The sequence below is a fragment of the Aythya fuligula genome, chromosome 13, assembly GCF_009819795.1.
Source record: "Aythya fuligula isolate bAytFul2 chromosome 13, bAytFul2.pri, whole genome shotgun sequence".
Lineage (NCBI taxonomy): Eukaryota > Metazoa > Chordata > Aves > Anseriformes > Anatidae > Aythya > Aythya fuligula.
The window spans coordinates 13,581,612-13,700,774 of record NC_045571.1 but is presented as its reverse complement, the minus strand read 5'-3'; the positions used below and the strand labels follow the sequence as shown (position 1 = coordinate 13,700,774).

The 119,163-nt window shown below is 43.6% G+C and overlaps 3 protein-coding genes, 1 long non-coding RNA gene and 1 other non-coding gene across 9 annotated transcripts; 4 read left to right on the top strand and 1 right to left on the bottom strand.

The window, feature by feature from the left end:
• The first annotated feature begins 21,290 nt into the window (after positions 1-21,290).
• MOSPD1 (motile sperm domain containing 1) lies at positions 21,291-35,531 on the top strand. 2 transcript variants are annotated; one of them, XM_032196338.1, is made up of 6 exons: positions 21,291-21,416; positions 26,412-26,669; positions 26,854-26,929; positions 30,148-30,374; positions 32,305-32,466; positions 34,856-35,531. In XM_032196338.1, exons 2-6 carry the CDS (start codon positions 26,516-26,518, stop codon positions 34,885-34,887), a joined length of 651 nt encoding a protein of 216 aa, XP_032052229.1. In that variant the 5' UTR covers positions 21,291-21,416; positions 26,412-26,515; the 3' UTR covers positions 34,888-35,531. The 2 variants fall into 2 exon arrangements, with proteins under 2 accessions (XP_032052229.1, XP_032052228.1); XM_032196337.1 differs by having other exon boundaries at positions 30,148-30,377.
• A 6,413-nt stretch (positions 35,532-41,944) lies between these two features.
• On the bottom strand, positions 41,945-58,375 carry LOC116494409 (protein FAM122A). Of its 2 annotated transcripts, none has more exons than XM_032196297.1 (10): positions 58,160-58,375; positions 54,972-55,050; positions 49,917-49,973; positions 47,995-48,038; positions 47,861-47,915; positions 47,347-47,439; positions 46,733-46,821; positions 45,972-46,036; positions 44,927-45,023; positions 41,945-43,739 (listed from the first exon to the last, which is right to left on the bottom strand). In XM_032196297.1, the coding sequence occupies exons 1-10, from the start codon at positions 58,273-58,275 to the stop codon at positions 43,580-43,582; spliced, it is 855 nt and encodes a 284-aa protein (XP_032052188.1). In that variant the 5' UTR covers positions 58,276-58,375; the 3' UTR covers positions 41,945-43,579. The 2 variants fall into 2 exon arrangements, with proteins under 2 accessions (XP_032052188.1, XP_032052190.1); XM_032196299.1 differs by having other exon boundaries at positions 45,972-46,033.
• A 3,015-nt stretch (positions 58,376-61,390) lies between these two features.
• On the top strand, positions 61,391-70,674 carry FAM122B (family with sequence similarity 122B). 3 transcript variants are annotated; one of them, XM_032196172.1, is made up of 10 exons: positions 61,391-61,606; positions 61,825-61,903; positions 63,241-63,297; positions 63,671-63,714; positions 63,793-63,847; positions 64,073-64,174; positions 65,428-65,516; positions 66,063-66,124; positions 68,748-68,844; positions 69,935-70,674. In XM_032196172.1, exons 1-10 carry the CDS (start codon positions 61,491-61,493, stop codon positions 70,083-70,085), a joined length of 852 nt encoding a protein of 283 aa, XP_032052063.1. In that variant the 5' UTR covers positions 61,391-61,490; the 3' UTR covers positions 70,086-70,674. The 3 variants fall into 3 exon arrangements, with proteins under 3 accessions (XP_032052063.1, XP_032052062.1, XP_032052064.1); XM_032196171.1 differs by having other exon boundaries at positions 66,060-66,124; XM_032196173.1 differs by lacking the exon at positions 69,935-70,674 and having other exon boundaries at positions 66,060-66,124; positions 68,748-68,848.
• LOC116494640 lies at positions 69,701-69,848 on the top strand. The gene has a single exon (XR_004253887.1). It is a non-coding gene; the product is annotated as a small nucleolar RNA U109 (small nucleolar RNA).
• A 7,340-nt stretch (positions 70,675-78,014) lies between the features above and the next one.
• Positions 78,015-80,923, top strand: LOC116494453. Its single transcript, XR_004253875.1, has 4 exons — positions 78,015-78,092; positions 79,053-79,185; positions 79,803-80,032; positions 80,514-80,923. It is a non-coding gene; the product is annotated as an uncharacterized LOC116494453 (long non-coding RNA).
• The last annotated feature ends 38,240 nt before the right edge of the window (positions 80,924-119,163 follow it).

Below are 119,163 nucleotides of genomic sequence, written 5' to 3'. Positions count from 1 at the left end.
GGGGGGGGGGGGGAGGCGCTGACGAGAGGCTGCCTGCGCGCGCGCGCCGCCGCACCTGTCAGCACGCCCCGCCCCGCCCCGCCGCGGGGCTCCCCGCCCCTCGCCACAGGGGCCGCCCGCCCCTCACGGCCCCCCGCGGCCCGGCCCGGCCCGGCCCGGCCCCGCCGCCCTGCGGCCGGGAGCTGCGGGGAAGGGGCCGGAGGGGGCCGCGCCCCGCGTTAACACGGGCAGGGCCCGGCCGCGGGGCAGGCCCCAACCGCCCCCCCCCGCCCCCCCTCAGCCGTGAGGGGATGAGAGGGGCTGAGGAGCTCGGAGCGCTGCGGCTGCCTCCGGGACCGTATCCAAAGCACACAAAAGCAGCACTGTCAACACGTATCTTAGTTAACAATAATAATTAAGGAGCTCATAGCATTCTCCACTGCTTTTACAATCGAAGGCTCTTTCCACACTTCCCCACCCGCCCCCCAATTTGAACAATAGGCCCAGAGGCAGCTTTCGCTCCCGTACTTAGAATTATTGGGGCAATGCTGTTGCTTCACAACACCACAGGTAAATTCCCAAATCCCCGTAACAAACCATTGCAAAATGCAAACGTTTGTAAAGACCATTACCTACCTTGACCAAAATATCCAGAAATGTAAATCCATTTAATTCAGGGACATACTTATCCCTTTTGTCATTAAAAAAAAAAAAAAATCCAAATACAGGATAGTGGCAAGTCTCCATATTGTTTTTAGAAAGACATTTGTGGTAGGTTTTTGTTTTTTTTAAGCCTCTGCAAATATTTAATATACTATTATGAAATTATTTAATTGCAGTGCACCGTAAGTGGAGAAATTACTAGTTAAGAAGCAGCTCATTTTGAAAACAAATACTATCAAACTTGGAGACTCTCCATGCCATTATCTAGGCCCCCTCTCTGAGTTGTGTATCTGTAAATGCAACTGCGATTAAAGTTTTTGAATGTTAGAAATCATAGCAGAAACTCCAAAAGGGATAAATAATTTTATGTATTAGTGCACACCGATGGAACCAGACTGTAAGAATCGGGGCTTCAATCTCTACACATAAGAGAAAAAACACAGATACCATGTGGTTTTGGTTTGTTTGTTTTGTTTTTATACTGCTGCATGTCTGTCTGTAAAGACAGTTCCTAGATATGAATAGATTTGCTAAGGACTGAATGGAAAATAAACTATTGGTACAAGGTGCCAGCTAATACCGCTAGGTCCCTGCGCTGAGAACTTGATGAGGCCACCTATGCATTTCTCTCACATCAACGAGATGAGGTCAGAGACTAACTTTTGATTCCAGCTGACCTCAGCCAATTCAAACTGGCAACCTAGAGGCCCCACGTCCTACAGTGTCCTCAAGTCAGGCTGTATGAAATGCTAAACAATTAAAAGCTCATACTTTCACCATTTTTTTTTTATTTTAACTCCAGACTGCAAGAAACCTAAAAGCCAGTTCTCTCCCATCCAAACATAATATTTAAAGGTCAAGACAAAACTCTCTTGTTTCCAGTTTCAGAGGCTGACCTTTCCAAGGGCAGCAGCAGGCAATGTTCACATACTCTCCTCTGTTGAGAGTTTTAGCTTTTGGAGCTTGCTCCTGCTGGACACCACAAGAGCTGAAGTCTAGCAATTTTCTGGGCACAACACAAGACATCTACTTAATTTAACGAGACTTTCTTTATTCCTGAAAATAATGGACACCATGGTTGCTAATGTGCATGAATGCAGTTAGAGTGGTTCTTTACAGCTACTCTATACAAGCTGTGTTTGCACTGCTGACTACCTGGCAGCTATGGTGACAGACATTTGCTACATCTATAAAGTTCAAACTATTCTTGATTTTCAATTGAAATTACACTCATCTTAATTTCTTCAGCTGTGATAGTTAAAGAAATTTTCTCTATGGGGAAATTAATCAGAACAGCTACTGCAGATTAAGCTCTCCTACAATTAAGTATTTTGAAATCACTCCTGCCTCAAAGTTCTATCCCACAGTAAATAGGAATGTTATTCTATAAGAATGTTTTCCGTCAATTTCTGACCAAACAGATGAGTTGTATTTTTCCCTGTTGTGCTGATAAGTTATTATTTTTCTGTTCCTTGTCCTAGACAGCTTAACATCTAAGCTGTTGGCACTAACAGGATTTTAGCTCTAACAATCTTACTTCTTAACACTTTTGTATTCCTTCATCTGTTACTTTTTTTCTCACTTAGCTATTTTCTGCCTTGAACAAGTAATATACCTGTGAGACTCTAGGCATGCTCCTTTAGGCACTAAAGGACGTCAGCTTCAGCACCAATTAGCCATCTGAATTTGGGACATGCTTGATACCTTAGTCAGAAAATATCTGCTGAAAATCTGGATCAACAGCTAAATCCTGCACTCCTCCCTCCACATCTGTGGCTCCCTATCTCGGCCTTGTAATACAGCTGCCCTGATGACTTTCCTGCTTGATTTAAAAAGCTTCAAGCCAGAGCAGAAGCAGCAACCATTCCATCACGGTAAAAATACTGATTAATTCACTTAGCGAGGTGAGAAGTATAAGCCCTATCATACAGGAAAGCAGTTGCCACCAGGGCTAAGGGACTTACTCACTACCATGCGAGATAAAAGTTTCAGTACCACAGTGAGATTTCACAGGTGCTTAGCTCTTAGCCAGACATAAGTCTATACTGTACCTGTCAGAAAGATGAAATCTCTCATTTCCATTAAGAATTCATGTGCAGTATGAAAGGTAAAAAAAAAAAAATGTACCAGGTAACTTCCTCTTTCCACAGCTCTAGTAACTACACAGCAGAGTGAGAATACAGAATTATATTTGAGATGGCAGAAGCTGAGCAAATTTAAGCCCTTTGATATTTTGTGCTGTATCAGGGCTAAATATTCTCACCCATCAGCAGTTAGCCACTCTTAAGCCAGACAGTAGAACAGGACAGGCTGCTTCTGCCAGTCTCACAGGGCCCCTTCTGAAAAGAGGAAAAAACAAACAAACAACAAAACAAATAAACAAGCCAGCCACAACAAAAGCAGACCAGTATGTTCCAGGATATTGCTCAGCAGCCGCCATTGTGTGTGTGATTTTGTAACTACACTACAAACTTCCACAGGACTGTAACTCAGCCCTTATAGATTTCTGCCCCCTTCACCTGCTCCATACCCTTTCTGTAATCATTCCACTAAAGACAACAAAGAGTTTGAGAGTCTGAACCAAAACTTGCCTTAATAGCAGCCAACTCCCCTCTGCCTTCCAGGAGTTTGGGTTTGCAAGTTAGAGGAATGTAACTGTAACTAAGGTGCAAATCCCATATTGCTGTGGGCCTCCCAGCTTTGCACGAATTTCACATTTTCACAGACTTCTGTGAATTCAAAAATTCCATTTTCAGTGTAAGGAATAAACAACAAATACATGCCCTGACTGCAGCACATTTTCTGCTGATTTACTGACTGTACATAAATACTACAGTGTAATTGTCATTTTTAACCACAAAAAGAGAAAGCTGTATGCTTAGGAAAATAATTCAAGGAACATCTGAGAATTTCATTAAGTCTTGTCATCTCTTCCACGTACTTCAGCAAATGAGGCCTATTACTGAAGGGGTGAAGTGCAGCCAACATCGTTTTCTCTCCTCTCCCCACCACATGGGTTAGGCCTTTGCCATGCCTGACAGAGCCTGGGGAGGTGGGGTGAGCGTGCACATCAGTCCAGCTGGTACCATGCTAAGGAGAGATGTGAATCTCCAGTTCCTAGAAAGCTGCTGCCAGTAGGGTACAACGTGAGGGCAGCGACAACGCACAAGCACAGCTCCACAAAACAGACTGTAACTGCCCCGTTCTTGGCTCTTTCAAAGCCAGGAAAGAAACCACAACCTCCAGGCCCTTGCAGGGCTGCCAGATGCTTCCACCAAAGCGTATCACAGCCCAAAGGGCTCCCAAGTACCTTGGAAAGGCTTTCATGTGAGCACAGCTAATAGTGCCCGCGGTCCAAAGGTGAAAGACAGATCACCACAGCCTGCGTAACAGCAGGCATGGTTTAATTTCTATTTTGCTTTAAAAAAATAACACAAAGACTATGAGGAAGTGATTGGTTGCCTAAGATGGTGGATCATTTTGCAATAATGGTAGATAAGCAAAATTCTAACAAAATGTCTGCGAGAAGACATAAAATAAATCCATGAAGCAGCACTTTGAACAGCAAAACAAGCTGGAACAAATTTCCAGACAGGCAAAGCTTTCCATGCAAGAGCTGGTTTCAAAGTCCAAGAGTCTCTCTAGGGAAGAAACAACACTCAAAGTTTGAAAAAACAAAACAATAACAACAAATGTTCTGACTACTGCAAAAAGTAGTAAAAACTTAGTTAAACTTAGTAGTCAAAATTCAGTAAATTTAGGAAGCTGGAGAAATGAGTTGCTATAAATTCGAAGATGAGAAAAAGAAATTAAAATACTGGACATACCTATACATATGCAGAGAGATACAAAACCAAATGCATGTTCTTTAGCTCGGTACATCTTTGGGATCAAATTGCAAATAGCATCTGAATAAGACCCTGTATCTCTCACTGCGTTTTCCCCACAAAACTATTCTCTCTCTCTCATACATGCTGGGAGACAACAGAGCTTATTCTGGGGAGGAGAAAGGAATGGGAGAAGGATTTCTGGCCGTCTGAGGCAGGAGCTATGTGTGCCAGGCAGTCACAGTCACAGAAAATGGGGGCTCAGAGGCTGGAGTACAGGAGCCCTGGGGATGCTCTAACCTGTAGGTGCATTTGAGTTGACAGCCAGCCAAGAACTGCGTGAAATTCCCTGTTACTTCCTTTTACTGGTCTTATGCTAAGTGTTGCTAAGCTGTACCTGGGAACCGGGCCAAATCAGCTTGGGATCTTTGGATGAAAGGCATTATAAAAAAATCCAGAGTATTACCCATGTGGAAAGCAACAATATGAATTAAATGAATGTGCAAAGTAGCAGGATTTGTTTTTTATTACATTTTACTAGGCAAAATATAAAGACAGACTAAAGAATTGCTCCATGTGAGGAAAACTACATCTTTCTGCCTGGGTTTCTAAGAGGAAGAGTCATTAACGCAGTGTATCATTACCAAAACTGACACCTGAAAACACACATTTTTTAATAGACTAGAGCCAACAGGGAATGGCTCTGAAAGTCGTTTTCCTCAGATAGCATATACAGATCTGTGCTACCAAGAAGTGAACACCACTTCATCTATTATCAGTCGGCATTTATGACAAAGAGTACCCATGTAGGTTAGAGATCTGCTCTGAACCAACAGCTCTCATCATGAAGGTAGAGTCCAGCCTGTTTCATTTCTGGACACAGTTATGACTTTCCACTACATACATAGCTTGCCTGCAACAGAAGTTCTCCCTTACAGAGTTCAAAGTATCTCCCGCAGAGAAAGTTTACCTAACCTTACCGTGCACTCCACATCCTGCTTGCGCCTGATCCAAAGCGGACCAGACCCTACTGTGAGTCAGGGAGTCTCAAACCTCATCCAGGCCCATGATTCTCCAGTTTGGGCTCTGTAAGCCACCCTTCAGCCCTCAGCATCATTTCAGTCCATGGGGGAACACCCACTGTCTCCAGGTAGCATGGTGTCGTGGCAAGAGGGTAGTGTCTTAGAAAAAAAGATAGGGACATTCTCCAAAATACGTAGGAACACTACAGCATGGGATGTTAACTCTGTACTTAGTGCGTCTTGACTTGAGAATTACTGTTCTTGAACTGGAAATCTGATATATTAACACTTCCAACATTACTTTAATAGGTCATTATTATCACCTTGCTGGAACTGAACTCTTTCAGGCAATCAATAAATACATTTATCATCAGAAAACATCCTGCAATGAAAAATGCTTACAGTTAAATATAACACCTTCGCAAAATTATTTTTCCCCCCCTGAAAAATTCAAAGCTTAATACTAATGGCCATTCTTTACTGAAGACAGTTACAGAAGCGGAAAGAATCATCTGCTTGGAACCCAAGCTTCAGTGCCATGTGAGCTCTCACCATCCCTGCTACAGACCTTCACCAGCATCATCTATATTCACCTGGCCTTCCTGCCTTGGTTTCCCCAAGCTGCGCAAGGGCTTATTTTGTTGTTGTCATTCCTCCCCCCACCCCCAGTCCCAAAGCCAGTCAAAACTGTGCCAAGCCCTCACTAAGGAGGCAAGAGAAATCAACCCTGCCCTGTAGTTCTCTCAAGCTAATTTCAGACATGATGTAATGAGTGGGTGGTAACAATACAGCAAGGCAGGACAGGAGAGAAAGGCCCAAGCAGCGCTGTTGCTATTAGAAGGAAACTGAGCAAAGAGCAAGTGCAAGAGAGAATAAAACAAAGATCCTTTCATTCTTCAATAACATGGTATTTTGTTTACACGCATACAAGACAAGGAAGGGGAAGCAAACACTTAGGTATCTGGTAGGTGTTTGGAAGAAACGAGTTTCCAGAAAGAACTTACTAGGCAGGGATACAACCTTTGTCTTGCTAGACCAGCTAGCTCTGTGCAGTGTTACATGAAAAAAGGAGACGGCAGGAACAGACAGTGCAGTGCAGCAGAATTGCCAGCAGGACAGACCGGATGGGAAATTCAAAGAACTGAGACACAGCAGCAAGCAAGAAATAGGTCTGCAGAGTCTTGAAGAGTCAGCTTGAATCTGATGGAGTAAGGAACAAAAAAAAGGGCACAAGGTGGAAAGCCTGTGTGACTGAAAGGGCAGCAAGGTGTTTCCCAGCAGGTGCTTGCCCCTGGGTCTGAAGATAATTGCATTTGCCTCTGTCAAATTGGGTGTTTATGCCAGATAGGAATATAGATGAGATACCGATTCTTTATGTAATTTCTCTTTTCTGTCTTTTAAGATTTATCCATGACAGAAGATACTGTACTTATTCTGGACTAAGTGGAGGAAAACCAAACCAAAATAAATAAATAAATATTCTGCCCTCTCTGTTCCTGTTCAGCCCTGCTGACCTTGCTCAGTACAGCCTGAATTGCTGCACTTCCTGATCTCTCAGGTCCCGATTTTGTCACTTCCTTGCACTCGCGCAATTTGTGTGTGTGTTAAGTCTGAAGGTTTGCTGGCAGCAAAGGAGAACTTCAAATCCAGACACTTCTCCTGTTTACTTGCTGTGTGCTCTTATCTACTTTTGGATATGAATGCAACCTCAAACTGGAGAGGCTTACAAGAACAGAGTTTTCACTTCCTTTCAGAAGCTTTTGGCAAATTCTAAGAGCTGAAAGCTAATTATTTTGGCACAAAGAGGCACCAAAGAATCTTTTAACTATGGCATTCCTGTATAAGGTTTCCTTGACACTTTTGTCTGAGAGAAGGAAGAAAGAGTAGTAATAAAAAGCCCACATTTATCTTTTTGAGATACAGAACAGCTTCACTACAAGAAGAAATTAAATAGGCAAGAGTTCTTCAGGTTGGGAAAAAAAAAAAAAAAAAAAAAAAAAAAAAAAAAGATGACCGCAGAGGGAAACGATAGCTATAAAATCCTGAATGGAGAAGGTATATACAAAATAATTGTTCACATTCTCTTACAGTATAAAAGCTGAGGGGGCATCCAACAAAGTCATTAAGCAGCAGGTTTAAAACAAACACCCAAAAGGAAGTATTCTTTCATCCCGCCCATAATTGCATAGTGGCAGTCATTGCCTTAAGAGACTGTGGAGACTGAAAATGGATTTTAAAAGACATTACGTAAATTCATGGGGGACAGTGTGATCAATAGGAAATAAAATAGCTAAGATGAAATGTTGGGGTTTTCAAATCCTTATCCTGCTGATTTCTGAAAGCCAAGAGGATACACCAAGCCAAGATTATTTTACATGTATACTTTTTCCTCACCTCTAACCATCTGCCACTGGCTGATCCTGGAAACAGCGTGGCAGTTCCTGTTACTCAGCGCAGAGCTACAAGGACGAGTGTTGCACATCAGTAATGAGCAGTGAACGGTTCTCTGCATTCTCCTGCTTGGCTCTTCTTTATCTTCTGGCAGGCTTCCTCCTAGGGTAGGAAATACTTTTGGCAGAGCTTCACAATCCAACCCTCCTCCCATTTTCCCTGCTGCAACCATACTAATAATTGTGCAGAGAGAGAATATTGCACTCACTCTTTCTAGTTAAGTGCAAATTTCAGATTAAAAAAAAAATGAAAAATGTAATTCTATGTTTTCATATTTAATTGTAGCCTCTGTAGCTCATATTGAGTTTTCAAAGGGTAGAAAACGCAGCTGTCCTCCATTCTTGGTCAAAAAGCTCCCCAGTCCCCAGTAATGATTTGATACTCTCCACAAAACAGTAGAGACAAATTAAGGCCATCAAACAACAGCTCTCCATAATCAAGTGAAAGTAACAATTTACCTCAGACAGCAAAAAGACGAGGAAAAATACAAACAAAAGAAAAAAAAGAAATTACCACGCTGAAGTTACTCAGTTTCATTTTTAAAAAGTAACTTTAATAAAAGATTTTATATTCACTATTTATGAGACAAGAATTTACAATTATGATTATGCCCAGCTTTTTTTAAAAAGCTGTAATAATGCCAATTCTCTTCCAAACAACTTCAGAACAGTCAGAAACATTTTCAAACTTTAATTATTCCCTATTCAGCTAAATCTATTGTGTTTGCAAGGAAAGTCCGACTGAACTGCGACTTTGTGCCAGCTATTTCCCATGTCACAACATGCTCATTCGTCACCCCAACACTTCTCCAGCTTTGCGCAACACTTACTCTACAGCCTGCCCATGCCAAGGGCAGGCAGCTTGTCCCTTATCCCCCAGCTGCCCTACTGCTGCCCCCTTCAATCTCCCCTTCCTCCCAACCCATATTCCTCCTGCTCCCTCATTTTATCATCCAGCAGCAGGGCAGAAAGGAAATAGAGAAGAAAGCAGCAGAGAAAGGGGGAGGGAACAGGACATGGTGGGTGATCGGTGCTGGGCACAGACTTTACGCATACACAAGAGAGGATTGAAAATTCAAGGGGAAGACCACAAAAGCCTAGTGATGGTCCAGCACAGCAGAAATACCCGATGAGCCGCTGATGACTCAAGGTTTCCATAGCACTTGTATTCTCAGCTTTGGAGCACACTAAACAAAAAGTACAAAGCAAGTGGTACTTGCACTAAGGCAGGGGGGTCCTAAGTGGTTGCCCAGTGCTACTACAAACTTGGTTCCCCTGGGAAGAAAATTGCCAGTACTGGACTGGGCCTTTTATGGGTTAGTATCTCAGTGCCAATGACTTGGATATTCCTACCAGGACCACACAGCCCTGTTGTCCCTCTCCTCAGTTCCTGCTTGCATTAAGCAACACAGACAGAAGAGAAAGTAAAACTGCAGGAAAACAGAACTAAGTGAAAAGTAAAACAGGGGAAAACACTTGAAAAAGTAGTTCTGAAAAACATAGATCAGAAGGTAAACAAGCACAGAAAGAAGCACAGTTCTAATGAGACTCCTATTTTTTAGAGAGACAGAACTACACAAAATATATAAATTATTCAACTGAAACCATAAATTACCCTTTGATACTCATGCTTCAGGTAAGTTCCTGTTATGCAGCAAGCACCCACAGTCACCTTATAAATCTAAAACGAGCATAAAGGTAGAAGATAACATTCTTAACTTAATAACTTTCTTAATTTAAGAATTATCACCAATATATATATTTTTAGCTATCAGATTACTTAACACAAAAATTAATAACATATTAAAGAGTATTAAAGCACACCACTTCAGACCTACAGCAACGAAGGAAGAAGTACCCTCAGTCTCCCAAAAAGAATTTCAGTGAAATAGATACTTCAGTTAATGGGCTTTGTCTGGGGGCATTTTTGCTCTACGCAGTTTAGCCTGGTGCACTTTGAGCTTAATTCTCAGAGGTATCAGTCACTTGAAGCTCCAGATGAACCCAACAGGATCAGGACCAGCTGCCCTGAAATGGTTAATCGGAGGCATACAAAAATGTGAATCCACCAAAGCTTTGACAGCTGGAGATTCATCTGTAGTAAGGCTAAAAGAGCAGCAACAGCAGGACCCTAAGATCCAAGGACACCCTCTGTACCTCTGGCAGAGTAATAAATAGCAAGGCTATTGCTCTGACAGTGATACCCACCACTGAGCATATTATTTTCCAAATGTGGCACAAGTTGCAACACACAGCACTCCAGCACGAAGAAGAGCAGTCCCTGGGCCTGAAGAGAGAGCAGGACAGCACCTGTAGCTATGTGGGTTGTGGCTCCTGCAAGGAATGCTGCTATGGCTGGGGCATTCCTCATTAATTAAATACAATCCCTAGGCTGCCAGCCAATTATCCCTATAACCCTCCTGTGGCTATGTTTGAAAACCTATGGTCAAACAAGGGATACACGGAGAGCTTAGAAGGTGAGTAAACTCAGATTTAAAGTCTTGCTGCGTACCAGATAAAATGATAATATTTTTCTTGCTCATTTACTATTTCCAAAACAAAAGCAGCAGAGGGTATCTGTTATCAAGCTGAACTCTTACTTCCTGTCTCACAAAGCTGCAGCTCACTTGCAGAGACTCAGAAGGCTGTCCCTTGGCCCTGCACCCAGGCTCTGGTACCAGCACACCCACAGCACCCCAGGATACCAGCAGCTGGTGATGTGGCAAACAGGGAGGGCAGTAAAACGAGGAAGGGCAGCGCTAGAGCAACATTACGGAAAACTGCTGTGCTCAGTGCAAGTATAACATAAACTTTTGCAGTCAGCACACCTCTTTCCTGAAGTACAAAATGAGAATCTTATCTTTTTCAAAGCTTTTCTTGAAACACTATACAGAGCTGTCTGTGTACAAGCATTATATTCAGCTGTTCCTTTTCCCAGTAGATAGTCAAAAGAGTGCTATCTAATTTCATAGACCAGGGCTACACTATGGTTTCTGTCTCAAAATGGAATTTTCCCCTAACTTCATTAAAATGAAAAAAGTCCATCTAAGAAATGAGACTGAGGTTAATGAATGACTTACAAGCTTTAGGTTTTTGCTAGCTGTTCTTTCCTACTGAGATCTATTTTTTCATCATAGTCTAATCATTAGTTTCACAGAGGTATAGAACATACACGTGCTCAACTGGCAGCTGGCAGTGGCCACATCCTGCCTCCTGCCAAAATCCACTTCTGGGGATCTGAACAGGCTCAGTAAAAATCCTCACTTTGCGACTGCTCTCCAACCAAGAAAGCAGGCAGAAACAATTCTGTCACAGCCAGGTCTTTCCACAGACCCTGCTTTCATGTTAATTTTTATTTATTGGCACAGAGGAGTTTCCTGCATCATGGGCTGGAAATTGCCTCTGTTGCATTTCCAAAAGACATCGAAGGATTTCGGTATCAGTCACTGTGTCAGGCAGGCCATAAACCAAATTTTAACAGACAATAGCGAAAAAAATCCTGAATCATGAACTAGCATGACAGAAACTCAGTCCTCCCTTTGAAAACACTATTGTTTATTGCTGCCAAGGTTGATGAAACTATAAGCGAACTGCTTTAGCAGACCCCATAAATTTACATGTGTCAATACTCTGCATTGTTAGTTCTGAAGATACCTGAAAAATGATTAAGATCAAAAGTAGATGAGCCTCAAATATAGCAGCTGAACAAAAATTCAGTGATCTTTGTGGCATTGAGGATAACCTGTGGCTTCTCCAACAGGTTCCCTAGCTATTTGAAACTTGGACAGGGGAAATAAACATGACCATTTTCAGGGATCTCAGTGGAGAAAGTGTAAGAATTTCTGGTTTCAAGGTCTAGGGGCTATTTGCTACTCCCTCAAGAGGACCAGACCTTTATCCAGTGGCTCAAGCCATGCCAGATGTCCACCCCAAAATCCTGGGAAAATGTCAAACACCTAGCCTGGGTTTGACATTATCCCATTCCCATTATGGGCAGACTGGAAGAAGCTCTCTGGATGAGCTCAGATTTGGTTTGGGATTTTAACAAAGTGAAACTCTTCTGCCCAACCATGTTTACAGGCATGTCATAGAGCTCTAGTTGACAAATTACTAATTTGCGTGAAAGTCAAGCATTCGGTATCTTATCAAAAACAAAAGAGGTAAACATAAATGACCAGCAAGACTGAGAATCAATGATACTTTTGTATTACTTGTGTTCTTGCCAATAATTTGGCTTAGTGCCAAATATTAATCCCAACTGTTAACAGTCATACAAACTAACTCACATCCAACGTACTTCAAATGGTTTAAGTGTTTTATTCTCAATCACTGAGGGAGAAATTAAAGTCAAATTAGTATGAGTCAAAGGCATTTTTGTCACTGAAAATCACAGTTGACTGCTGTGTGCCTCATTTTCTTCACCAGTAAAGAAGGCATAATTTTGACTATTGGTTATGTTTGATTTTTTTTTTTTTTCAGAACTTTTACACTTACTGCCTTTTTAAGTTGAATTAAGTGACAATTGCAGTCTGGTCTTAAATGACTTATGCAGGGCCAGACATCGAGTATACGGCAGAAATGAGAACAGAACCTCTATTTTCTTACTTATAAATCATGAGCTCTAACCACTCTTCAGTGCTGCCTCCCTTACTGAAATAAGAAACCATAAATGCAGGCAGTTCCAGTTTTCAGATTATATGATCCCAGCCTTCCTCTTTTGTTGTTGCTCATTCATCCTTTTTATGTAACTGTTCCCTTAGCTGTGAAAAAAACATAAAGGTCAACTTGACACTGAACTGTATCATTTGGAAGAATTATCAAAATTGTGGAAAAAGCTTAACAGATCGTCACCCATTCTCTTGATTTTGGGGAGACAAGATGTTTTAACATTATTCTAAACACAGTTGTTCCAGTGAACTACACTCAAAACACTTTTGCTATCAATTTTTCTGCCTACGATTGTGTGTGCTACAGGGGGAAGCTGTAGATAAACAGCAGAGCCTTGCTAATGATTGTACATAGGGTAAAAGTAGGGTCAGATAGCAGTGCTGTTGTATTCAGTAAATTCAATGGATCCACTTTATATCTCGCCTTGCTGTAATTTCAGTGGTATTACTTTATTGACTTTTATGCTAATATAATCCAAAATATCCCCACTTATAGACTGTTTCTCCTAGTCAAAAATCTCTTTTGAGTATAGTAAAACTACATTGAATGTATCATTATTACTACAAGAAGCACAAAGAAACTAAAATAGAAGACATACCAAGAATACACCAAGTGCTGTATCTATGTTGTCTGTATTGAACTGTGTTGTTATTTGGGAAAGGAGCAACCCAAATGCTGCACTAGACCAGAAGTTTCACGAGGATCTGTGCATCAGTTATGCTGAAAACACCTTTCTCATCATAAGCCCGCTTTTACTGTAATTAAATGCTTCAAGAAAACAGTAACTTTGTGAAAAATTAATTTTAGGGGAACAGCAAAAATTCTGAGACCACCTGGTGTCATTTCAATGTTTTCCCTTCAAAATAATTTTTCAGTACTGGACCAGGCAGCATAGTGCCTACAAATACTACAGTACAATACATCATATTACAGTACAATAGAGACTAAATTAAAACAGAAGTTTAAATCGATCCGTAACGCATATATTTTCTGAAAGCTTCAATTTCGCTGCAAATAACAAACTAAATTTCACAAAACTCGGACGAGATCTCTTCTTCCAGTATGCATCACGGAATTTCCTGTTTTTCCTTTTCTCTGTGCTGAGCCAGGAGTTGGGTGGGCGCAGTCCTGCAAGGAGAACATGGCAGGAAGACTGCTTGTGGGCTCGCTGCGATGGGAGACATTTGCAGCTCAGGCTAGAGCTCAAGTCACCTAACTTGCACCACGCTCGCTCTCGAGCTGGCACGCTCTCGTCCTTCTCAGCTGCCGTCAGCGTGCTCATCGGGCAAAACTGAGGAGGAGGAGGTGAAAAGCAGCATGTGGCAATGCCAGGCTGCGCGGCTGCAGTGGGAGAGCTGCCGAGGCCTCAGCTCTGCAGTGGCACAGCGGGCAGTTCCCACAGCAACCCGCAGCTCCCGGCCGCCTCTGCGCAGGCAGCACCGAGCTGGCAGGCTGCTGCTGAGCATGTCGGAAATTCTGCAAGAAAGGTTACCAACTTCAAACAGATGGAGATTACGCTCCAACAGGGCTGCAGCTAGTCCTAATGCGGCCAACCTCTGCCTCCCCACAAAAAAAAAAAAAGAAAACATCTCAGTGCAGAACCGTCCCCTACGTTGCACTCAAACTGTGCAGACGCTGCAGGTCCGTGATTAAACCCCAGGGTACACCGCAATTCTCCTGCCACTCCCAGCGGGGACATGGGAGCTTTGCTGCTTTGCAAGCTTTTCCTTGTCCCCACTGACATTTGCATGCGTTTCCAAAAGGTTATTCCATCTGAGTGGCAGCTGGTCATCACACACATACACAAATTAAATTAATTTAGTATCAGATTTTGTTAGGTTTGCATTTCAGAATAAACATAATTTTGCACCAGAACAACAAGCAATGTGAAATGAGATTTACAAATGTGCTGGTACAAGCTGGCACATGAGCCAGTTGCAGATGATTGATATGATGACTGACACTATAATTTAGCTTTTTATGCAGCTTAAATGAGCACTCAATTCCGTGCCCTTTAATCACAAGGTGGCATTTCATCTCATAAGTAGTCAGCTGTAGTTCAATAAAAGAAAGAGTGCCCAACAGGAACAGGCAAAGTAGGATGAGGCCTCAAAAAAACACACACAAAAAAAAAAAAAAAAAAAAAAAACAGATCAAAAGCATTATTTGAAAAATGAAATATTAATACGGGCAAGGCTTCCAACTAAATGTTTCCTTTGGTATTTGCTCAAGTGAATGTTATACCTCTAGTGGCAGTAGAAGTGAATTACTTAGTATAATGACTGGAAAATTCGGACTACAGTTAAGTAGTTTCTACATCTTGGATATAGGTATGTACACACAAAAACGTACGTCACTTTTGAAAAATGAAATCTTAAATCCCCATGTCGGTAATTCACACAGCTCAAAGCCTGACAGTCAAGCAAGAGACATGAGTAGGCCTTTCCAAGTTAAATACTGTAATTTGTCCAAATAAAATGACAGAACACAGACTCACACCCTATTTGGATGTGCCTATGGCTTCTGCTTAAGTTACCAGATATGTCCATTACCTACTCTCAAAAGAAAGTTTGTTATAAAAATGCTAATGTACAGTTTGTCCCTTCAGGCACAGGGGAGGGCAAACTGGACGCTACAGCAGTGCTGGAAGACACATTACACTTGAGAGGGAGGTGTAAAGCAAGACTGATTTGCACCGTGACAGTGCCGGGAGTCTGTCTGTGGACACCTATCTCCTCCCAAATCCAGCTGTGTTGACACAAGAGTCCTCCCCCAGTCTGCCCAGGGGCTTGTGAGCATTGCCCTGCAACAGGTTACCACCCCTCTGATCCGGATATACTCGTTCTAACACTCCCTAACCTATTTCAGTGATTATCAGCTGGGCCAACGAACCCTTATTACTTCAAATGTTAGGCCACGGTTGCACAGACATTTTTGCTTCCCTGCAAAGCAAGCTCCAGCTATTTCTACTCCCCAGTCTTTGGCTATGCTTTTCAACCTCTGCATCTCCCCCCCACACCCGCCTCCCCCCTTGATCTATGCACTATTTCCTGGATTTTTATAAACTTAAATTGCTTTTTTTTTTGTTTGCTTTTATTTTGTTTTGTTTCTAAGTTGGATTCACACCATGCCCGATTTGCTTAACTGAATGTTAAGGTCTGTGCTGACACAATGGAGGTGATGGCAAGTGGCTGGAAAAAATGGCCATGAGGTTCCTACGTCAAATTTGTCTCCAGAAGAAATGTTTGTAGAACCATGGCCTGATACCCTGTAATCCCCTTCTGAATTTGTCCTCTGGAACCTATGTGACTTGTTTTACAACCACCTCATTTACAATCTCAATCTCTTATTAGCATCATGCTCTCCAGATCCACCACTCAGTCTGATCTCCACAAAGTTTTTTTCTGGCCTGGGCCTTCATCTAAGTAATTCAGGATGTGGCTATTGCTGAGTTGTACCCTCCCATACACAGTTCAGAATATGTCAAAGGCAGCTTGCTTCTAATGCCTTGGAGTCAAAGGAATCAGTAATACCAGATGGAGAAATAAACTCTAACCTCTGTGTATGTAATCCAGGTACTGGTAGTACCTGCGCTGATGGTGTCATGTTCAAGTCAGTGCCTGCACATTACCTACACTGTAAACTCTTCAATTACTGGAGGCAGTAAAGCCCAAATCCAAAGCTTTTTGAATTGCCAGGTCAGAGATCAACTCTGGCCCACATGCCTCCCAGATTTCTTTTTTACTGCAATGTGTTTGCAAAGTACCAAAGGCTGCACAAAGAAAATCTGCCAGCAGCAATAACACCTGCTTGTTCTCAGCTCCTGGTTTTTTGAAAATCCTTTGTCTTTGTCCTGCTGGCCATAATAAGGAACGAGTACAACAGGAAGGACGAGTGGCTTCCAGAGTAATTCCCAGCAGAATTCCATGAGGGAGCCTAGAGCAGGTCTTGGCGCCATGCTCAAGAAACAGAGCATGCAATGTAAAGAGTCCTTCAGAGAGGAGGCAGGATCAGAAAGAGAAGGACAAATGGTACTTGTGGTCAACTTTTAAAGTCAAATCTAAACATAGGTATTGGCTAGCAAAGTAGCAAAGCCCTCAGTAAGGCTGCCCTGTCTCCCCTCTGTATAGCTGCACAAAGACTTAATAATTTGCACATGTAGAACGCTTGAGCAGCAGAGGTGCAAAATGGATTGTACTGAGTGAAGCCTTTAATAAGATTTTGATAACAATAATTTTTATGTTAATCTCTGAAGAGTTTGCTTTTGTAACATTTAACTGATAAGCGTATAATCTAGTTTTAATTTAATCTCTGCAGGTGTTTCCCAATGGTAAATGTTAAAGTTTTATTGCTTCCTTAGGCAGTAATAATAGGGAAAATCACTGTGAGGCTCCTACTTGTCCATTTGTCTGCAGATAGCATCGTATTTTATAATAGCCGTAAATCTGTCAGGCTGACCTCTTACTTTTGAGATGACATTATTAATAAGTGTCAAAACTGAAGTAAACATGTTTGGAAGGAAAATGAAATAGAGATGTTATTAGAGGTCTAATGAAACAACCGTTAACTGCCTATTTCCGAGAGATGTGTGCGCACATCCTCGAAAGAAGCAGAGACCATGCTGAGTTTGCAGCTTTTCGATGAGCAGGACAATGAAGATTCTCAGCAGGGTCCTACAGACAACGCAGAAATAGATCCTACACTTCATAAAGATGATGACTGTCTATAAAACTCTGAACGTTTGCTCTCTCTGAGGTTTCTAAATGATTATAAATACTGTGATGTCTAAGACCCAATTATGGCTTCTTTTATACAGCTTCACAGAACAAAGCATATGTCAAGAACTCCTACATGAATAACCATAAGCCCAGACACAAAGTGGAAAGAAGTGAACCCTGGTACCTGTCTGAAGTACAAATACAAGTATACTTTGTGCAAAATTCACTCAGTATAAGACATGAGCCAGACAAACGAATGCTTAGATCTCACACTGGCCTTATTCTCAAGAAATGAGCGTGCATGAAACCTGCCCTTGTTTAGTATTTTAAACTGAGCTATGCTTTAGGCTATACTTTTCCAAATCATTTTATCTATTCTGCAGCAAATATGGTTTTCTGGCATGCTGTACTCACAATAGGCATGTCTCAGGGGCCATTAGTAGGGGCACAGAGTTAAGGTAAAGGACTTCTAAGCTGGAACTGGCTTGCTTCCAGACAGTCTGCAGCATGGGCAGTGGGAGCTTTGAGTTGTCTTTACTCTCTTGTATAGACACGTCCTGAAAAGGATTACACTTTAACAGAGGTTTAGATATTTCCTCAATGGCACTTAGATATCTGGCTCCCAAGGTCCACATTATTAGTCATAAAAACAAACAGTCTAACCCCTGACACAAAAAAATACACGCTAGTATGTTGAAGTCCCAAGTGACGTAAAATGGGAATGCAACATGCTGCCACTGGGGGGTGGAAATTTGAAAAGTTGCCACAGAAGCAAGGCGAAAAACAAACCACAAGTTTTAATAGGTGAATTGAAGGCAAGAGAACTGCTTGGACAGTTAGGCTGAACAATTCTTGCTTCTATTGTAAATCACAATGTGTACACTGCTTTAAGGTGGTAGGTTGAATACAGTATTTTCTTTATTTGATAGTCTTTTAAAAGGAAAAAAAAATATGAAGTTTTGTTTGTTTGTTTTAATAAATAGGTATTAATTATAAAAAAAAAAATCAAATCATTTTCTACAGAAAGACAAGATAAAAACATAACATGGGTGTGAATGGAAATAATACAGATACGTCACCTCATTTCCTGAGGTATTTGAAAGGCGAAGTGGATTTTCACTGCTGTGCCATGGCGAAGGCAACTGTCAAGAAAAACAAAATTCACTAGGGTTATACCAATTATTTCAAAAACAGAGGTATTACAGTTTGCTTGGAGGAAGCACGATCCTTTAAAAACAAAACTATTCATTATTAAGAATTAAATGTATTACAAGCTATGGGTAAGACAAAGATACATTAAATGTGCTGCACTCCTGTCTGCACACCAGTTCTTTTCCTATTAGACTTTGCAAAAATACAATTTATTTAGTGTAACTGCTTCAGACTGAGAATTCATTAAAGGAGGCCCCCTCATAAACTGTATTCAGTGAGCCTGTCCAACTGCACAACAGAAAAACATTTGCCAGTGTTACAGGCATACCAGACTAGCAGTAAATACAATTATCTTTCTGCCATGACAGTTAACGTAGAGTTTTTTGCTACACAAGTGTGAAAACTACAGGAATCAGGCATAATGCTGTGTTTCTCACAACTTAAGAAAATCTTCTCCTCGATAAATGAGTTGAGAATCTCCCATATAAAGTATTTAAACAGATGGATAATCACCACAGCAACCAAAAACACTTCCACAGAAGTCATTCAGGAGCATTCTGCATTTGCAGACTCCAGTCTCAGGTTTCTGGCTGCAAGTAGGCCATATTTTATGTAACAGAAGGCTAGCCAATGATTTTAGGTAACTCACACTGGTTTCCACGGTAGGTAAAAAATTAAGAGGCCAAACATAAGCTACAGAAACTGAATCTTTTTACTCAGATTAAGCTTAAAGTGACCTGACAAACTTGTCGCAGATTCTCTCCTGCATTTTATGTCTCTACTCCTTTGGGACTGTCTTTCTGATTTCCTCCTCATCCACATTTTTTTCTTCTCTTTTCCCTGCCTTACCAACATTGTCACAAGGACTGCAACCTCAGCCTGCTTCTGATCCCAGAAATAATTATTCAGGCAAAATAAAGTAATGTGGGGAGAAAGTAAAAGAAATAATAGCCTAATAATAAAGAGAACTTCCCACACATCTGACATAATTCTAGTTACTGCCACGCATGGCAGTAGTCTCCATCTTCCACATGTCAGATGAGCAGTCTACCACAGCACATGGCCTATGGGCACAGCTGTATACTCACTTCAATATTTTTTTCATCCATCTGAAGTACTGGGTGTTGCTGGCAAGGCAGCGAGGAGAGCGTCAGGACTGTACCAATCCGGGCTTTGTGCATGCTCCATGCCAAGAAGCTCAGCATCAGCGAGTTTATCAAGCAGCTCCATAATATTTTTGCATATGCTGGTTAAATGGTGATGGCACATACATCCCTTTAATAATGCCTGGTATGGGGCACAATCTCTCTCAAGGCAAAATTGTCAATGATGTGGAGTTTGTGCTGATGCATCAGGCATAAGAAACCAGGACAGAAGAACATGGCTGCTGCTCAGATATATACAATAGTTTCCACATTGCACTGGAGTCAACACAGGGCTTTTAAAATACCCAAATAAGCCAGAAAGAAACCACTGTGATAGGTGGGTGGAAGAGAAAGGAGTCCAGCGTGATTCCTGATTTTCAACAAGTGGTCAGTAAATGTGTTCTTATATGTGTTAGATAAAAAAAGAGAGAAACCAACGTTGAATCCTAGGAAACTTACAAATGGAGATCTAAAGTACTCTTACAGATTCTGAACTTTCTTTGCAAATGAGCTGGACAAACTGGAAAATATCATTTTGGCTAACTAATGTGCTTCCCATTCTAGCTATTTTAAATTATGGTGTGTTATTTTTTTTTTCTAATTTGATCATCTTGTTTATTATTGATTTGAATATCTCTGAAGCATGTTTATGTCTGCTGCACTAGGAGCCTTTCCTGAGACAGGTTTCCAAAATCAGCAACACCCTTTTAATACTCAGTAAAAACATTGTAATTTTCTAACTGTATCCTGAAGACTCAAGTCTGCAAGTCTGTTTGAAACAGTAATTCCGGTTTATTTATTAACATTCAGAAATACTACTATTAGCCAATTGAAACTAGTCAAGAAACAAACAAATTACCAGTTTTTACTGAATAGATTTTCAGAAACTCTGACAGGATTATAATTCCTCTATATTTTAACTGTAGTATTGAATAATTTGTAGCCATAAAACTAAAACTGCTCATGAACTCCCAGCAACTCGAAGACCTTCAGAGGGAAGTATTTGGAAGAACAGCGCTAACACACACATCCTGGCTAAGTTGCAAAATGAGTAATTTTGTTAAGCATCTTCCATGATTTTAAATAGACAAAATATGTGACTTCCTGTCCTGGATTGTTTCATGATGGTGTTGTGAAATACTAATGGCCGCTGTGTTTGTTTCCCCACAGACGTGTGCTCGTTCCACTGCTGGGGCAAGTCTGGTAATGGCTAAAAGGCTTTTGCAATCCTGCTGGCTGGAAGGCTTAATATAAATCTTAATTATTCACCTGGCTTGAAAAATAATAATAATAATAAAATATTGCAGCGTTAATCTCCACGATCTCACGTGGTGATTGCAGGGCTGCATTTTTTTTGCGTTGCACCACGCGGAGAAGCCCATGACAGGGTAAGGCAGCAGCGAGGGCACCGGGGGGCTGAGGGACGCTGTGGGGAGGGCGTGAGGCCGCAAAGCCGTGAGGATTATTATGAAAATGGATTCTTTTTTAGACAACAGCCAACAGAGGGAAGAAGGGAGCCGGCTGCTCCCCATCCCTCAGGCGTGCTGCTGAGGGGAGCCCCCTGAGGGCCCTGCCCGGGGCCGTGAGGTGCCGCTGCCCCGGCCATGGCGGCGGGGCGGGGCGGAGCGCGGCGCCTTCTCGCGATGGCTGCGGCGGGAGGCAGGCGGCCGCCATCCCGGCCCCGTCCCGGCAGCCATAGCGACGACGCTACCGGCGGGGACGGGAGCAGCCCCGCGGGGGCGGCCGGACAAAGGGGGCGCCGCCAGGAGCCCGCACCCAGCGGCCCCGAGGGGTGAGTGCGGGCCGGGGGGCGACGCGGGGGAGCGGGCACCCCCCCCACAGCCACCCGCTTCCTCCCCCGGCCCCGTCAGGCGCCGCTCGCCTCAGCGGGGCCGTGAGGGGCGGCCGGGCCGGGCCGGGGGCTGAGGCGGGGCCGGGGCAGCGCTGAGGGTGCCCCGGGGGGCCGAGCAGGGCCGGTGGGGGGCCGGCTGCTTATCGCCGCCGCCAGGGCAGGGCAGGGCAGCGAGGGAGGCCGTTAGAGCGCCTTGAGCTCAGCCCGGCGGATAACAAAGGGCGTGAGGCGAGCTGGGGGCAGCCGGCCGCGTCTCTCTGCCTCAGTGGGTGCTGTCTCGCTGCCCGCGCTGCCCTTAAGGGGTGTTTTCCTCAGATAATCTCTCGTCCTGGCGTGTGGGCTGAGTGTTGGAGCCTGGCCGGAGACAGGGAGAGCGGCCGCGTAGCGCTGATGGGCGCAGGAGGTGTTTAAGGAGCGGTTCGGTCACGTTAAACGCAGCCTGAAAGGGAGAAGATGCAGAGTGGGGCAGATGTGCCCTTGAAAGCCTTCCGCAGGACTCTTCTGAGCCATGGGGTAGGATGGATCAGGAACAATGCCCGGCTGTTAGGCCAGATTTCCCTGGTCTCACGTGCCCCTAGTTGTATTGCAGTAACGCTTATGTTATTGTCACCTTTTCAGCACTTGAAAAAAATAAAGAGGAAAATATAATGCAGACCTAATGAGTCTCGCTGTTAGCATCAGCATGATTTATGCGTGTTGTAGTCATCCGCTCTAATAGGTAACGCTCTGGGACTACTTCATTTTACAGCATCCTGAAGACAGTTACCAATTACATTCCTCATCGCCCTGTCAGGAGGTGGACAGTAGCGTGCTTCATCCGAGGCTCTGCAGGGTCTCAGAGTGGTTCTGCCAGTTCGAATGTGACTGTCCGCCCACTTAAATACTTTGCAGAATGTGTGCCTTCGTAGATGAGCAAATTGAGGTGAGGTTAACCAACTGCTCAAGGTCATAGAGGCAGTGACGGAGCTAGCAGTAATGGAACTCAGCCGACCTGACTGCTGGGGCCGTGCTCTAATCATTGGATGACTCTCCCAAGTAATTGCAGGTAGTTTAAACATTGGATTGCGTAAGTGCATTTTGAGGCCTTCAAAAACTTTTGGAGAGACTAAATGTTAATAGATCTGCTTCAGATCATGTGGTCTATTTGCGTGTAGTTTAAAGGTAAGATAATTGCTCTGCTTGGTATGGGGAGGAATTTTGAAGAAGACTTCATGGCTTATTTTGTAAATATGTGCTCAAAAGGCATATGTACCTCAGTCATGAATTTATTGAGGTTATGCAGTGTAGAAAAGCTTTTTGTGTGGATTTAGGGGGTAGATTATGAGAGAACAAACAAAGATTACACTGTAATTACACATTTTTAATAGGAGAATGTGGAGGCTGACTGTAAAGAGGTTATCTTCTGATTAAAGTGTTTACCAGATGATGTTCTGTCAAGTTATTTGACAGAAATAACTATAGATGTATACATCCATACATGCATACATGGTGATGATGCTGTTGGAAGTTAAAGTGGAACAAAAAATTTCTCCACTTGATTTATTTTTTCAGTGAATACTTGTTAAATAAAAACAAATCAGAACTGGTGTTATTTCTGAGCCTGGAGAGAAGTTACATTTCACTTCATGGTGTGTTTTTTTTTCTGTCAGGTTAAATTTATGAAGAAAGGGATTTCACAGGAAATGCTGGCAGATCTGTGCTATTGTGACACAAGCGTTATATATTTAGTAACTTCAGGGAGGAGAAGGGAGAAAAGATCCTTACTGAGCTGAAGAAAATATCAGTGGAAATGGTTTGTCTGGGCTTCAGAGAGTGTTGGAAAGCAAGCTGGCATTATTCAGGTGTTACACTTCAGCCCCTGTCCTGTAATGAGCATTGCATTTGACAGATGACTGCAGCTGCGTGGAATTTCATTGGTGGTACTAGAAGTCCATCTGCACAGACGGTCACAGATTAAGACCACAGGTCTCAGTTTTGTAAAGAACTCTTTGTGCTTCCCTTTATGTTCTGAAGTAATTGTGGTTACCACTGACTGTCCAAAAAAATCTGCTGCTCACAGTGCACCACCTCGTAGAAGAGTGATGGACAAGTTTCTTTTAAATGAACTGGCTGGGGTGCCAGCTTTGTAGCTTTATTCTGAACATTTAGAGGAGAGCTTCTTTAGGTTTGAACTACGTAAAGAAGTTCTGATTACAGACATTCTCTGTAAAAATATTTACAGCTTCTTATTGATGAGTGCTGTGTGAAAGATGTGCTATTGCTAATACTAAATCATCAAATCTCCCCAGTGTCTGTACAAGTTATAGTGCAGTCTTTGGGAAGAATGTTTTACTGACATTACTTGGTGGGGTATCCCAGCAAGGCGACTTCTAAGCCAAAATAATTCTCTCAAAAAGGATGTTTGTTGCTTGCTTAGAAACCTAGAAATTTACATCCTGAATGACACCGCTGTGTCAGCAAATGTATCTACCATAGACCTGGGTTTGCCAGGTGTTACTTCTGCCAATTTGGAGTGGCAACTTCTTATTTATCTTGGCTGGACAAGACAAGGAAGCAATAATGGGATATACTCTTTTAAGATTGGTGGCTTTCAGCCTACAAGTTTGTGGATTCCTGGGAGGTTTGTGCGCTGTCTTATCAATGGATGTGTAAGAAAAACAAGACTGCTGGTAGGCTTGCTGATCCACTGTTCCACTGACACTGTCATTTGTGGGGTTTTGGACACCCGAACTCCTGCTGTTGGCTGAACTGAAGAAACGAGAGTTGTGGTGTGATAACAGGGATCAGAATGAAACCTGTGCAATGTTTAAATAAAAAAGCGTAAAAATTGCATTAATTATTAGAAATAACTGTTTGTATTTTTGATTAAATCTAGTCACATTAAAATATCTAGCAGTAGTTTGATACTGGTTCTATGGGAGTTTAAAACACTAGTTAGGGAAAAAGAAGTTAATTTCAGAAGATGGCTGATATTTCTGTTATACAGCATTTATGCAGTATAGATACGTATGAGAACCAGTGGTTCTTGCATGTGCTTTCTGTATATTGCATTAAGCTAAGTTTAGTAAAATAAATAATTAAATAAAACAATTCTTCTGCCTACGAGAAAGAAAAAATGATTTTGTGTGCCTGTGATTTGGCAGCTTTTTTCACATTACATCTTCGTATAGTCTTCATATTTGAATGGAACAATGAATCTCACTTTGCAATAGTACATAAAATTGTTCAATAAATAATACTTACAGTTGCTGCACAAAGTGATTTTAGATTATGTTAATTCTTGTGAAACAAAACAGTTTTACCAAAATTCCAAAAGCACTGTAGAACTCAAATGGCCACTTACAGAGCTATTTCTTTTTCTAGACCCTTCTTAATAAGGTAGCAGGACATCAACTTGGAACACTATCATTGGGGATTTGTTTTCAGAATATTATTAGTAGCATTTCAGTGAGGTGGAAATAAACCTCTGCTCTGAAAAGAAGCTGGATCTGGGGGGAAGACTTTCCAGTAAGAACCATAAATTTAAGTTCTCCAAGGATGAGTTGTTTTTTTAAAAATAAAGAAATTGAGAAGCTTAGTTTGTGAATAAGAATCATAACCTGTAAGTCTGAAGATATGACAGGGACTACTAAAATAGTCTAGGTAATGTTCTAGTAAACAACTAAATTTGTGTCATGTTTCAAGTATGAAGCATGTATCTGGTGTTTGGCGGAGTGAACAGCATGATATCTAGAATGTGAAAAATAAGCATTTATTTTTTGTTTGTTCTTAATGCTAAGGCAATTCACTGCTAGAAATTTCAAAAACTAAATGTCTTATGTTGCAACGAGATCAGATTATTAGCCTGGAGAACAGTTTAAACGGATGTTTTATAAAGCATCATTGGAAGTGGAAATTATAGCTAATAAGTCAGTGGGAACTTTTTGTTCTTCTGATGTTTTCTACTGTAGAATAAAGTTAAGCCTCAGATGACACCTTTAGTTTGATACCTAACCTATAGGAGGTACAGTAAAATATGACATCCTTGAGGAAAATATATATGTAGCTATTTCACTTGGTTTTGCCTGTAGCATGTAAAGTCAGTGACATGCATGCTGAGGAATTTGGCCTTAATTTTATTTTATGAATTGCATTAGGGATTGTTGCTTGATCAGGTCATAGGTTCTGGTTTTAGTTCTGGAATGCCACTCAAACTAAAACAAAACTGTGGGGCTGGTAGAAGGAGAATTATGGTGGTTATACTTTGTTTAGAGACAGTGGTGGTAGAAAATGTTTCTTATTTTTTAACCAAATAGTAAATCCAAAGTCTATTTGGTGTTAATCATCCCAGTTATTTTTCAGTTCATTGCCAGTAGCTACCATGCAAGCATAACAAGACCTTAGTTTAAACAAAGCATGAAGATGTTCCCCATTCCTTTGTTCTGAATCTGTAGGATTTGACATACCTCAGTGCCTATGCGAGCAGATACCTAAGTTGTTATGCCTCATCCAGGAACGTTCTGAGTAGGTCACCACTGCAGAGAGATTCTTGCCCAAATGGTGCCTACTGCTGCCTTACACCTCTGTTTCCTCATTTCTGCTCTTTTCTCAAGTGTTAGTTATCCAAGGCAAGAACGGCATTTATTTTTTTGTTGTTTGGTTTGTGTTGCAAATGTTTGTCCGTTATAAGCAACCCCAGTCATAGACTGGGCCCCTGGAATCTGTTATACACTGAAGAAGTGCTTATCCATTTATTTTATAGCAGTTTCTTAAATAGATATATATCTAATTCATTTTTTTCCTATTTCCATGTTTTTAAAGAATTTAAGTATAGGTAGATATATATCCAAGTATCAAGTTTTATATTTTTACACATTTGCTGTCTGTCTCCATTTAGTATAGATTTGTGGAAATAATCTTATTTATTTGTTTTTTTTTCTCATTTTTTTTCTTCAGAATTGCCAAAATGCTTTGGAATTCTTAAACGATTCAAAAACTGAAGTCCCCGAAGATACAAAAATCATAAGAACACAAGAAGCAGCAAGGAGGATTCAGTGCCAATGCAGCAACAAAGAAGACAACCAGAGTTAGTGGAAGGAAATCTTCCTGTTTTTGTTTTTCCTACAGAACTTATATTTTATGCAGATGACCAGTCAACACACAAGCAGGTGTTGACTCTATATAACCCCTATGAGTTTGCCTTAAAATTCAAAGGTGGGTTTCTTAGGTTAAGTTCTACTTAAGGATTAGTTGGTGATCTTGAAAAGTCCAGTTTTAATTCATGTAACAAATTATATTTGTGGCAAAACCAAAATTCTGTCTTTACGTAAATCTGTTGATGAAATTAATGAGGTAATAATTCATGACTTGTTACCACTACTATCCTTTTTTTTTGCAGTTCTTTGTACAACTCCAAATAAATATGTGGTGGCTGATGCTGCTGGTACAGTGAAGCCTCAGTGCTGTGTTGATATGTAAGTAAAAGTGTGTGGTTTTTTTTTCCTAATAGTAGGATATTTCATAAGCTTAATTCCTTTTATTAAGAGGTAGTAAATGACAGCATGCATAGTATAAATTAAATTCTATAAATATTATGTTTTCGTAGTCTCTTTTGGCCACTCCATCTTTGCCATCCTTTTACTGTAGGACAGAGGTAACAGTTATTTTGAGATACTTCCTTCTTTGATTTTGTCTTTAAGCATAAATAAAATGCTAGTAAATGCATCCTGTAGTATACTGTTTAGACCGTCAGTGAGACTAATCCAAGCCTCCTCTGAGTACTTTTGTGTTATTTCTAACAAGAAAAGCAAGACCCCCAGGGTTGGGATTTCTTTGTGAGAAATATTTGTTCGCAGACTGACAAAGCGAAAATGTATGAAGTTCTACTGAACACACTTTTCTTGGGACATATTTAATAAAGGTACTTTTGCCCACCTTTCACCCTGACCACCTCTCTTGTTCTTCCTTTCTCTCTCTGTTCCCCTCTTCCCTCCCCTTGTTTCTCCATTCAGGTCCCAACCCAGTAACAGAGGGAAGATGAACCCTGGCTAAGTTACCACAATAATGTGTAGGGCCTGTAGGCTGCTATAATTCAAACTGGAGGAAGCAGTAGTTAGATAAGCCAGAATAGCCCAACTTCTTTCATCATTTATTTGCCCTGTTATTTCCATGTTGATGTATAAGTACAGCTAAAGAAAGGATGACATGCCTAGAAGAGTACACAGCTTTCTGACTAGAAATTTGTCAACTGTAAAACACCAGGAACCTCTGGTCATTTAATGTCCATAAACAAAAAAACCCTACTATTGAATGATTTGTCTTTTGTCAAATCAATAATAATGTGCTTGGGGAATGGCTCTTCCCTGTAGGCTGGTTTCCTTGGGTGTGATTTGGAAAATTCCAAGGACTCACCAAATAAAAAGGGGGTTTAAAACATGTAACTAAAAAGTTTAATTGGGCAGGGGCAATAATCCTAAAATCAGAACAAAATTAATATACCAATGTATCTGTCTGTAAACTACCCTAGTCTTTAGTAGACACACAATCTTGATGACATTTGTTCGTCTCAAATGTCTTCTATTAAATAAAGAAAAATAAGGTGTATCCATGTAGCCAAGAGAGTTTTTGTGTGGCAGGAAACCCATCTCATTCCGCTGGTTGTTGTCTAAGGGCAGTGTTTACTTCTAAGATATGAGCAGTACTATGTAAGTATGGCCATTTGCCAGATAAACAGATATTCTACAGAGCTTCTAATTATGCAATGGTCTCTAAAAAGAAACAGGAGAATGTATCTGTTTATAAGGGTCTGCAGAAAACATCTCTTTGCTTGGCAGCAGATGCATGTTCTCATAGCACAGTGTTACATAAAGATTCTGTTTAGGTTAATTGGCACTATGATACTAAGGGGAGAGAAAAAAAATAAGAAGGAAGTCTCAAAGAAACAGAGTTGAATCTGCTGTTCCGATACGCTCAGAGTTGTATGAATTAGGATTATCAGGAAAAGAGCCTTTTGTTTCAGTGAAGGCCAACACTCAGCTTCCTGAAAGCCTGTCATAAGCACGCTTTTTAGCTTCTGAAGTGATGTAATACCGTAAACGTTTTTGTACCTTTCTAGCTTAGAATGACGTAGTTTCTGTTTCCTTGTTAAATAGACTGTTCAAACCAGGTATCAATTATTACCATTTTCTCTGTTTGTGATTGTAGATCACTTCAGGTGACACAACTCCTTTAACTTAAGTCTGAAACAAGAATCTATTTTTTGCAGTATTTTAATCATGTATGTTATCACAAAGATTTTTTTGAAACAATTTTAAGAGCGCTATCCTGTATTTCTAAGGAGAAAATCACTTTTTCCCCTCAGGAGATGGCAACCTTCTTGAAGTCACATCACTTACAAATAGGTATTTTTACCAGGTTAGCTATTATTATCTTAGAAATTTAGAATAGCCTTTCACCAAAAAAAAAAAAAAAAGGTCCTTCACTTTGGAAAAATACTTAAAATCTGTATTAACCCTTAAGAGCTGATATGACTTAAAAACTTGAATGTTCTAGTTTTTTAGTGCTAAATATGGATTTTCATAATGAATCATAAATGCAGAGAGGAGGTAGGTGAGCAGAACAGTGTGCAGAGTTCTGTATTGACTATGATCAGGGTTATTTTAAAGCTGCCTTTTATAGGTCCTGCATGATTTTTCCCATGAAATAACGTAAAACTAGAAGCAATTAACAACTATCACCCCACCTTACTATCGAGCCATCTTGGTCAACCTGTTCAAAACAGGTTCAGAGTGGTTGCTGGACAGTATAAAAGTTTATAAAGGAAAACACAGACTGTCCAGGTATGACTCAGTGTGTGCCTACACTGCAGTCTATGTTGTGATTGCAGCTTGGGTAGATAAACCTGGCCCAGGTCTTTCTAGCTAGTGAAGTATCTACAGCATTTCAGTGCTGCCAAATATTCTCAAGGTAGCTGCTAGATGGATGAACAAGGCTCTAACAGCACAGAGCTCTACTATCTATCTCTGTATCCAGACATGCTTACTGAAAGACAGGTGAGAAATGTTTATGTAGATACATAGCTGTAATTTTGACTGCAGTTACATGCTCTAAGCCAGTGGGTTTCTGATTTTAAAGATCCCTTTACCGGAGCTGACTCTCATCCACAGAGAGAATGAGTTTATCTTCTGGGAAAGTATAATTTTAAAGCTTCGAGCCTGCTTTCCTCAAAAAGCTAGACTTCTGCCATCATCTTGTCTGTCCAAGTGTTTGGCAGTCCTACTTTCCTTTTCTTCCTTGTCCACCCCAGCTCCCCCTATACCTCTTAGAAATCATTTGCCAGCATCAAACAGGTCTGCTAAAAGAGGAAGCATCTTTCAAATAAGGAATGTTTCATGAAGATTGGCAGATAGGTGCCAAATTGAGGCAAAGGTGTATTCTTAGATAAAGAATTAACTATTCTTTTTGGCTAGCCAATTGGAGTATCAGTTAAGCAACCAGAATACCGTCATAGTACAATGAACGTAGGGAGGGGAGAGAGAAGACAAGACCAAATTGTCAAGAACATTCCGTGATGAAGGATGGAATGGGGATCTGAACTGTGTGGGGGGGGAGAAAGGGGAAATATTGGGATTGTAATTCCACAAAGACTAGACAAACTGGTTTCTCTGTTTGAAAATACTGTTTTCCTCTGCAGTGTGATTCGTCACAGGGATGTTCGAGCTGCTCACTATGGTGTGATAGATAAATTTCGTCTGCAAGTGTCTGAGCAGAGCCAGAGGAAAGCACTAGGGAGGAAGGAGGTTATTGCTACTCTACTTCCATCTGCAAAGGAACCACCACAACAAAAGGAAGAGGAGGAAAAGCGAATAAAAGAACACCTGGCTGAAAGTGTCTTTTTTGAGCAGACTTTGTGTCAACCAGGTAGTTGAAATCTTTTACCCCTCCTGTCCTCTGTCAATTTTGAATAGCTCAAGTGACTAGAAAGAGTATATGGAAATCAAAAAAAAAATCAGTCTTACAGCAAATAAAGAATTAATCACTGAGGGATGATAGCACTCAAGAACCAAACTATGGCAGTACTGCTTGTGCTGTCTTGAGTAATCATGACTTTTTTTTCTGCCCCGAGTTTGGTTATTGTACCTTGGAGAGTACCCTCTATATTCTTCTGGTGCAGCAGTTCTGTTACTGCCAATGGGAATTTATCTGCAAAAAGATCAGTTACTTTTTTCCTTGGTCTCTTTCAGAACATTTGCCCCTTCTGATTTTGTTCCAAACCCTTAATCCTCCATTTCCTGATGATCAGGAAATACTGCCAAAACATCTTCTAAAGTGCTCCTTGTTTTGTGCCGTCTTTGTCTGAAAAGTACAAAAAATCAAAATTGCTAGCTGAGAATGCTGCATTTCATATATGGGGAAGTAAATCAACAGTCTTGGGCAAAGCCTGTACCAAACAGCTAAATCAAAGTAGTAGGGAGAGAGATAAAAATTATCAAGTTTTACTGGAAATGAATCTGATTTGATTCTTGACTTGACAGTCTACTGATTTATAGTGTAATACTCTTGTCGCTGCTTTCTTCTTCATGACAAGAACAAAAATAATTTCCAGAAAATGGATTAACTTGCTTGAGAGTGTTCCTCCTGTTATAAAACAGTTTCAGCATTTATACATGGTTTGTTGGCTGGTGAAATACCTTACACTAAAAAAATCCTCAAGATGGATAGTAGGAGGATACGTGGTTAAACTAAACCTACAAGTTCTCAAGGCTCACAGAACAAAATGTTACTATGATAGTTGTTCCAGTACAGAGGGTTTTAACCATCCTGAACAATCTGATACTGGTCTTAATCCAAATGCTATTTCACTGCTTTAAAATATTGTTAGCTACATCACATTGCTTGCTTACAGAAAAATAATAAACAGAGCAAGTACAGTCTTTGTGTGTAACCTGCAACCTAGAAATACTAGGTTAGTAGAACTAAAATGGGACATATACTGCTAGTCACTGTGAGGATAGAAAACTTTGATAAAACGCTTGCTAATTTCTAGTGGGTCTGAAGAAGTTTGTTAGAAATATTCAACTAACACATGAACAGCTCTTTAAAAAAAACAAACAAACAACAAAGTGTCTTTGAGTAGGTTCCAGCTATTAATCTTCAGCACAGTAAAGAGCACGAAGGACAATTTAATCTATAGTTTGCATTTCCTTGTTCAAGTGATATTAGACTGTCATAGTTCACTATGCAGTTCACTCAGTTTCTACAGCAAATGTGAAATGCTGCTCCTTTGTGGCACATAAGCTTGTTCTGGCAGGTGCAGGCCTTGAATCCTCCTCTAAAAGAAATAAGAGAAACTTATCTGGCCGAACAGTTTGTGTTCTTGCTGTAGCCAAGTTTTGTTCTGGAGGTGTAAGCAGAGTTATCTGCCTGTGCACCTCCTCTAGGTGTTCTTTCCCAATTGACTATTAATCGCTGAGGGAACATATCAATGTCAGGAGTCAGGATGCATGGTGAAACCTCAAGCATTGCTGAAACATCTAACTGTCATGAGTGTGTGTATATATAGCTACTGAGCCTGGCAGGCTCTGTTCCTCCAGAAGGGAGGGGTTTGGAAAGTCATGTGAAAACAAGTTCCAGCATCAGCTCTGGAACATGGAGCAGCCTTCTTCACTGCAACATGCAGAAGGCATAGGAAAGTGGGTTTAAGAGTTGTTTTCCATCCCCTCCAAACTCCAGAGGGAAAAAGAAAAATTTGAGATAGTGCAGCTCTGATGTACTGCAAACACTTCTGCAGAATATTTAACACTTACAGTGGGTAGATAATCCTTACAAGTGGTACTATTTTGTGTTTCAGAAAACAGAACTGCCTCGTCGGGACCTAGTTTACTAACAGTCTTCCTGGGAATAGTGTGTATTGCAGCACTAATGCTACCTACATTGGGGGAAATGGAATCCCTGGTGCCTCTCTACCTCCATTTAAGTGTGAATCAAAAGTTAGTTGCTGCTTATGTTTTAGGTAAGTATTTTGGATTTTGTTATTTTATTGCAACTTCTGATTTGAGAAACTTCTGTGTTTGTCAGGGCTTCAGGAAACCTAATGGAGACAAAGCACCGCATCAGTTTTCTTTTGCATCCCCACTTATAGTTTAAGTTACAGCCATAGTGATATCAGGAGAAAGTGGTAATTGTAACTATTTTAGACCAGATTTTACTCAATATTATACAGGCCCCTACATGCTGATTTTACCTTCATTTGGTGACTGGCCAAATTACTAATACCTATAATCATCAGCCAACAAAAATGAATGGAATGTACTGTTGTTTCTTTCTCTTGTATTGACATAGTTACTCTACTGCAGAACCTAGAACTCTTCTCTCCAACCCAGATGAGCTGTTCTGAAAGGCTCCATTTACTACCCTCTTGATAAGCAGTTAAAATGTTTAGAAATAGTTCTAAAAACTTGCTAAGAGATCACTGCCATCCACAGCTCTTCCAGATTGTTGCTAACTTCCTCCTAAATTAGCAAGCATAGCTAAGTTGCACATTTAATTTGACTTTTTCTATAACTTTCAGATTCGAAGAGCAGTCACACTAAGCTCAGTTCTCCTGTCCCACTACGTGGCAGAAATGAGGATTTAAAGAAAAGGAGCTAGGCAGCTTCAAACTGATAGCTAGAGGTGAGGTAGTGATGAGAAGCGATGCAAGTTCTTGGTAGTTAACGCTCACACAGTTTAATGACTGACTTCTGAGAGTCAGTCTGCTAAAAAGGTTTTAAAACTCACCCGTTACTAACCAGAAGCTTACATCTCTATCTGAGCTGATGGTAATGTATTTTCAGATTAGGATCTTGCAGTAATCCCTGCTTTATTTTTACCTCTAGCTTTGAAAAAAATTCCAATTTCTGCTGTTGCTAACTGTAGTATTAAACCATTTGCAACAACTTACCTGTTTATAGATGCAGTATGAAGTCCCTGTACATCTTGATCCTTCAGTAGCAATGTTCTTAATACCCAGGAAAGGAGTCTTGTGTATAGCACACTTGCTCATCTAGAACACAAGTTGACTGCCCTTAAGATGATGAAACTCCTTTCTTCCCCAATGAAGTACAATTGGATTGTTTAGCATTTAATTGAAAAAGGAGGTATATACCGTGACAACTGGGCCACGTGACATTGAGAATTTGCTTTACAGAAATGAGTTAAACCCTTTCTTACCTGAAAGTGCATATACACGTGGTAGGGGCTGTCCTGTAGCACCTTCCAGAAGCCTGGTACTTCAGCAGTGATTCAGATGATCCAAATTAGGGCCTGCAGCAGTACTGGTGGTAGTGATTGTCTAAGGTAGAGCAGAACTTAACAAACAGCTGAACTGTAATTCCTCTTTAATGGATAAAATGCTTATCTAACGGAAGGCAGCGTTACAACTCTGTTCTATCATACTTTTATCTTTAATGTCTTTATAAAGTTAAATCAGTACGTAGCAGCAGGATAACAAAAATAGTCTCAGCAATTTCTTTGTCTCTAGTGAGATCTCTAGACTTTAGCTAAGATCTCTGCTGTGAAGAACATCTTCCAAGCCTGAAAGAAAATAAGATTGCCTAAGAACTGATAAATTACTATTTTGATGTTACATGAGGGTGGGATTCTGGGAGCCCTAATGTTTTTCCATATACCTCTTTACCTTGTACTATATAAACTTATGAGTAAGAACTTGCAGACTTGTACTTTTTTTTCCCTTGTATCAGCACATAATTAAAGTGAACTCTTCAGTGTGGCATGAGTAGTTTACTAACCATGTATTTTTTCCTTTCATCCCTGGAGCTTCTGCTTCTTATTTTTATATTTTTACCTCCGTCAGAGCAATTCCACTTTTCCTTCTCCTTTTAAAGGTCACAACGAAGTCTGCAGAAAGCTCCCTATGCAGACTGATCAAAGACTAGTTTTTGACAACGATGTTATTGTCCACAGAGCAGAATAAAAAATGGCTTGGAGCTTTCAGCTAATCTGTCTTACCGATGATTCAGCATTTAAATTATACTACCCATAGCTAGCCCACATCAAAACTGGGGGTTTGTGTGCTAATGTTATACTTATCCAAGTCAAAATCTCAGTATTAAGATTTCCAGCCTTGAGTTTGATAATTGTTTGGAATGGTTATGGCTTCTTTGAAGTGTAGTTACTTGATAGCACTTAAGTGTAAGTTTATACACTAATTTTTATCTACATCAAAATTTGGAGCAACACTTCTGGTATTTAAGTGATGGGTGTATATAAATTCATTCTGCTTGCACATACGCATTTTTACCATTTTTTCTTGGCCAATGTCAGGATACCTATCTTATCTCTATTTTGAATGTTTTACTCAGTGAAATTAAAACGTCTAGTTCTTAATTCTTGTCTTTCAGGTCTCATCACCATGGTTATTTTGAGAACATGAGCAATGACTTAATAGGATGTCAAACACCTTACTGTATATTCACATCATGAATGTGGACTGCCTTTTATTCCCATTTGGCTCATCAAGATGCTAGCAAAACTGTTCAGTGATTTAAGATACCTTCAGAAGTGTAATATATTTTAACTATGTATAATAAATGAAAGACTCAAAGCACTTTTAGGTGCTTCTGTAACAGACAGCTATGAAATGTTCAGTGATACCTGTGAAAATAATTTGAAAAACTTTTATATTTACGCCTACTGTAAAAAAATCCTTATTAAAGCGACATTTGTTATTTTTAGTCTATGTTCACATTAGTGTGTGATCACTATAAAAGCAAACTGTCTTATGTAAAACATTTATTTGGTTTGTGGTTGTACATGCTGAGGCTGGTGCCTAACACTTCTGTATACATACCAGAAGAAGGGTGAGAGTCATGGCTAATCATTGAAGAAAATGAAAAAATTCATCAGTTGAAACTATGAAATAAACCATTAAATTTAGGTGAAGAAGTAATTCTCAAATTCCTTACTTCATCATTACAAATATATCACTGAGTGCTCATTTTCATACCTGGGGAAATAATTTCTTCAACAACTGTTTTGTATCACAATTGTAGACAATAAAAACAAGTTCTGTAATCAGATCCTTTCATTTCTTAGGGATGCATGCAATATGTGAACTAAGGGGCATTAACAGAAGTTGAATTAAATGGCATTAACAGAAGTTAAACTGCACGCTAATACAAGACTCAGCATTCTTTTCTACTTTAGAGACCAAACTAAGTATAGCAGCAAAGGCATTTGTCAACACTTTCCCACCACCATCCCTTACAGCTAAGGCAGTAGATTTCTTTTGTAGCAGAAACTCCTGCTCAAAGTTCAGTTTTATATTCTAGGTGAACAGTTAGGGTTCATGTAACAAGTATGTCCCTTCATTTAACATTTCATTTTAGAGCTGTTTAGTTTTAAAATCTTATTTCTACAAAGCTGATTCCTACTGAGGACCCACTATTGGTGTATTTGGCTCATACACACAAATCTTTATAAAAGTCTATTAAAAAAACATTTTTGAAATTAAGCCTTCCCACTGCCTGCATGTTGTTTGCCACTTTTTATGCATGGAAGCACAAAGAAACCATGCACGTGACTGTTTAATTTAACCTTTTTTATATTATTATTAATCACTATGTTTTTGTTACATATAATGCACTAAGTCTCTAAAGGGCAATAAAAATGTTACTTTAACTTGATTCCCAGAAGAACTGGGGTCGTGTCATCTATCAGCATCAGATGATAAAGAGACAGTCAAACATTAACGTTTCTAAAAAAAAAAAAAAAAGTTATTAACTGGTTTGAGAACTTGGTGTTCCAGAGCCCATGCTACAGACAATGCTCCCTCCCAGTTACAAACACAGATCTTGTTTGGGTCGAAGTGTTTTCCTGCCACTGCAGAGCTGCCTTCTTGTAGTTTTGCTTTTATTCTTAAGCACCTACGCTGTTAATTCTGAGTTTCATGAGGTGCTTTAGCCTGCCTCTTCCTGAGGAAAGGCAAGAGAATTGAACAGAGTTTAGGGAGATAAAACGGACTTAATAGCCTGGCTGTAACATATTAATACATGTACATGTACATTTGTCCGTGGGCAATAGTAGCAGGACTCAATTCAGCCATAGCCCTAAATGCCTTTTTCCCATATCCCCGAAGTGGCAGTCACAGGCCAGCGCTTGCCAAGCACTTGCAGAAGTACAGAAGAGACACCCCCCCCCCCCGAATCCCAGAGTCATTATCACCACGTCTCACACCGGCAGCATTCTCACTCCTGCACAGTGCACACACAGGACTTCAGAAGTGAGAATGGAGGACAACAGAGACCTCTATTGCCAATGTGCTTTTTCACAGAAGTTAAAGAGAAGCGATTGGTTTCAAAAAACACCTTGACCAAAGAAATCAGTAACAAAGAGTTATCAGCAACTAAAAAAAAACTAAAACACTGGAACATTTCTTTTTCAAGGTCAAGCAAGGAGCAATACGCAGATAAAGATTAAATGCACAGTGTAATTTAGCAGCTGTAGATAAAACTGGTGCTTGGGCAGCATTAGCATGAAAGTGTGAATTTGCCTTTTCTATTTCAGAGCGATTACAGAGCACTGCCAAATCACAAATTTATTCCAGAGACCTGAGAACTCCTTCAGTTCATAATGGTAAGGAGGAATGTATCAACTCATGTAACAGCGTAGTCACAGGGAGACAGTAATACGTTTTTACTATGTGGATATACAAAAATAAACAAGGTTTGTAACGTTTTTCTGATGCCTATAGGTACATATGTATGCACGTGTACCTCTGGTACCTTGAGGCTTACTTAATAAGGTTGTTGAAAACACAGAATGCCTGTGGAAATAAGACCTGAGACAGTGAATACGCTTCCTCTTAAAACACAGGGAAAAACAGTTAAGTGTTCACGTCATTTCCCATTCCTGACTCTTAAAGACAAACAAAACAGTCATTTCCTTGAAAAAGTATTTTGAGCAGACAGGAGTGCCTTAAGATCATCCAGCAGAAACAATCATCTTGTTTACCCAGGACTTGCTATGGCACTGATACCCCAAACAAGCAATGTTGGCATGCAGGAAGTGAGAGTGCTGTTAAGATCATTTTCAGTAGTGTCACTCCCAGTAGCTACAGGCTTGGTACATGATCTTCTCTAGGTGTTTACACTTGTCTGGATCAGAAAATGCTTAGATTTCCCTTTTTGCTCTGCAGAAGTCAATCACAGAACGCTTACAACTACAATGGGCCCCATGTAACTGATTCAGAGTTGCAGGGACAGACAGGGCTGTCAGACAACCAGTTCATTCCAGCAGGGAGCGCAGCTGATGGGTGCCCCGAGACTGGGTCAAGCAACCTTACGTGGGAATCACCCGAGAAGAGACAGTGGCCATATTTCTCAAAACACACCTGAGGAACAAAACCAAACATGATACCAGATGGTAACAGGCCCTGCTCTTATTTTAAGAGCTTAACGGTGGTATTTGTGGCAGCTCAAAGAGAAGTCCCTGCATAGAAGTGTGCTTTCAACAGCAAAGCAAATAAATTCTTTCTGGAATCAACTTGTTAAGAATTTCCAGTCAGCTGTATATTATTTCATTTTATCTTCGTATGTAGCAAGTATCTGATAACCAACAAGCCTAAACTAGAGAGAGGCTGCCAAGTAGGTTTGGCAATAAGTCACCACGTTTCAGTCCTTGTTTTTCAATGTATACTGAACATGCCCGGCTTTTGCCTGGCTTTCCTTATAAATGCCAAATCCCATCACCTGTTTCCTTTGTCAGCTGTATGAATCTCACACTTAATCACCCAACACCTTCTCCTTCTGATGTGCACTGGCAATCCGTCCCACTGGTGGGGATGCTACAGATGGGAACTTGTCAGGGTGCGTAGACCCCATCCTAGAATACTTTGTTTACAGGACGAAGTTATCAGGTGCCAATTGACACATTTCATGTGTTCTGTGGTGATTTAGGGCAACCTCAAAATTCAGGGACCAAGCTGTGTAGGAGGTCTTAAAAACTTTAATCATCCTCTCTGCCAGGATGAGTCTTGGTCAGAGCAACTCGTGCTTTTTCTCTGAACTTCTGTGAGGTCTCTTCTGGCCTAAAATACTAGCGAAGTACTAAGGGAACGGACCGTAATACAAATTAAGACTGAAACCACTGAAGGAAAATAAAGAATGCCATTGCCAGCAGCATAGCACTTGCACAGTACTGCTCCACATAAGCTAGCAAGAATTCGGAAACCATTGTCACACAGTCTATTAAGAGCCCTTTAAAAATACCAAACATATAAATGAAAGCAGCCTAGAGAATCTGTGTATCCTCAAAAAACAAGTAACGGAGGTAGGAACACAGGCAGGGAGGCAGCACAGTGTAACAACTAAAGCCAAGTAAGGGGATACACTCGCTTTTTGGTCTATTTTTGTCTTCTATAGAACACAACCTGCAGGAGCTCGCTGCTGAAAGCTAACCAGCTGTTTACTTTATATGATAAACTGCAGCTAGGGTGTACCAGCTCTTGAAAATTTACAAAGCTCTATAACCACACTGACAATATTAACTGGGGAATTACATGCAGACAAAGTAATGCATTCTGGTCTTTGAAGTAGCAGAAAATAAATAAGCAAAGGAGTATTTTAAGCAAGAGCACAATCATGCTTCCAGTAGCACAATCAAAGCGACAGCCGATGTCCCTATGAAGAAAAAGCTAACAAGGTGGCCCACCTGAGTTACATCTCCCTTTAATACCTGTGTTGTGGAACATAAATTCAAACACACGTAATTCCAGTCATCCTGATCCTCGCGCATTCACGAGATACTAAGAAGGTACTAAAATGACTGATAAATTGCATATCAAAGACACAGAATAAAGAACTAGGAGCTCGTAGTGGAACTTAAATCCATATTTCCACTTAAAAAAAACTACTAAAAGTTAAACAAGGTTATTCTCCTTTAGTTTATTTGTATCTCTCCCCCTTCTACCATAGAACCCCAAAAAGGAAAGCAATCTTGCCCTTCCAGCATGAGCGTGGGGTCTGTCATGGTTGTAGGGTATCTGTCTGCATGGAGCCCACTGTGACAGGAACAGCATCTCCCTGACCAAGCCCTTACCTGCCTGTTGCCTGGGCCTGAGTCCATCACAGGAGTGCTGAGATCAAACAAGGATGCTCATTTTCAAAAAGTGCATACCAAGTGCAAAGAAAGGGGAAGACTGTCCTGTTACAGGTTAAAAGACAACCTGGAAACAGACACCGCACAAAAAAACATGAGGTGACAATTTTTTTTTTGCGTGTAGTTATTATAAAGGATTCTTGCAAGCCAAGTGCTCCTCTGTGGATTGATAAGGTTGATAATTATGGTATTGCAGCTGTAGACATTCAGCTCCATTTACAAATATTTTAACTCTATGCTTGTGAGAAGAGGGATCAACTAAAACTCCATCTGCCAGTTGGTGATGAGAAAGGTTGCTTAAAACAGGGTACAAAGAGCTCACACGTTCTAATTATGACTCCTGAGCCTATTTTAAGCAAACAAGTTACAACTGCAACATATGCAAGAACACAACAACATGAAGTGAACAACATTAAGTGACTACTGCTACGAAACGTACAAGCTGCTTCCCAGCTTGAAGCTAGCTGATGGAGCCCCGGTGGTTACTCCTATCTTTAGTTATTTCACTAGCAAATAACCTCACAAAAGCAGGACTGGACTCACAACGCTGACCTGAGAATCACAAACGTTTATAAATCAAGATATCCTGGCCTCACAAGAACATGCAAGACTTTGCATATCCGTTTTGTTTGTACAGGTTAACATTCATTTACAGATAAGTCTTCTGAAGAAAGGCAAAAAGGACAGATTTGGGATTAAGTTCTCATATTAATCTTCAGGAGGACCGAGGACAGCTGTAGAGCATTCGGATCAATTGGCTTGCTGACAACACAGAGAAGACCCTAGCAAATTAATCTGGCTGATGCACAGGCTCATTTTTCCTGGCATTTGTATCACTCTTCTAACATGAAGTATCTATCCCTCTGCTAAATGCAGTAAGTGCTCATTCCAAAAATACAGTTCCCCTGAGCACTGGCACGGTTATCAGTGTTCCCTCGGCAACTATGTCAAGTCTGGAGAAGGTGGAAAGAAGACAAACACCTATCAGTTAGCAAGGAAGACACATTGGCCCAAGACCCAATTTAACTGCCAACAAATCCTACAGGGGCAGCTTTCAAACAGAGCTATCAAACGCTGATCATGAGCGTGACTGCAGAAGGGTGTCTTTCGAGAGGAATGGCAGAATCCTGGAGAGAAACAGCGAGATGGCCCAAACGAACCAGTTTATATATAATACTTAACATATACACTATATATAGGACCATCATATAGGCGAGAAAGATGCATTTCTCAGAGGATGACAAAGACAAAAACACTTGTAATACACTCAGATTGTTTAAGAAACATCGTATGCAGTACTACTGTAACCATGTCACAGTGCAAGCACAGCTTCAACATTCATTGTTCTCAAGTAAATGAATAATTAGTAAAATGCAGGTAATACTAACACATGGAGTAGCTCGTGCTGTCAAGGGTCAATTATGTACATTGTATAAGATCCTAATTCCCCAACCTCTGATACATACATTTTGCAGCATAGTTTAATTCCAAAAGTCAGTCTTGTATTTCAGTGGAAAATCCTGTAGATGCCTCTTGACTCCAGGGCACAAAACCACAGCTAGTTGATGACACAGATGGACAAGAAATTGGGATGCCTTATTCTACAAGTTTAAAGTGATTTCTCTCTTACAAAAGACAGAGAAAGAGCAACTGCAAATACATAAATATTTCTCCTTGCTCCAACCACATACATTGCCCTACAAAGGCAAACCACAAAGACCATCATTTGAAAATGTTCATTTTTATTCTTCAGTTTTCCTAGAGTTGTCACAGAAATTTAAGATAACATTGCACCACAAAAAAGAAAAGCGTGCTGCAGAATTTAGGGCCAACTTCACTGCAAACCAGACTGGGTAGAAGTGTGTTAAAATAGATATTCTGATTAAAAAAAATAATAATAATCACAGATTAAAGTAATAATGTAATATAGTTACCCCTCTAACAAAGCGCAGAAACAGAAAAACATTTATGTTTCCATTTATTGGCACTTATTTGAAAAATAGCATAAATATTCAACAGAAAAAAGACAAGTTGACCCACATGCAACTATTAAAACCCTCTATTGATGCATCTTTTTTTAAAAGACTGGGAAAGACACCAAGAGGCTCATTCTTAAGAAATAAGCAAGATTAAAAAAAAAACAAAACACAACAGTCTTGCCCTCACCACAAAAGAGTGAATGCACAGCAACTCTTTGGCATGTATCTGAAACTGCAAAATGAAACTATGCCATATTAAATGACAAGCAAACAGACATTAACGACAAGTTTGTCCATCGGCCACAGGGGCAAAGGGCAGTCTGAACTAAAAAAAAAAAAAAAAAAAAAGGAATCCGCAACTAGGAAGTTGACTATTGCAATAATTTAAGAGGAATGAAGTCAGAAGTAAACTACGACATACCTTGATTGAACTGAGTAAAACTATTAAATAGGTTCTATTTTCTTTCTACAATAAGAATAACTGGTTGTTGGTCCTCCTCAGATCACCAGGTCCTCACGCTGTCATCCATTTCTACTTTTTATGGCTGCTCTCAGTCAAAGCTTCATCCATGGGAATCTTCCACAGCAGAGTTCAGAGTGGGCTTCTCTCCTACTTGAGGAAGTTTCTCAACTTTTCTCATTTTATTACACATCACAAAGATTTAGTGTTTAAAAGCAAAACATTTTGCTTCATTATTGACTTCTCTGGAGAGAAGGCTTAAAACCACACAGTGAAGATGCATACACACATACAAATGGGGACCCAGCATGGGGAAGTTCAATTGCATAACAGGAGTCAACAACCAAAAATGAGGTTGCCACTGGAAATTTTGAAACAGCTCTCTATGATGGTTTGCAGATTTGTCCTCTTGTTTGGGGAATTTCAGAGTTGAAATAAGGATGCTTCAACCTACTGACTTTTCAAACACAGTATAAGAATCTGGAAACACATCAGACTACTGAATTCTAGACTTCCAATGAGCATCTGAATGTTACAATAGCAGAAGTAACTTGATGTCAGTATTTGGGGGAAAGTGACATCAGGAGATTAAATACTGATTAGGCACATTTGATCACCTCAGCCTGTATAAAAGCATTCATGGTCCCTCATTGTTTCTGTCCATCAAAAGTCATATATGAGGACAAACACTATCTGTTAAGATAATGTACTTCTGAAGTACTAGATACTAAAATCTCACAATTTAATGTTCTGTTCCAAACATTATTACTACTTTTCCCCATTAAAAGATTAACAGAGCATCTACCACTCTAATACATCATCTAAATGGGGAAGAAGAAAAGTATGAAACCCCAGAAGGTTCCACACTAACTTTGGATTTAGTCACAACAGCAGTCATGATCATGAGTAAAATCCAGCATGTAAATTTAAGACGATGATTCACCAACTTGTTCTTTTGGTATCTACTTAGAACACAGAATTGATTAACAGTCAATTAGAACACAAGATTCAATTCTTTTTCCCCCTCAATATTCTCTCTTTCACATGAAAACAGAAATTATAAATACCTAACACTCCAGGAATAAAAACAAATTAAGTAAGCTGCTTCATTGGTTTAAGACAGAACAAACATGAAAGTTTTCTTTTACCACATAGAGCACCACTTTCTATTAGTGAGGACACCACCTTTTGGCTGTTGGAAAGCCAATGTCCACAAGCAGAAGGTATATACAGTATTTGTAACTTACACCAAGAATATATCCATGAGAAATCCATAGCTCGTACACTCAGGTTAGCATCAAATATGTTTGCAATTCAAATGCTTACTGTACTATTAGTAAATGTCATACAAATCACTAGAAACGTGAATTCCTCCTCAAGGAACTATTCTGGAAGTTTTCTAGAAATAATGACATTTCTGGAAGTTCCTATGAGGAACAGAATCACATAAAAGACTCAGTTACACACAAGAGAAAGTCTTATTGATATCCAGCCTGTTTCTTGGTGTCCCATTAGCAGACTTGTGCTTCTCAATCAATAGGTAACTTAGCTGTAAGATCTACTGGTAAAAACGGAGATCTGGAGTCAGACAGTGAGACTGGAGAGTCTGTGTTGGTGCTAACTTCAGCTGGTGAGTCGCAAGAAGAGCCTGCACTGCTTCTATTGTCATCAAGCGCATGTGACGACAAACTGAAAACACAGCAACATCAAGATATGAGAAATTAAGTATTCTAATATTTCTTAAAATTTCAAATACTAGCTTCCCATTCATCATAAACCCATTTTAAAAGCAAATCTACATCTTTGAAGGAACAGTAAACACTGTATTTTAAATAAATCTGTAGCAAAACACCTTGTAGTCTCTTCCAAACACAGAGATAGCATTCTGATAATTTTCTCCTTCAGCTTACCCAGAAACTGTTTAGAGATTCAGAGGCATCAAGCTGAAAAATTCATTGCAAGCTTCACCCCATGTCCTAACAAGGACCCAATGTATCCAGATGCCTTTTGCCAAGGGATTTAATGAATAGCACATTTACCATTCACTACATGTCTTATAGGATGCAAAATTTTAATTGTAGATGTTCTATCACCAGTGATAGCATCAAACCATTTTTAAAAATTGCCACCTCCTAAAACAAGTAGCAGCAAACTAAACTTGCACTGCTATGCATACTGTGAATAGAATGTGAAAAAATACATGTTTTTAAAATATCCTTAAAACAAATCCATTTTACTATCTCCACTGCAACAGGCTCAAAGCTTGTGCACAGCTTTGTACTTTAGCTAGGAGGCACAGAGGCCAGAGGTACACTGTAAAAAATGCTTTCCTGATAGTCAAGAAGGTAGTAATACATATGGTACGCCTACAAAACTACAATACCAAATCAAGTTACCTTGCTATTTCAAGTCATTATGATTTTTTTTCCATGTACTGCTTTTTTTTTTTTTTTTTTTTTTTTTATCTCCTCCCAGCAGGGAGGGTCAGACTAATTTTCTGATGTGATTAACAGCAAGGGAATAAATTTAAAACAAACAAACAAACAAACAAACAAACAAAAAAACACAACATCCACAATCATTAACGTTCACATTTGATTGCAAGTTGAAACTGGATTCCAAAAATTGCCAGCCATAAGGTGTCTTTTCCTAAACATGCTCAATGCCCATATACATGAAATATGTTAATAAAGGTTATCAGTCAGTCCAAGAAATTCTAAAATTGTAGTGAATTTTACTGCCGATTTACTATGATACTTTCAGTGCTTCAAAAATACAGGATGTCTGTATTAATAATAAAAGAAAAAAAAAAAAAAAAAAAAACTTCTTGCAGTGCTTCTGATGAAATTCACACAAATAAATAGTATGGCATTTACCATCCCACACTGTCCGTGTGATGTGAAACTTCAGGAGTAAGCATGTTCATGGATCCTTGGAATAATCTTTTTGGATGATCTTCCATCTCTGTTACCCCTTCAGTATGAGACAAAGGAGGGATAAAAATAAATAACATTTCTCAATTGAACTAAAATCTACATGCAATGTACTTCCAAGAGCAAACAAAACAGAAGTCCAAACTCATAATATAGCACTCACCAGACTGTAATATTTAAAACATAGGAGTTTGATGCTGAAATTTTAAAGACAATTGCTTGCAAATTTTTTAGCCTAAAATTTAGGAGAATTTAATGAGTTTAGACTGAGGTTTACATATCAGATAATTATTCTTCAGTAGAGGAAAATCTAATTTTCATTTTAGTTTATTCAGCTAATCAGTTCACTGACTAGCTGCATCAAAGCAGAGAAGCTGAGAATAAGGAAAGGTGGTTTTCCTGTTGCAATTAATAAAGGTGGTTCAGAATTATCATTAAACTTACATATTGAATTTGACTTCCAAATACACCAAAAGAAAGGACAGCAGATGTATGCTTAAATAGACTATGTAAGAACAAAGAGACAAGCATTTTTAAAATCTGTCTCACAGTCAGAAGTGATCTGTTACAAAGATGAAGCAGAAGATACATTTAAGAACAGATGCAATAAAATAACGTTATGCTAAACTCGAGAAAAAAAAAACAACATAGGATGAGAGAATAAAAAGCTGTAAGGTGTCTACCAGGTCTATGGATCAGTTTGTTTTTGAAGAGTGACTTTAAATATACAGTATTTGCGTACTTCAATTAGTCAGGACTTTAAAAGATTTTTGTGAAATTAAGTATATATTTATCAATTTGACTGTTTTATCACTACAAACAGTTCAATTTATTTGGTCAACTGTAGCACTATTTCTAGTCTCTCTATTTTGGTCAACTATTTCTAGTCTCTCAAAGCATCAGCCAGCTTGATAGAATTAGGAAGAAAGTTATATGAATTACTTTAAAAGTAACAATTTATTATGTTAGCCAAAAACAAATACTGTACCTTTTCTTTTTATTGACCCAAGAACACTTGGTCGAATGCAGTTAATTGGACTCTGGCTTCTCCTGCTAAAAGAAGGCAGATGCTATACTGATATCACCATTAACAGAGGAAGCCTGAAAACATGTAAAGAATCAAAAGATATTCAGATAAAAAAGAAAACAGAAAACACTGTTTCAGAAAACACTAAGAAAATAGCCATTAAAACAGCCTATCAAAAATATTGCTTGTTGTTTTATTTTCATTTATTAATTTATTTAAAAGAAGTACCAGGAAGCATAGACCTTAACAGAAAAGGTTAGGTCACACTATTTCACATCTGGGGCAGACTAAAAGCTCACGTTCTAGGTAGTGACTATTGCTCAGCTGACAGGCAATACTTTGCTGAAGTGTTATGGCCCAAGGAAATTTAATTGCTTTATTCCCACATAACTCAAAACAACATCCAATAAAACTAAAACCAGAATCTGTAAAACTGATGTGTGCTTTCTCTTAGCAGAATTACTTAAAAAGTGATTAAGAGCAATATAAAGATTATATGGCAAAGACATGCTGAAGTGCAGCCCACTTTCCTGATGTTCTGACACAATAATTTTAACCAATATTTTAAGGCACTGTAAAATCTAATGTCAGGATGAATGTATGAAGTTCATTTGTAATCAGATATCAATTTTAATTACTTATATAATAAGTCCTTGTATTTCAAAAGCTTACTGCGAACTAGTTATGCCAATTTCCTATTACTGATGTGATCCGATACTTACCTTGAAAATCTCCTTGTTGGACTTGGGCTAGGACTTGGAGGTAATCCACTGCTACTAACCAAACTTTGCAAAGACGGTGAGAAACATTGCTGAGAGCAAAACAGTTTGAGTTATTTACATATAAATACTGTACCACACATGGTAAAAACTGATCCTTATCACAGGTAAATGAGTAATCCAATATTAATTTAAAGCAACCAATCTGGCTGGGTATACCAAGATATCACTTTTGGTTACTGAGGAAAAAAAAAATTGGACAGATTCAATTGTTACATAAAACACATGCAAGTTGGCAAGCATTTATTTCACCATAGTCTGGTTAAACAGTTCATAAAATAAGAATGTATGCCCCCTCTTCTTATTTTTCATTTGCTTTCAATGTAAATTAAGTTTTATCGACCACAGATTAGCAGCAGAACACTCCATAAAAATTCAGATGGTGGTTTCTGTTTTGGAGTTTCAGGGTAAGTGGTTTTTTTGTTTGTTTGTTTACTCTAGTTTCTGGTTTGCAGCTGAGGTAGAAAGGAGCAGGTGGTTAAATCTTTTGCTGCTAAGTTAATTGAATTTAGTTAGCACTACTTAATACAAAAGCTTTATTACTGCATTTTGCTCACCTTCCCTATTCCTCTGGTAGGTGAAGGAGCTGGAGAGACTGGGATAAAGTCTACTTGCTTTGGTGATGATGATTTTTCAAAATCATTGTCACTCTGTAAATAGGATGTACAATTAACCTTATGAGCAACTATCTTAACATGAAAAGGACTGCTTCATGTGGAATTGAGCAAGACTCCAAAGTTACCCCCTTCTTATTCATATATATATACACACACACATTTACATAGCTCTGTAAAAAAAAAAGCCTTAAACATTACTTGTGGAGTACCAAAACATGGAAGAATATTTGGACACGCAAACATTCATGTTATTTTTTGTGACACACCAGTCCAAGGAACTGACATGTATCCATGAAAAACTGATAATTCTATGCCTTACTGCGTGAAAAATTGCTGATCAAAAGCAGCAATATATCAACACCTTAACAGGAAGTCAAAATATAAAAGAAAATGTTGACATGCGAGTGTCTTGATGCTGATAATAGAAATACAAATAAAAGCATGAATTCATTACCAGGCTCAAGCTCTCCTCCCATGACTGGCTCATCTGCATTGCTACTTGCACTTCTCTACAAAGAAGAAAACAAACGTATTGTCCTACACCCACAAAAAATTGCATTAAGTATTTTAGTTTGCCTTAATGTTTACCTTTCACGTACTGTTTCTCTGTTCATCAAATTCATTCCTTCTTCCTATAAGAGTAGGAAATGAAAAATTAAGATAAAAAAGATCTGCTACAGCAAGTCAGAGAAGAAGAAGAGAATGGGAGAGAAAAGAAAAGCAACATTTCAAGACAGACCATCCCATAATAAGTGTTAATGGGAGGTGGCTGTTTCTCAAGAAGCTTTTTCTTTTCACATTCACTGTTATCCAAGAGGTAGTTACAGAACTGAATAATGTTCATACAAATGAAAATTTCTGCCCATGACAGAGTATCTTTATGCACTCTTGCATAACATTATTTTATAAAGTAGTTTCTAGCATAAGTAATACGCTAGAAAGTATGGATCCACAGAATAAGGAATACACCTTACTCTGTGTAACTAACTAGACACTGTCAGCATCTGGGATAAGGTATTTTTTCTAAAACAATCATAAAATACTATTAAAATGGATCAGAAGTGTAATTAAATAAACTTTCACACCAAGTAAAAAGTTGATCCATTCTCCTCTTGACTATGAACAATTCCTTAAAATGTTCAACTGAATACTATCAGTCTGTTGAGTGAATGAAGAGATTCCATAATTCAGTTCAAGCATAAAAGTGTAACTAAATATCTTCACAACCATCATTATACGTAGGGAGAGTCTAACTTAGTTCAATTGTGTGGTTTGCTAAGATTTGAAAGACCTCAGAATTAGAGCACACTGTTCCCATTTGTGCTGGTAAGAATAGAGTGCTGAGAATTTCAATTTCTGAATTCAGCTATCAAATGCAAATTAGGAAGTGTCTGTGTTCAGCTTAATAAATGTATGGAATAATTTTGAATACAAAAGTGTTTTCAAACAATTTGAATTATCAAACTTTATTTCATGTACTAATAGCAACAAAACAAGAGTCATTCATGTTCTCAGCTCTAAAACTGACTTGAGTGTTTCAGAATCTGTTCAAGCCAGTACATTGTTTGCTTAGTAAACACAAGCAGTTATTTTCTTCAGGGTTACTATGCATGCACCTTAAATATCCAAGGCAGGAAGCAGAAGCACCTTACATCACTTCAGAAATCATATCCCAAAAAATGCTGTCTGAAGCATTCAATTAGTTTTACAAAAAAGAGAGAAAACAAGTCTATCCATTGCAAGCTTGCAGGAAAAAAAAAAAAATCAAACATCTTAAGGCCAGTTTTATCATTCTACTGTCAAAAAGTCAAATTTAAAATGGAAGAGCCACAAGAGGTTCAGCTTGTTGATTTTAAAATTTGAGTCTTTAGACTGTGGTCTGTTGTCTGGTGATGCTGCTATTTAGGCTTCAGATATTCACCACACCCCTCTCCTTTCCTAAGTATTTGCTCTTACGTCCTTCCCCTCATGCCATAACAGCACAAGTAATGATCTGGATAAGAATATTATACAGATGAAAAACAGCCCAGCCAAATGCATTTGAACTGTTCTTTTTTTTTCAAAATTGCTTCCTTATCCAGTTCTTTTTATGGCTACACAGTCTTGTGCCAGCACAAGTTGAGGAATACTTTGTCACTGCCCCTGAATACTTATGCTGGCTCTACTGCCAAAAACTCAGTGAAATTTTACCCTAAGGGTTTACATTTAAAGGTCTCTTTTCTAAAATGTCCATTTTAAGATATTTTCTTCTTTCTCAAATCTTCTCTTTACTATAAGAATTGTTGTTTTTTTTTTTTGTTTTGTTTTGTTTTTTTTTAATAAAATTTGGAACTCTGCAAACAAGATACAACCTTTAGTTTTGAATACACCTTGAAGCAGTGATATACAGTATGCAGCAGTCTACTGTTTCATAGCAAAATTTATAGTTATTTGAAGGCCATCACACATTGACTGCAAAAAAGCTAACCACCTATAAACAATATTTGAAAAGAATTGCAATCTGTTCTTACCTGTTTGATTTGATGAAGACGGCTGCTAGGAATACGTATAGGAGATGATGGCACAAACTGCAGAACAAAACAACATACAACTGAAACACTTAAAAAAAAACGAACAAGGGGAGAAGGGAGGGAAAGGTGCAAAAATGTTAATAACTACTTTATAGCACTATCCTAAACTCTCTCTACTGTCTTCTCTACAGAATGATGCTGCTTTTAACTAGAACACTGCTACCTTTCATACATGTATATATGGTTGCACAAATATTTTCATCCAGCAGGCTCCCCAGTAGATCCTTAAAAATATAAAGCCAAAACTACACATGGTGAAAAAAACTTCTGGATTGTTGCCTGCCTACAAATAACTACTTTGACAGATGAAAATAAAATCATCTATTGGAAGGCTATCAAAGAGTTAAATAGTTCCTTTCAGGTTTCTCAAGATCTTCACATATATGGGTGACAAAAATTGAAATTGGAGAGGATGTCACTAAAAATGCTCTTAATTCTATCAAGCTTTGCATCAAGATCTCCCTGGAACACTATGATCTAAAACTGCATACTCGAAAACAAAGTAATTAAAGCACTTGTTTTCTCAAAATATCACTTCCTTTCATATATTTCCTGTCCCTCGAACATTTGACCATCAGTTGGCTTTTGTCATAACTGAACCAGGGATCAAAACCCCAAAGTTTTAGTCAGAGAGGTTTAACTTCAAACCCCTTCAAAATACAAGGCATCTTTTTTAAAATGGATGTCTTCAGTAAGGTTTGTACTATCACTAAGCGTTTGTCATATTTCATGCAGTATGAGGCCTCATCAGCTTCACAAAACTGGTCAGAGAACTAATACTCATTCTGTTAACCAGGTACTGCAACATCTTCTGATCATTGTCATGAAGAATGCAAAGATTTTGCTGTCCTAAACAAAAAGCTATGGTAAGTTATGACAGATTACTAAGGCTTCATATATCCAGAATCCTCCCTCTAAACAAACATCAAGCCCTTTTTCTTGCAGAAGATTTTAGTCTCACTCAAACACAGAGGACGTTTAATGCTCATAGCAGAATGTAGTCACCACAACACACACTACTGATGTCCTGTGCTTACAATTAGCTACTTCAGTCTAGTTTAAGTCAACTTTACTCTTATACCAGGCTCCCAAAAATCCTATATACCTACTAAAATTTCCTCCAAATGTGACGAACCAATGTGGACCTTGAGTAGACCTTGATTGTGGCACAGAAAATGATCTGGACAATAGTGCATTCCTGCCTGTTCACTTGGTCACTCCCTAGTATAAATGCATTTGTTCCACTCATTACATTCTGGTTTTATTACTTTGATCCAAGTATTTTAAGGTTTAACATTAATAGAACATACATGTATATCAAATCAGTGGGTCCCAGTGTATAGTAAAATATATATATATAGAGAGAGAGAAAAAACTCAGCTAAGCACTCCTCAACAGGATCTGATGCAGATTTGACTAATCCTACATCCCATCTCTAACAAGTCATGACCTTCACTCTGTGCTCAAAATCCACTTTTTCCCTGTTTGTAGTACTACTTCTTATGAAAAGAGACTATCAGAAGCCCAAGTCACTTTAAAATGATACTTGCTAAAGCAGCCTGAATCCATCTGTTAAAATTATTTATTAAGCTTTGTGCTGACTTATCATAAACAAATAACCAACTATTAAGACTAAATTACCAACATGGAAAAGAAACACCTTCTGCTTTTTTCCTTTTCCAATGTTTTATAATCTTTTTCACTGAAGGTAAAGTTTCACTAGCACCAGTTTGGCAGGCAGCACTCCCAAAATAAGCAGTCAGCTGCCCCTGGTGCCACTACCCTTCCATTTCTGGCCCTGCACTGCCACCTCTCTTCTGCCAACACAAGCAACTATGGGGCCACGCAGTGAACCGTAACAGGGAACTTACCTAACAAAAAAGAAGAAAAAGAGACAAACCAAAACAAAACCTTTGCTGAAATAGCAGCTGAACATCTAACCACAGACTAAAAATGTTTTGCCTTAAAAGAAAAAAAAAAAATTTACTCACTAGGTGCCACTGAGGGTCTGGAAGGAAATAAACAATAGATTCTGAGTACAGATGATCCTTTCTTGGCAATTACATGTATTTACCAGAAAACTGCAGATTAAGAACCACACAAAATTGCATAGCAGACCCTGTAGTTGTCATTAGAAAAGAGCTGGAGTCTGAGACTTGGAAATGTTATTTAAAAAAAAAAAAAAAAAAAAAAAGATTTTAGAATGTAGTTGAGCAACTAGGACAGCCACCACAACAGCCCTGAAGATGGTGCTAGAATATGACCTTCAGTTACTGAAGCATTTTTAACAACTCCCATTGTTCCCATGAGAGGTAACAACAGATCAGAAAAATGATCATCATTTTTTCACAAGTTTAACATAAAATGTTAGGTGAACTCATAACTGTTTAAACAAACTGTTTATGTTAACAGTTTGATTCAGTTACTGAACCTTTTAAACCTCCTTATTACTGCTTACACTCTAGTAAAACAGTTTTTTTGAAAACAAAAAAAAATGTTTTGAAGTATACCGTATCACTTACCTACTGCAAAATTAAATTTATCAAAGCAGATGTCATCCAGCATCTTGGGATATTCTCTAAGGTCAGAAATTTACACTTGCTCTAAAAAGAATACCAGGTGAAGTTGCTTAGGGTCCTTAATGCTGAAGATTAATTTTCTGAAAATTGCTTAGCTATAGTTGATCCTGGTTTAAGACAAGAGAAGTATAGGATAATCTCTAAATTCCTTTTCATTTCCACGCTGCTTGCCATCCTCAACAGAAACATAAAACAGCCTAACTCAAAGAACTGTTTCAAAGCAGACAAGGCATTGGTATAGCAGCCAATGAAGCATCTGATTTTGAGCATAAGTTTCAACTGTATTTTGTCAGCACCTGCACAGCAGGGAGTGAAGACGAATTACAACTCTAAGAAATCCACAAGACCACACGGATACATCTTCATGGGTGCTAGTGTTTACTTTCAGTCTCTGATGTGCCCCCCAAAAGGGGTTGGAAGGACAGGATCCTATATAGCTCCAGGTGCAAGAAAAAAACAGAGAAAAAGCTCTTCATATACAGGAAAGTGTATGGTAGGGAAAAGACAGGGAAGAGACCTATCCTACCTTTCACCTCTCGGCCTTGAGATGCTGCTCGCCAGTTTTGGAACCCACACTCTCTTCCCTGAAAAGCTCTTCTACTTCAGGCATGACAACCCAAAAATACAAACTGAAAATTGTTCCTGAAAATTCCTTTGTTATCTCTAAGACAATTTTTGTTCTTAAGTACCGCACTCAGCTTTCCTCTCTTAACAGAAGAGCATATCTCATTTTCTAGAATATTTTTATTCTTAATGCTAGAAAAAACTGTCCATTGACAAGTATTAGTTCTCTTTGACATTCAACTTTTTGTTCGTTTTTAAGGAATCCATTCTCATTTCATTCCTTGGTCACTGAGTCAGAACTACTTCTCATCTACTACTGAAACCAGAATAGTTACAAAATCCAGAAGACTGCAATATCTGTTTCTGGTACAGCCATACCAGAACTAGTACTGCTTCACGACAACTTACAGGCAATGCTTCCCAAATTAGCATATTTTTATCCCGCAACAACTGAAGATATTCAAGAAGTAAACCTAGTAAACTGAGCTTTCACCTTTGTTTCTCCTTTAGTCTGTCCACAAGCATAAACAAACTTACCCTAAGCTGCAACCCTAGAAAATACATGAAAAAACAGACTGTTGTTTAAGAATTCTTGACCACAATACAGTCTATAACACTTTATTTCTTAGCAGGAAAAAGTGAGTTCTAACAATCTTTCTGAAGCTTTAAATAAGTATCCTGGTTTTGTTACAGACACAAGCCCTTGCTGAAGTACTTGTCTGGCCTGACTTTAAAGCAGAAATTTACTGAAGAGGCAGCAATGAAGAAAATATGAGAGTAGCATTCTTCATCTATTAACATGAGGCTAACAGATTATTTCTAAAGCATTGTCAAAAGGTATCTAAAGAAACAGGATAACTACCATCAGGTTTACAGGGGACTACAGCTTTAAAAAAAAATAAATAAATTATGGATATCCACAAATCAAAATGCACAGAAACCAATATGGTAGAATTATTTTGTGAAATAATTTTAATTAAAAAATTAATGCTACTCCACTCCTGCCTGAACATAGCTCATTTTTTCCAAAACTTGCTGAATGCAGCTAGATGTTATCCCAAGTCTACCTGTTTCCTAAGGCTGTCTTAGAGGAAAAGCTGCATGAAACTTTGACAAAAAATTCCTTTTAGTAAGAGGAAATAACTACCCAATGTACCCTGGTCCTTTCGATAAGGGTTACCAAACCAATCTATGAAATCCTGTGCAGGTGTTCTCAATTGGCCAAAATCACACCCTCCTATCACAATTCATAAGGTGCTAAAACCACAAGATACGCTACATTTTCTCTGGGTTGAAGCTCTGTATTTTCAGATTAATAGTTTAAAGATTCAGATTTTGGGGAGCTGTAGAAACAGAAGTGTGATAAAATTTGAAATCACAAATTAATGTTTCTAATAGGAGGAATTATTCATTCTGGGGGTCTCAAGCTCCATTTTCCATCAGCCATTGTATTTTGTTATATCAGCTGTTGATTACAACACTCTGTTCTGACTTTTATATAACAAGTAATTTAAAATTGGAACATCACTGCATTTATTTTTTAAACTTCAGAAATAATAATACATCTATACAATTGTTTTTCTTTGCTAACTACCTTTCTTACTCCATCTTAGAAAATCAGCTTGTATTTTATAAACAAAGTTATGATGACAATGAAATGCAAGTACTCTCCATGGTCAAATGGCCTACAAATAACATTTCCCTATAGCTACAGCATATTAGTGTCAGTGTACAGCCTTGTTTCTGAAAATATGTGGTATTAGTTTCACACATTACAGCCTCATTTTATTCTTTCCTCCTGTTTGCACACTTCTGCTTTGGGCCTAACGTGGTTGTCTAATAGTTCTCTTACCAGGCTGTGACGATTCATAACCGTGGTACTGTTCCTGCGGGTTCGCAACACGTTAGCCTGGAACACCTGTGAATTATCACTGTGAAAAGAAACACTTGTCAAATGCAAAAGCCATTTCCTTCCCATCAAACAGTACCTCTTATTATAAGCTGAGTTTCAAATGTTACGACAGCAATTGTTTCAAGACAAAGCGCCTGAGAGACACCTATGTAAGAACACTTCTGGCATGTTGGCTGAATGGAAACCAAATTGCTCTTCCACCCAAATCTCAACTACTTTAATTAATGATTTTAATTAATCACACTGAGACTGCAGAACTACTGAAAAATTAAGACTGATCATTTCTGTGGGAATTTGTCGTGTTTGGAACAGCTACAGGCTTCAGACATCATTCAACAGAACAAATTTGTAACAGCACATAAACAGTAACTGGAAACTAGCTTGAGTGCCAGCAGAGCAAAAAATCCAGCATCTCGATAACACTTATCACTACGAACATTTAATAAGTTCTCAACTCTTTTTCAGCAGAGGTTAAATTAAGCATACTGTGAAAGCAGTTTAAAAAGTCCTAAGACTTTTGACCCCAGTCACGTCTGTAATCAGGAAACAGCACATCAATTTAATAGCACTGGGTTCATTATTTGCCATAAGCTGTGTTCCTTTCTCAAGGCAACTTCGTTTCTATTGATTCCTAAAGTAAGTTTCTCTGGTCATCACTAATGTTATCAACAGTGTACTTAACGAATGAGACTGAAGAAAAGAAATCAAGATCACTAGAATATAAAATTTAGAGCCACAACCCTGTAATCCTCATGCCTAAAAATCACTGAGGAATTGCATAAGCCAACAGATCCATATGTAAGGTTGTAATAAGATCCAAATAACAGGAATTCACTGGGTTGTACCTTTTTGTCTCAGCTACGACAAAAATACGGTCTTTTAAAACTAATCTGACCAAGAGTATTAGTGTGTTCTAAAGGCTGATAATCATAATGCACTTTAAAGACACGTCAAACAGAATCCTCCACTATGAAATACACCGGTAGGACACAAGTTTTAGATCATTTTTATTCTGAGCTAGATGAATGCTAACAAAGCTTTACTTGGAAGTAAGAGTCAATAGCAACTGTTATAAGCACTGTGCTTTCACCAAGAAGAACGTGTTGCCTCTAAAACATCAAATACAACAATGAAAAAAGTAACTGATGTCCAGTCAAAGACATTTCACTCAATTTACACCCACAAGAAATCACACATTTGCCCTTTGACAGGAAGTAGAACAGGAGGAATTCAAAGAGGTCGTGATTTGACATTTAGAGATGAGATTTACTGGCCTAGGCCAACAACTACAACTTCTTTTTAGTGTAAGTGTACTGGCTGATACACCAATGCACAGCAGAGCATAAATGGTGCATGCTGAAATCCAGGTTTTGAATGGAAAAAAAAAACAGGTTTGAAGGATTCTGCAATACGTTATCAGAGGCTGAATCCAATATTCGGTGCTGACTAGAAGAGAAGAAAAGGAGAGGAAGGAAATATAAATATCCTTACCTTTATTTTCCCTTGCAAAAACACTAGAGAACTGGTCAGATCTCAGACTTACCTTTCACAGAAAATTCTTATAGTTCCAAATAAAGAAATAATAATATTGATTTAGCATGAGAACAGGAATCAAAAGTTCTGTGAAAGGTACGTTCTTTGATCTAAAACATTCACCTGGAGATGTTCTCTGGCTTTACAGTACCTTTTTCTCTAAGCTTCTTACTAAATCTGTTAACGAGGAAATCAAGTCAGTAGGCAGTGACGGAGCAGAAAGAGCAATCTGTCCAAGAGCAGGAGCTTTTGTTTCAGTTTACCCAACAAAGCCGTTCTGGGAAAAAAATGAAGTTTCTTGCCAAGAGCTGTAATCTTGCAAAAACAGTTTTCTGCTGGAAAATTCCTAACTAACAGGCAAACCACTGCAACCACCTGAAATTAGTTCAGCGGGATTTCAGTTTAATCTCTATAAACACCTAGTGTAGTATACACGCCGTTTTAAGGCAAAAACTCAGGCTATATGCCCAGAACTTGACCTAAACAGTGTGTTTGCAGCATGATTATCAGATGCTGGGCTGTTTCGTTCACTTGGCTGCTTTGTATTTTTAAAAAGCAGAGCATCTCAGAGTTCATAAGGAACAACTTATAAGGCTAAGCTTATAAGAACACCTATGTCTCAGTTACATAATTAGTTTACCTGCTCAGAAATCTGCCCGAGGAACAACTACCACTCACAATACCTCTGTACCGCATCAAACTGTAAAATGATAGCGGCTTCACTGCAATTACATAAAAGAAATGCAATGTTTACTAAAAATTAAATCACGACTGAGTAATAAAAGCACTAATATTTTCTCTGAATTGCTGTGCAGAGTCAGTTGTTTTGGTACAACATTTATGAGAGATTTATTCATCAATTGATATCTATTTCTTTACAGAAACATGAAGTTTAAGAGGAGGGAGAAAAAACAAAGTACTTATATATTATGCTATCTTTTACAAAAGTTTAGTGTCAATATGCTCTCCCATCTGTGGACATACTGCTAGTAGATGCACATAGCCCACCCTGAAGTTAGATGTTACTGACATCATCTAAGAGACGTGGGGGCATCCCCCAACTTCACAAACTGCCCCAAAGAGGCAGGAAACGGTACTTTGAGTTATAAAGTTACCCAAACACAAAATTATATAATCGTAGACTGGGTCAAGTTGGAAGAGACCAGAGATCACCCAGTTCCACCAAGCCAGGTTGCTCAAAGCCCTATCCAACCTGGCCTTGAACATTTCCAGGGATGAGGCATCCACAGCTTCTCTAAGGCAACCCGGTCCAGCGTCAAAAAAAGCACCCCACAGACCTGCACACCTGAGAGCTTTGCTCTTAGCCCTTGCCTGTGTATCAGCCGAGGAGAGCTTGACAGAGAACACCCTGCAAAAACTCACCCCCCCTGCAAACGCCAGCTGCTGTTAGGCTAATGGCAATGCCCAAACAAAACTACCCACCCAGCTCCGTGTGCTTCTCCCAGCATCGCACAATAACAAAACCGGGAGCAGCCACAGGACAACCTGACACTGGCAGAGCACCTCGTGTAACGCTCAGGGCCCCCCTCAGGCCCCGGCCGAGGGCTCTGCGGGCCGGGCCGGGCCGCGCTCACCTGAGCCCGTGGATGAGGGGGGCGCTGTTGGATCTCCTCAGGCCGCCCCCGTCGCTCGGGGCCGCGGCGCTCCCCGGCGGCAGCTCCAGGTCCAGCTCCATTTTCTCCTGAGCCATCGCGGCCCCGGCCCCGGCCCCGGCCCCGGCCCCGCCTGCGCCTGCGGCTCGTCCCGCTCCGCCGCGACGCCCATTCACTGCCGCCGGCCGCCGCGGCTCCTCCTCATCCCGCGCCGCCGCCGCCGCCGCTCCCCAGGGCGCGGGGCGCTGCGGCCGCCCCTACAGGCCCCGCGGGCGGCGCCGCGGGCAGGGGCCGGGGGCGCGCCGGGCCCGCCGAGGGGGGCGGCCCCAGCAGCGCCCCATGCCCCTACAGCAGCCCCTACAGGCCCCTTCCCGGCCCCGCGCCTCCCGGGGCCGCCGCCTGCGCACGGGGCGGGACGGGACGGGACGGGCGCGGAGGCCGCGGGACGGGACCGGGACGGGAGCGGAGCGAGCGCCTCAGGCCCGACGCCCCCCGCCGCCGCCGCCAGCCCCGCGCATGCGCCGCCGGGAGCCCCGCACGGAGCCCCGAGCACGGGGCCCGCGCCTGCGCCGAGCCCCCCGGGGGGGCCGCGGGGAGCGGGGCTGGGTTTGGGATCGAGGGTTTAGGGGTTAGGGTTTGGGATTTGGGATCGTGGTTTTGACTTTTTGTTGGTCTTTGCAAGCTCAGCTGTCTCTGCTGCGGTTTGTATCGCAGGTGGGATTCTCAGGCAGCCTTTCCCAACAAAAGTCACCAGAGAAGAAAGGCAGATTATACATAAGCAATATTTTTTCCATAAATCCCATGCCTAAGATAGCATTTTGTAACATCAGTCGGCTGGGTGTATTCCACCCATTGGGATATTTCCCTGGTATTTTAAAATATTCCCATTTTATCACCCATGCCATAAGTCTTCGTGCCCGCTCGTCCCTCTGCATCATTGCTCTTTCCCCCAGTCTGCTTCCCCACTCTGAATTTCTGTCATTCACCTGCATCCTCCCCAGGCTCTGTTTAACATACTCTTTCCCTTCTTAATCCCTGTTCCCATGGTAATTTGCCCTGTTTCTCTTACTCAGATCTTTGTGATTTCCTCATTTCAGTCTTTGATCTCATTCTGTTCCATAGCACAGCTCTTCCACAGCCACATCCCCTTTCCTCTGCCTCGTTACCCTCCTCTTCCCAGGCCTCAGCTGGCCTCCTGGACAGTCACCGCTTTCTTTCATGTATGTTCCCATTGTGGTTCTCTGGGTTATAGTAAAGCCCCGCTCAGGTAGCAGGTTGTTGTGTAAGTGCCAGGCACCAACAAAATCTGAGTCCGTGAAGCAGGTGTTTTTGAGCTCTCAGCCACATTTTGGATGCTGTTGACTTTTTCCAGGTACGTAGCATTTGAAGCTTTTTGCTGTCTAGTAAAATCCACATAGTTGCGTGATGCAGTCACATTTTGCAGGTGTTTTTTATATTAACAGAGCCAACCTATATGTGAATATATTTCCATTCCAGGCTAGATGTTTTCACTCAAATTGGCTTTTTGGCACTCTTCAGCTGACAAAGTGCTTGTGCTGAAGCACTAGACAAGGCGAATGGGGCAAGATCTTTTATTAAAGCTTAAAAATATGGTGTTGCTTTTAGTGAATGGCGGCAGTAAGACATGATTAATAGCTTTTTTTTTTTTCCCTCTTAAAGTACTAGATCCTATTTTTCCAGTTAAGCAGACTTACCATAATTACCAGAAATCAAGCACAATAAGGCTTTAGTGTTTTTTTTTTTTGTTTGTTTTTGTTTTTGTTTTTGTTTTTTTTTGTTGTTAGTTTTTTTATTTTTCCCCCCAGAATAGATAGGGATTCTGTATCATCTCAAAGAAACGCATCATTACTGGCTACAATATACCATAGTGTAAGCAATGCAATAAGGTTGTAAAAGGTTTTCCTTCTGCAATAGTACAAGGCAGGGAAGTTTGTCTCCAGGTTTTTCAATATAAACACATTGATAAAGCTTGAAAATACTTTAAATGTACTATGCATGGGCCCTGTTAAGTCATCTTAGATACACAGTAGGCACAAAGTTCTTCAATAGTGTCAGTATAATGCAAGAAATACTGAACTTCAACAAAACAGTTGATTAGAGTCCTACATCGAGCATAGAACAACGGAAAACATTTGATTCAGTCTTGATTAACAAAAAAGGCAAGCAGGTACACAATGAGTAGCATGCTATGGGCAGTTCTACTCCGTTATCTAAGGTCATCTACATTCAGTCTTTTTCAAGTAGTGGAATAATTTATGCAGCTGTATTTCCACTTAAAAAAAGTTGAAATAGCAAGAAGTTAAAGTTTTCCATGCCAACGTTTTCTGTGCTTAGCGCTCTTGAAAAAACAACAGCCATTTCCCAGAGGAAAATAAAAACTTTTTGAAATGCGATGCTGCTAAGGACCCTGAAGAACCCCTGAATGTAAGAGACAAACGTATATTGCAGCTGTTACTATAGATGGATATGTAAAAAATAAAAAAACAATGAGAAAACACAAATATTTTTAATTAAATAATTTGAAATATTTTAATCGCTTGGCATTGAGTGGTCTGAACTCAATGGCAGTGCCGGACTCGAACCCGCGGCCCCCCACACACCGCGTTCCCGCGTGCCGCAGCCGCCACCCCGCCTCCCATTGGCCCATTTCAAACACACGCCCCGCCGCGGCGCCCAATCGGCGCGCGCCCCCGCCTCGGAGGCTCTCGGGAGCCCGAGCGGAGCCGAAGCCGGCGCTCGGGCCCGACGCGGCTCCCGCGGGCATGCGCGGTAGCGGCTGGGCGGCGGCAAGGGCGCGTGCGCCGCGGCGGGCGGTTAGCTGCGGGCCGTGCCTCCGCCTTGCCTCCCGCGCATGCGCGCTGGGTGGCGGCGCCGGGGCTGGCGGCGGCGGGGGGCGTCGGGCCTGAGGCGCTCGCTCCGCTCCCGTCCCGCTCCCGTCCCGCGGCCTCCGCGCCCGTCCCGTCCCGTCCCGTCCCGCCCCGTGCGCAGGCGGCGGCCCCGGGAGGCGCGGGGCCGGGAAGGGGCCTGTAGGGGCTGTTGTAGGGGCATGGGGCGCTGCTGGGGCCGCCCCCCTCGGCGGGCCCGGCGCGCCCCCGGCCCCTGCCCGCGGCGCCGCCCGCGGGGCCTGTAGGGGCGGCCGCAGCGCCCCGCGCCCTGGGGAGCGGCGGCGGCGGCGGCGGCGCGGGATGAGGAGGAGCCGCGGCGGCCGGCGGCAGTGAATGGGCGTCGCGGCGGAGCGGGACGAGCCGCAGGCGCAGGCGGGGCCGGGGCCGGGGCCGGGGCCGGGGCCGCGATGGCTCAGGAGAAAATGGAGCTGGACCTGGAGCTGCCGCCGGGGAGCGCCGCGGCCCCGAGCGACGGGGGCGGCCTGAGGAGATCCAACAGCGCCCCCCTCATCCACGGGCTCAGGTGAGCGCGGCCCGGCCCGGCCCGCAGAGCCCTCGGCAGGGCCGGGCCCGGAGCCCTCGGCTGGGGCCTTCGGTAAAGCTGTGGAAGTCAAACGGGTGCTTTCCATGCGCTGGAGATGGCAGTATGTCCAGTGGCACCGTGTGGTTCTAAGGAAAGTGTGGTTCTAAGCATACCTCAGAAGGCTGCTCACAAAGCCTTTTTGTTTTTTCTCCCTGCAGTGACAACTCGCAGGTTTTTCAGCCTTATGTGTTGCGAACTCGCAGGAACAGTACAACAGTTATGAGCCGTCACAGTATGGTAAGGAATCTCAAGCATGTTTTGTTTACACCTAACAAGAAGTAATTGGGCTGGAGAAATGAAGTTAAACTTGATTTGTGCTTGCTCTAAGCGTCAGAGCGAGATTCCAGACTGCAGAATATGCATTTTTCACCTGCAGCTGCTGCCTACAATAAAACAATGCTTATGCGTTAGCTGCGTATCCCCAAGAACGGAACAATATCAGGAGCCAGGATTGATTTCTGGTATTAAGTACTATCTTAATGTTAATTTGGACCTGAACACAGATAGGAAGAGAAAACTGCTATCACGATTGAAAGTCTTGAATGGTTCTTTTAATTTCTTGTAAAAACGGAAGAGAGGGATTTGCAATGCTCCATTGACCTGTTTTTTTCATGGGGCTTTTTTTTTTTTTTTTTTTTTTTTTTTTTTTTTGCAAAGTCTGAACACTAGACATCAGAGAATCATATGAAGAAGAGTTTTATATCCTGGGTGATATTCTGCCTCTTGTTATATAAATCTGTTAGCATACAGTAGTGAATTTACTTGATTTTTCAAAGATGTTACGTTTCATTTTTCTCTCTGTCTTTATTGTCAGCTTATGCTGAGCCATGTGCTCTTTTCTGCTATTTTTTTTTTTTCTTTCTCATCCAAGCGTAGTGAAGATTAAATTGTTTTTCTCAAAACCTGTGGAACGTGAAGTCCTAAAATATGTGTTACTTCTGTGTTTTTTATCTTGTTCAGAAAAAATGCAGTGGAGTTTTAGTTCAAAGTCTTTTGTTATGAGGTATGTTTAAAGACAGACTGCAAAACTTTGGAACTCAAATAGTAGGTGTCATGTAGGCAGACACGTGGGCATCCTGAGTGAGAACTGTTGGCTGTGTGTGGCACTAGCCAAAGGTTCAGAGGGATTAGATGCATAAGATACTTTGCAATTGCAAAAGTAAAGGTTTACAGAATGCTCTTCAAGATGGAGCTGAAATGCTCTATAAAAGTAAGCTGGTTGAGTAAGTTAGTACAGGGGTCTGTCGTCTTATTCTAGACAGTAGGGAATTAGATAATATTCTCAGTTTCATTTATAATCCCTCTCTTGCTTAAATGGCACATACAGCTGTTTGTGCACTTGAGATACTAAGAGCATGCAACTCTGAGATCAGCACTGCTTGCAGAGTGACAGAATGAATTTGTAAGTAGTAAAACTAGTCTTTTGAAGGTCAGTGTTTTCATTTTGCAACATTATTTGAGTCATCCACATGAAGTTGTACAGCTCATTTTTAATTCAACAAAAATGTAGGTGTATGGGTGGATGCAGGCTGTTGGTTTGCGATTTAATCATGGTGGCTGTCACTTTTTTTCAGTTGCTGTCATCATCTCCCATTCGTATTCCTAGTAGTCGACTTCATCAGATCAGAAGGGTAAGTGAGGTTTTTAACTATATATTTAGTAACAGAATGAAAAGCATTTATATAATACTGAAATACATAATGTGAGTTTCTTTCCTATTGAATTTTTCAAGTATTAGAGTAAACAGAGCTAAAAAAGATTTAATTTCAACACGGAAGTGTGGTTGCAAGGCTTATTGTTGTCATGTTTCAACTACCTTGCATTTTTGGAGTGCTGTTTCCTTAAGAGAAATGCTGAGGTAGGCTTATAGCAGTTTTTCTTTCTGGAGGGCTTCTATTGTCCATATTTCAATTATAAAAGCAAATTACTGAATCGTGAGTAGTATTATAAGTACCTGTGATGAACAGATGTTACATAAAAACTTAAAATGTTTATCTCCTGCAGGAAGAAGGAGTGGATTTAATGAACAGAGAAACAGCACACGAAAGGTGAGTGTTATGGAAACAAGATGATAAAATAGTCAGTTATCCTCTTTGTAGCTACTGATGGGATTTTTTGTATTCTAGGGAAGTGCAAACAGCAATGCAGATAAGCCAATCATGGGAGGAAAGCTTGAGCCTGGTAATCTCTTTATAGATGTTTCATATTTAATTCCACTTCTACGCTCAACTGATGAATTTAAGGGAAAGAGAGGAGTAACTGTGGAAATAATCTCAGATAAACCGAAGTTCATCTGTTTTAGCTCTTTTGCGTACTTGGCCTAACAACTTTCCATGGAAGGTTGTAGCTTGGATTCTAAGGTAATGTCTTGTGCAACTGTGAAGTTTGAAACTTTTGTATTTACAGAGTGACAATGACTTGGACAAGTCTGAGAAATCTTCCTCCCCAAAGAGAATAGACTTCATTCCAGTTTCGCCGGCACCTTCACCTACAAGAGGAATAGGAAAGGTAGGATAAGTGAAACACCAAACAGAAAACAAATCTTTACAGTTCACCTTCACTGAAAATTCTAAAATGTGAAACTTCACAGATTTAAGAACCAGCAATGACAAAACCCAACCCAAATCCACATATTACTGTTTTCTAATAATCAGATGCTTATCTTAGAGCCTGTAGAGTTTAAGCCGTGTGCTAATTCTTTCACACTGCATGTTTTCACTTGCTTCTATTTGCGTAATGTTTGGGTGGTTAGGATTCTGTTTCCAGGGAAGTTAGAAGAGGTCACTGTAGTAATCGTATACAGACATGATCTTCAACCGCATAATTGGGGCGTGCTGGGGAAGAAGCACCAAAATCTGAATGTATTGTATGTGGAGAGGAAGAGATTAGGCAAACAGCAGAAGCTGCAGATCTGTGTGGTGAGGAGGAGTAATATATGTCCGTCAGTTATGGAAAGGAAGGCATAAACTCACTGAGGGACTCAGCTCAAAATTGGGTATGCTTAATTTGCACTGAAGACTGATAGCAAATGCTGGAAAAGGAAAAAGGTGAATCTTGGGTAAACTACTTTTTTTTTCAGTAAGGATGGGAAAACTGAAATGTTAGCACAGAAACAATGGTAACTGTGTTTAAAGGTGGGCTGCCTGACCTTGTTCTCAGCCTTTTTTTTGTGGTTCTGCTTTTGTACTGCTAATGTTTTATTGCAGTGCTGTTCCTAGTATAACACTAGTGCTGAAAGCTCATGCTGTACCTTTGGAATAGGAACTGTATAGTAGTAGTGAGCTTGAGAGAAATATTTGTGTGCTTAGCTTTGGGTATTCACAGGCTAAGATCAAATGAGCTACAGTATCACAGAGCTAAATAGTCTGTTCTGCTCTGGCAGATTGTATTAAATTTTCAGGTACCTTGAGTAAACTCAGCTGGTTTGCATAACAAATGTGTTGGAAAAAAGTAAGTCCTGAGTACTGTACTGCTATTTCTAACTGTACTGGGAAGAACAGAAACAACAGTTTTATTTAGAAAACAGTCTATTTAAATTTTGGATTTCATATGGTTTTGAATTTCAGATTAATCTGAGCAGTATTGCATTAGCCAGTGTATTTTTTGCAAGTTGAGTTTTAATTCCTCCAAGATTCTGTTTAATCATTTCTGCCTTATTCTGTTACTAAGTTTTCTTTAAGTGGGGGTATTTTGATTGGGGGAGTGACACTTCAGTATTTGAAAGGGAATTCTGAATCATGTTTTTGTAATTTATTCTGCAGCAGTGTTTTTCACCATCATTGCAAATGTTTGTGAGCAGTAATGGATTACCTCCAAGTCCTATTCCCAGTCCAACAAGGCGATTCTCCAAGTAAGTAACTTCTGAAAGCAACAGGTATACATTGGCTTAAATTCCAAGGCTAGCATAAATATGGTTAAAGCTGATGCCAAAGCATTAAAAGAGGCTTCATTTTTAGAATAGCTGAAGCATTGCCATGTAAAAATGCTTTGCAGGTTTATTTTTTACCAATGGTAGCTTTACATGAGTGTTCTTACAAGAATCTGTGTCGACTTTAAACTAGACTTTGTATCTTGTGAGGAAATTCCTTGGTCCTTCCAGTGAACTTGATTAATTTGTCGCTGTATCAATTTCATACAAATATTATACTGAAGATAAAAATGGCTTGAAGTGAGCATGTACTAAGAGAAGGAGAAGACCCTAGAAAACTTAACAAATTTTCTGTGGCAGATAATTTGCTCTAATAGGCAGCACTTCTTTGCGTATTCAGATTCCCTAAGCATTCCAGTTGTACAGGAATAGCTTTAACAAACATTTGATATATGGTTGTGTTGATTTGATGCTAAGTATGGTGGTGTTCAAACTTGGAACTTTTACTATCAATATTTTCTCTAGCAGGAGGAGTCAAAGTCCAATCAACTGTATCAGGCCTAGTGTTCTTGGCCCCATTAAAAGAAAAGGTACGTGTATTTACATTGTCAGATGCTTTAGTAAGGATGTAGGTTTGCAGCAGGAAGATACATTTTTTGTTGTTTTCCTGTATATATAATGTGCTTGTATCCATGGTGAACTGGAATTTACCAATTGTAATTTACAAATACAATGTAAAGTAGCTAGTCTAAAATACAAGAATGAAAAACATTAGAACAGCTACTGCTTGAAAGAGGCAAACTTTATTCCACGTCAAATTAAATGTTTGTGAATATTTGTGAGCCCTGGCATTCCTAAGAGTTACCACTGTGCGGTGCACACCCTTCAGATCATCCAAGGAATGTTGCTTATCATGCAGTATCTTCTAAACTTAGTACTGAATGTTTGTTTTTACTCTGAAAGTTCAGAAGGTGAGAGAGAGATGAGTGCAGGGCAGATCAGTGTTATTTTACAGAATCACAGGATGGTTGAGGTGGGAAGGGACCGCTGGAGATGGTATAGTCTAACCCCTGTGCTGAAGCAGGATCCCCTAGAGCACATTACCCAGGGTTGTGTCCAGATGGCTTTTGTATGGTCTCCAGGGCAGGAGACTCCACACCTTCCCTGGACATCCTGTTCCAGTGCTCAGTCACCCTTACAGTAAAAATGTGAAGCCTTCTCCAGGCTGAACAGACCTGGCTCCCTCAGTCTTTCCTTATAGATGCTTCAGTTCCGTATAACTTTAGTAGCCCTTAGCTGGACTTGCATCAGGAGCTCCACGTCCCTCTTGTACTGAGGAACCTAGAACTGGACAGAGTACTCCAGAGGCCTCACCTTTTGCTAAGTAGAGGGGGAGAAACACCTCTCTTGACCTGCTGGCAGTGCTCTTCCCAATGCCCTCCAGGATACTCTTGGCCACAAGGGCCCATTGCTGACTCGTGGTCAGCCTGCTGGCTGCCAGGACTCCCAGATCCCTCTCTGCAAAGCTGCTTTCCACCCCCAGCTTGTACTGGTGCTTTGGGGCTGGGGGAGAGAGTATTCTTCCCAGGTGCAGGATGCTGCATTTACTTGCCTTTGTTGAATTTCAAGAGGTTTCCTCCTGAATGAAGAAAACTGCATTCTTTATTGAAAGTCGTCTGCATTAAGGATATTCAAACTACATCCTAGAACAATTATGAATTTCTGTGAATTTTAGAATCATTAAAAAATGTACAAAAATGTATGAAGCTCAGTGATGAACAGGGAATAGATATTCATGCTGTGATGTTTTACTTAAAATAGCTTGTGTACAGTTGTAAAATGTATTAAAAACAGAACAAAAAGGGCAGGCTTTCCTCACCCTGTCTGTGTGCTCTGGTGGAGCATCTTCTACAAAGTGGAGATACAAAGTTTTTACTGGACATATCAAGAAATAGTTCAAAATGTTACCTAATTTTAAAATATCTAATCCATATAAATGAACCTAATTTATTTTCCTAAATGCGTCATGCATTTGATAACATTTCACTGCAATAGGGAATTAATACTAATGGCACTGTGCAGTGCAGCTTTGTGAAGTTTCAAGTGTTGCAAGTGTTACTTTAATTGTTGTTTTGCATTTTTTTCACTTACGTGTAAGGCCAAGTATTGAATATCTTTTTTTTTTTTTTTTCCCATTTTGCTTGATGGAAGTTGTCATTCTTTCCCTTAAAAAAAAAAAAAAAAAAAAGAGGGGGTGGGGGGTTGTGTGCTAAAGGAAATAAATATGGGGTGTTATCAGTCTTGCATAAAATGAATGGTAGTAGGATTCTGTTGCCTATCATAAATATATACTGTTTAACTGAAATGCTTAGCTTCTGTCAGATTTTCAAACTGACACTGCAGCTGCTGGTAGGTAAAAAGACAAAGTTATTTCTGTTTCCTATGTTTTTGCTGCCAAGCTGAAAATTGAAGTATATTGTAGCTGAGAGGGTTTTCTTTTAAGCTTGTTATCTGCAAGTTCTTGGTATTTCAAAATGTCTATTATACAGAAGCTATTAATGAGCTAGCTCATTCTCAGGGCGGATTATACTAAACAGACCTTATGAATTCTCCCCATCATGTTTAATCTTTTTAATGTCAGTAGATGATTACAGGTACAAAGTCTGATCCATGATGAGTAATTGGAAATGCATACACATGCTCATTTTTTTCTATTCAGCTTTTATGTAAAAGTGTACATACGTTTAAGTATTTGTTGTACTCAGGAGAGTGAAACCGTGTACCAAGCTGGTATTTCTATTTCTGTAATCACTAATAACTTTAATCTTGAGATTTTGGGATATGTCTGTTGCCTTATCTCAACTGCTCACTTAAAATTAAGCCACAGTAATTAGTTTGCTTTAGATTATTTTGTTTGATTGTAGTCTGAACTTAGCTTAGCAAGTGCCTGTTTTTGTGTCTTTGAGATCTTTCACTGTAGCCTGTCAGATACTGCCAGAGCATTAGTTAAAGAATGGACTAGATGATTAAACAACAGCTAGCATAAAATTAATGTCTTATCTGAGTGCTTGGTTGACTGAATTAGCAGACTTACCATGTCATAAATGCCAGCTTGCTCTATTATGGGACAAACTTCTCTCTTACAATAGACAAATATTAAATGGACATTCCAGAGACTCGAATAAGTTTGATTATTTGCACTATTTTCTTCAGGTGAAATGGAAACTGAAAGTCAGCCAAAGAGACTTTTTCAAGGAACAACCAACATGCTTTCTCCAGATGTTACACATCTGACAGATCTCAGTTCATGGTAAAATATTGCGTGCCCTAAATTGCCAAACCAGGGAATGTGCATCCATACAAATCTTTCCATTCTTAAGAAAAAAATATTTTGCTTATAGCTTGCATATACGTATTACTGGGAATTCTGTGATAGTGTAGTATGATAACGTTCCTGTCCATTTGATCAGTTCTTCCTGAGCAGACACTAGCCTAGACTTTGTGTATCAAAACTGTCATTCTGAATATAGTCATTACAAATCATGATTAGTTCATTAGCAAAGTTCCTTCATCTGAAGATGCTTCATCATTTCAGTATTTTGTAGGCAGTGACTGTGTAGTATCTGTGGCACTTACCTGAATACCTAAATAATGTGTATGTGAATGGTTGCTGCAGTCACATAGTTCATATTGACAAGTTCAAGATTTTTAGTGTTAAGTTTGTCTCCTTTCTGATTTATGTCTCCTTTATGATTATGATCATAAAAAGCTGAATATATAGTCAGAAGTCAGATACTAAGTATTCTAAAATATCAACTCCGTATTACTGTAATTTCAATATACCTATGGAATTGGGACCTAGAAATATTTCGTTCATTTTACTTCCAGCTAAATTACAAAAGCATCTTTTTTACAAGCTGTCTGGAATCATGTATCAAGACTTCAGAATCCAAACAGAGTAATTCCTTACTTAAGAAGGAAAAATGCATTTCAAAATCTTGCTTTGAGTAGTGTAACATTTTAAAAACATAATAGCTAATTAACAACGTCTATGCTGCATTGCTGATTAGATTCTTATTCTTTCTTTCCTGTAACCTTTTTAAGATTTTGCTTGTTAGTTGTGATCTCCTTTCTATAACTGATTAAAATCAGAGTAGTAATTTATTCTGCATGTTAAAAAAAAAAAAAAAAATTCTGCTCCTCATTCCCTTAAGGAGCATGAATATACAAATAACATGCTACAGAAAACAAGGAGTCTTCAGGGCTGCCAGTCTTGAAGTAAAGACTGAGTGGTAGTATATGTCTCCTACATCTTTCCTACGAAGGAGAAAAAGTACATTAGCTTTGTAGACAAATTCATGATGCCTGTGTTACTAAATAACCATTTTCTTTTTCCTCAGCCTGTCTTCAGACATACTTGATGGGAGTAGCAGCAGTGTTGGCTCTTCATCTGATTCACTGACTAAAGGCAGCATAACCACAGAGTCTCCAGTAACGTGTTCAAATTCATGCTCTTCATTCATTTTGATGGATGATCTCTCACCTAAGTGACTTAATGAGTTCCGAGTCAGTGTTTGGCTGTGCTGTTCCCTTACTGTACACTCGTACAGAGAAATGAACTCTGATCCTTGAACCGTTAACATGAGGATTGTTACATGGAAAATTAGTGTAACTGTAATCCTTGGCAACTTTCCAGTGATTTTGATTTATCCATTTAATGGACATTGTAGACCATATTAATGTCTGGTTTTGCGGATTTATTTTTTAAACAAGATGTCTGCTCAGATTATACTAACTTCTTGCTTTCAAGAACTTGCATACACTTTTTGATTCCAAGATAGGTATCTACCTATTAGTGTTGCAATTTTTAGGAAAATACTTCTATTATTATCGTGGTCACTATGTCTAGGGAAATAATTTGGTTCGCAAGGATTTGAAAATACTAATTTATTGTCTGGCACTTCAACCATTAAGTAAAACTATTCCTGCTTTTTTTTTTTTTTTTTTTCCTTTATTCACTAGCCTCAAATCCTTTTTGCAGAAGGGAGAAAACAAATTTTTCTTAGTGCTGCTAGTCACTTTTGTTACAGGAGACCACAATGGGTCTGGAAATCTCACTCTATTACATTAAAAAAAAAAACAAAAAACAAAAAACAACTAACGACTGCCACTTTTGCCATTGGTGAAGAAATAATATTCTACGAATGAACGTGATTGAAATAGCTGCATAGTTTTCTCCCCAGACCCTTCGTCCTACGGACTATATGAAAATACGGTCAATAATCAGCAACATTTGGCCAAGGAAAATTAATCCATGCCTCGATCTAAGACATACAGTGCAGATAACTAAGTTATTTAAACTACTGTGTAGGAGAACATGTATGGCACCATCAATGTCTCCTGTGGCATTGAGGTCACAGGTATTTTTGTGCCTTAGGGGACATTGTTACAGAATTATGGAATGTAAACCGGGGTGGGGGGGAGGGAAGTCCTTTGTGTACAGCTTGTTTATAGAGTGCTTACCAGATTCTGTCGTCAATGCTGCTTTCCTTAGCGTTCCTTTCCAAGGTGTGTGCTCCGTTGCAAGGTGCTGTGGGCAGTCCAACCGTGCTGTGAGATGGCAGCCTACATAGTGACTTCTGAAGCTGCTATATACAGCGTTTATGCCTTCGTAATAAGCAGGGCAAATGGCAGAGCGAACATTCGATTTGTAAGGAGAGACCTTAAAATTTAGATTGAATACAAGCTCTGCAAATTTGTTTGGCTAAGGAGTTATATTTGGACTATGACTAGTCTTGATACAGTACTTTGGTCAGTCTGAGGAAAGACAATAAGAGATTTTACTTTTAAAAGACTTTAACGGGGCAAAATAAATCCGTTTGTAATCTACTGTGTTATGCTATTTATTATTTATAACTATGTAAAAAGTCTGTGGTGATGAATTATAGTATTTTTTTATGATTGAATAAGTTTTTTATGTTCGGTAATTGCTGGCTGGTTTGTATTTAATACGCAACATTGTCTGCCAGAATCATAAGCTTCCATTTTTGAATGTTTGTAACATAATTGCTTTTGTTATCTGAAAGTACAACTTCTGATCTTTTTGAAAGAAAATAGCACTGAATTTAAAGTAAGATTATGTGCTTTAAGAGTGAGCACAATCTCTGGCAATATTGTCTGGCTAAAAAGGGGAGGGGGAGAACCATAGTTTTTTCTGTTCTGAAGAAGCCATTGAGTTTCCAGAAGACATGTACATACCAGATTATTTTCTAAAGTGTTTTCATTAAATTGTAAGAAGTACCATAATGGGCCAACAGTGGCACTATCATTTGTATTATCATCTTCACCTGTGGAGCATTAGTTCCCCACCTCAAATAAATGTGCATATTGTAAAATATTGTCCATTGGTGCCATTTTTAAACGAGCTCTACAGTATTGAATGTTAATTTTATTTGTATATGCACAGTGCTATTTCTTGAACTTTTGATGTCTTAAATGGCTTAATTATTTTTTTATTCATGCTTGTATCTTCTCTGCCTTTTTGATGCTGAAAGAAGGCTGCTTTTACATTTGCAAAAATATTGATAAACAGTCTGTGATAAAATTCAATCTGTTATCTGTGCCCCGGTTTCATTATACTGTCCTTTTACTGGTTCTGTGATCTACAAATCTGAACAAGGGGTGGCGGAAGGGGCAAACCTATTGCATGCTTTCTTAAAACTGAGAAGAACATAGCTATCGCTTATTTTTGGCTGACTTACCTGTACAATTGATGTATCCCAGATTTGTTTGTTAGTGGAGAGTCTTATATAAGTGCTGCCCTTTGTAAACATTAGAATGTAAGCTTCATAAAGCAAACGCACAAATAATGGCTCTTGTTACAGCATTGTTTTAGTGTTCTGGCTATTCTCCACTCTTCAGAAAGCATTGCTCTTTTATAAAATATATGTATATATATAATACACACATGCTTTTTCTGTTGTTTCAGGATTAAATGTCTTCTTTTTGTAATCGTAATAGGTCCCTTCTAGGACCGTATTTAACACAACTGTAATACCACTTGCTCATTTTAAAACTAAACAGATGAAGTCTTCTAATACTCTAATAGTTGATATTTGCACCTAACTGCATGTGAGTTTTTGCTGCTTACAGAATTGATCTTTATTGCAGTGTAAAGGCTAGTACAGCACAATCTGACTAAAACTGAAAAGTTGCATTTCTGGATTTATTAACTGTCTTGTCTGTAACTAATTAGATATCACTTTGGGGAAGAACACCAGCTGGTGCTGGTAGTCAGCTTTAACAGATAACCACTGACACAGCACTGTTTGTTTTTTTTTTTGTTGTTTTTTTTTACTTCATCAGACTTACTTGTGCTGAATTGCCATAATGAGTTAAACAGGAATATGAGAATTCCTGTCTTTCTTCACCTTCTTTTTTTTTTTTTTTTTTCTTTTTTGAAATAAATCATTAATGTGTATGTACTGCTGAGAATCACCAGTGATGATTCCTTCTAATGTTGTAACTATTGGAAAGAAAGTTAGGATACTAGCAGATATCTGTGTCATTCAAGCAGCATTTTAGATGGCATATTTTTGATATGTTAACTAGCACAGCATTATGATGTTGGTGTTTGTACAGTTCATTACAACTAGACTAGCACTGCCTTTATACCTGAAGTATACTGACTCCTCTTTTACCAGGCTTAAAATGGTGAAAGGGTTTTACAAGTTGTTTAGAGAGGTTAAAAAAAAAAAAGAAAAAAAAAAGTCAACTGTGGAACTGTGTTTTGATAATATCAAGTGTTCTGAATCAGGAAATGGATTGCAGTATGCATGTTTCATTCTAATTCATTGAATTTCATATTTGGCCCAAAAGCCTGTGTTTAAGGGGCTGTTTTTCTGACTGTATGTGATTAAATACTTTCTCCTACAATTAAATTAATTAAACTGTCAGTGGGTGAGGATGTAAATCTGAGTCCTGCAGACTTTATTGGAAAAAGTCATCTTTAAATGCACAAGGAAAGCTATACTATATAAAATTGGTAAAGTGGAATTTTTTTAAATTTCATAAAAATACTCATTTTAATGACTGGAAATGCTGAAGGCATTTTAAATATAAGACTACAACTCTAGGCAGAACCATGTTGGGGACTGTATGCAGAGGTTAACTTGAACAGGCTTAGGCAGATTCAGGACTCTGTGTGTACTGGAATAGATAACTCTTGGGAAATTATTTTTTGCAAATATCCACATTCTTATCTGCAGATCTGAATAATATACTGTGTGACAACAAAAATGAAAACTTCTTTTTCATGGAGGAATTTCATCTGCATAAAATATTCCTGGTAGTTTCATAACAACAACAACAAAAAAGCTTTGCGTTAATATTTGTTCAAATATTTCATGAAGTCATTGGACAGTTTCATTTGCTTTTTTGGACTAAAGGCCAAGAAATATTTTCGGAGCTATACAGACTGCCTCTTGTATTCCAAAGTTATTATATAAATGGCAACAGTCCTTATTAAGAGTGAAGGGATTTGCCTACTATTCAATATTTCAGTCTTGAGATTTAATAAATATTTCTTAGCAAATTTGGTGATGATTGTGAAATGGATTATTTAAAGTACCAGATGATCCAGTGAGCTGCCGAAGGCTGTACTGACTCCTTTGACCATAAATTAGAATCTTAGCCACAAACTTAGACCTAGTTTATCCAACTAATTTTCAAATAAAAAACAAGTGTTCCAAGCAGCTGAGACTTCTATGAGGGTACAGGCTATTCAAACTTAAAGGAAAAGGCTCCTTGTCAAATCTAGGACTTTTTTGTTCAATCCATCCCCAAAAGAAAGCTATGCCTGCCCATCAAAATTCGGTTATCCCTTCTCCTACTTTTATGGCCATCTTTGGAGAGGACGTGGGATTGGTGATCCAGCTTCTTTAAGGACTGGTTATCTAATTCATGACTAAGACCTTTGTCATCAAGATTAAACCAAAAGTAGATGTTATTTTAGGGCAGGCCTGTTTTCTGAGGAAGTAAATAAGCTGCAGAGCTGGTTGAAGCATGAGAGCCGGTACTTATTTCCTGCTACAAATGAAGTCTTCATGTAAGCAGGTTATAATGACCGGGGCTGCTGGCTGGGCACTACCATTCCCATAAATACAAAGGCACACAGCTTCCACTTTTAACTCGTACATGTACCTCAAGGCTATCCTTTTATTAGTGTGCTGGGCACTTAGCGGAAGTCTCTTGTTTCAGTCCAAACCATTTTGCATTAAAGCTGCTTTTTATTACTTGCTTTTAGATCTGAAAGCCTTTTGATATGGGGCCTATTGGGCCTCGGTTTTGAGTCTTGACTGTGACAAGTGTGCCAGGGCCAGTGTTTCCTTTTTAAACATAGAGCAATTTGTTTTGTTCTTACATTGTCAAGTCGAAATGCAGAGTAGGTAGGCAGGCTCTTGCTATTAACGAGGAATGTGTGTTAGCTTTAGCGATCATGAAAGACTGGTGTTTTAAAAGAAATAAAAGCTAAAAACACAGAACAAAGAAATACCTATTTTTAGTAAACCAATTTGGCTGGTTTGGTAGCAGTCTCTCTCTCTCTCTTTAAACGTAGGAAGTAGTGTTTTGAACATATCCTTAGTAACACAGCAACAACATCCAGCATGCTTTCACCCCCAAATGCTTCTCTGTCCTGTGAAGAGGAACTGAGTGCTGAAAGACCACAAGTTTTGTTCATTTACAACAGACGGAGGGCATGGCCTGCCTCAGGTCTCTGAATAGCGCTGTGGTAACAATCCCCTATGATTCAGCAGGCCCGTTGCTGACACCAGGCTGTCTAGCGTTCCTGTCTGAACCATCCAAAAAAAGCATCATTTTCAGCTATAATGATGAGTCTGACATCCTTAGTCTCTCTTATTTTATTTCTGAGGAGCATCAGATTTTACCTCTTATACAAACACAATTATCATTTGCTGTTAATTGCCATACGTTGACTTTCTTACCAAATAGCTGTGGTAAAATTCCTGGTGGACTTTGTGGGTGCTTGTTTGTCCCTCATTTTGGGGTATAACAGAGTTTGGGATTTTTGATTATTTTTCAGATAATGAAATGTGTGTCTTCTGGAAGAATTATCCATTGTGTTTTAATTTTGCAAGGCATTTGGTTATAGTTTATGCAGAAGTCTGTATAAAAGTAACTCATATTTAACAACATGAGTCAAATGAATCTTGGAGACAATGACACGCATTTGTTTTGTCAGAAGTTGACTGGATTAACCCTTGCATCACCTAATCAAATCTCCTGCATTCTGCGGCAGTCTCCACCACTTGGGAACTTTCCCCAAAATAAAATGAGTTGGCAGAAGTGCCAGGCTATTATTTGTATTGGGGTAGTTTATAATGCAGATTACGAAAATCCTATTGTGCTAGAACAAAAAGACTTTCCTTGCCCCAAATAATTTGCAATTTAAATTTGTCATGAGAACTGTAATAGTTTATCAATGCAGTGCACGATCAACAATTCTTCCAGTGTGGAAAAGCTGGAATCCGCACAGGTAAGAAACGGGTGGTATCGCAAACTGTGGGCAGAAGTATGATTAAGAATGCAACCAAAGTTAACTAGTCCAGAATCCAAATTGAAATTTTGTAAAAGGCCTCTCGCAAAGCAAACTCTGCTCTCTGAACACCTAAAATTTAGGGAAAAATTCAGCTAATGCCATGAATTTAACAGCTCAGTCTCAACCCTACCTAAGGGCTGAAATTTCTCTACTGTGATCAGAACTTTCCAGAATTTGGAAGACAAATCACTGTGACAGGGAGAAGTAAAATAAAATGTCTCTGTGCCTATGATGCATGAGTACCGGTTTGAAAAATGATAGAGAACAAAGTACAGTGAGTTGGGACAAATGTGCTTTAAATAAGTCGAGGATGTGCTACGTATAGTACGTGTAACATCTTGTTCGTGTGCAAGAACAGACTGTGAAAGAAACAGCTTTGTTTGTGTGGGAGAAGCAACATCAAAGAGCTTGAAAGAACTAGTACTGTAATGGGAAACAGTTGCCTTTTGAGGACTCTTACTGCTGCTGGTCACTTTTTTTCCTGTTAAAACCTGGCAACACGAGCAAGGAGCAGCCTGGGTAGGTTGAGCCAGGTGGGCACCAAGAGGGGTACAGAGGGAGCTCTGGGTTTGTGTGCCGCCACAGCTCCCCATCACCCCGCTTCACGCTGAGTTTGCACCAGCCTTGAAGGTTGCAGTTGTGTTTGTTGGCTGGCTGAAGCAAAGCTGGATGTTCAACTTGTCTAGGAGCAGTTACCAAATGGGACTGCCAGCTTCCAACAGGAGAGGGTACGTCCTAGGTGTTAGTGGGCAAAATTTGGGGGGGGGGGAGGGAAGATGAGAGGGAGGCCGAGGGTGTTCCTACATCTCAACGGGACAGAGATGCCCAAAGAGCAGACTGGAAAGCAGGGGGGACCTGGCAGGACCAGGCAGTGCAGAGAGAGCAGCCCAGTGGAGCAGAAAGAAGAATGCCACCCAGCAGGAAGAAGAGAGCAGGGCAGGAGCTGGTACACCTGCGTGGTATGGGGGAAGCGATGGCTCTGCTGTGGGCTGTCCTGGCTACGCTCCTGGCCAGCAGAAGGCTCGTGCTGAAGGGCTGTGTTACACCTGTATGCAGACAGCAAGCCAGCCACACATCTTGCAACTTGTGCACATCAGGGCTTATTTTTTGGAGAGTATCTGAAGTTTTTCATCCTTGCTTTGCATTCACAACAAGAAACCTAGCGTGAATGATACTGAAGCATAAGTGCCAGCACACGCACTGTGCATCTGACTGCGTTGGGCACTTTGGACCAGAAGACGTGAGAAGTTAATGGTTATTGTATGACCACAGGATGGCGTATCGTGGCTTGCAAAGCACGGGATGGTATTTAACGAGCAGCAGTTATTTTAGCTGAAGTGCGCCTAAGTTGAGTTCACCCTGCAACCCCTGTTGCTAGAAGCTTCTATTGTTTTCTGTCTTTTCACTCAAATGTAACCTCCTCCTTTCATTGTAAATAAATGATAGCTTTCCAGAGTCAGGTTTGGACTTCATTGTACTAATAACATTAAAACTGATAAAAATGAAAAGATGGAGCTCTGATTATAAGAAAGACACATTCTCATACTAGAGGAGAGACTTTGATCAAATTTACTGACAACCTGAAATGAATGAAAGACCCTACTCACAGCAAGAGAGCTTTTCTAGGAGTATATTGCATATTGGCTGTTTTCCCAGCCCTGGGAAGTCTTTCAGAAGCATGCTGTGGCACATTTCAGTTAGTTTTAGTGAATTGCAGTGTACAAGCTGGGTTCTTTCTCCTGAAGTGCTGATGCTGCAGCATTCCCGTCAGACCGCAGGCAGCAAGCATCTTTCTGCTATTTCTCTATGTGGGCACATACAGACCTGGGTCTTGGAGAATTTACAGCAGCTTCAGCTTTGTAACCTACAGTGCAAGGGGAACGCCTGCCTGCACGGAGCAAGCATCCGACCGCACAGCTGTGCTCTGGTGCTGTGTCCAGGTGAGTGCTTGGCTGAGGCTGGCTGGAGCACGTCTTGGTGTCTGCTGCTGCTTTTGTCATAGCTTGGGTTCTTTACTGAAAAACAAGATGTGACAATAAGCATGCATCAGCCTTGGGCTGCGTGCTGGAGAGCTGCCGACAGGATTGCAGCACCAGGCTGGAAAGGTCCTGCTGCTGCCCTCCCGGCTCGGCAGTCTAACCCAGCTGGGTGAGGAGGTGGGGGGAGATGATGGTCCTGATCTTCACAAAGTGCTTTGAAATCTCTCCCTAGCAAGTGCCGTGCGAGGGCTGAGTACCATCAGCACCGTTGTTGCTGGGGGGTTCTGGTTTTCCCCCGGCTCAGCGCCTGGCCCTGTTGTGCCTGTGCTGCACGTAGCTTTGACTTGAGTTGGGAGCGGTTTCTCTGCTCTTTCATAGTTTGCCTTCTCCTTCGCACGTCTCCAACAGGAAGTGCAGATTCAGCAGGCATTGTATGCTTCAGCAGCTTGCCAGCTGCCTTGCTGAAGCTAATTCACAATTCAAGTCACTCCTGATAAGTTTGCAAACAATGTGCAGTGATTTCTGAGCTAGATAGCAGCTGAGCTGGACTCCTCAGTTTCCAGCGTGGCAGCTGAATGAAGCTCTGCATTTATTCTGTAAAGCTGGTGGGTCAAACTCGGTCTCAGACTTAATGCTTTGTGCTTCTCTGATGTTTCATACATTTCTTATTTGTCGGGGAATAATTTTAAATGAGTGTCATCATTATTAACAAAACTCTCAACCGAGTGTGTGGAGGCACAAAGGGAGCAGATGGTCTGAACTGGTTTAACAAGAGCTAGGAATTGAACCCAGGAATTCTGACTTGCAGTTTACTTCCCACTTCCCTGACCACTGGAAAACTCTGTTACCCCCGTTGTGATGCACTGAATCTGGCCTGGGAATAGCTCCAGTGAAAACAGAAGGGCAACATTTTTTTCTTAGGTTAACTTCACATGGCAGCCACTGAAAGCGTGCGCTGAAGAACGTGCCCAGAGGAAGTTTCTCCACGCTGGTGGCTCACCAGGCTGGGCAGGAAGCAGCAGGTCACAGTTAGATGTAACTTACTTTAAAGATGGTGAGTGAGTGGTGCAGAAAACGTCAAGAGAAAGCATGATTCAACAGCCAGCAGGGGAGCATGCAGTCCTGTATCTCAGTCCTTATTCCATGTACTGTCTGTTGGTTCACATCCATATACCCAAAGAGACGGTCTGCCAGAGAAAGGTTTGTAGGTGAGACCGTGCCCGCTTCCAACCCATGCACAACTCTCCCTGGAAAATGGGTTTAGTACAGAACATACACTATTTAATCTTACACAGTATGTTTTTGTGAAATGAAATCCTCCTGATTTTATATCTGAGCTTGGCAAATACTAGGTTTTTTTTTCATAAGTATGTAAGGACAGTAGTCTCAAGTGTAGCCACCTAGAACTGCGTCATGGATTTGACCATTTTGTGACAAAAATCACTACAACACTTTGGCAAAAGTAGGAATATGTATTGCTTCTACTAGATAACAGCAGGATTTTGTTTGTGGGTAAGCTCCTGGAAGCTCACCTTGGTGCATTTTCCAAAGGGCATGAGCTCATGGCATAGGCAGATTTACGTTTTGAAGTATATTTGTCATTGTGCCATATGGTGGTGTTTTGTTGTGTTTTTTTTTTGTTTTTGTTTTTTTTTTTCACTCCTCCTTTAGGATTGGAATTGGAAATTCAAGCTAGAGAAATGTGAAAGCAATTGGGCCTAATCCATTCCTGTTGTTACTCCTTTTGTTTTCACTGGAGTTACTCCAAGGCTGAATTCAGCATATGATGAACAACTTGTTCTCCAAAGCTGGAACTTAGGGGAGAAGGTTTTAAGGATGATCACGCAACTCTAAGGCTCCTTCTCAAACAACTGAAGCCCCCACAAGAGGGACAATATATGGTGAGTTTGGGTTATTGAATTTAGTGCAACATTCTAGTAATAAGCCCTCTAGTCATAATAATACATTATTATCCATTAGAACAATTACTTGAATGAAACCCAACTGCTGGCTCGCTTAGGTTGGATGGAAAAATCCTAGTTGTTGATCTCAATTGCCAGTTAGCTTAACAGATACTAACCACGAGCAAGCGACAAATGGCTCTGAGCCTGGAAATCCTCCTCCCGCTTCCCCTTCCTCTCACCTTGCCTGGAGCCAGCTCCTCCAGCATTGCCACTCATGTAATGCTGCCTGCTCTTTGTGCATCAACCATCTCAGCTGCAGCCCAAGTCTCCAAAGAACTTACAAGCTCTAGGTCTGTTTTGGTTAGTTGGAAAAAAAGAGAGTGCTACAGACCATGGTGAAACTGCATGTTACCAACCCGAGTCAGTGTTCTTTGTCTGTTTTTTTTTTTTTTTTTTTTTCTTTTTTTTTTTTTTTCAGGAGTGGGGGGCATTTCTTTTGAAAAGATGAAACTCCTCACAGATCTGCAAGGGCAAACCAGTCCTTGCTGCCGGTTAATTCCTCCTGCATTCCTGTGAGCCGCTGAAAGGATCATAGCAGAGACAAGATCCCCATGGTAAAATTAAGCTTTTCTTTCCTGGAGAAATAACCATTAACATCTCTCTGGCTCACTCTATTTCATTTACTTCCTAAACAACTTAGATCACACAGGGCTCCAGGAGGGGTGCACTGCTTGCAAAGAAAAGGCCTGGATGATTTTCTCCATTTAAGAGAGTCTTGTGAAAGTTGTGCTTCCTGCTTTTGCCCAGAGAGGAGGATTTATACCAGATGCTTCTGCAGTCTCTGCTGTGTGTGACTTGGAGGGTGGAAGATGCACCACGATTGCCATGGTTGGGAGGCCAGAGCAGCCTGCTGCTGAGCAACCTGAGCCCTGCCCAACAGAGGGGAAATCTCTCTGCCCAGCTGGGCCCTGCTGGTGCTTCTTGTGTCAGCTCTGCTCTGCTGGGGGGTCCTGGGCCTCTCTGCAGCTCTGCTCGGGCACAGTGCCACAGCTCTGGCATCTCCCTGGTCTTGCTGAGGTTGGGCACTTCTTTGATACCCTTTGGCTGTCATCCTCCTTCCCTCTGCTTTGCGTCTGACACTGTGTGGGTGCTGGCCGCCCTCCCTGCTGCCTCTCCCTCCACACCTCTCCTCTTGCAGGGGTCCAGGCTGCAGTGTGCACCACCTCAGCAGGCTGCCCTGGCTGTCACTGCCCAAGGGTGGTGCAGATACACCAGGAAAGGAAGCAGCACTGCAGAAGGGGCATTCACAGTGCTTGTGACGGGTGGCTGGAGATGGAGGAAGCACTTCTCCGTGTTTTCTTCATACAGTTATACACTTAGTGAGCGGGGAGGAAGGACCCTTGACTTTTACAAATAAAGTAAAGCAGTTTCCAATCCTACTTGCTTTGACTTATTTTCTCCACGACAGAAAATATACTATTAATAAGCTGGTCGGTGTAAAAATTGATGAGATGCTGCTCTGCTTAGATCTGAGGAGGTTTTAGGGAGAAGGCAGAAAAAATGATGCATTCCATGCAGTTACTGACCTCAAGGCTCAGTGGAGAAAATGCCAGAAAGCCAAGGAAAACAGTAGGAATAGTTAAATCTTACAAACCACAGCACGGAGGGATTATCACACCAAACCTTGGTTAAAGTTCACATAGCAAAGAGGATCTCTGGCTTCCTAGGAACTACAGCTCCTACTGTTTGTCAGATGTGCTGCTCCAAGACATAATCACTTCCCAAACTTCTCTTGGTCATCAAGAGCACTATACTTTGGGCCAAGGCTTTCAGAAGACTTCAGCGCTAAATCAAGCATGTTACTGCTTAGCTTAAGCACGGGGAAGGAGAGGCTGTATTTTCCCGTCTCCAGCTGTGTTTCTGCAAGGCACCCCAAACCAGTATAACTATCTGGGTTTGCACATGTGTTTGATGGATCTTAAAGGTGGGACCTGCTCAGCCTCCTGGGCACCCTGGCCGAAACAGGCCACCATGCCAGTCTGCTTGTGCTCCGCTTTCTGCTCTGAGCTGGGACTGTTGGTGGCAACACTACGCATTAGGCAAGAAAGTTGGTGCTTGTGCTCTGCGTGTTGGAGGAGGGTAAAATCATATGGAGAGCCTGCACACCTTGCCTCATCTGGGAGCCCAGCACCAGGTAAGACTTCAGGTTTGTGCCTCCAGCCCTGTTCTGCTCTCATTTTGTCTCTTCTTTGGGTTTTTCCTTCACTTCCCTTTAAGCATTTGGTTCCTGGAGTTGGAGCATCTCATCTTTCACTTTGAAACTCTGTTCCTTCTGGCAATTGAGCCATCAGGGAACTGCAGCTCCTAAAACATCAGAAACTAGAAGGTTTAAAAAAAAAAAAAAGTAAAAAAACATATTGTCTTAATTCATGGAGGAAGTGGATTGTAACTCATGTTCTCAAATGCTGTGGTTAGGTGTTCAGCCCTTTTCTCCTGTAAGCTAAAATTTTATTTGTTTTGCCCTATGAAGTATTTGCCTGAGGACTTTCTTCTATTCCCAGATTAGCAGTAATGCCTGTGGAGAGAGGCTAATTGCTCCTTAAAAAACAGAATCAGATCTGGGTGGAGGACACAGATATGCACATGCAGCCTGGCGTGGAAAGTGGGGGGATGTTTTGGATGACTTTTGCCTCCTCAGGAGACACAACCCCACACCGTACTCACTCGATCCAGACACGAACTTTCCTGACACAGGGAAGTTTGGGTTCTGAGTTCAGCTGAACATCACTTTCCAGATGGGCGTCCGTGCCTCACATTGAACCAAACTGTGGTTCAGTCTGTGCCACCGAGGCACCAGGTTTCTCCCTGGATGCTCTCCCTGTGCCCCATGGATGCTCCCTGTCCCCGGGGTGCTGTGATCAGCTCTTCTGGGGCCGCATGTCAGACCCATCTGCAGAGGCTGCTGGAGAAGCAAGCAGCCAGTGGTGCACCTCTGAGCCAGGCCCTCCCCTGGCAAGTGCTGTGGATTTTTTTTTTCCCTTAAACTGTGCTAACATGCACACCCATGCTCCAGGACCGTCGAGGGCTGCTCCTCTAATCTCCCCAGAAGGATTAGTGCTGCTGGAAATCATGAGGGCTTGGACCAGCTATCAGCTTTATCAGGAAAGCTTCTTTCCGGCCAAGCCAGTGAGAGCTTTGCTAAGCGGGAATCTTGGGTTGAAGCTGCTCTTCTCATGTTTCACAGATGGCCTCAATGAATGATTTACTAGGAGAGTAAAAGATTAGCCAGATTCCTCCAACTGCATCTCGAGTCATATAAAGCACTGGGTTTTATTGGGGCCTAGGCAATTCCTAATTCTTTAGCCTCATTAGGCTGTTTTACAGTGACTAATTGCCCTGTGCTCCCTTCCCTGGGAATCAGGTGTCTCCCAGTGGGGAACCCACGCTCCTCGCACGAGCTTCTCCTGCGGCTGTGAAGCAGCCGTGCCAGTGAAGGCTTCTCCATGTGTGCAGGTATCCAGAGTGACCACAGGATGTTATGTGTCTAGTCGCAGTTTATTGGAGAGGTTAAAATCCTTCTGGGAGAGAGATGGTAACGGGAATACTTAAAATATGCAATGAGGTGTTTCCATAAAATTATCGAAAGCTTTGCAGAATCTGCCTCTGGAGAAGAGCCATCACTGGAGAGTTCATGCCAGCCATGGTTTGGGTAGGGCAAAACCTATTGCTTTAATGCTTCAGATAGTCTCCAGGGTTCAGATGAGCTCTTCTGGGGGAAGGGAGATTGCCCCATGCTTGCCTGTTCTGAAGTTTCTCACATTTTTCTCTTTTACACTTGGCAGCCAGAGCTCCGCGTCTGACTCTCCATGGCAATTCCTACAGAGTTTGGCTGTTTTAAAGGACTGCAATACTGATTTAGACATCCAAATTGGAAAAGCAGTGTTTAAAGTGGACCTATTTTTTCCCTGTAGAGTGATACTCGTTAAAGATCTTTGTTAAATTATTTACCAGTGGTCTTGCAAGATCAACAGATCTTTCCATTTAACCACTTGCATGACTTCCATCATGCTTTTTATCCCTTTCCCCTAAATAAAAGCCATCACAAAATTGGGACTAGTACCACAGTGTGATGGGATGCGATGCAAAACATAGCTCTTCCCTTTCCCCTACCCAAACAATATTTCTGCAAACTCTCTAGAAACGTGCTTCCAATATTTTCTGTTTATTCGGTGCCTTATGCACAGCTGAAATGTCACACGGGTCTTCGGCTGCACTGTTTGGCTGCCCACAAGTGCCGGTTCGTATCTTCTGAGGTCTTCAGGCTTTAGGGAAGATTTTGCTGGTCCTCCTGCACTGTGTGGAGCCTTAGTGCCTGGATCTGGCCCCATCTCCCCAGCTGAGACCGCTAGAGGGCTTGCTAGGATGGATTCCCTATTTCTATAGATACACGAAATGCACACGCTGTGAAGTGTACAGCAGCATGGGCATGTGCTGATCTCATGTAAACAGCCCTGGGTTTATAGCTGTCAGAGACAAGAGCTTGGAGATTTGCTGTGAGGAATCAATTCCTAGCAGAAATGTTTAACATATTTGGGTTTTAGCCAAGAGTCTGAGAGGTTTGTGTCTCCCTTTCCCTCTGCTGTGATCTCCCTACGTGCAACACTAAAAGCTACTAGGAAAGAATGACAAGAAGAAACAGCCCTGCCAGTCTTGTCCCCAAGGCATCAAATGTCAAGATGCTCAGTCTGCCCAAAAAGCACCAGGATAAAGGAATTTGTTATGTTTCTGATCTGTGCATTGCTACATTTCTGCATTAACTGGGGCTGAACCTCCTCCCTGGCAGTCCCTTTTTGCTCAACCTGTGGCATAAAGGAGACAGCAGCAGCCCCTGGGGTCCCCTCAATAAAAGCTCCTCCACCACAGTTGTTTGAGACTATGTGCTGTGGAAGTTTTGCCACTACCCATAGCAGGGTGAGGACAGAGTTATGAAAAGTACAGGAATGCAAAATCCTGTCCTATTCTCAGTGAAGATAGAAATAAAGCGTGTGTGCATGTTTCCAGGATAGAACCTGGTGCATATGAACCACGTATTGGCATTTGTTGGATGTACAGTTTTTAAAACACACCAGCTAGCAGAACAGATACTGCATCAATTATTTTGAAGTGGTTGTGTACTCTCTGCAATGCAGCTGACCTGAAGAACAGAGTATTGTGACCAAACATCACTTTAAAAGCAAGTGTGATCCTTTGATTTTTTTATTATTTTTTATTTTTATTTTTTGTAAAAGACAGTATTTGTCAAGCCTGTGTTTACACGAGTAACTTCAAATCTTGGAGGATTACTCACCATGGCAATTTTTGAGGCTCTTAAGTCACCCACCCCGATTTTATCCATAGGCTGCCAGCGCAGGAGGGTACTCGGGGTTGTCTGAGTGTGTTCTCCCACCAGGAGCCAGTGAAGGTCTCAGAGCCCTGCAAGTCCTCATGCAAAGCTCTGCCTCCACTGCTGGTGGCCAGGCAGATGGGACCATTGGGAAGGGCCTGAAAGGGCGCATTTAAAAGACACAGTAACTAACAGGAAAAATTCAGAGTCATGAGAAGGGATTGAAAAAGAGATTTCACATGAAAGACAATTTTCTCATTTTTTTACCTTCACTCATTATTTTTAGATGTACAATGTTTTTGCCAGTCACACAGAATGGACCCCTGGGATCCTGACATCTTACCCTGCAGAGGCCTTGGGCTGCAGTTCCAGTCTTTGGCTGTACAACCCACCGTGTTTTTGTGTTTGGAAGTCTCTGCTGGCAATGCTGGCCTGGGAAGTGCCATTGCCCACACAACAGCAGAGCTGCTGTCCACTGCACGCCTGCTCTCATCCCTGCACAGAGACTGAAAATGCCCCTCTCCAGAACCAAACAGGAATAGAAAAAAAAATGAGCTAAAAAGGAAATGAAACAGGCAATGAATGTATGAGGCTATTTAACTGCCCATTTGCCACCAGTTTCTCCCAACTATTTTTATTTGTATTTCATCCTTCGTCAGGATCTCATCTGAGCATGGCTGATTGCTCGGTGCCAGAGACAGGCAAGGGCAAGAAAGGAAACAGCTGTGATCCTTTCTGGAGCATTTGGTCCTATCCATCCCCTTAGACATATCCAAATGTAAATAACCTTTCATATCACTTTGCAAAGCGATGGCTAAGGAGGATGGAGGAGAAGATAGTCTGTAATGTAATGATTTCTGTCTTTTCTCTTTATTTCCCTGCTTGGTCAAGGAAAGGAAATCTGTCTGGTTGTTAATTTGAAAGCATTTATAGTGGTGATGGCATAATAGATATGAACGTTCAGAAGACTCTGGCAACTCCTAATGTATTGGGACTTTCAGATGAGAAAATGAAAGCTGCCTGTAAAGGATTCCCATTCATCATGAAAAACCCACCATACCATGGGACAGCTGCTTGCCTGGGATCTGTATCTCAGATGTGAGGAACCAGAACAGACACATGCTGTGTTGTACAAAGACCGTAACCCAAGGGACAGGTAAATCATTCTTTATAAGGAAAAAAACGTCATGAGGAATTAACATTTTCTATAAAAGAGACTTTTCAGGTTTTGCTCACCATTTGACATAATCAAAAACATGGCTTGAAATGCATAAATTATGGATTTTTATATGCTAGTGCTCTAGTAACATCCTCTGGAGATGGATTTGGCGCTGCTGCAAGCATGGCTGGATAGCCAGCAGGGGCTGTTTTGGCAAGGAGCACCCCGGCTGTCACACCGTAGCTGCAAAGTGAAGCAGGTGGCAAAAGCTTCCTGGGAGAGGCTGGGACCAGAGCCTGTACCACCTTCATGCCACTCTGTGCTTCTTCTCATTCACTATGCCATAGAGTTTGGTGAGCTCTCTCATTCAGAAATTGGAATGGAACAAAATCCAGGGTTAGAGCTGGTATAATCTGCAGCAGAGGAGCAGGCAGGGCACAGTGAGGGGAGAGCCAGGGAGGAGGATGAAGGGCTGTGCAGGCAGCTGGCAATCGGGAAAAGCCAGTCTGTGGTGCAAAGGTAACATCAGCCTCACACAAGGGGCACCTGGCACAGAAGCAGCCCCCAAAACCTGCAGGATGAATAAGTTCTGGAGTACGTGGTTCTCTGGCCAGATTTCATGGGAGGGCAGGTCTGGGGGCCTTCTCCTTGGGGACAACCAGGAACAAAGCACTTGTTCTCCTGGTCAGGATTGCTCCTCATCCTCATTGACCACCACTTGGATGAGACAAACCTGCACAGAGTGTGGAGAGGGCCAGGAGAGAGCAGCCCAGGGACTGATGGGGGGCAGGACGACAGAAGATGGCCCCCGGTCCCCCACTGTGACCCCAGTATAGCCATGGCCACCACGCATGGCTGCACCATCCCACCACTGTGAACCCGTGCTCCTGGTGTGTTGCAGCGAGAACTGAAAATGCTTCATTAAAATAATGAAATTTCCTTATTCTCTCCACTTTTGGGTTATTGCTTCAAGTGAATAAGACAGCAAAGTATGTAAATAAGGGATGACAAAAATGTGTAAATTAAATCGCAGGATTAACTGACCTGTGGGCTAAATGTGTGCAGGCTTAGAAAAGTGAAAGAATATTGAACTAAGCTTTCAAAACTTTGTTTCATTGCCAGAGCTCAATCTCCAGACACTGATTTAGCTGTACTAGTAATGCATTTAAGTGTGTTCCTCTGCTAAGCAATATATTCCCTACAGAGCAGCTCTGGAGCAGCTGTTAGCTCCAGACTTTCTGCAGGCTGACGTCTCTGGGTCAGAAATGCTCTATCTTGCACCACCACACCGCCCCGCCGCTCCATGAATTGATAATCTATCTCCAGGCAAGGTGAATTCCAGTTTTCAAAGCGCTTTAGCTCAGTGTCTGGTTGCAGTGCAGAGGCTGAGGTCAACTCAACCACTTGCTGCTCCTGCCAGAGTGCCATCATGCCCATAACCTGGAGACTCAGCACTTTCCCTTGTCACATCCCAGAGGAAAATACTGCAGATGTCGCTGCAAGGAGCTGTGCTTGGCTGCTGCACGCTCACTGCAAGCCCCTGCTCATGTGCATGCAACCACAGACACCTCATTTTCTTTAAGGTGCTTGCAAAGTCTTCCCTTCCCAATGTCTTCATGCACAAATTCATGTAAGTGCAATCCATGGCTTGCAGTGCCCATAGCAGGCACGCTGGGGCTGAAGGAGGACAACCTTCACTTCGTTGCTGTTACAGACAGATTATTTTTAATGTAAAAGTTATTGTCTCGGGCAGCCTTCGTCTCACCAGTGCACAATTTCAGAATGCTTTAAATTAAGTCTGGAGGCTAAAAGTGTGTTAGTCATTGCCCATAGAGCGTAGGGGAAGCAGGGCCCTCTAAAGTTATTGTTAGCATCAAGCATCTGGTTTATGTTTATAATGATTTATTCAATGATGGGAGACAGGTAAGGAACCATCATGGAAGACAAACTAGAAAAGATTTGGGTTTTCAAAGCTCTGAAGCCATGTTTAAATCAAAGTTGTCTGACTTCAAAAGGAATATATAACTTGATTAGGTTATTTAAACAATGCATGATGCACACAAAGTTGGCAGATATTACTGGAGGCAGAGTTGGTAGCACAGCCTGCACTGGAGGTTGCTTGTCCCTTCTGACTGCAGGATCCTGTTCTGATGTCATGACTCCGGCTTTTTCTTTTTTTTTGAGAAAATTTCAGCCAAGTAGTTCAACTGCCTGCAAGAGCCAGGCCAGAGAAGAATACACTATTTATTTATTTATTTATTTATTTATTTATTTATTTATTTCATTGTTAAAATAATTCAGGAAATCCTTTCTTTGGAGAGATCGAATGCTTCCATACTTTGAAAGAAGGACTTGAATTCCAGCGGGGGAAGATCAGCTTTGTGCTAAAGACGGGCGCATTGCCATTGCCATAAGGATCTGACCACGGTTGTTTCGGTTTTACGAGCCTTTGAAAAATTCTAGTTTGTGCATGTGCAGCAGGGCTTTGCAAGAGCTTAGCTAAGATTATAAGAGAGCCTCTGCTCACATCTCCTGATGCCTGGCCCTCGTGAGGGGTGTAATTGGGCTTTCCTCCCTCTCCCCAGCTTGATGGTGCATTGCCTCCCTCTCCCCCCAGCAAACACTTGCAAGCAATAATCCCTATTTCCTCCAGGCACGGATGCAGGCAGGATAACAGGCTGCTGCTGCGGCCATCCCGGGTTGAGGTCTGCCAGCCGTGAGGGGAGGAGAGGATGAGGGCAGCCCCAGGCTCTGTAGACCTTGCAAAAGGTAACAAGGAGCCAAATGTCGGCACGGTGCCTGAATGCCCTTTTTGGATAAAAGATGCTGTCTCGGGTTGCAGCTGATGTGCCCGGTAGGTTCAGAGGTTGGACTCGATGACCTTGAGGTCTCTTCCAACCTAGAAATTCTGTTCAATGCTCTGCAGTGGCAATCTCAAGCTGCTGGGCAGGGGCTGCTCAATTTCCCTTCTGTAGCACAGAGAAGATAAATCCTTGTTGTTACTCTGTCCTCTGCCTTCCCACTGCAGAGACACAGTGAGGGGATGTCTGGGGCCGTGCAGCCAGAGGTGCTGGCTGGGGATTTCCAGTGCCTGCAGCTTCCCGCAGGATGAAAACCAGGTCCACGTAACCACACCTGCACATAACCATGTTTTTACTTTCTTCCTTTTTCCAAAACACACCGGTACCCCAGGGCTGACCCAGCTGGGCTTTACCAGCCTGCCGAGGAAGGCCTTCATCGAAACGTGCTGCATCTCGGGGCAGAGCGCTGCTCATGGAGAACTTCCCAGGGCTCTGCTGTGAACCCAGCACAGCTGTGCCACCAGGTTCGGACAGCCCTAGGTGCCGTCACCTCCTGCCACGCTGCTGAGCAGGCAGCGACGATGTGTCCCCCTGATGGGGACAGTTTTCTGGGGACGGCCAACACCTGCCAGACCTGCAGCCACAACAAAATGGGAACAAATAGTGCATGCTTGGTGTCGGTTCACCTGGGGCAAACCCTATGTGCACCAGCCAGATTGTAGCTCTTTGTCTCGGTGAAACCATCTCCTGATGGATGTCCCTGGGCTGGGAAAGCCCGCGGCTGGGCACGGCACACCCTGAGTGGCTCTGAGTGACATGCCCGCGGTGTCATGCTCACGGCGTGAGGACCGACCCGGCGCTCGGCGTGGGAAGTTTGTTGAGCTGCTGGAAGGAAGCCAGCAGCCCGTGTCTGCTCCAGTTAGAAAAACGTCCCAGCGCTGGATCCACCCAACGCAGCCAGAGCTGGGCTGCTTGGCCAGACGACAGGGCTGGCTCTCTCTCCAAAGTGGACAAGTGCCAAAGGGGATTTTTAATTTCCAGATGCTTTTAAAATAAAAATAAAGACTGTGCTGTAAACTGGCTTTGAATGGACGCCTCTCCCTCAGCCAAATAGTTGACTGATACAGGCTAGATGAGTGGGCAATAAAAGCTTTCATTGCAATCTGGTGCACTGGGAGTGCTGCGAGCTCCCTTTGCCGCCCAGCTGCCCTCCGAGGGCCCTCACCTCCAGAGAAACATCGTTACACCACTTTTGGCTTCTTTTTTTTTTTTTTTTAATATTTTGGAGGGAAGTGGAAAAGGTTGCTGGCAACAGCAGAGTGGGTATTAAAAGCTATGGGAAGAATATTGTCCTGAGCATGCCGATGCGCTGCAGCAGCATAACAGGCTGCCTGGAGCTGGGCACAGTGACACTGCAGGACACTACTCTGTGCGTGGGCACAGGTATTTCTAAGCCAGCTGGGGATGCATATAATGCCTCTGCAGGCAACTTAAGTCTGGCAGCTGCCAATCAGCCTAACGAGAGCAGGAAATGCACTGACTGGCAGTGTTTGCAGGAGCCGTCTCTGAGCACCTCTCCCGTAGGCTGGGGCTGCTGACCAGAAGTTGCACAGGGAAGGAACGTGTTTCAGAGCTAACTCTTCAGGGCTGGGGAAAAGTGGGGTTGGAGGCAGCGCACCTGGGCTGCGATATCCCTCCTGTCCCCATCCTGAGGAGAAGGGGATGTCCGGGTGCACATCGCCTCTGCCCGCAGAGCCCGCCCGGCTCCTCCGCCCGGACATTGTGCGGCTGACAGGGGGGTTTCTAATCCTCACTCCTGCTTTGAATTTCACTCGATTCCTCGTGGCATCTCATAAAAGGCTGAATGGGCAGCAAGCATAAAAGCAAAATAATCCTTCTGCTGGGAATGCCTTTGAACAGCCATGACCTGACTCCGCAGGCATCTGCCAGCACAGGGGATGCCACACAGCCCCCATGTGTGTCTAAAGGTTTGGAGATGGGAGACGGGATCCTGCCTAAAATATTTGCATCCGGATTAGGCTCTGAAATGCCAGAACATGCATCTGTGTTCGTCTGTATTACTCATTTGTTCCTGACTTGTCATGCCTGGTCACTGGGTAAAACCACAACAAATTTGCTTTTTTCCCCCTCTTGTTTAGTTTATTAATTACATCTCCTGTTACACCACACTCTGGCCTCAATGGGTTCATTTGTGATTCTCCTGAGATATGCACACTGTAGCAGTAGATAGCAGCACATAATCATTTAACATATGAATGCTGTCAAACAGTTTAATCAAATCTGAAATTGCCTGCCTTTGTGCCCTGCGCTAACACATTGTGACTGCAGAAAGTGAGCCTGGGTCCCCTAAACAAAGGGCAATTGCAGCCCGGCCCTTTGTCTCCTCTCTTTGCATAATTTCCTGAACCCTGCCCTGTTCCACCTGCTCAGTAACGTTAAGCTTATTTATGGGTAATTTACATGCAGCCCACTTCACAAACGCACCCTTGCAAAGATTTTTTTGGAGGAGCTATGGGAACAAGCCTCTCACCACGCATGTTCCCCTCCAGCTTGTAAGACCCAGCGCACAAATGCTTCATCAGCACTTCCTGAGCCTTCCCCGAAACGCCAACGTGCAAAAGCGCAAGTGCTCTGTTCCTCGCAGCCGGCACCCCCCCCGCGGGCTGCTGGAAATCAGAAATGCTCCTTCAGGGGGATGGGGGATGAGGCACAACTCGGTTCTTTTCCACAAAGACGCCCGCAGGACAGCTCAGGGTGCCGCTCACCTCTCCAGCACGGCGGCACTTGGAGCGCGGGTGCTCCTCTGGCGCTCATAACCCCGACCTCGGCACTCCGGGAGGAAGCGAGCGGTTCCTGGAAAGCATTGTTCGACCAGTTTGTTTGTTCCGTGTCTTCCCAGCAGCCGCCGGGAAGAAGCAGAATAAAGGGCAGCGTGCGGGAGCCGGCTCCCGCGGCACAGCAGGGGTCCCGCAGGACGAGCACCAGCAGGGGAGCTGCACGTCTCCCCACAGAGAGGCACTGCTGGTGCACACACGAGCTGACCCAGCAGACTGTGTCTGAACAGGGCTTGGAGAGCCCTGTCCACATCCCCAAAATGGCCCAGAGCATAGCCATGGCACAGCACTGGTGCCACCAGTGCCGGGGCTGGGATACTGTGGGTGCAGAGAGGGCGGGCAGGGGCACATCCCTGCTTGGTGCAGGGGAAGGTGTTTTTTTTTTTAACCTGGGTGGCAGGCAGCTGGGTGGGTGGTGGCATCCATTGGCCCCATGGCAAGCCCAGTGCAGCTGCAAAGCCAAAGCAAGGTGGCCACGTTCAGAGGAGTGCCAGTGTTCCTCTCCCAGCCCACCTCTCCGGGTGCGCCTATGCTGCATCTCCCAGGAATGGTCCAAATAAGCCCAAATAAGCCCAAGGCAGCCAGTGCAGGAGGACGGGTCTCCTGCCATGTCCCCAAGCAGCAGCAGCCATGGACAGGCTGCTAGTGCATGCCACAGCCCGTGAGCATGGACCAGGCACTGCTCTGGCCTGTCGTGCTTTGGAATGCCAAGGGGCTGAAGCTGGCTGTGTCCCCTGGCTGAGGACATTATGGGATCATCCCAGAGGTGGTGGGGGCAGATCTGCACGCTCATTAGCCACCTGTCCTTGAAATTAGCCCTGCGGTTAGCCTCAGCGTCTCCAGGAAGGAGCCTTGCCTTGGGACAGCTGCAGAGGAGCTGGGTGGCAGCTGGAGTGGGACACCCACTGTGCTCCCCACCCTCTCCCCGTGGCACTGCCTCACAAACCCATGCTGGGTGCTGCAAAACTCTTTTCTGCATCATCTCCAAACGTGATTCAAGCAAAAGTAGGTGCAAATAGTGCAGCCACGTGGAGCGTTTCAAACCCAATGGAGTTCCCTACAAGGCAGAGCCCAACAGAGTCCTCCCTGCAGACTGAGCAATATTTCACACCACTTCCCTCTGTTTGCTAGCAAAGAACTATTTGATGTTTTTTTAATGATCTCTTCAGACTTGCCCCCAGAAGGCTGGCTCAGAAACATGCCCCAGACCTGGGCTGCCATTAACTTTTGCTTGCAAGGTTTCTCAGCCCGAACAGGGGCAGTGAGCAGCCCTGAAGGCAGCAGCATTGGTGCTTTCAGGGCAGGGGCACCCCTCTGCACCCCCAGCCCGCTGGGCTGTGCTCTTCATCCAGGGGCTGCAGGGCAAGCAGGGGCAGCCGAGCACAGCCCCAGTGCTGCTGCACCGGTGCCTGCCAGCACCAGGGAGCATCAGCACGTCTTGGCATGCAGAGCGAGGCATTGTACCAAAAATAGGGCTCCCCCATTGTATTGTTACACAAACATGTTCTGTGAGTAAATCAAGCTCCCTGGGATTTTCCAGGCTGGCTGTCTGTAATTTCCTGGGGCTGTTTCACCCCGGTTGCCTGCCGGGAGGGCTGCAGGGCACACAGAGACCCCAAAGTGCAAAGCAGCCCTGGAAAAGGGCAGACCCTGACACTGCCAGAGGGGCTTTAACACCAAGGAAAACTGCGTTTCTGTTTCTGCTGCTGGTGTGAGCAGGACTGCTGGCTGCCTCAGCACACGTGTCTCCTCCCGGTCCCTGCAGCACCCCCATGACCACCCTGGGGCTTTCAACACAGCCCCATGCAGGCTCCACCAGTGCTGCACCTCCTGGGACACTGGCTGTGGGCAGGAAGAGCCAAAAGGAAAAAAAAAAAAAAACAGCCCGTCTGTTGAGCAAAATGTCCAGGAGGAGGAAAAATAAACACAGGAAAAGCCACAACGTTCAAGAACGTTGCTGGATAGTTAAAAGATGCCAATGTCCTTAAAAGCTGCTTGTGTTTGCAGAAATGTTTCTGAAATGGCATAAATTTTTCATGAAATAAAATATCAGCAAGCAAGATAACATCACAGACAGTATCTGTCTCTGGCACTCATAAAAGCGTTGCTGATGCAGTGACCTCTGGCCACAAAGCTTCCGTGTTCTCAGACGGTGCAGTCCCACCGCTGGGAGATGGGGAAACTGAGGCACGGGCGTGCGCTGCAGCCTTTCCACTGAGCTGGCAGCAGGAGGGAGCTGCTGCTGCCCTGACACCACACCCCATCCCACCTCGTCCCATCCCAATCCCACCCCACGGTTCTCCATCTCCTGGCCATACTCGGACAGCATCCCACCATGCCAGGACACATCGGGGATGTCCCACACCCACTCCAGGTGCTGCCTCAGCCCCAAGAAAGGGACCCACAGCAGTTTTTGAACTCTGCAAAGAAGGCCTGGGCTCAGCCCAACGTGGTGCAGCTCCCACCCAGTGTGCACCAAAAGCTTCTGTTTTCCAGTGCAAAAACAGCTTCTGAAACTCCCAGTTTTGTCTTGGTCTTTTTTTTTTTTTTGTGTGTGTAAGAGCATGAATGGGAGTATGGGGGAACTGGGAAGGACTCTTGTTCCCAGTAATTGCTGGCCTGACATGGACAAATGACTCCTCTTCTTGAAATATGGCAAAGACTATTAAAAGTATTACTGATAAAAGGCAAGAAGCTGGGAAAATGGACTAGACCGGACTATTTTTAGAAGCAGTGGCATCTGGACAGCATGAGAATTGCTTTGCACAAATTTAGTACAGCTGATGTTTGAACAAAAAGTTTGCTGGATAAGCTGAAATCACACAGAACAGCTACCTAGAGAAATATCGACTGGCACAAAACATTAGTTCGAGCACAGGCAAGAAAAACACAGCCAGGAGTCACCCTGGACTGTATAAAATAGCAACTTCTTGCACAGAGGCTCCTACCTGGCAGCAGTTCACAGAGATCTCTGGCTGAGATCTCTCCGTGCCTCTGCTTGCTCCTCGCTGTGGATGGGGATGACTCCTGTCCCTGGCAGCCACTGGACACTGCTGGGCCACAGCAGAGCTGCCCATGCCAGTGTCCAGCTGCTCTGCTTCAGGTGGCTTTAGGGGGAGGCTGTGAAAAGCTTGTGGCCTCACAAACAAACACTGTCAGCATTTAAAATAGCCAAACTATTTAAAAACGACATGCCAGTGACTCCTGACCCTGGGCATTTCTTCTTGTGTGCCTTTTCTGCCGCAGATAGGCTTGAGAGAGGGAGTGGGCACCATGGGGCAGAGCTCGCTTACTGTGGTGGCCCCAGGCGATGGCAGGGCCAAACCATCCCCATACCTGCTGGCCAGCCCAGGGAGGAGCAGCCCTTGGCATCAGCTGGCACATTCACAGCCCGTCAGCAGCACGGGGAGAGGTGCCTGGCACAAAAAGTCTATTGCATGGCTCGGACATGCCACGGCCTCAGCAAGTCTGGAAGGGATGACTTTTGCCTATTTTGTCCCATCGCTTGGTGACAGAGAGGGGAGAGAGAGCAAAATCAGCACTCCCCTTCCCCAATCTGAGTTAGCTGTGGTTCATTTTATTCATTGTTTGTATTTGGACAACTGCTGGGTACTGGTGAAAATACTTGGATCCCAGACTCACAGAGTCTCATATATTTCAACACCAATGATTATTCATCCAAGAGCTCAGACCAGAGTGTGGTATTCATTATTTGCTGCTCTCCAGTCTCCTGTTTAATATGTTCCCAGTCCAGGAGCAGAAATAAATGCCATGTGCCCAGACAGCCAGGCACACAAACAGTGCAGCGAGCACCCACAGCAAAGTCCACCAGCAGTGCCCTGGCAGGGAGCACTGCCCAGCCCAGCCCACTCGGTGGATAGCCAGCATCTGAAGGAAACCCAGCTCTGCCCAGAAACTCTCCTCTTCCCCCCGAGGAGACTCCATTCGTTATGGTTATTACCTCTGTCTCCATTGACAATCACTATAATGGAGCATTTATTCTCTATCTTCTTCCGTTTACCCTGGAGGATGTGATTGTGTCCCGGGACCAGCAGCCAATAATTTCTGGGGCACGGCCACCAGCAGCACTGGGTTTGGGGCTGGGCCTGCTCCGCTGAGCAAGGGGTCAAAGCATCGTCCTGTGAAGAGCAGGAGGAGAGGCCATGCAGAGCAAAGTGAGGCCGCGCCGTTCTTCAGGCCCTTGTTTTTCCCCGCATATCCTTGGTTTGCCCTTGATATCCACACAAAGCAGGCGTGATCTGTGCACAAGAACAACGTGCAGCAGGGCAGCCTTACCAGAGGATGCCCTGAAGAGCGCTCTGTGTGTGAGGCCGTGGGACCTGCCTCCTGCCTGCCCCGTTACCCCGATTTCGCATCCTCGGGCTGCTCGCCATCGCTGCGCAGCTCAGCCAGCTGCCAAGAGCACGCTGGGGCTGTGAGCAGCAACCCAGCCTGGATGTTAGGCTAAAAATAGCTGGGTGTCTGGGTGGAAGCACTCTGCGGTTAGCTGGGGGCTCGCATCTCTGAGAAAGCCTGCGCCGGGCAGGGTCCCTCTGCTCTCGTTATTGTCCACTTTCCCCCTCTCCCTCCGGAGGGACCCTGGGGACTCACCAGCAAATAAATGGCTTAACACGGGACAACAATGGCTTCTGTGATCAATCTTCATGAAATGTGGTTTGGTAGCTCTGCAAGAGTCGAGCCAGCTGCCAATGTGGCCTCGAAGAAGAGAGCTGGGGGAAGGAGAGGCGAGGCAGCAGGGTTGAGCGGCTTCTTCTCTGCCAAATTAATGGCTCCCCAGGCACCACGCAGCACTTGTCTCCTCTCCCAAACCCCACAGCCGTGCAGGTACCCACGAAGCGGCCAGGGACATCCCTGTGCTGCTCTCAGCATCCAAGGAAGGTGTGTGGTGGCAGCACTGCCGTCTGCTGGTGCATGGGCAAAGAGAAGAGGTGCTCATCTCAGGGCACTTCATGCTGCCTCAGTTAAGCTAGAAAGCTTGTGGGTACCCAACCAGGCGCTTATGGAACTTACACAGGTTTGGTTGGGCTGCTTCAGGTTTTCATGAAACTAATTCCTGAGCCACGAGAGCCAAACTCCAGATTAACCAGAGCACACTGCTGCAGCTGCTGACGCCAGGTTTCGATGCTCAGGCCTGTGGATGAAGTCTGCAGCAGACCTCACGCGCGTGACTTCTCCAAACCTGTGGGTTTTCACTGCCCAAAGGAGAAAAGCAACTGAAGGTTGATGTAAAGTAACACTGATAGCCTAATTTGCCCTCCTGACCCTCTCTGTCCCTGTCCCTCACCCCAAGCAGCATCCCCGCAGCTGCCTGCAGAGCCAGCAGTTGCCCAGGCCCTAGCCCACAGGCTCGTGCGATGAGACGTGAGGGAGGCAGGTTACACCTTCACGGGCAGCAGTTCAGGTGGTTGCTACCTTACAAGCGCATCCTCAAAACCTAACCTGGTGCAAAGGGGAGGTCTGTGTGTGCCACGGAGGTCCAGGACCTCGAGCAGCTGCACGCCTGCACTTCTGGCACCCGTTGCATCGGAGACTACTGTTTCCTCGGGATGGTGCCTCACTGTCACAAAATATTATTGCTGGTGGAAAAGCAGCCTGTTGCTCACTCAAGAAAAATAAATCCTTGACCCTTTACAAGACCTGTGCAGTAGTGGCGCCGTTCACTCCTTGTGAAAGTGTGTGGGTGGGAAAATAGTCTACGCTGACTTTTCTGCTAGCTATGTGAGCTGTGTGAGACACACAGCTTTTCAGTAGATGGCTGATAACGCTCAGCTACTCCTCTGCTCGCAGCCTGCAAGCCCCTTAAGAAACACCAACTGCAAGCAAGAAATTAGAGTCTCCCACTCATTATTTGAGCAAGACATGCCTTTCACAGCCAAGTGGCCTCTATTTGCTTGGGGGAAACATGTGCTTATCTCCAATTCATGTGATTTATTTCTTTAGATTAATGCATCAAATTGGCTTGCTGCCAAGCTCTCAGTAAAGTCTCTGTTTTCGTGGGACTGTCCCGAACCACACAAAGTTTCACTGCTTGTTTGTTTGCTGAAACTGAGAGCAAGTTGTGTTTCTTTTTTTTTTTTTTTTTTTTTTTTTTTTTTTTTTTTTTTTTTTTTTAATCTCAGTTGTAAAGCAGAATTTAGGGGGGATTCTGATATAAGGCAGCCAGCATTGCAGCGTTGTTTTGATCTGCAAGCAAACGATAGCCTTCTCCGAGTTCAAGGAGGGCTATTAAACTAGCGTTCATGGAGATAGGGCAAACAAAGACAGAGCAAAAGGAGTTGGGGGGGGAGAGATGTTTCTATTCATATAAGAAGGCATGAAAGCAAAGCAGGGGAGGCGAGTTAATGATCAACTCATCGGGCTGTTTACTTTTACATGCCACTGGGGTAAATAGAGCCATGTCATCCCTCCAGTCTGGTCTTGTTTATAAATATACAATAACATTTACAGCTGAGAGGCCTGCACTCCCCTGGGCCCTGGGCTGGAGAAGCCGGCTGGGTCTGGTCCCTCAGCCCTGCGTGGGACGAGCCCTCCTCTTGGGCTGCTGCAAGCCCTCTGTCCAGCTCTGAATGTGTATTTGTGCGTGCATGTGCTGGGACAGCAGGAGTACAGCACCCAGCACAGCCCCTGGGAAATGCCCTGCTGGAGATGCCCCGTTGGAGAAACCCCTTGGAGATGCTCCAACGTCTCCGCGCTCCATTCCTAAGTCTACTTGGAGCCCTCTGCATTGCTGGGTTCGGAGCAGCAGCAGGAGGCAGAGCCCTGTTGGTGCCTTACAACAGACTGATCACATACAGAGCCCAGCAGGCTCAGCTTTGTGTCAGCCAACCTGCCAGCATGAGCAAGGAATTGAAGTTACTGGCGTTATCTACAGCAGCTCAGTTATCCTTCAAAGAAATCATGTTTCACCTAAAAAAATAAAGTTCCTATAAACGTAAAATAATAACGTTCCCACAAATACTGCTGTTCAGTGAGACCCAGCGCAGGAGGCAGAACAGCACACAAATGCCAGTGAATTCACTGCAGCTGACTTATTGGAGTAACTTCTTTGTCCCGCATCCACTGATCTCCACAGGCAAATCTTTATGGCCTCCCATTTTTTCAAGCTCCTGCCGTAGCTGTCGTTGCTCACCTGGCTTGCAGTCGGCACAAAAGGTGGAGCATGCTGCAAGCCAGAAGTGTGAACCTCCGTGAGGACGCGCCACACGCAGCCGTTCCCTCCCCGCAGGATTTGTCTGCGCACAAATTTGCATTGGCTCAAATACACTGGTGCAACTTCCTGTACAGGCACGACCATGTTGCTTTAAAGTAGGCTTTCTTGTGGCTTATTTAAACCCCCCTCCCAAACAATTTAACTTAGGCATATTCCAGCTTAGTACAAGGCCTAGTGGGGCTCATCTCGTTTTTTGTTCCAGTTTAGAGTTTGCATTGTTAATCAGTGCAATTCCAGATGTGCCCTTACAGTCATGCTTCAGTGCAGAAAGATGCACTGAATCTAAAAGAAATTTCTACAAAATGTATTTTATTATTATTCTGTCAAATAATTCTGTTGACTTTATTATTTTTTTTTTTTCTTCCAGAAATTGCATAGAAGGAAAGACATTCTGGTTGGTTCTAGAAGTGGTCAGTATAAACACCAAGGACAACGCATCTTTATTTTCATTACTAACACCATGATCCCATAGTGATGGCAAGGAACACTGTGAGAATGAACTGGTTTACAAGGAAATACATGTTTGCTGAAAGTTTTTGTTCACAGAGTGCACAGCTAAGTTTAATTCATCTCTCCTTTTGCTTCTGTCCCCCAAGGGGGACTTGCAGATCCCTTAATAAAATTAAAAATAACCAACTGGACATGAGTGAGATGTATGTTTATGAGAGGGAAGCAATTCTAGGTTGCTTGCTGTTCCTGGCCTATCGAAAGCAAATAATGGCTTGGTTTGCGTGGATGCTGGCTCATGTCATCTCACTGCTGGCATTTCAGGCTCCTATCAAGATTAGCACGGGATAAATACTGGAAAAATGTAATCACTAATTATTATGCAATGAAAACAAAAAATGGCAAACTTTGCACAGAACCTTATTCACAACAAATTATACAACCAGCTGTAATCAAGGTCATTTCAATCCGAAAGCATTTTCTATTGAAATCCACAACAATATTCAGGCCCCGTTCATTGCCCAACAGCGAGAAAGCCACAATTGCTCTTGTGTGTGTGGCTGCCCCGGGGTGGTGGGGCCGGGCCCCCGAGGATGCACCCACTGGAGCCCCCTCGCCCGCTGAGGAGCCATGGAGGAAACCAGCCCAGCCTGCGCATCACAGCCTTTCTACCCTGAATGTCAAACCCAAGCATGACTCACACATTTCCAGAACTGCCATTCCCTTCTGCCGGCGTCAGCTCGGTCCCTTCCTTCCATAGCAGCTTCGGGTGGACGTGTGAGGGTGAGCCTGCGTGCCCTGCTCTGCAGCTTGTTTCACGCTGAGGACATCCTCGGTCCCTCTTTCTTTGCCTGCATGGTGTCACCTGCACACACAGCCCAGGGACTGTGCTCCTATTTTCCATCTGTGCAAGCGGGCATCGCCCTTCTCACAGCAGCTGCGGCCCAGGCGTGCTGCCCGGCTATGAAAGGCAGATGAAAATGTAAAAAATGTCAGCTATCCTTTCCTGTGAAAATGCAGAAACTTTCGCAAGACAAGACCTAGCAACTTGCCCCACAGCAGCACCAGAAGTAACCATGCAAGAACGCTGGCACAATTTAATTCCTTTTCTGGAGTGACTAACACCTCTATTATTCCCATCTGACCTCTGCAGACATCCTGCCACGCAATTGTGTCAAACTATGCAGTGAGAAAGATAACCGGGCTTAAAACTGAACCATCCAGCATGTTTTTAATATTAGCACAGACGAGGGGTGAATTCTCCCAGCTGGGATTGTGGCGCTGGCTCAGGGCAGCTCTGCCCAGCACCGCTCTTCTTCAGTAAGCAAGTGAAACAAGTCCTCAGAGCCGTACCCCAGCAGCGATGCATTAGACGTTACTTGCCTTTTTCCTTCCTGAGCTCCTGTGATGGCCTGTTTCCATCGCTGCCCTCTTCCTGCTTCCACTCCCAGGTGGATTCACCACATAGAAATACTGAAGAAGCAGGAATTGTGATGTGAAAGCAGCCAGAGACTTCTATTGCATGAAGGCAGGAAGGATGCAAATACTAACTGAGAGCAGATGCCCCGGTGTAAACCATAGCCTCGTGGTATCTTTGGCTCCGTGAGAAAGAGAATTGCAGCAAGAAAGGCAGCACCAGCCCACAGCACAGATATTGGCATATCCTTTGACTGCAATTGGATAGCTGCTCTGTTTTCATTCAAATACATTTTTCCATCAAAAATAACCCTGTGAACTTCACCACGGTGTCTTTTTCACAGAGCGGGCTCCAAAAGCAAGTAGGTTCAGCGATGCTGAAAGCTTCTGTGCACAGCCCGGGGGGCACCAGCTGCCCTGCCACCACCCCAGCACCTGGCACAGCTTTGGGTTTGCTTGCTGCAGTGACTTGCAGAAGAGCGAGCTGGAATTTCAGGGGGGCAGAAAATCTGACCTGAAATGTGCCCTAACGAGCCTGCAGCATCGCTGCTGCTGCTAGGTGCTGTCCCTGTAGGTCCCACTGTGCCCGCTGACCCGGGGAGCAGCGATTTGCCACCCACAGGGCAGAGCAGTGGACCAGTGCACACCAGTGCAGCTTGAGCCCTTCTCTCCCCCCAGCTCCCAGGTGGGATTTTTGCACTCTTGTGCTCCCTCTGCTGGTCCTCAGCCTGGCACGGCCAGCACCACTTCGGCACCGCTCCAGCATCGCACCCGCACTGCTCCAGCACCGCTCCAGTGCTGCCAAAACCTCGGGCCACCCCTGCTCCCCGGGGGCAGCAGCACCCCAGGGCACATCTCAGACCCCGCCTGCAGTGAGGGAGAGGTCCCCGTTGCTGGCCAGACAGAGGAGTGCTGCTGGGCTTGCACTGGGCAGAGCAGGGCCAGATCCAGATGGGATCCACACGTTCTCAGGAGCAGCCTCGGAAACTTCCCTCCAAAATAAAAGCTTAAAATAACGCTACTGAGAGTGATGCTAACAACAAAACAATGATGAAGAGTGAGCAAACAGGACTGGTGCTGCATGGATCACTTTATTAAATAGGCACACATGGGCACAGACAGGCCACTCTATCAGTTAACTCCTTTTTAAGAAGGCAAAGTGCAGCTTTTTGCACCAACACCTCCACAGTACCCATGCAACAGGCCACCACCACCAGCGGCGACGTGCCACCGAAGCATTGCAGTGCAAGGCCTGGTGTGAGGGCAGCTCAGGCTGCTCTCCGTGATCACATGCGGTTCTCTGACGCTTTCTGTCTTCGCAGTACTTGCCAGCTTTATTAGAAAGCCGTTTGCTGTTTCAAGGCTGCTTTCTAACAGTTATTGCCAGGGAGGGAGGGAGGTGGGAGAGCTGCGCTCCACGCCGAGCACATGACAGCTGCCAAGGCACCTCTCGGAGGCCCTGTAAAGCCTGCTTATGGCGCAGGCCTCCTCCCCCAGACATCCCAGGAGGGGACCTGGTTCAGGACGGGGCCACGCAGCCCCTGCCCCAGCTCAGAGCCCCAGGTCCCATCCCCATCCCTGTCCCTGCAGGCTGCCCTGCTCACTGGTGCCAGTAGGCCATGCACACAACGTGCCTGGGGAGAGAGCAGCCTGAAGCAAGGGGCACTTCGGAGGCAGGGGAAGGGGGAGAGGACACAAAGGGGTGTAGCAACAGATAAAAAGGATGCTGTCGCTCTTTGCATGCAGCCTCCTTCTGCTTCCTGCCACCACCTCGGCACCCCAGGACGCCCCACACTACACCAGGCCTCTCCGCCACCACCCCAGCATCTGGACATCTCCACCTCGGGTCCAGGTCCAGCCCAGGGTGCACAGGCTCAGAGCTGCTTTCCAGAGCAAACAATAAATCTTGAAAACAAGTGTGGGGTTCTCTGTGACCAGCTGAATTCAATGGCCGAGCTCCGTCCGCAACAAAGCCTCTTCCTGAGTGCGGTGGCTCCCTGCCCACAGCCCTCCCCGGGGGACGCAGAGGCGGCAGCGAGGAGGTGAGCTCTGGCTCCAGCTTGCAGACGGCAACTGCTGGAAAAAAACAAAACCTGCCCAGAAGTCTCGTAGTGTGCTGATGCCTTCCCTCGGCATGGCCTTTCCCAGGGAAAGGCCCGCAGGAGGCTCGGAAGAGGCACCCAGCAGCATTCACCCCTCGGCCCCTGAGCATCACAGCCGCAGGAACTCGCTGCTTATGCATTTTGCAAACTGGCCAATGCCCCTGCAGAGATAAAATGCTGCATCCGAGTGACCTCTGTAGAGTCTTAGCAGATGATATGGGTGCACCTGGCAACCCACACCATGGGACTTTTTGAAGGTGAAGAGTCGTCATACGCCCCTTGGCTTTGCACAGCTCATTAGGCGAAGTACACTCCTGAAAGAAATCCCTCATTGTTCAAGAACAGATCTCTCTGCTTTCTTGGAGCATTTTTGTAGACGCAAATAAATGGTTAAACACATGCAGTTGTCTCCCATGTTAACTTTCTTTGGTATCACCAACAGCTGCTTTCCTTTCAGCACAAGAAACCACAGTGTTGCAGTAAGTGAAAGTGCAGAAGAACTCAGGCTTGGATGGCAAAACCTTCCCAGCGAGAGGCTGATAAAACGGAACAGCAGAAGTTTTTCCATGGCTGTGAATAGCCCCGTTATCTCTTCAGGAAGCAAACCCTGTTCCTCTCTGAGGTGCAGGTGAGTTCGCAGCATCAGGCCTGGCAACCCCTGGCACTCTGCCTTCTGCAAGCAGGAGTGTGGCTACAGCTAAGCTGTGAGATGTTGCAGTACAGCAAGAGAAACAAATAAACTTCATTACTGCAGCTAATTCTATGGTGAAATTATTTTTCCAAATCTTCCCCAAACCAGATGTGGAAATATTTAGCTACCCCTGCACTCCTCTGGCTCCCTCCACCCCCCCAGGCCTGAGCAAAGTGTTGCTGAGCAGATGAGAGGCAGGGGGAGGTGGAAACCGTGACTGGTTTCAGCGAAACTCATGGATTTCTCAATTCATGGTATCATTTACTGACATCATGAAACTAATTTGGGCTTTCTCTTCTGCCTTTTTACAGTTAGGTAGTTTCCCCAAGAGGCTAAAACTACTCTTTCTTTAAAACAAAATTGGATTTCTTTTCTATAAGGAGTGCAGAAATGTAGATCCTGTTTCCAGAAGCCAGATTCTGAAGTCTTTCTGTTGTTGTTTTTAAATTGAAATATTTTGCCAGACGCAGTCTTGCAAAAGGACCAAACAAAACGTGGTGGCTCAGGCAGACCATCCCATTGCCACCTCTCCCTCATTACAGGCTGGAAAACAGAGAGGACGTCACCTTGCCTGCCCTGCCAGCCCCAGGACCCAGGTGTCCAGCATGGCTGTCAATGCATGTGTGGCCTTGTTTCTGCAGGGCTGGATCAACCCTACACCGTGGACACAGCTCACAGCTGCTGCCCGCGTCCTTTCCCGGCTGCCTGCATGTATTTCTTTCTCACACTCGCAGCAAGAGCAACGTTACCGCACCCATTCAACTTGATGTTGTGCTGAGAGCAGGGAGCAGCACTCATTTAGGAAAAGCACTAATTAAACATGTTCTGGGTGGTCTCGTTTTGGCGCCCTGCCTTTTGGGTGAGACGGGTTTTGCTGCTGCTTCCCTCTCTGCTGCATTCCCTCCCGGCTCTCCTTCCCCGGCACCTACAGCCGTCTCTGCCGGGGGGCTCGGCAGCAGCTGCCCCGGCAGGTCCCAGAAATGACCGCGGCTTTCAAGGATAGACACCCAGGGATGGTGTTAAGCAACTGCTTCCTCATGCTACTTCTTCCTCTACAAATAATGCTGCTGTTTGCAGTTTTGATGGAAAGCATGAAGCTGCTATTAGATTTCACTGGAGATAGGCCAGATGTGGCAGGCAAGTGTCTGGTCTTCTGTCCCAAACGGTGCTGCTGTAAGTGTGTTCACAAGGCAGTATGTAGTGCGGCCCCTCTCTAAGCCACACGGAGGTTTTGGTCTCCACAAATGCTAGCTAATGTTGGGGGGCAGGGCCTGCCCAGGAGCCTCCTCAGCTCCCTCCTGGTGCTCCTGGGTTGGCCACGGACCTGTTTGCTTTGGAAATGGAGCTGGATCTCCTGGAAGCACCTGGCCAGGAGCAGTCCATGGGGTGAGCAGCATCTCAGAGAAACGTGTTTTCCTAATAGCTGGTTGGATGCCAGCTACCAGAGGTGCACGTCTTTGCTGCTTGGGTTTTCTTTTCACAAGTCCTCGGACCTGGTGTTTAGGAATTAATGTCTTCCAGGTAAAAAGCCAGGAGCCAAGCTGTCTTTCCTGTGAGGAGAGCCAAGGCATCAAAAGACAACCACTAACTTACCATTTCACAGACTCTTTACGTGTCTAAGGGCTGCCTCCTGGGGCTATTGCCTTGAGTTGTACAACATAACTCTTGGATGGTATAATTTAATAGTATGTGTCATATGGCAGCGGTCCATGGGATGGTCAAGGAGCACGACAAAAAAAAATATTCAACTGAAAATATCAGTTTTCCTACTGTATCAGCATAACAAGGACTTTTGCAAATGCCTGATGTCAGGACTGATTTGTATTGCAAATGTTCCTGCCTAATCTGCAGCTCTGTATTAAATAACATATCATGCTATCACAACGTTTTGCTTTGCCAGGAGAGCACAATATTTACACACACATGCCCACAGTACTGCTTTTCTGACAGAATGCCATATTAATGACAAATTACAAGTTTGGTAACACAAGTCAGAAATAGTTTTAAACCTGCCGGCTTTAGGGAAATAACACGAGACTGTTTAGACACAGGAAAATTGCAATAGCAGACAAAGTTATCGCAGGCCAGTTGAATAAATATTGATCTTCAAAACCGTTAACAGCTTTGTATCCAGAAGCCTGAGATGCTGTAGTAGATAATCTCACAGTGCTATTTGGGCTGCATGAGAATCGCTTTGCTTTCAGGTTGCACTTCATTCATGGTCAGCCCATCTTCCGCCGACGGCACTTGCCAAGATCTTCTCGATCTATTTTATTTTTGTGCCCAAGCTGCTGAAATTTGCCCAGATGGTGCAGGTTTGGCAGCAGCGAGGGGATTGAGCAGGGCAGACCCAGACCTGCAGGGGAAGGATCTGGGCGAACGGCCGGGTGCCTGTGCAGCAGGGCCCACAGCGCTGCAGCGAGCACCGGCTCTGCCTCAGGGCAGGCAAAGCCCCAGCCCGGTCTCCCCTGGCAGGGCAGAAAGCTGCCTGGCACTAGGTGCAGGCAGGAGCCATTTCCACAGCCAACGCGCTGGCACATCTGCCCTCTGGAGAAGCACTTCTGCTTCTCACAGAGAGAGGAAACAAAGCAGAAAGCACGCCAGCCCTTTTCGGAGCGACCTTGACGCGCAGCTCCCCTCCCGCCCCGCCGAGCTCTGCTTTTTGTATCCTGCGTCTGTCCCGTCTCACGCTGCCGCAAAGCCTCCGCAGCAGTTTCGGGTCTCGTCTCACGCAGCGCTGTGTCCTCTGCTGAGCCTCTCCTCGCGCTCGCTGTACTTGATGTTCCCGCTCCTGCTGGGCACTCGGACCCAAAAGGGGCAAATATTGAGGGAAATGGGTCCAGGCTTCCCTGGGGCTCTGTGTGGGCCCAGGCTGGAGCTGTGATGCTGTGGGTTTGTCAAGGGCAGGCTGGAGTTTCTCACTCTTCCCTGCCCTGAGTTTAGCTATTAGCTACAGGCAATTTTCTACCGAAATGTCGGCTGCACCATCAACCCGCCCCCTCCCCTGCACATAATCAAAATATTTTGATAACCGAAAAATGTCAGGCAAAACAGCAAATTTTGCAGTAAATAAATAGAGCAAATAACTAAAATGACATGGGGAGAAGGAATGAGGAGTTGGTGCCTTCGCAAAAGGTTTCCAGAGGCTGTCCCTGAACAACAACAAAAATCTCTTAAAATTACTGCTTTGACAAAAATAGGCATTTTCTACAAAAATTAAACCCCCTCTAGTGGAAAACGGGAGGGTGATGGTAGCAAACCTTGCTCTGCCGGGTCACACCTCACTGCAATGCAAGGCCAGCACTGCCTTCAAGAGTGCAGTACGGCCCGGCGGCATGGCACGGCATGGCACTGCACAGCACGGGGCGAGGTGACAGCATGGCACGGGGCCAGGTGGCTGAGGACCCAGCGAACGTGAAGCCGCTCCTTGCACCAGACAAGTAGCGATTAGATGAACGAGCCCTCAGCGAGATACTAAACACATAGCAAGTATGTGTGACAAATTGCAATGACAAGGTTGTGCTGGCAGTCTGCATGGCGGGTAACGAAATCCCTGTCCAGACAGGGCTGCACTCCGGGCACCCTCAGAGCCAAGCAAAGGAAGGAGTTGCTGCCAAAAAGCCGTCGGCACAGCCACCACACCCATTTTGCACACTGCTGCTCGCAGCCGAGGCCGCCACAAACACTGACAGCGCACGGAAGGCTGGGGTTACGATGCCACACCATGCACGAAGCTGGGGAATTGCAAAACGCCGAGGCTGGTGCAAAAGGCCACCAGTCAGAGGAAAACAACGTTTGGAGGAGACGCACAAAGAAACCCCTCAGTCTGGCTGCAAGGGACCAAAACACTGGAGGAAGAAGCTTATGGAAGAAGGAAGCAGAGAGCTCAAGGTGGGCAGTGTATTTTTTTGCACGCAACACCAGCAGTCCTTGAAGGGTGTGTAACATCTGAATTTTCCGCTTTATTTTTCTCCCATTTGCAAAACAGCAAAGGTGAGCCTGTTATTTGGGCTGGTACCAGAGACACAGAGCTGGTCTCTCCAAAGAAAGCTTCTTGCCTTTGCCATGAGCCCGTGGCAGCACAGCAGAGGTGCCCATGGCTCATCCCACTGCTGGGAGCACAAGTCCTGCCGCGTTGCAGCACCGGGACGCCCGCTTTCCGTAGCTGCCACCTCCACGAAGGCACCGCAGCGATCCCTGACTGCTCAGCAAGCCACAGCCCGGCTGGGTGCGTGTACCCTGTGGGCAAGGGGAAGCCACCGGGCCTGCTGGCGGGTTGTCACCTTCTGCTGAGCAAAACCACCGCGGGGCTGACGGCGGCAGCACCCGGGCAGGTGCGCACATAGGAGGGCAGCTGGGGGAAGCAGCTCGCAGCCTCGCCGGGTAATTCGGGCTCTGCTCTCAGCCTGAGTGATCTGCAGGGTGCATCTCTGCTTCACGAAGGCGGGCGCAGAGCATCCATCTGCAGAAATACCACAGCAAACGCAATCCCTCTCCCTCCCCCCCGGTCCCTGCGAGCAGCGTTCATTCTTTGCTCTTGCTGTAGATCCGGCATGCCGAGTCCTTTCTCCCCAAGAGTATTCTCCCTTTACAAAGCGAGATCATAAAGCAGTGACATAATCCAAGCTTGGCAAACACTTTTGCTGATGTTAAGCCAGTGCCTTTCGTGGTTCTCGCTGTTGCTTTTTAGTCCCCGATATAGATGGTGCAACCGGCTGATTAAATGTGCAGGAGCCTCCCAAGATACCATTTCATTTGAAATGCTGACATTTATATTTGACATTCCAATAAGTGTGGGGCTCTTTTTTTTTTCTTTTTTTTTTTTTTAATTAATTCGTGCAAGGGTGCGGGTCGGACAAAGCTGCACATTGAAGCTCTCTGTAGAATAGGTGTGATTCAAACAGACAACTCCTGGCCAGACTTCCTAACTCATCTACCTCGCGGCTGAGCCTGGAAGCCAAATTAATTAGAGGCCACCCACAAGCAGATGTGAGAGGTAGGTGAATCTCCCCGCTCATTCATTCCCTGCCACATCTGCTCAGATCTCTGCGTACTCGCTGGGGGTGAGTGGGAGGGCTTCGGTGCTAAAAAACTGCCTCGATCCCTCTCACTTTGACACTAAAGCGTGGTCAGGCAGCAAGGCCGAGCGGTGGTAGTGAACAGTGACACCGGGGAGAGGGGCAGAGAGCACAGCAGCGAGGATGCCTGGCTGAAGAGGTGTGATTGTTGGCGGGACGCGTCCCGTTTGGGTTTATGGGATGCACGGAGCCTTTTTACGAGGGATGCTTTCTGCTAGTAGCATAATAATAATAATAATAAAAAAAAAAGGGACCAATTGTTTCTGCCATCTGAGAAAACCCTTAGGTGGACGGGGCAGGCAGAACTCCAGGAATAATTAAGAAAATAACAGCGCACACCCCACAGGACAAACACGGGTTGTTTAAAGGCTCCTTGCTGCCGATGGCGTTTCCTTCCCCAGGCTTCCCCTTCACCTGCGGCAGCGGGGCGACCACCGCGGGGCTCTGCCCCCAGCCCCCGAGCCCTGCGGGATGCGGTGCCCAGCCGGCCAAGGGAGGGCTCTGAGGGGGTCTTTGGGGAAGGTTTTGGGGGGGTTTCTGTCGGTTTCCCCCCTCCCCGAGCGGCTCCGGGTGCCGTGGCCGCGCCGCCCCGTCCCGCCCGGTGCCGCCCCGTCGGGCGGTGCCTGCCGCCGCCCCCGCTCCCAGCAGCCCTTGCAAACGCCTACAATGAAATTTGCGAAGTTTTTTCGGTTTCGGCGCCATTTTCGAGTGGACTCGGAGGTGAGGAGGGAGGGCGGGCAGGGCGTGCGGGGACGGGGCGCCGCGGGGGGAGCCCCTGCACCCCCCCCTTCCTCCTCCTCCTCCTCCTCCTCCTCCCTCCTGCTGCCCGTTCCCCCCCCCCTCCCCCCGACGGCTCAACCCGGTGGGGGGGGGGGGGGCAGAGCAGCGAGGGGGGGGGGAACCGGGGCGCGTTGGCTGCGGGGTGGGGGTGGGGGGGCAGCGAGCAGAAACCGGGGGGGGGGTTTGCAACAACGGGGCGCTGCCCCCCCTCACTCCCACCCCCCCCATGTGGCACCGGGGGCCGCGCCGCTTTGAGGCGGGGGGGGGGGGACGGAAAAAAACTTTTTATTTAATTTTTTTAACGGCACCAAACAGCGCCCCCCCCCCCCCCCCCCCCCCCACCCGGAGCCATCCTCCCGCGGGCGGCGCCGCACAAAGGCAATGGGGAAGGGAAGGGGGGGGGGGGGGGGTCACGGGAGGAGGGGGGGGGTTGGGGGGGGGCCGTGACGCAGCGGGGCAGTGACAGCGGGGGGCGGGGCGGCGCCCCCCCCCCCCCCCCCCCCCCCACACTCCGCCTCAGGACCGTTAGGGCGGGAGCGCGCCCGGCCCGCCCCGGCCGGCCCTGACAGCCCCCCCCCGGCACCCAAATTCTGCCCCCCGGCACCCAAAATCCCCCCTCCGGGCACCAAAATCACCCCCCGGTTCCTCCCTTCTTAGGTGTGTGCTCGGTGGGGGCTGCTCGGGGCTGGGGGGGTGAAGGAAAAGCCCCCCCCCCCGGTTCTCCCCGTCGGGGCTCGGGTGGGGGCTGAAGCGCGAGCGGCCGCACGTGAGGAGCAGCCTGAAGTGCTAAAACACGGAGAAACGGTTAAAATACCGGTGACACGAGTTGAAAGGAATTCATCGAACCGATGTGAAATGAGCCCAAAAAATAGGACCCAGCTTTTTCTTTTTCTTTATTTATTTTTTTTTTTTTAATAACTTTTTCCCTTCTTGCACCCGGCTTTGTCCGGCCGTTGGGATGTCCCGGCCGTTGCTCCCTCAGCCGCCCCGCGCCGTTTGGGCGGGCTGGGAGATGGCTTTGGGCTTTTTTTGCTGTTGTTTTTTATTTTTTTTATATATATATTTTTTTATCTTTCTGAGGCTGAAACACAAGCGGCTCAAAAAATCAATGAGAAGTCGTGCTCGCGTGCCGTGCGCGGCTGTAGGTAGGTGAGGGACCCTCTGCCAAGTTTCATCAGCTCGTGCGCTGAAGGAACCCAAAGAGCTCCACGGCTCGCCGTCAGCTGCGGGAGCCTGCGCTCGGCTAATCCGTTTTGGGGTAAAATGCAGCAAAACTGAGCTGCTGAGGCAGTAAACGTTCATGAAGTACGAGAGGGAAGGTTTAAGTAATGCTTCAGGCAAAATGAACCAATTTTTTTTTTTTTTTTTTCCAAAAAAAAAAAAAGTTAACTTACTGTGTGCTTGTTATGTTTTGAATTAATGTCCATCTGACAAAACAATTTTATTTTTTTTTCTGTTCTTAACAAATAAACTTTATAGGAATCGTGCTTCCAGATCTGTCCCTTGTTGTTTAAAACTGGATGAGATGACAATGCAAAAACTGGGAGTAACAAGAAGCATCATACTTTTCTTCTCCTCAGCAGTGCTGAGAAAAAACTGTGGATCCTGGAATTTTACTGTGGATTTTACTGGTTTTCTGGAGCACTGTAAGTTGAAGTCGGATCCTGCAGGCCTTTGCGAGCACCAGGAGCTTTCCCTCCTGTTACCAGGCCCGTCTTGGTAAACGCGGTCAGTCCTGCTAGGAACAGAGTTTGGGTCAAGTTTCGGGTCGAGTAAAATTAACGAATTTGTTTTTTGCATGGACTGAATTCACCTGGTGTAGCTGCAGCGTGGCTCCGGGTGTTCTGCCCTGAGCAAGGGCGCGTCGAAGCGGCGCGGGCTGACACGAGAGGTACGTGCTGCTGGAGCTCACGTGTGGCTCTCCTAGGCTGTAATTCAGATGAAATGCAAGCTGCTTCTCTGACCCTTTTTCTGAGCAGATCAGTGAGGGGAAAAATAATTTAAATAAAGTGCATGAGAAATCACCCGCTCTCATCCAGGTTTGACACGTGAACGTTGGTTAAAATGTATATATTTTATGCTTTTTTTTTTTTTGTGGCCCAGTAAGAAGTCTTAGCTGAGCAAAACACCTGTAGCAGGGATTTTCATGTGGCATTTGTGCACCCGGGAGAGGAGATGCGCTGTAGGCACCCGTACAAATGAAAGTAACCTCGCTGCGTGCAGCTCCCGCGTCTGGCTGCTCGTGCTGCCTGGTCGTCGTCGCTCTTCACGCAGCCTTAGCTCCGCTTCGGCTGTTCTGTGAGTCGGGTTGTATCGGAAACGTAATAGCTGGAAACATGTGGTGGCTGTCGGTCAAACGGCGGGTCCGATTCCAGCTATTAGCCACATCTGTAAATATTAAGACGTGACTTTGTTTAAATTTCATTGTTCAAACGAAGGCAGGAATGAAAGTGGTGTGATTTTTCAGATCCAGTCAGATACGAAGTGTTTCAGCGGTGCTACTCGCCGCCTTGTTTTCATCTTGTTACTATAATTGTGAGCATCTCACTAATCAATGGTTGGGACCTTCAGCTGTAACGAGATGATTTATTTTATTTTGTTTTTTGTAAAATAGTAAATGCTTTTTTATTTTTTTTTTAAGTGAGAGCAATGATTTCAGTATTTATTTGTGCATGTCACCTGAAAAAAGTGTTGAATAGCAGTTGTTTTTTTTATTATTTTATTTTTTTTCTGTCCTTAGTGTGTATATAGGAAATATTTAACATTTACGTGTCTCTGAGCTTACCTAGCCCTGGAGAGGGTGTGAGTCAGTGAGGGCATGTATGCAAATCTGTCCTGTCGTGGGCTCATATATTTATTTCCTTTCCTTTCCCCTGGTGCTCTTTCACACTCTTTTTTTTCTTTCTTTTTTTTCTTTTTTTCTTATTTTGTTAGTGTTGTAAGGAAGGTTTAAACTACATTTCAAGGGATCCCTGTATTTCAGGGTGAATCTCTGTGTGTTTGAGCTTAGGATTTTTTTATTTTTTTGGGGGGGAGGGGGGGGCTTTTTACTTAATTGCCCAATATATTTTGGCAAGCAGAAATTGCATTGTTTTGTGAACTGCGTTAATAGATTTCTGCGTGTTCAATTTTCCCAGTTATTTGGAAGATTTAATTAAACCTCCGTAGGTGGCAGGCTTACATATTTGACAGGTAGAAGTCTTGATTTCTAGAAATAGCTGGCGCGTGAACTGCAGGCGCAGAGGTGTTGCGATGGCTTTGCATTGAGATGCAGTGTTTGGGGGTGATTCCCTTGGTGTTTGGGGCTGCCAGCACAGCAGGGCAGGGCTGGTGTCACCCGTGTCCCTGCAGCATTGGGGTCATTAGTGCACTTTGTGTGCAGTCTCCAAGAAGATCACTCCTTGCAACTCTGGAGGTGGAAAGCTGTTTGTTTGGTGTCTGTTTGTTTGTTTTTCCCCCTAACTTTGTGCCCACCCAAACCTTTGCTGTGTTCATGTGGCGAGGTGACCTCAGTGAGGTGACAGCCACAGCCTGGTGCCCCCACCCGACGCACGGCACTTGCACGAGCATTTCGTAAACCTTTTGTGTTGCTTTCCAGCTCCCGCTGGAGCAGTGACTGCCCTGCAGAAGCAGTTGAGGTGTCAGCACTCACAGGTGAGTAGGGAAGGTAAGTGCCAGCACCCATGCCTGGCCCGCTGTGAGGCACTCGCAGCATCCGCCTCCCTCTGGGTCAGCGCAGGTCCTCTGGGAGAGGTCAAGGTGAAACTCCAGTCAGCTGCCGTCCTTCTGACTTAATAGTGAGAATCCAGAACTCAAAGCAAGCTTGAAACATTCTGAAAAAAAAAGCTCAAGCGTGAGATGAGGTGATTCAAACACGGAGCTTAGTATTGCTTCATGTCATTATTCTGTCATGGCAAAAACGCACACATTTTCTCAGATACATATTTCATTGCCTGTCCCAAATTTCCAGGTGCTCAGTGTGTGTTGCTCGTCTTTGGGCATGTATTGAAACCTCACCTGGGGAAACTCATCCTTACTTGAAGAGCTCTTGCACCATCTTGTCAAACTAGACTAGAAACTTTCTTATTTTTGTCTATATATGTATACATGTGTATGTATACATGTGTATTTTATTTTGTGTGTGTTTATATATATATAAATAGAAATTTGTTAAAAGGTGAACCCCAAACACAGTCAAAAGAAATACTAAAACTGAACTTGTTTACTATTGCTTTTTGTTTTTTTGAGCCCCTTGAAGAGATGAAAGAAATAAGACTACACAGGTACGGTCATGTCAAAGTGTTAAAGAAAAAAAGGTAAAATTATGTGGGGGGTTGTTTTGTATTGGCTTGTACAGGTCTGACTTTGGGTACTTGTTAGCTGCTTTGCAGTAAATAGTGGTTGCTCTTTATAGAGTTGGAACTAGTGCTATCAGTATTGAGGACACTGAAGTGGGTGAAAAAAGAGTTGTTGGCAAAAAATTGCATTGGCAAATATTTAATTTAAAATTTGAAATAATTTGGCACAGGTCCTGAAACCTTTTGAAATTCCTATTTTTAAGTTTGCTAAAAAGGCAGGGACTACTGAGAGGTGGACAAACTGGAACTCAGATAACCAGCGTGCTTACTGCAAGGGACGGCACGAGGATTTGAACTAATTGCGTCATTTCTGACATTGTTCTCTTTTTTTGTGATGCTGCTTTTTAAGAAAATGAATTGAAGGAAGTTGTCACATAACTGGAAAAAAAGTCAAAAGGAAACACAAAAATGTCAGGCTATCTGCACGGCTTCTGTATGGGTACTTGCAAACTGGCGGCTCTGTGCTTCAGAGTTACAGCTGCTCTCTGCCCTGTGCTGTCAGGTTTCTGCTCAGGTACAGGGAGGGGAGGTGATGAAGCTTCAGAGTATCTTTAATTTCTGGCTGCATACGATTTATCCATTCAAATAGTAAATGAGCATAATATAGTGGTTTTTTAATTAAAAAAAAAAAGGGGGGGGAGGGTATTTCTCAAAAGTCAAAGTAGTTTAAGGAGATTTTAACAGGTTTGCCCTGTTGGAACGTGTATTTAAATACCAGCATTGCAACTCCTGGAAAACACACAATGTTCAGCAGCTGCTAAGAGGAAGGTACAGTGTGACATCTCCAGAGAGAGTGTTTGGAAGGGCCGGAAGGGTCTGCAGGATCTTTACAGCAGCAAAAGCAGCAGATCTAGATCTGAAAGCGTAGATTTGCCAAGACCCAAGTGTTGTGTTGTTGGGGGGTGGGAGGGATGGCTGATTTCTGTTTGTTTGTTTGCACTGTGTAACTGCTTGTTCTTTATAGTTACAGACTTTATGGTAGCACCTGTGAAGGAAAAAAAAAAAAAGTCCCGTGGTGGTAATGCATGCGCGTTAAATGTCTTCATTGTAGAGTGTTCTTCAGTACCTTATATTATGTTTAAAAAAAAAAAAAATCAAAATACCATTTGGAATGTCAACATTCAGTGGGCTTTGAGGAGATGTAGCAGCACATCATGGTTTGTAGGGACAAGGAGATACAGACCATTCTGGGCTGCCTCATTACCTCAAGGATAAGACAAGAAAGTGAGCTTCTGGTTATCATAGATGTGGAAGCTAACGCATTCCCATGTATCTCTTTAGTTCAGTTGAACAGGTATGTGTAGATAAGTCTTCTCGGTGCTGACGTGCACATCTTTGCAGCTACAAATACCTGCCGTGTGAGTCTGCATTTGTGTGTCTCAGTGGGGCTGGCCCTGCAGGCAGAAGGACTCGCAGCTCCTTTTGTTCTTCAGGGCGGGGATGGCTTGATCTTGGCTTGAGCATAATGCCTCCAGCTGGCGTGTTACCCCTCAAGCCCTGCTCAAGGTAATGCTCCTGCTCTTCAGCCTTTGCCCCAGCAAAAGGATTGGCCAGGTACTCTCCCCCATAGTTTTTGGGGGTCCTGGGAGGGAGGGGGTGGATCTGGAGGCCGTGGAGAGGTGCTAGGATGGAAAAGCTGTCAGCAGTGCTCTAGCAGCACGTAAATACTGGAGTTTGGGATTGCCTGTTGCTCTCCAGTATTGCATTGCTGCTTTAGTGAGGCTGGAAATCGGTCCCTGGCTCCTGGGGTGCCTCCCTGGCACCGCTCCCCGTGCCTCCACCCTGCTGCTGGGGGGGCTCCCATCTCCCACACCAATAAACCACTGCGGAGGCAGCGACGAACGAGGGCTTGGTGTCGTTACTGGGGCTGTGCAGGGGGAGGGGGCCACGCCTGGCACCCCTCTGCTCACAGGGGGAGTAAGGGAGGCCTGGGGGTGGCTGGAGAGGGACAAGGGCTAATGCTGGGCCTGGGTGCTTGCCTCTGGCAGCTGGGGGAGGGATACAAGGGCTGGCAACCACCTCGGGGTGGAGGGAAGCTGAAGGTTTGACAAGGGGGGGAACAAAGGTGCTCCCGGGGAAGCCACTCAGCCCCCTGCAATGCCTTCCCCAGCATCGGGGCTCCCAGTGGGGGCAGTCCCAGCTGGGGGGAGCTGTCCCTGCCCTGCAGAAAGCTGGGCTCAGTGCTCCCTGCGGTGCCTGGTGGCACTTGGGCCACTGGGGGAAGTGTTTGGTGGGTGGCACAGAGGTGTTCCTGTAGCAGAGAGATCTTCTGGAGGGAGCCGAGCCCCAGGAAAAAGGAGTTTTCCCCAGCTCTGTCCTTGGCGGTTAACACCCTGAGCTCCCTAGCCCTTGTGGCAGCAAGGGGCAGTCGGGGTGAGCTCTGCAGGGTCCTCTTGGGACTGTCCCCTCCTGCTGGGACATCCATCTGCAGTGGGAATGGGGTCGCACATCCCAGAGGTGATGGTGGAAAAAATAGCTCCAATTCTGTGCTACCAGGAGTGCTGGTGCCTGTGCATCCCAGAACATCGGTTTTTCAACTATTTTTAGGAATTAATAAATCACAGTTGAGGGCAGGGGAATGCACACCTGCTGATTTACAGCTTAACGGTGGCTCCTGCTCTGTGCAGTGGGCGCTGACACCTCTGGGAGATCGGCACAAGCTCTCCGCCACCATGTAAATACCGCTCCTGGCGCAGTGAAGGTGTGAGGGGAGCGGGGTTATGAGCAGCCTTCAAAACCCTCTATGGGACCTGTTCCCCTGGTGCTGGTGCCTGCAAGCGGGTGGGAGTCAGAACGATTGCACGTACAAGTAGCCCGCTTCACGTCGGGCATCTGTGTTCCCTCACTTGCATCCGTAAAACACTTGGTTCCTGCTTTCTACAAGTCGAGCCCTTAATCACCGTGTAAAATACTGCGTTCCCTCAGGAGCAATGGCTAACAACTTAATGAGTAACTGGTTCTGCAGGGCGACTGGTCAGTGAAGTGATTACTTTGTGTCTCTCTACTTCTATTAATTTTACATCCGATTTTTAACGTGCTTAAAAAAAGTTTCACATCGTTAGTGTTTTCTGTGCAGAGTGCAAGAGTTTAAAATCAGGTTTACTCCTTTTTAGACCTCTGTCGTGTCCGGATTGCTTTTACTCAGCTGCAAAAAGAGGTTTCCACCCCATTGCCGGGGGGGGGCTCCTGCTCAAACGCTGCTTTCAGGCTCGCCAGGAGCCGAGCAGCAGCCCCAGGAGAGCAGAAGCGCGGCACAGCGGGCGAGCACCGAAACGAGAAGCCACGCCGAGCCAACGGGGCGTCTGCCGGGGTGGTGGGGAAGGGGACGGGGATGCTCCCGGTGGCGGTGCTTCGGGAGCCCCTGGCTGCTCTGCGCTGGGAGCCTCGGGATGGTGCTGGTTGTGGATGCGGACAGCCCAGGGCAAGGGGCTGGGGGAGCCCCTGCGATTTTCTTCCTCTTGATGTAAAAGTTTGTCTTCCAGGTGTTCGCAGGTCGACGTGAGGCTACAGCTGAGCACAACCCACTTGCCGGTGAGCCCCAGAAGCGCTCGCAGAGCGTCACCAGCTGAGGCAACGAGGCCCTTGTCCCACCGCAGGCAGCTCAGGTACAGGTGTGCGGACACGCCGTGGTGCAGCAGCACGCTCAGCAGCTCCTCTGTTTGCACTGGGCAAAGCCAGATGTAGGATTTTTAAAACGTGAACTCTGCTGCAGCAGGACCATCTGTGACCACTGCTAAGGAAAAGCTTTTGGGTTTCCTTACTGGTTTTGGTGGGATTTTACAAGCAAGCTGAGAGGCTGCAGCTCCTTGTGGTAGGTAAATCTATGCAGCACGTCGCACCTCTGTGTGGCCGCTGGGTTTAGGAGGCAGATGCTAAAAAAGCTCATTAATCACACGCCTCTACGCCAGTCTCTTTAATTTCCCCCAGACCGAAACCCTCCCACGCAGTCAGGGTGAGGGTACTCAGTACCAGGTACTGCCATTAGAGAGGCAGCATGGTGGGAGCCAAATGAGGTGTTGCAGATTCCTGTAAACACTGAAAAAGCAACCCGAAAAGCCACCTTATCTACCTTCAGCATTTTCCTGCTCACCTCCTTTGATGCAAAAGGAATTTTGGCAGAGGTTAGCAGCTCATTGTGGTATCCAGTATTATCTTGCTTTCCTTGCACTTCTTGCCCACCCACCTCATCTGCTTTTCCTCATCTTTCCTCCAGCGTGCTTTGAGCCAGGACTGGCTTCAGTACGTGTTTGTGCAGTGCCTTGCACAACAGCAACTCCCAGTGCTAAATGTTAATAAGTTCAGGTCTTGCTCTTTGCACCATGAGGGAGGAAATGCTTTGTGTGTCTCCTTTATCAAGAGTAACTGACTAAGGTGATGCTAACCATGTACACAGTGTATGTCATGCAGTGGGAAGTATCCAGTACCTGTGATGCAAAGGCACAAGAAGGACAAAATCTCGGGTTAAATTAAACAAGAAAGGTCCCAAGCACCTGGCAAACCAAGCCCTGCTCACCTGCTCTGCGGTGAGTTTGCTGAAGCAGGAGTGCAACAAGCAGAGCAAACGATGGCTCTGGTGCCCTGATGACTCAGGGGCTCTTGGCAACAAGCTCACCAAATGGAAGACAAATGCTATTTCCAATCCATTCATTTCTGAAGCAAAGTATAACACTACACTGCTCGCTGGAATTTCTCATGTAAAACCATTCTTATGTTCTCTTCAAGTAACAGACTACTGACGATTACTCAAAATACAATTCACATCGAGCACACATTCATTTATAAACTGCAGAGCGGGAGTTCTCACGGCTTATGCTTGATGAGAGGAAA

Bases quoted from the DNA above. Each gene is read 5' to 3' on its own strand.
- MOSPD1 (XM_032196337.1), top strand. From the start codon at position 26,516: ATGCAGCAACAAAGAAGACAACCAGAGTTAGTGGAAGGAAATCTTCCT. The intron at 26,670-26,853 runs GTGGGTTTCTTA...TTTTTTTTGCAG, and splicing joins GTTTGCCTTAAAATTCAAAG to TTCTTTGTACAACTCCAAAT. The intron at 32,467-34,855 runs GTAAGTATTTTG...CTTGTCTTTCAG, and splicing joins AGTTGCTGCTTATGTTTTAG to GTCTCATCACCATGGTTATT.
- LOC116494409 (XM_032196297.1), bottom strand. From the start codon at position 58,275: ATGGCTCAGGAGAAAATGGAGCTGGACCTGGAGCTGCCGCCGGGGAGC. The intron at 48,039-49,916 runs GTAAGAACAGAT...CTACTCTTATAG, and splicing joins GTCTTCATCAAATCAAACAG to GAAGAAGGAATGAATTTGAT. The intron at 47,440-47,860 runs GTAATGAATTCA...TCCTATTTACAG, and splicing joins GGGAGGAGAGCTTGAGCCTG to AGTGACAATGATTTTGAAAA.
- FAM122B (XM_032196171.1), top strand. From the start codon at position 61,491: ATGGCTCAGGAGAAAATGGAGCTGGACCTGGAGCTGCCGCCGGGGAGC. The intron at 64,175-65,427 runs GTAGGATAAGTG...TTTATTCTGCAG, and splicing joins CTACAAGAGGAATAGGAAAG to CAGTGTTTTTCACCATCATT. The intron at 66,125-68,747 runs GTACGTGTATTT...TATTTTCTTCAG, and splicing joins TGGCCCCATTAAAAGAAAAG to GTGAAATGGAAACTGAAAGT.